Raw genomic sequence first — 124,103 nt, 5'->3', positions numbered from 1 at the left:
ATTTGGGGGAATTAGAAAAACAAAGGGGTTAAAAGAGAGAGAAATGCAAAGGGAACAGATAAGAATCCAGAAAGTGTGAGAGCATCATCTTCCAAAAACGTCCAAGCACCCCTTTCTTTGGCCCGTCAGGAAATCCACAGCCTCTTTCCCAGCCCCAGGAGGCACATCCCTGGCTAGATCCTGGAACCTGCGATCCACAGAAGTGCTGTCAGTGCTTGATATGTCCTAGACATGTGGCTAGCATGTAGGTAGCAGGGGAGAACGGCAGTGCCCACAGGCCTCTGGGCGACGGAAGAGAGGGGCGAGGGTGGTGAACGCAGAGGGTTAAGAAACAGGCAGTTCGCACCAACACCCTCCACTCCTTTCAATTTCTTTTCCACGAATTTAAATGCATTCTGTCACAGTGAGTTATGTCACCCGGAGGAAATGCCCAACTCAGGGACGTTTTTAAAGATTATTTTTTAGATCACCTATCACTATCCATTTGAGGAACGATTGTTCAATCTGAAAAAATAAATTCAAAACTGTCCCCCTCTAAGCAAGATGGAAAAATAACTTTCCCTATTCTTTCCCCCCTTTTTTTTTCTTTTTACTTATTTTTTTTAAAAGAAGGCTTATTTCTGAAGGACAGATTTGAAAATCTGTTTTCACCTTGACATTCTCGCTAGATTTGAGCAGCTCAGCAAGCTGAAGATCATGCCTTGTCAGACGGGTAAACAAATGAATGTACAGCCAGCTGTGTGACCTCAGGCAATTCACTTAACCTCTCTGAGCCTTAATCTCCTCAATTGTTTCACTGAGGTAACAATGCTGACCATGATCATCAAATCAAATGATGTCCAGACAGTCCTTGAATGTGAGACAGATGTAAGGTGTCTGTTCCACTAAATTGTCAATTCCTAAAGGGCAGGGAGCAGGCTCTGGCCAATTCTGCCCTCCCTGTAGATCTTATATAGGGCCCAGCCCACCTCAAGTGTTTAATAAATGTTGGATGAGTAGACAGTTCAATGGGTGATGGTTTGGTGGGTGGAGGTTTGCACGTACAAAGAGATGGATGATTGAAGGAGGGGTGGATGGAAGTGATGGTATGTTGGGAAATAGCTATTCAAAAAAAGTAAGATTCCAAAAAAGCCCTTTGACAAGTTCCCCAATTTCCATAGTGTGAATATTGACACCTTGGCCACCAACATGACAACCCTGAATCCAGAGTTGGAAAGAGAGGTTCAAAACTGGCATTTACAAGTCTGTAGAAGACAGTTCTTGTACTGGAGTGGATGGATGGAAGGAAGAGAAATAAGGGAGGAAGTAATGAAGAAGGCAGGAAGGGGGACTCCGTGGTGGTACAGTTGTTACACAGCTGCCTTGCAATGCAGGGGATGTAGGTCAGGGAACAAAGATCCCACACGTTTGGGACGACTAAGCCTGAGCACCACAACTAGAGAGCCCGCGAGTCACAACAGAAGACCTCGCTACTAAGATCTGATGCAGCAAATAATATAAACAAAGACTTTTTAAAAAAGAAAGAAAGAAGGTAGGAAGGAAGGGAGAGGGAGAACCACAAATAAATATTTACCATAGAGAAGAAAATAAAAATATTCTGGTACCAGGGAACACCAGCAAGAGCAATGCCTGAGGAGCATTCCTCAGGACACTCATCTCCTGGAGCAAATTATTTCCTCTTCCAGAATGAGGGTGGGAGTGGAGTTAATGCAGTGCAAAACAATGGTCCTCAATTATTTTTAAGAATTGGAAACCTATTTCCCAGTAAAATCTTACTTGAAAAGCACAATAATAATTACAACTGATATTTATTAAGCATTTGCTATGTACTGGGTACAGTCTAAGCACATTGCATGGAGTCCTCCCAACAACCCAGGAAAACAGATAATCCGACTATCCCTCAACTACTGGAGAGGTTGAGGCACTTGCTTGAAAGGGAAAGTGAGTCACTCAGTCATGTATGACTCTTTGCGACCCCATGGACTGTAGCCCACCGGTCTCCTCTGTCCATGGGATTCTCCAGGCAAGAATACTGGAGTGGGTTGTCATTTCCTTCTCCAGGGGATCTTCCCGACCCAGAGACCCAGGTTTCCCACATTGCAGATAGACTCTTTACCGACTGAGCCACCAGGGAAATCACCAGAGAGGCACTTGCTTAAGCTCACATAGTAAATAGCAGATCCAAGATTTAGGTACAGGCGATGATGGCAGTCCTAACCATTCCGCTCGCCTGCCTTTATCTATCAAAAGGAAAAGAAGCTGAACTGCCCCCTATAGACCCTAAGGTCAGCAATTCCAGAGGCCCCACAGAGAGCCAGATTGTTGGAAAAGACGCTGGGGGAACAGGCATTGATCCTAGTTCTGCTCCTGGTTGGCTGTGTATCCTTGGAAAAACCTCTTGCCCTCTCTGAGCTTCAGTTTTCTCATTTATAAAACAAAGTGAACATTCCCTACAACTGTTATAAATTATACATTGGGAAATTCTCATGAGAAGGATCAAGAAGCATTCAAAGAAGAATAGCTCAAATAAGTCACATTACACACAGTTTATTCTACGACATCAAGACCCATATGATTTAGAATGCATCCATTTTTGAGGTTATATGACTTTTTTTTTTTTTTTTAAAGTAGCAACCGTTTGTCCAATTAAATTAAATCTTGGGACTTCCCTGGTGGCTCAAGGGATAGGAATCCACCTGCCAATGCGGGGAACACGGGTTCGATCCCTGGTCTGGGAGGGATGCCTCGGAGCAGCTAAACCCATGCGCCACAACTACTGAGGCCACACGTTGCAACTACTGAAGCCTGTGTGCCTGGAGCCTATGCTCCACGATGAGAAGTCACCCCAGTGAGAAGTCTGTGCACCATAGTGAAGGCTAGGCCCCGCTAGCCACAACCAGAGAAAGCCCACACAAAGCAACAAAGACTCAGCACAGTCAAAAATTTGAAAAATAAATTTTAAAAGTAAATTAGCTAATTAAATCTTGTAGGAATGATTTTCGAGGATACTTATTTTGAAAGTCACTTTTGTTAGTGCAGAGGAATATTTAGTTATTAGCAATATTTAGCACTGCCTTCACATACAATTTTACAAATCTGCATGAAATCCAACCCGTTTCTGGGGGTGGAAACAGCAGCAACAACAACAAAAAAAACCAAAAGGTGGTCAGCCTGCTGAGTATTACTTTCTATGGGACTCAGATCTCTTTGGGAATCTAAAGAGAAATATGAACTTTTCTCCCCAGAGACATGCAGACACTTGCCAAACTTTGGGTATAACTTTGGGACAGGAAGGGTGAGAGGGACTGCCAGTCCTAGGAGTCAGGAGAAGGCAGGATCTTAGTAGAAAAAAGAATCTCTCTGAGGTGCCAGGTTTCACGTTTCAGCATCCTCAATCAAGGCAGAAAAGGTAGCCAGAAGCCACTCAGACACCGCCTGAGATTTTAAAATGAAGAATTCTCTTGATAAATAAATCTCTTAATGAAATACAAGCAATTAAGCTAAAAGTCCTATCAAATGCAACCTGCCACTCAGCAGGCTGACACTTAATTGAATTTCTTTTTCCATCCCCTGGCTCCTTTTCCCTGATAAACAAATTCATTCACCTCGGATCAAGTTTCCCTAACCCAGAAACCAATGATAGTCAATCAACTAATTGACACAACAAAGACTTCTATTCAAAAAAAAACTTTCCCTAATTAAAGTGGGAATGAAATTTTATAATACTCTGGTGCCTGATATTAATTACTCTGTGGTTAACCCCCTCCCTCCTCCTTAGGGGCCTGGCAGTGGATTGGAGTTATGGAAGGCATCTCACACCCAGGTACAAGTCCGAGTTCCAGCTTTATCCTGAGTTCACTGTGTGATCTTGGGAGGTCACACCTCCCTCTCTGTTTCTCATCAGGCGTGGACATCAGCGGGAGAAGCTGCTTCCAGCTCTAACCATTATCTTTTATGATCCAGGGGAGAGCCCAATGGCATAGTCTTCCCTCTGTGATTGCAGGTCAGTCAGCCGCTGCCAGGAGCTCTCGCCCGGCACTGAACTGAAAATCCCGCGCGTGGTCAGCAGGCTGCCTCTGCCTCTACCTGGCAGACACAGCAGTCCCTGAATGCAAACGCGCCTCTCCCCACGCACCCATCCACACCCTCCTAGACACACTTCTTACACGCATCTGTACAGTCTCCTCTTGCAGCACCCCCCCACACACAGTCTGCATCAAGGCCAAGCATGTACATGCATTGACGTACACCCTCACTTATGCCCATGAAACACACACACACACACTTTGCAAGCAGGTAAGCACGTGCTCCCTTACAGAGTAAGTCCCCTCAATCAAGGCTGTGCACACCACTTGCTCCTCCTGAAACATACACACTGATTTAGACACACACCCCTCTAGAGAGCAGATTTGAAGCCCTGAGTGCACACCCATTCCCTTACCCCAGACTCAGAAGCTGAGTAGTACCTGGCCCCAGACTCTTCTCTAGAGTAAACTCCCTTTGGAAAGGCCGATGTGCACACACACACGTGCACTTACACACCCATAGGCTCCTCTCCTCACTGTCAGATGTGAACCTGAACAGCATATGACCCAGTTTCCCAACTGTAAGGAAGCTTGCTGGAATCTCTGAAACCTAGTGATCGACCAATGGACTTGTCCAGAGCTGTCTGGGCTCCACAGTTTCTTTCCTTCAACAAAGGGCTACTGAGTGTGCCAGGCACTGCTGGGGTGAAGAAAGTGAACAAAACAGACACAGCCCCCCAGAAGCGGCTCTGTTCCTGTGACTCCTGCCCAGACAAACCAGCTGACAGTGAGAGCCCAGTCCCTGGGCCCTGACTCTAGTTTAGAGGTGGCTTTTTCAAGACATTATAGTCAAGATGCCTTTGAGCCAGGCCTTACAGGACACAGGAGAGGGTGTATGAGGCAGAGACACAGTGTGAACAAACACATGAGTCTGAGAAGTGGAGGTACAAACAGACAGCGCCAGGCAGGGGTGTGGGCAGCCCAGCTCCATTGCTCACTGTCTTTGGGGCAGGGGCAATCACTGAACATCTCTGAGCCTCCCTTGCCTTGTGGGAAAATGGGGATGTTAGGGACTTGTCTGGTGGTCCCATGGTTCAGACTCTGAGCTTCCAGTGCAGGAGGCACAGGTTCAATCCCTGGTCAGGGAACTAAAGTTTTACACTGCAGTGTGGCATGGCCAAAAAAAAAATTTTTTTCATTAAAAAAACAAAACAAAATGGGGTTGATAGTATAGTAGCTGCCACAGAAGGACCATATGTTTGCTCAACAAATAGAGAGGAGCAGCTACTCTGTGCCAGGCAGTGTCCTGGGCTCCTGGGGCTGTTGTGAAGATGAGAGGGGGTGATGAACGCCAGCTCTTGGCACCATATTTGCTCACACTGGACACCAGCTTGGCGGGCCTGAGTGCTAGTGAGAAGATGGGACTCTGGAATGAATGGAGGTGGGGGCGTCGGTGCTCTTGGGCCAAGGGAGCAGGAGGGAGCAGATGGAAAGATGGAGGCCAGCCTGGAGGAGGAGGAGGATGAGGGACTTGGTGATGGAGCCCCCAGGCTCAGGCTGCATTCCAGGTGAGAGACATTGTCTCAGCCCTGACCGCCCTGGTCAGCCCCCCACCTGGATTCCTTCCAGGGCCAGGGCCCAGATTCCCGGACAGGTTTTCGCCAAGCCAGGCAGGGGTGGAGGTGAGGGGGCCCCCTTTCCCTCCCCCTCGGCATCTGATGCCTTCGGTTGGGCTCATCTCATCTCCCTGACTGTTTTCATGTTTTCCTCTCTCACGCTGGCTGTGTGGAGCACATCTCTCAGAAAATACTTGCTTTTGAAAGTTGTTGCCATAACAACCACTTCATTACACGCCAGGCCCAGTATCTCAGAAATGCAGAATCTTCCCTTAAAAGCGTGCGCTGCACATCAAAGGGGAATAGGAGCTCATTATTTTTACATTATTTTGCAGGCAAATAGATATTTTCCAATACACATTTCTTTTCTAAGTTGATTTTCTTGTTCAGTGGAAATGCGCATTTCTTTCTTAACACTTTCCTGCCTGCAGGGCTCGAGGCCTAGAAACGTAAGTTCCTCAAAGCAGGAGGGAGAAGACATTTCTTTTGCTGGGAGATCCATCCCCCAGCCCACGAAGGGTGGTTTGCTCTAAGTCACAATTAGACTGCACCCAGAAATTCTCGAACAGGCAGAAATTCTCAATGTAGCATACACAAGCCTTTCTCAGTCTGACTTTGTTCTAACCAAGGTTTCGTAACAAGTGAAGCTAATGACTTAAGGAGCCAAATCAAAACTAAACTAAACAAATATCTTAACTGGTTGAGGTGGAGACATGCTCCAGGATTTTGTTTTCTGAGCTAGAGGGTGCCGTCAGAATTTAATAGGCTCCTGTAAGTGAAGGCCTAGCATATATCTCTCCCTTCACTAGCACATACATGTCATGATTTTTGTCTGTCTGTTTCACTGCCTCATCACCAGAGCCTTGAAAAGTGCCTGGGCCTATAGGGGCTCAGAAAATATTTGCTGAATGGACCAACGGATGAATGTGCTGGAAACACCATGCCTTGTAACAATTCTGCAGAGAAAGGAATCATCATCCCCATGATACAGATAAAGAATCTGAGGTTTATAGTAGCTAATACAGTAATAATAATTATAATAACTGACATTTAAATTCTTTATTGAAGCATAATATGCATAGATCCCACAAGCCGTGCAGTGTGGCCAAAATAATAACAATAACATGCATAGAGAAGAATGCATCAATCTTAAGTACACAGCTCCTTGAGTTTCTATAAACTGAATACCCCGGGTAACCAGTCCCTGGGCTTCCCAGGTGGCACAGCGGTAAAGAATTATATTTATATCACCCCCTGGAAAAAAAAAAAAAAGAATCCACCTGCTGTCAATGCAGGAGATGCAAGAGACGCAGTTTTGATCCCTGGGTCAGGAAGAACCGCTAGAGTACGAAATGGCAATCCACTCCAGTATTCTTGCCTGGAAAATACCATGGACAGAGGAGCCTGGAGGGCTACAGTCCATAGAGTCATAAAGAGTCGGACACAACTAAACACACACACACACACACACATACACACAACACCCAGATCAAGAAACAAAACATTTGGAGGGAAGAAAGGGGCCGTAAGCAGGACCGGCTTTCCTGGTGGCCTTACAAGAATTCATTATGATGCCACACATTTGTTTTAGGTGGATTTCTGTATCTGTTCTAGTTTACATCAGAAGGGGCAAGGCCTGCTTAGAGTCACTAAATCCCACAACTGCCATCCTGACCTCTCACATCATAGATTAGTTTTGCCTTTTGTGTGATTTCTGTACATGGACCCACACAGTGGCTTCCCTTTCATGCATGACTTTTTCCCCTTGTCTTTTTTGTTTTTGGCCACTTGACTTGTGGATCTTAGTTCCCTGGCCAGAGACTGAACCTGGACAGTGAAAGTGCTGAGTCCTGACCACTGGGCCACCAGGAAATTCTCATATGTTCTGGGGTGTTTTTGTGTGTGTTTGCTTTGTTTTAGTTTTAGTTTTCAGCTGCTCCATACAGCATGTGGCATCTTAGTTCCCCTACCAGGGATTAAACTCGTGCCCCCTACCATGGAAGCATGGAGTCATAACCACTGGACTTCCAGGGAAGTCCTCATGATGCTTTTGAGACTTGTCCACATCGTGGCAGATAGCTGACCATCACCCACCTCTCTGCTAACAGTGGCTAACTTTTAATGAGCATTTACTATGTGCTGGGTAAGTTCATTTAATCCTCGCAACACTCTTAAGATGAAACCATTATCTTAAGTGGCTTGCCTGGAGTCCCACAAACAATAAGTAGGGAACTGAACTCAGATCTCCAAATTCCTGCTGTTTTCAGGAACCTTTTTCCTGGCTGACTCAAAGCTATCACTAGCAAGTCAATAGCTGGACCAGGCTGGGGGTAAGGGGGAGGCTTTTTACTCCAACTTGAAATCGCCCCAGCATCCTTAGGCCTCAGCCTCTTGTAACTGCTTTTATATTTTATAAAATATTTTGTATTTCTCAGCTTCCTGACCTCACTGTCAGGCTCTCAGCTGCTCCTTCCTGCTGATGTCAATGTGCCTGCCAGTCGCCAAATCAAAAGCTCTTGTTACTTCTAATCCATTATGACCAGGAAGCCAAAAATACTGGGGTTATTAGAACTGTGTGCAAAACAAGAGATAATGGCTGTGAATAAGGGCTTGCCTCACATGGGTCTACAGACAGTGAGATCTGTGATAGCTTCACTTCTGTTTGTTTCTAGGTCTACAGACATGAGGTATCTAGATAAGCCAAGGGCCTCTCCAGTACATTTTTTCTCATTTTGAATGCTTTAATTAAAAGTTTTCTGGTTGGGGTCTGAGGACTTCACTCCTGTAGTATTTCTGTAGGTCTGTGCCTGACAAGTTAGCTCAGGTCTTTGTAGTCCTGAAATCTCATCAGACAAAGCAGCCAAGAGGAACACAAATGCCTCTGCAGCTCTTGGCTCTGAGGCAGAAATGAGTGCTGAAGTGATACTGGGAGGGACTGGTTCCTGACCCCAGAGCAGAGCTGGTGTCCTGTAATCCTGAGCTTTGATGGGTCTGTTCCAGCTCCCCGCTCCTGGGCAGGCCCCTCCCACACACTCAGGTCTCAAGGTCTGCGGTGCACTTACCTGGTTCTGGACCTGCACTGCGTGCATCATAGAAGCAGGATGGTACCCACCCAGCCTCCTCCCCTGACAGCCTCCTGCTCCTGTGCTGTGAAGCCCTCTTGGACAGTCCAGGTCTGAGTAGCATGGTCCCATCCTAGCCTATCCTCCCCTCCATCAAAGCTCTCACTTATCTCAACTGGGTACTTGGCTCTTTCTCTCTGTATATACATGGGCTTCCCTGCTGGCTCAGACAGTGAAGAATCTGCCTGTAGTGTGGGAGACCCAGGTTCAATCCCTGGGTCAGGAAGATTACCCTGGAAGAAGGTATTCCAGTATTCTTGCCTGGAGAATCCCAGGGACAGAGGAGCCTGGTGGGCTACAGTGCTTGGGATTGCAAAGAGTCAGACACAGCTGAAGCAACTTAGCACGCACACACACACACACAAATATATATTTGGCCACATCAAACGGCTTGTGGGATCTTAGTTCCCTGACCAAGGAATGAAGGTGGGGCCCACGGCAGTGAAAGCACAGAGCCCTAACCACTGGACTGCCAGGGATTTTTCCCTCAACATTTTTTTAATGAAAACCTAAACCTTCTCTCCACTCACCTTACCCCTCTTGAAAGAAGCTAATTTTGCATCTATTAACCAACTCATTTCCACTTTCCTAATTTCCTATATTCACGTCTGCTCTCTGGACTCTCTTCTGAACCAGTTTTTAACACTTTATTAGTTTTTTTCAGTAATTAATGGGTTAAAAAGTCTTTTAACACTTAAAAAAAAAAAAAAGATAATCTGTCCTATGGGCTCACACCATGAACATGGCACTCACTTGTCCTGAGTTTCACACTCCCCTAAATTCAGGGCCTGACACCAGAGAGAGTGTCTCTCTTTATGGACAGGGACAGCTATTTGCTTGCGTTTTGGCACCTCTCACAGAAGCTCTGATGGCTGTGCTGTAAAAAGCCGCCCCACCCTGGGCCCGTGGCTCCCATTTGCCAACTATGTCCCCTTAATGGATGCACACGTGTCTATTGTGGGTACAAACAGAATGGTTTCCATGGAGACCTGGTCACAATGACTAATTAGACAAAAGAAGAGTGTTTTTCAAAGCCTTGAAAGACATCATGGATATAATAAACGAACATCATCTTAGTCAATTGATATATTCTTTCTCATTTCTCCCTAGAAACATCAAAAAATGGTCCCTGGTGATTCGACCTTATTATGGAGTTGGACTCGCTAGCTGCTGGGTCAGAGCCTTCTAGATTCTCAACTGCAGGATTCTGATCCTGACCTTCCAAAAGCAGCCACGGGGGCTCTTGTCCACTCCCACCATTTGCAGACTGGGCCGTCCCACCTGGCCCCACCTGCTTACTCTCATAATGGCCATTAAGGAGACCAGCGATGGTCCAGATTCGGGGGACCTCATCCTAACCATTCCAAATGACTAGCCTGACTCAGCCATCAGCTGCCCCACTGGGCTCACCGGCCACCTTCATTTGTTTCAGATATTGGGTGTATGAAAACTGATAAAAGGAAATCGCAACTAAACCTGTAGTTAGGAAGGCCTATAGATAGTGCTTTCCTACTCATTGTTGTTCAGATGCCAAGTCGTGTCCAACTCTCTGCGACCCCATGGACTGCAGCACGCCAGGCTTCCCTGTCCCTCACTATCTCTCTGAGTCTGCTCAAACTCCTGTCCATGGAGTCAGTGATGCCATCCAACCATCTCATCTTCTGTCACCCCCTTCTCCTCCTGCCCTCAATCCTTCCCAGCATCAGGGTCTTTTCCAAGGAGTCAGTTCTTCGCATCAGGTGACCAAAGTATTGGAGCTTCAGCTTTAGCATCAGTCCTTCCAGTGAATATTCAGAGTTGATTTCCTTTAGGATTGGCTGGTTTGATCTCCTTGGACCAGCTTTTTCACTCTCCTCTTTCACCATCAAGAGGCTCTTTAGTTCCAACTCAGACTCATCATCAATTACCTCAAACAGGAAGGCAACAATCACCCCCAACAGGAAGATACCTACCTTGCACTGACAGGAAGTGCCACTATTTTACTACTGCAGCAGGAGGAAGGAAGACTTCCTTCCTGCCCAGCAACAAGTCCAGCCAATAAGAGACTGTTGTCACCTAAACTTTTACTTTCCTCCAATGAGCTTAATTTTTTTCCTACTGTCCTCCAATGAACTTGAATTTTTTTCCTTGCCAATGACTTCCTTCCCTTGCCCTGCCCTCCTTGCTATAAAAGGCTTCCATGTTGTGTAACCCCTCAGTGTATCTCCTTGTTGCCAGATGAGATGCTACCTGACTCATAAATTGTTTAATAAAGCCAATTAGATCTTTGATTCACTCAGTTAAATTCTATTTTCTAATAGATGCAACGTGTAGTGTCTATACCCCCAACAAAACTGGGAGCAATGAATATTAACTATCCCAGATTGTAAAGAAAAGCTATTCTTTTCCCCAAGGGGTTGTAAACTTAGCATAATGTGCTGGCAAAAATCTCAGAAGTGAGAGACCTACCCCAGCTATTTCTTCCAAAGGCTGTATACTGATCTGCATGCGCTTTCCCACTTTTTTTTTCCTGCCCTCATCCCACCAAGTCACACTTTTTCTAAGTGTTCAGAACACAAAATACCAAGACCTGAAACTATGACTTGGCAAGAAAAACTAACCTGTCTTAGATATACTGAACACTGAGTCTCAAAGCCACTCTATATAATAGCAGAATAATAATAATAATAATAAATCTGGACAGAAATGAGAAATGCCTGGACATAAGGCAAACATACTTTAGCCAACAGCCCCAGAAAAAAATCATCTAAAGGCAAAGTATCCAGTCTAGAAGAAAATATAACCTAAAGGAAAAGAAAATTTTACCAAAATGCTGCTATAAAACTGCATAATAAGAATACAAATATTTTAAAAGCATAAACTCTCAATAACAAATATAATGAAAGAAATGACAGAGACATCAAAATTTTGAAGAGTTAAAAAGTGAATGGATAAGTAGTAATTGACCCAGAAAAAGAGAAAATTGAGATTTGTGTGTGTGTGTGCCTGCAGGGTGGAGAACCTGCAAACAGTAAACTGATAGAAGCCACAGAACTCTGCATTGACCAGAGTACAGTGAGGCCGGGGTGTAGGAGACACTGAAACAGAAGTGGCAAAAAGGCTATATGATGAGCATTTAGAGCTCCAGACCTGCTTTCCTGACCCTGCAAATCCAGGTGATGGTGTCTCCCACCAAGCAGCAGAAGAAAGTGGGACGTTTTCTCCCTGGAAGGGTTGAAGTCAGAGGCTGACGTATGAACATCAGTCACAGCTAACTAGTTGGTCTGGCATGCTGTAATGAAAACACTAGAATTTAGTACAAGACTGTACACTAAACAGGGGAAGATGGAAGTCCTATCCTTGCTTGGCCCCCAGAACACTGGCAGACAGCCTGCTGCCCTGAGGTGGGAGAGCAAAGGCCTCCTCTCAGAGAAAACAAGCCCAAGAGAAAATACTTAGAGATACTGACATTTAGTCCTCCCTAGGGCACATCTTAATTCCATCTCTTTACCCCAACGTGAAGCACCCAGTCAACAAGCACCACCCCAATCCCAAACTCACTCAGAGACTCCAATAAGCCTTTTAGTGCCTCCTCTTAAATTCAAGCAGATAGCCAGGGATCACCAGATAGTTGGAGGAAAACTTGAAAATTGAAAGATAAAGAACAAAGTAAATAGAACATAGCTTCCAAAAGCCAAACAACTGAAGAAGGATGAGAAAAGGGAAAGTAAAATTACAAGGGTAACTCAATAGTAAATTAAAAAAAAACAAGAAGAGCAATGTAAGATGTTATTTAGAAATATGGAAGTAAGACTAGGAAGAAATAGCTTAGACTTGAAGGAGGTTGGCAAGAATGAAGAAAAGTAGGAGAGAGTTGATTTTCCTTATGAAACTGAGAAAACAATTTGACTTTTCAAACTATGTGCATTTACACTTTTTTTTTAAAAGGAAACTAAGTGTTTGGTTTTTTTTTTTTCTAGAAAAATAAACTTCCAAGTCATTAAATCTTCAAGCATTCAGGCAGAAAAAGCAAATCATCTACAAATGAGAAAGGGCCTCAGGCTGGACTGTGACTTCCACTCAGCAACAATCAAAGCCAGAAGATTTAGGAAAATGGTGTTTCAGTTTAAAATACATGTGAGCCAAGGTCTTTCTGTCCTGTATAGATGTTGTTCAAGTACAAAGACAACGGGCATCAGCTAACTAAGAGTCTACTTTACTTATGACTTTCTCTTGGAAAAACTACTTAATAATAAAATCTAGCAAGGAAGAGATAAATAAAAAAACAAAACTCAGAGAGAAAAGGACTAAGCATGAGAAATGGGTCTATCCAAAATTAGAGTTTACACTAATTGTCATTTCATTTAAATATCAATGTTCTAAAATGTATCAATGTAAAAATATCATATATTAACATGCACATATGGAATCTAGAAAAATGGTACAGATGAACCTATTTCCAGTGCAAGGATAGAGGTGCAGGCATATAGAACGGATATGTGGACACAAAAGGGGAAAGGGAGGGTGGGACCAATTGGGAGATTGAGACTGACCTATAGACACTATGATGTGTAAAACAGACGGCTAGTGGGAACCTGAGGTATAGCACAGGGAGCTCAACTTGGGCTCTGAGATGACCTAGAGGGGTGGGATATGGGGGACGGAGATGAAAGAAGGAGGGGATATAGGTATACATATGGTTGATTCACTGCATTGTACAGAACAGACCAACACAACATTGTAAAGCAATTAAATTCCAGTAATAATCATGAAGATGAGGAGTGAAGTAGGAAAGAAATGGAAGAAGGCCAGTGTAATGTCCTATAGAATAGGACATTCCATTCTACCTAACATGCAAATATGTCATTTAAAAACACTCAGATCTCAAGGATGAGATGACTGGATGACATCACTGACTCAATGGACGTGAACTGGAGCAAACTCCGAGAGAGAGTACAGAACAGAGGAGCCTGGTGTGCTGCAGTCCATGGGGTGGTGAAGAGTCAGACATGACTTACCAACTGACCACATACACAAACATCAATATAATGGACTCGGCGATAAAAAAGAGTGAACTAAAATGCATGACCCCATTAATCTCAAACACAATATGCTAAGTGAAAAAAGTCAAACTGAAAAGCGTGTTCTGTATATGTTACATGGTTCTCTGGAAAAGGCAAAACAACAGGCACAGAAAAGAGATCAGTGGATGCCAAGGTCCATGTGTGGAAGAAGGGGTTGACTGAAGAAAGGGGTGCAGAAAATGTGCAGGGAAGCTGATGAAACCATTCCACATCTTGATTGATTATGGTGTGACTACACAACTATGCGTTTGTTAAAACTCATAGAACTGACTCTACACTGCTCTGTGGAAAAATGCATTAGGACAGGAATGCAGACAGTAGTCACAGACTTTTCACAAAATATGCCATGTCTTTTGATCTAATAGGCAATTTTATGTTGCTTTCTCAAAAATTCCACTGTTGAATTAATTTAACTAAATATTTTATCTGGGAGTACCGCTGTTAATTGTGCTTATGATAAAACACATAGATTTTGGGAATTCCCTGGAAGGCCACTGGTTAGGACTTGGCACTGTCTCTGCTGGAGCCCTGGGTTTGATCCCTAGCCCAGGGTACCTAGGTCCGACCAGCCAGCCACAAGGCTTGGCCAAAACAAACAAACAAAACCCCAAAAAACAACAACAACAAAAAAAAACACACAGATTTTTAAAAAAGATGACTCCAACCACAATGCTTTCCCTAATCTCTTGTTGAACCTGGAAGCATATTTTAGGAAACAATTTCTTTGGTAATGACTGACGAAATATCTGTTTGAGGTTCAGAAATTCCTTTGGTTTCATTGATTTCCTTTTCTTCTATCACAGTCAAGTAAAGTTACACTGAATGACTTACTTTCAAAAGTATCCCATTTCACAAAAATATTGCTACTTACCTCTCCACCTAGAAACTCCATATAGAAACATAGTTTGATGGTTTGAGGGGGCTGGAGGCAGTCTTTTTTATTTATTGTACCCATCTGTATTTTTGCAATTTAACACCTATGCACTATTTTTATGAAAGCAATGAGTCCTTCCCTGGCCCTACCCTAACTAGAGTCTCAGGTCCACACCCTCACTTCCATGGCATGCATGTCACTCTCCTTATTCCACAGGTGTTGCCACGCCTCTTCCACCCCCTTCCTGGACCATACATCCTTGAGAACCAAGAGTTCTATCTTGCTCATTCCTCTATCCCATGGAGGGCCATGGTTCGCACAAGCCCTCAATACATGCAGCTGGAATACAGCAGATCACATATTAAGAGGCCAAGGGCAAAATCCTCCATGAGCTTAAAAGGTAAAAAAAGCATCTCAGAATTTTCAATCCTGACCACTGTCTACTTTTCTACAATGTAAGAGAGAAATCAAGGGAGAAGGAGAACATGGCTAAAAGCTTAGTCCATTAGAACACTGGGAGACCAAACATAGCCATCTTACTACCTAACAGCTAGTGACGTGTCTCTCTGCTCCCAGTGAGAGATTTTGATGGAAGTCTGGTGGTTGGGAGTCTAGAATCAAGAGTAAACAAAGAGAGCTTTAGAATGTGATGGAGTCACAGAAGCCTGGAAGACACCAAGGTTGAGCAGAGATTGAATAGAGAAACCCAACAGACTCTTTAGCATTTATGAAGTCACTGTGAATTATTTGTAAGCCATCTTCAAACATGTCAACATGAGATTACCTGTTATTTCATTGAGGAATGAACTCAAATTACGTGCATGGCAGAGCTGGGTGTAGGAGGTATTTAAAGAGTCCCTTGGCGAGTGGGTGAGCCAAGTCCACCACAAGTGCATTTCAACAGGGTTTGTTGCTCCCTCCTGCTCCTTTTGTGTCCCCCAATTACTCCCAAGAAGTAATGGAACTTTGCTTCTTTGAGAAATGCTTCCAAAATAAATCCAACTGCTTATGTTGGTAATAGAAGTGAAGAGGAAGAAAAAGGGAAGGCATCCAAGAAAGTGATGATGTAGAGTTATATATACTGAAAAGGAATATCAAATTATAGCGTAGCTCAAATCGACCATATGAATGACTTCAATGTAGTACATTCAATATGGAAAACAGAAAATGTGACTCATGAACTTCAGAAAGTGCTTCCTTCACAGACAAAAATGCTCATCAAATGGGAACTCAGTTTGTTTGTTTGATCCTTCATTTAATTCAACCAGTTTTACTGATGTCCGGCTACGCAAGCACTGGTCTTGGCCTTGCGGATGTAAGAGTGAGCAGAGCAAAGTCCCTGCTCTCAGGAAGCTTGTTGTCTAGTTGAAGAAGACAATACAGGAACACATCCTACGTCAGGTGGAGACAGACCATGAAGAAAAAGTAAGCAGGCAGAGAGATAGAGTGCAGGAGCTGGTATTTTAGGTAGAGTGGCCAAGACAGCCTCTGAGAAGGTGTCAGCTGAGCAGTAATCTGGACGAGGAGAGGGAGGGAGCCACATGGATACCTGGGAGAATGTGCTCGGGCATTTCAGGCGAGAGAACAGCAAGTGTAAAGTCCCTGAGGTGGGAAGACCCTTGGAAGAAGAACGCAGAGGCCAGAGCGGCTGGAACAAGGTGAGCAAAGGGAGGAACAGCAGGAGACGAGCTCAGAGAGGGAGCAGGGAACGATCTGAGGCCACCAGGCGACCGCAGGGACCTCGGCTCTGACTCTGAGTGGAAGGGAAACCGCTCGAGGGCGGTGAGCAGAGACGGGTGTGATTTGACTCCAGCTTCTAACAGGATCCTTCAGCTGCTGTGCAGAGAATAACCTGCAGGGAAAGAAGGTCGGGATAGGGGGCTGGGGGAGTGGGGGGAGAGGGAGACCAGTGAGGAGACTCCTGCAATAACCAAAGGTGGTAATGTGGAAATGGTCAGACATGGTCAGATTTGGGAAACAGTATAAAAAACCATATTCAGATGCTGGGGATGGGAGGGGGGTCACCTTCATCCCTAGATGGTGTCAGGTGTCTACTTGGAGTAAGAAACTTTTACTTGTGTGGAGCCTTTTACATTGATTTAAAATATTACTTTAGGGACTTCCCCGGTTGTGGGAAAGTCCAGTGGTTAAGACTTTGCCTTCCAGTGTAGGGGGTGCAGTTTCAGTTCCTGCTCAGGGAGCTAAGATTCCCACATGCCTAATGGCCAAAAAACCAAAACAGAAGCAATATTGCAACAAATTCAATAAAGACTTTTAAAACGGTCCATATCAAGAAAACTCTTTAAAAATTACTTTAAATTATGCATTATATTCTTAAATATATTGCTGATAATGAATAGTGGCTTGCATTCAGTTTTAGCACCATTCCCGTCTTGAAAAGAATGACAAGCTTAGGGTCTATAGGATGACTGATTCTTGGGCAATCCCATTGTAGGGTGGTGAGGTTCAGGTCCAGACAGAACCAATTAGTTGCTTGGTATCAGATACCCACATGGTAGTGAGTACATTCAGGAAGTACCCAGGAAGACACATCTGACTTGGTCTGGCTTAGCCATGAGGCCAAGGTTTAAGGCAAAAATTGTGTGTTTTTAATACCACCATTGGAAGATTTTTAGACAACCAACCCAGTGAACTAAACATGGCTTCAGGTCTATTCAGTGATGCTCTAGCACCAATGAGTTTGACCACAGCAAGGGGCTAATGGACAGTCTCATGCAGCCACGTGGGCAATGAAACCTCTCTGCCTTCATGTCCCAGGCTGGGAAGTGGAGGATGGGTGTGGAAACCACCAAGCCTCCTGCTCACAGACAAGGTCTCCTCCACTGTTTTGCTAAGAAGCCTTTCAACCTGGATATCTGTTCATGGCTTTGTTGTTGTAAGGATTAAATGAGATGGTAGAGTCAGTTTCCAAAATCAGGAAGGGTTTGGAATCAAATTGACTTGAGGAACAAGCCACCTCTGCCCTGTATTCACTGGGGGGGGTTTGGGAAAATAGCTTAGCCCCTCTGAGCCTCAGAGTTAGGAATAAAGGTACCTTTCATGTGAAAAGCCAAGTGAAAAGGATAATAGACCAGGTATGTCCTTGTTAACAATCATATCATCGTTAACAATGATCTAATATCATAACAGGTATGTCCAAGTGTCCAGCAGTGCACTGGGCTCTTAGAAAGCCCTCAGCCATGTTCAACCCTGATACTGGCTTCATGAATATTCCACTGCAAGTCCCAGAGTTGGGAAGTGAGTTTTGAAGGGGTTCAAGGGCCTTGAGGGGCCCTTTGGATCTGGGAATATTTGGACCCCAGTGGACTTGCGCATCTCAGAAAGACTGGACCACACTGGGCTCATGCAGCTGGTCTGGCCCTCCTTTTCCCAGATGGAGAATTCAGGTCCAAAGGAAAGAGAGGGTAACAGCCAGAAAAAGGAACAAACGTGAACCAGCTGAACCGAGGTGGATGAACCTAGAGCCTCTTACACAGAGTGAAGCAAGTCAGAAAGGGAAGAACAAGTATCAAATATCAATGCATATATGGAATCTGGAAAGATGGTACTGATGAACCTGTTTGCAGGGAAGGAGTGGAGATGCAGATGTAGAGAATGGACTGCGGACACAGCGGGTGAAGGAGAGGGTGGGATGAACTGAGTAAATAGCAATGACGTAGTATGTGTAAAACAGCTAGCAAGTGGGGAGTTGCCGTCTAACACCGGGAGCTCAGCTGGGTGCACTGTGACGACCTGGAGGGGTGAGACGGGGCTGAAACAGGGAGGGAGGTTCAAAAGCAAGGGGACACATGTATACTTATGTCTGATTCGAGTTGTGTGGCAGAAACCAACACGACATTGTAAAACAATGATCTTCCAATTAAAAACTAAATTAAAAAAAGAAAAGAGAGCGTTAGCCAAGGCCACATGGTCACTAAGGGTCAAAGCCATGGCTGGGACTGGGGGTCTGGTGCTCCCTCCCTAACTCAATGCCACTCCCACATTCACAGCCTTTGCAGCCGGGCCAAGGTTCGCCCAGGTGCTGCCGCGACCTACCCCGAGATGCTCGCTGGAGCTGATGCAAACATTTTGTTCTGTGTCACGCCTGTGGTGACAGCTGAGTGAAACTGAATGTTCACAGTCATTCTGCTCAGAAACCTCGCACGCGTTCCATGTAATCGGAGTTTCAGAATGAGTCAGGTTTCCAAACTCTCCTCTCTCCTTCCAATCGCATGTCTGTATATGGTAACCTTCAGAAAACGAATCTAATAATTAGTCATCTTGGCCTAGTTCAAGACAACAGCCTGTTCCCCAATTTCACTTTGTTTTCAGCAAGAGAGTGATGCTAACAGTAATTTTCACCATGGTGAAAACACGCTTCTCAGCTGGGCCCTGCCGTGGACCGTCAACCGAGACACCTCCGGTGCCCACACCTGCCCGGGCTTTCCCACAGCTCAGTCTTTAACTCGGCTGTGCCCTCTAGGTGCCCTCCCCTCACGCTCTTCCACATCTATGACACCAGCTGTGTACTAAACAAGATGTTTTGGACTCATTATTACACTTAATCATCTTTGCAAGACAAACCTTGCATGTGTATATGGGTGCTCAGTCGCTTTAGTCGTGTCCGACTCTGTGAGACCCTACAGCCGGCCAGCCTCCTCCGTCCACGGGATTCTTCAGGCAAGAATACTGGCGTGGGTTGCCATTTCCTCCTCCGGGGGCTCTTCCTGACTCAGGGATCGAAGCCACATCCTTTATGTCTACCTGCACTGGCAGGCGGGTTCTTTACCGCTAGCACCACCTGGGAACCCAAGACAAGCCTTACTGCCTCACTTTAGAGCCTAAATGTCCCTATCTACTGTCCAGCCTCTCTCCTCCTTTCTCCCTGCTACCTCCTTGCAGTTCTTCAAAAGCAGTGAATCCTTCTCACCCCAGGGCCTTTGCACACACAGGGCCCTTCACCTGAAACACTCTTCCTCCTGACTCTCTGCCTAGGTGACTCCTACTCACCCTTCAGGTCTCAATTCAAGCCTAATGTCCTAAAGGAAGAGCTCCTCCTACCCTCCCACATGGTCCCATAGTTCTTTACTGTAATCACACCTGCCTTCCTCTCCTTTCAAAGCAGCTATTTACAACTTGTAATTTCATGTTTGTGGGATTATTTGCTATTATCTGCCCCTCCCACAAAAGCATGAACTGCAGGAAGGTGGAGGCCATCATTCTGTCTCCATGCCTAAAAAGGACTCTTGAGAGTTTAGGTACTACATTGGACGGATGATGGATAAATGGACAGATGGTTGGATGATGGATGAATACAAAATACTAAAAAACAAAACAAAAATTTCCATCCATCGGGATAAGAAACGGGGCCAAAATGCAAGCCCAAAGCCTCCAACTTGTCAAACTTGCTCTGCCCCTCATGGTAATCGTCCACTCCCACCAGCGCAGCAGACGTACGTGTACACACACACACACACACACACACACACCCCTCCCCATCCCATCTCCCACATGTCTGGACCTCCAGAGGTATGGATTCAATGGATCCAGAAGGGCCCCCAAATCTACATTGTTAACGTGCACCCAGGTAATTTTGAAAGGCGTGTGTCCCAGACCTCCGTTTCAGGGTCTTTAGACTCGGTGAATCCCAAGGAGGGGTGGGGATGGGGTGAGCCGCCCAGCCCTCCACCCTTTCAGCTGCCCAGGGGCGAAGCTGCGAGGGCAGCAGAAACTGGGGCCGTGCTGCCCTCTGGTGGTCACGGTGGCGCTGCAGCTGCCGGGCGTCCAGGAGGACCGTGGTCCGCAGCGAGGGTGCCCCTTCCTTCCATCCCTGACTCTACAGTGACTACGATGAGTCAACAGTGACTCTCCAGGACTTCTCTCCCTTTGTAAGTGGAACACAGTGTTTCCCCAACTTTGGTTTTCCCATTTCATATGACACCTGAACTATTATTTTCTTTCCTCTAAATATTTGTATATAAAATGACTCATTTTAAAAGAGAAATTGGAATCCCTACTGTAGAAGGGAGAAAAAAAATTCATTTACCATAAATAGGAGGAGGGGGAAACATGGAGTGGGGAAAAAAGAAAACAAGGATTCCCAAGGCTTTTTAAAATAAAGATTATCATTCTACAAACAAATATAAACAATGACTTGACCAAGTGGTGAAACTATAAAGAACAGCACAGAAATTATTATGCTAAAGGTCAGGATATGGGTCATCTCTGGGTGAAGGAAGGAGGCTGTAATTGGGAAAGGATGGAGGGGGTCCCAGGAAGCAGTTACAATCATATTAGCCTGAACCTATGAGCTGTATGTATTTTTTTCCTGTATTTTTATCCCATATTAAAAATTGATGAAAATTGAAAAAAAGCAGTGAAACACAAGTAATTTACAAATGCACACCTGAAGATAAGGGGGATGACAGTGAGCAGTAGTGGGTGCAGGGGGTCTACCTGGCTCTAGAATCCTCTGAAGAGGCCCTAGCCTCCTAATAAAACAGCTGGGTGGGGCCAGAAGCCCCACCTGGATAAATGCCTCAGAAACAGGCTGACCAACAAAGGGGTCTCCCAGTCTCTCCACACCACCCCAAATCCCTTCCTGCCCCCCCCCACCCTCCTAGCAGGCAGATAGGGCTGTGATTAAAGCTCAAAGCTTGGAGTAGGTCTGGGGTCCAGGACTGCTGTTTGAGGGTCTTGGAGCCTGTGTGCTGAAAACAACGTGAACCACTTTTGGGGGACAGTCAGCACCCCAATCACCAGGCCAGTTGCTCTGCTTCAGTTATGGACAACCAGCGACGTACTCGAGTCATTTACTGCCATAGTCCATCCTGATTGGTTGGGTCCTGTGCCATGCCAGTTGTCAAATATGTTTATGGGGCCTTCCCTGGTGGTCCAGTGGTTGAGAATCCAGCTTGCAATGCAGGGGACACGAGTTCAGTCCGTGGTCCAGGAATATCTCCCACGCCGTGGGGCAACTAAGCCCGTGCTCCACAACTGCTGAAGCCCAAGCGCCCTGAGCCCAGGCACCCTCCGCAACTAGAGAAGGCCTGTGCATAACAACTAAGACTCCATGCAGCCAAAAATAAATATTTCTTTAAATATGTTTATGATCAGCCCTGCTGATGTTCATTAAAGCGTGTATGTAACTATTAAGGGAAACAATAGCCACGGAAACACCATCACACATCACTCACATACCTCCGATCGGGCCTGTACCAAGTTTCGGGGCACATGAGGCTTTACCCGGCCCCTCCCAGAGCGACTCTAAGGATGCAAACGTCAGAGCCAGGCAATTCCCAGCACGGAGCCCAAGCCAGAGGAACGCGGGAGCTGGGATGACCCTGTATGGTTGAGCAAGTTGAGGCCCAGAGGGTGAAAGGAACTCCCCGGGGGGACTCATGAGTGCTCTGCTGTTTGCTTGTTTCATCTCTAATCCTCACAACACCCCTGCCCAGGAGCAGCTGGGGAAACCGAGGCCACCCCAGGACCACCATCCTTCTCCTCCACTGGATTTTTGTGTTTGGTTTTTTTCTGTTTTCCTCTTCCTCACCTTCAAGGACACCAGCTGCTCACTCACTGAGTGCCCGCCCCTCCTTGTCCCGCCTTATTAAGCCCACTCTCATTTTTATTGAATGTGTGTATTCAAGCATACAGAGGAAATCTAAAAGAATAGACACCAACATGTTATTGATATTTTCTTCTTTCTACATTTTTGCATTTTCTGATTCCTTTTTATAATAAGGCTTGGAAATGAGAAAATTCAGTTGTGTATTAAGGAAATAACCGCAGAGCAGTTTGGGACAATGAGCTCCAATAGGAGGATGAGGTCCCCGGGAGAGTCCTCCGCCCTTCAGCTGCTAAGTGATCTTGGGCAAGTCCTTCCCCTGCCTGGGCCTCAGTCTCCCCACCCAGTCAATCCGAAGGGTGTGCTAGCTCTTCTTCAACCCCCACTCCATCCCACCCATCTTCCCACCCTGCTCTGTGCCCAAAAACCTGGCCCCTGTGGACTGTGCCACCCTGACACCCTTGCTGGCTGGCCTCCAGGTCCCAGAGCTGGGAGCAGCCAGAAATGGCAGTATTTCTTCCCTGCTGTCTCCCTTCTTTGGGTCTCCCTTCCGGCAGTAGCTCAGCCCCTACATGACCACAGCTCCTGCTGAGTGGCCCCTACTTTCTGCCTCCAGTCCTCAGTGGAACCCCCTGCCCTTGCCCCCTCCCCCAGTCTTCTCACTGTTGCTCTTCCCTGGGAGCCTGTGAAAGTGAAAACGAAGTTGCTTCAGTTGGGTCTGATGCTGTGACCCCATGGGCTGTAGCCTGCCAGGCTCCTCCATCCATGGGATTTTCCAAGCAAGAGTACTGGAGTGGGTTGCCATTTCCTTCTCCAAAGGGACCCTGACGCCCAGGTATTTGGGTCCCTTTACTCCACCCACTCTCCACTATTACTCCCCTCATTAAATCCACCTGAATTGAATTCTGTTTCTTGCTGGAAGCTCAAGTAACACAGGCGTTGGTCAGTCTATGTAGTAAGTATAAATTCCCCTGACCACACATTCCTCAGGGATTAAAAACCTATTAATACTCCCCATCTCTACCCTCAGACTGAGCTTTGCATGTTTCACTAACCCAGGTAGGTGGCGTATGGACGTGCCTGGATTCAGCCGCCTCCAAGGGCAGAACGCTAACCCGTCCATGGGCGGGTCTGCCGCGCTCGCCCCATAAAAGCAAATCCAACATTAAAAAAAAAAAACACTATTAATTTCCCTATTGCCTCCTATTTAAATTCATTCTAGCTTGTAAGCTCCAGTTTCCCCTGAAGGTGGGGAAACAACGTGACAAACATCAAGTAGAACAGCCACTTCACTCAACTTTTCTTTCAGTAAATGCCACGTGTCTTCAGGTTTCACACACGTGCACATACGCCACCCAGAGGCAAGCCAAGCTGGGGTGGGAGGGAGTTACCCACCGCACCAGCATCTGGGAGGGTCGTCCGGCCGCGAGCCGCCCTCAGCCCTCGATTCCGGCTGCAGAAACCACAGTTCGGCCGTGGCTCCCGATAATTCCTGGGACCCTGTAACCCACGGGGCTTCCCTGGTGGCTCACTGGTAGAGAATCTACCTGCAAAGCAGGAGACCCCGGTTCGATCCCTGGGTTGGGAAGACCCCCTGGAGGAGGGCATAGCAACCCACTCCAGTCTCTTGCCTTGAGAAATCCACGGAAAGAGGAGCCTGGAGGGCTACAGTCCATGGGGTCGCACAGAGTCTGACGCAACTGAAGCGACGAAGCAGCGGTAAGCTGTAGCCCACTCGGACAGGGTCCGTCCACTGTCAGCCACATGCACACCCTCTCTGGGGGCTGGGGGACTCCCTCCTGCTCCTCTCCGCTGTGCTGGGGTTGCTGGTCTCACTGACGTTGTCTGTCCTCAGGCCATTCCATTTCTACACTTCCCTTGGCCACTAGGCTCCACTAGCCAGGCGCCATATTGGGCTTCTCTGTGAGGCCTTTTCTGGGATTCCTACAACCTTGACTAAGGTTGCTCTCACCTTGGAGGATGGGATGCCCGGACACTTTCTCGGGGAACCTGGTAGTTCTAAACCCTGACCCAGCCTCCCCATCCGGCTCTTCCACGTTCATGAATTCAACTCATCTCCTCTAGAGCTGGGAAATATTCTTCATCGCCACCCATGCTTCCCCACCCTGTGGTTTATGGTGTGAATGGTAGTGCTATGGGGTCCCTTTGGCCTTGTGTGCGATATGCCAAGCCAAGCTTCCAGAACAACAAAAGAACAAAAACAAGCAAACAGGAACATTTCTGTCTCTCCTGCTTCTGGCTCTTGTAATCAAAAGCCTTAGCTTTCAAGAGCACTCTGGAACTCAAAACACTAACATTTGACTCTCAGTCCCTCAGGTTTCTCAGGCAGCCTCCCTCCCCTGGGGTCTCAGCCACAAGATCCACTGTTAGTACTAGCGGTGACCTTCAGTGTCACTGGTAGCCTTGACCAGCTCCACTTACTCATTCAGTTAACAAATATTTCTTGGGTACCACTAGGCACTAGGTGCTCTGCCGGGCACTGGGGATACAGTAGGGAACTGATACAGACTGATCCGTGCCTCTGGGGGCTTAGAGCCTCCTGGGGGCTCATAAGAAGAGCGGCTCATAAGAGCTCATCAGAAGAGGGACAGTAACGAATCGTAAAGTGACACCGTCGTAAAGTGCTGTGAAGGAAAGGCGCTGGGACTACGAGGGTAAAGAACAGAGGAATTTAACCTCGCAGGGAGTTCAGGGGAGGCTGAGTTCTGAAGGGCTAGTAGGAGCGTAATCACACACAAAGAGAAAAATCAGATGTTCAAAGCAGGAGATGCCAAGGGCCCGTGGTGGCAGAGAGCAGAGCCCATGCCAGGCTGAGAGGAGAAGAGAAGCAGAAACATGCTCCAGGCCCTGCCGGGTGTGGAGGGTCTCATGGGCACCTTAGGAATCCTGACTGTATCAGGATTCTTTTTATTATTATTATTATTAAAGTACAGTTGATCTGCAATATTTTATTTGTTTCAAGTGTGTAATATGGCTAGGCAAAATTTTTATAGACTATAGTCCATTTAAAGTTAGTATAAACTATTGGTTGTATTCCTTGTGCTGTTCAAGATGTCCTTGCAGATTATTTACTTTATACATAGCAGCTTAATCCTCCACCCCGCTCTTGCCCCTCCCCAATATCTTAATAGCAGTGGGAAGCAGAAAGGGGGCAGTGTATCTGGATTTCTGGATGTTCCCTCTGGGTCTGGTCCAGAGAGAGGCCAGAGAGAAAGTGGGGAGGCCAGTTAGGAGACCTTAGACAAGACCAGAGACAGTCGTCCCTAGAATTAGAGCACTGGAGATGGGGTGAGGCAAACTGGAGAGATTCAAAAGTTGCCCCGAAGTTAAGAGTGGCAGGAGATGGTGGTAGATTCGACACTGGGGCGGAAGTGAGGGAAAGGAAGGATCAGAGCCTCTGTTCTGCTGAGTGGATGGAAGTGGACAGGCGGCGGCATGGTCAGTTGAGACAGAAACTTCCGCCTGGTAGGGCGGAAGGTTGTTTTCAGACAGTTTGGGCAGGCTAGGTGTGAGGTCCCATGAGATGTCCAAGGGGAGGCATCAGTTGGCAAAGTGGCTTCGTGGGTTTGCACTCAGCGGTGGTTTGGATCTTGAGCTGCTTATGGTGAGTTGTCTACAATACAGACAGGAAGAGGGAAAAGAGAAAACAGCCCAGAGGACTCTTGAGTTCAGTGGCCTGGTGGCAGAGAGTAAGACTGAAGAATCCAGGGCTTCCCTGGTGGTGCAGTGGATAGGAATCCACCAACCAATGCAGGGGACACAGGTTCGAGCCCTGGTCTGGGAAGATCCCACATGCCTTGGCGCAACTCAGCCCATGCACCCCAAGTACTGCACTTGTACCCTAGCACCCATGCTCTGCAACATGAGAAGCCACAACAGTGAGAAGTGCACACACCACAACGAAGAGTAGCCCCTGCTCTCCACAACTAGAGAAAGCCTGTGTGCAGCAACAAGGCCTCAGTGCAAGCAAAAACATCTAAGTGATTAAAAAAAAAAAAAAGATTGAAGAATCCAAACAGCAAATTCAAGGGTAGGGTAAAAACACTACAAAGAAAACAGAAACTAACAACTACAATGCAAATATGACTTTAAATATTGCTATATTTATAACATACTATAAATATGCTGACTATAAATATTGAGGCATGCGACTTATTCCCAATTATCAGAAATAAGTATTAAAGCTGATAAGCATTAAATACTTATCAGAAATAACTATTAAAGCTGAAGATATACAATATGTTAAAATAATTTATTTTGAATAACCATGATCATAATCATCTGCCTGTAAAAATCCCAAATTATTTCCCCAAAAAGTATGATACATGAGAGGAAGAAAAAGCATATGATGGGAAATCTAGATTTTTGTATTTAAAATAATGTCTTGTATTATAAAAATAAGAGGTATGACTTCTAAACCACCAAAGAAAACTAACTAGAGAAAACATGGCTCATTAGAAACAAAATGACAGAACTAAGCCAAACAAAATAGGTGAGACGATAAATGTGCACAGGTTATATTCATCAGAGACTTAAACTGAATCCCAAATCCAAATCCAAATTATTAGACTTCAAAGTAAGATTTTCCTGATGTTTGATGGTGGTTTGCTGGAGCACCCAGGAGTACCAATTCTTGTTCTGCCAACCAGCCCTCCTCATGCAGTTTCCAAGGGGCAGATTCTCCAAAAAAAAAAAAAGAAAATACAAACCAAAAGTTTCCACACTATTATGATTAGGCCTGAACCAGAACAGGGACAAGGTCACCAGCTCACGGGTTGCCAGATAGAGCAAGTAAAAATGCAGGTTGCCCCTTTACATTTGAATTTCAGATAAACACCAAAGAATTTTTTGTTTCTTAACTTTTTAATAAAAATATTTACTTAGTTTTGGAGAAATATGTCATGCAATAAATGATCAAAAAAATAAAAAAATAAACCTCCCCAAATTGACATGTATATGATAGATCATCTCTAGGCACAACAGCATTTATTAATGAATATAAAAAAATCAATTTTATTATTTTTATCTGCTCTTGCATCAGCTTTAACTACTAGTTTTTGGAAGCTTGAGTGTCTAAGCTTCCAAAATTCCACAGTTATCTCAGCCCCTGTAGTGTGACTGAGGCTAACATCCCATTCCCATCATGGAGAAATAAATTTCTGTCCTTGGGGATTCTGAGCTAGACCTCTAAGAACTTAAAAAAAAAAAAAAAAAAAAGATCCTCTCACCAGGATCCTTGTAACTTGGGGAAAATGCAGCCACCGTGCATTGAAACATGATCCAATTTGGACACATAAGTATATATTTTCAGCATAAGTATGTCCCATGCAATATTTGGGACATGAAGTGAAAGTGTTAGTCATTCAGTCATGTCCAACCCTTCATGACCCCATGGATTGTAGCCTGCCAGGCTTCTCTGTCTGTGGAATTCTCCAGCCAAGAATACTGGAGTGTATTGCCATTTCCTTCTCTGGGGGATCTTCCCGACCCAGGGATCGAACCCAAGTCTCCTGTATTACAGGCAGATTCTTTACTGTCTGAGCTACCAGGGGAGCCCAACTTGAGCTTAAAAAGTATCATTGTTTAACTGAAATTCAAGTTTAACTGGGTGTTCTGTATTTTACATGGCAACCCAGCACACCAGAGAAGGTGTATTAGAAAATGAGAGCCAGGGACTTCCCTGGGGATTCAGTGGTTAAGAATCCACACTTCCATTGCAGGGGGCACAGGTTCCATCCCTGGTCAGGGGACTAAGACCCTGCATGCCTCCCAACAAGGCCAAAAAATAAATTCAGTTCAGTTCAGTTCAGTCACTCAGTCGTGTCCGACTCTTTGCGACCCCATGAATCGCAGCACGCCAGGCCTCCCTGTCCATCACAAACTCCCAGAGTTTACTCAGACTCATCCAAAAATAAATTAAAAAGAAAATGAGGTCCAGGGAAGAGGGAGTTGGCGCTCACCCAGCCACGTGAGGCAGCACGTGGAAGAGTAGGTGACCTTCCCACTAGTAGAAGTGGACTCACCAATCTGCAGTCTGGCCAATGAAGTTGGCATTTCCTTCTGAAAAGAAGTCAGAGAGGGCCTTGGGCAGCAGCAACTTTTCCTCCCTGTCCTCAAATCAATGCAGTTTATGAAAAGTCCACATCCACGAAATGCCACCTAAAGGTTGAAAGTGAAGAGACTTCCAGATGACTGACGGTGGTATTCAGATGCTCACTGAAGTGATCAAAGAGAAAACCCAGGAAAAATCTGTATGAGCACGTAAACCAGGACGGAACCCAAACCACCACTCACAATCTTGCGGTGAAATATAATACGGGAGGGAAGGACTGACAGTTGGTGAGCTGGGTGGTGCTCACAAGAGCTGAAATTTGGGAGCTGGTTATTAAACCATTGGTAGCTTGAAACTGGCCTTAGCAGCAGTGTTTACACCATGGAAATTGGCAGCTGCTACAAATCAGAAAAAAAAACAAAACTGAGTTTGGTGTTTAAACATTTAGCCTACCAGCTTACCAAGTAAGAAATAAGTCACCAAATAAGAAGAAATAAACTCCTGTGTAAGAAGTGGCCGGTGCCTCACGTATATCCATGAGACTTTTCAGTGTTTTGGCCGGCTTCCACCTCCAGTCTCTGCATTTACAGAGGGGAGTGGGGGAGCTGGGTGTCTCTTGCTCCCAGAATTGACCACACTTGGCAGATCGGAAGTGTCAAAGAACTTACATTCCCTCAACAAATGAGACTTTTGGAAGTTGGTATACACAGGTTCCAGCCCCCTTACCCCTTGGCTGGGGTAATTCTGAGTTCTGTGTTTTATACCTTTTCCCATAGTTTCCCCAAAGGCCTTCAGAGGGAGGGAGATGCCTTGATTACCCATACTGTTACTGAATGCAAGTCCATGTGCCTGCCACACAGTGAGGCCAAGCAACAAACCAAAACCTCAGAGTTTGGAGCACAAAAAGGTGTACTGCTTCTGAGTAGCAGAACCAGGCAAGGAGATTAGGGTGGCTCGAGCCTTAAAAACCCCAAATCCCTGAAAACTTTCAGTAAAGCCCTTTTATAGGAAAGGTGATGGAGGGGTGTGGTAGGTTGTTGCAAACTTCTTGGTGTCAGATTCTTTGTTCCTGGAGGTCAGATCAGGATGTTCCTGGAAACCTCCACCAAACGTTATTCTCTGATCTGACAAGAAAGGGCAGGGCCCCAAAGATCAACTCTCATCCTTCAAGGTCCAGGCCTGGGCTAAAAAGATGGGGTTCCTGCGAGGGTCAATTATCCTGCCCGGGAGGCTTCGTCCAGCATCCTGTCTGCATCCTCCCGTCAGTGCTCAGACATTAAGAGAGGTGACCCATCTCAGCTGGCGGCGCCCTTAGGATCCGGTTCTCCAGACCCCACCCAGCCGTCATCACCAACGAAGCCAGACGCCCAGCACCCCACCTGCCCTCGCGCTTGCCATTTAACCTGGAAGGAATCATTTGTACCGGACCCAGAGAAATACATGTAGCAGATACCAAGCAGGTTCATTCCCCACTCAGCTCATCACAATTGTCCTCCTTTGAGAACAGCCCCGACCACAGAGGTGGACGTTAGGTAATGCTGTGCAGTGTCCTTGCAACTTAACCATGACCTCTGGCCACCTCCTAGGATAGGTGACTGATCTATGCTGGGCCAAGTTTGGAAACTTGACTGAAGAGACAAGCTGGTTGAAGCTGGTACCTTAATGGCAGTGTCCATATACTCCAACCCATGAGGCCTCTATGGACCGTGACCCACGGATACAGCCACCGCCATGAGGTCACAGAGGTGGGGATGTAGGAGGGGTTCCCTCCTGCTTCAGGGCCCAGGGGCCTGGCTGGTGGGCAGCCGTGGTGAGGCGAGGATGCAGGAGATCTGGGGGACACAGCCCTCAGCGTGGCCCTGAGCCCCCAGCTCACCTGCTGCCCTGAGGTTGAAGGACCTGGAGGGACCTGGGAGAAGGCGCCGATCCATCCCTCACACACTCTGCCTCGAGGACCCCTGCGAGCTGACCATTGGCAGAGTGGGACCTCGAAACTTGCACTCAGGGTCTGACACTAAAGGTCTCGCCATAACTCTCACTCGCAAACAGGCGCGCTGATGAGCATGTGCTAACGATCTCACGCTAACAGCTGTGCGCCTGCCCCAACCCTATTACAATACTTGTTAAAGTATTTGTAAATCTCCAGTCATTTCCATAAATGTTTTTCTAAATATGATTTTTCCTTGGTTTCTTTTTGTTATGGAAAAATATGCTCAACGGAAGTTTTTTTAACAGTATAGGGAATATACTGCTGCCGTTTTTGTCTCCTTCTTTTATATATATATTAATTTACTTGTTTGGCTGCACTGGGTCTTAGCTGTGGCACGCAGGACCTTCAATATTTCCTTGCAGCATGCAGGATCTGTAGTCGTGGCTTGGAGGATCTGGGCTTCCCAGGTGGCGTGAGTGGTAAAGAACCTGCCTGCCAATGCAGGAGACATAAGAGAGGAGGGTTCAATCCCTGGGTGAGGAAGATCCCCTGGAGGAAGGGCATGGCAACCCACTCCAATATTCTTTCCTGGAGAATCCCACAGACAAAAGAGACTGGTGGGCTACAGTCCATGGGGTTGCAAAGAGTTGGACACGACTGAAGCAACTTAGAACACATGGGGGATCTAGTTCCCTGAGTGGGGATCAAACCCCTGCATTAGGCCCCCTGCATTAGGAGTGCAGAGTCTTAACCACTGGACTGCCAAGAAGTTCCCGTCTCATTCTGTTTTACTATCTGTATGTGAGCATACATATAAAGGTGTCTGACTTCCCCAACCTTACCTGCACTTCACTTGAATCCTTGTTTCAGGCTATGCTTCTGGGAGAAGCCAGATAAAGACAGAGTCACATCCCTGGGAGGCAACCATAAAACTGGGGAGCTCCAAGCAGCAGGGAGCAGAGAAGCAAATCCACAGGGCCATCGACGTGACCCGTGGGGAGCGTCGGGAGGTCTGGCTCCTAGCACCTCGGGCCCCAGCCCCATGTCACACCCTGCCACTGATGTTGGAATGAGGTCTAAGTTGTTCCTGTGTCCGGGTGTGGGAAGGGGGTCTGGCTGACTTCAGGCTGCTTGAGCAAACAGAGACCTCCTTAGGCAGAGAGCTTGGAGGTCTAGGCTCCAGAAATATGAGAAAATGAACTTGGGTTTTTTCAGCCACCCAGTTTGTGGTATGTTATTATGGCAGCCTGAGTTGACATGCATTCTCCACTGAACGTTCCAAATGAACTAGTATGCCATGTGTATTTAGTATTCTCTTCTGATGTGAGAGCTCTTCTCTGCATTTTTGGCTAACTTTCCTTTAACTTGCTTTTTTCCCTTCTTCCTGTCTTTCCTCCCTTTCTTTCTTTCTTTCTTTCCTTCCTTCTTCTCTCTCTCTCCTTTCTTTCTTAATTTCCTCCCTCCCTCTCCGCCTTCTTTCTTTCTTTCTTTCTTTTTCTTTCTCTTTTCATGTCCTCTCTCTCATCTGCTTCCTACCCCCTCCCTTTAGGGAATTCTTATAAGTCTAGGTGTCTTATAGCAGTTTGCAAGTAGCTGAGTCTTAGGTTTACCAGTTTTACCAATTTTATGTTTCCTGTCTCATTAATTTTTACCCTAACTTTTAATTCTCTCCCTAGGTTTATCTTGTGGCATATTTTCTAGCTTCTTGAGTTGGACGCTTCATTAACTTTCAGTCTTCCCCATTTAATCACACAAACATTTGAGCCATGGGAGTCTTTTGTTACATTTTATGAGTTTTGCTATGTGGCGTTCCAATTGTTGTGTTCTGAATGGCCTATAATTGCAGTTTTGTTCCATTCTTTATTCAGGAATCAATTTCCAAGTGGTTTAATTTTTTTCTGTTTATCCCTTTGTTTTTAACTTCTGTTTTGTGGTCAGATAATGCGGCCAGAAAAGGGCAGCTTGTCAGCACCTCAGAGGTTGTCTCTGTGGCCTCGAATGGCATGTTTCTTTCAGTTCCTCACAGATGCTTGAATGAAATGTCTTTTCCGTTCGTATTAATTTATGACACAGAGCTTGTTTCTTCCAAGCTGACTTTCCTTGAAGCACGGATCCTATGAGTAGCTTTGGGATTCCGGTGCCCCCAGCGCAGACCCAGGAAGCCCGCAGTCAGAGTCACTGTGGACCTTATTGCTCCCAACTCCTCACACTGCCTCGAGCAGCTAGTTTTCCACGGAACATATTTCAGGAAATTCCATGTTAATGTTTTCTCTTATTTCTTGAGGGTCAACTATGTATGAAGCGTCCTGGCACAGGCATACTTCATTGTTATGGCACTTTGCTTTATTGTGTTGTTTGGTTTGGTTTTTGGCTGCGATGGGTCTCCCGGGTGTGCCAGGGCTTTCTCTAGTTACAGCGTGCGGACTTCTCATTGTGGTGGCTTCTCTGTTGCAGGCTCAGAAGTCGTGGCACACGGCCTTAGTTGCCCCAAGGCATGTGGGATCTTCCTAGACAGGATCAAACTCGTGTGCCCTAGGTTGGCAGGCTTAACCACTGGGATTCCTAACCACTGGACCACCAGGGAAGCCCTTATTGTGTTTTTCATCAACTGAAAGCTTGTGGCAATCCTGCATCAAGCAAGTCTATTGGAGTCATTTTTCCAACAGCATTTGCTCACTTCATGTCCCTACGTCACATTTTGGCAATTCTTGCAGTATTTTGAATTTTTAAGATATTATTAAATGTCCTTTGGTGATCTGTGTAATCAGTGATCTTTGATGTTACTGTTGTAAAGAGATTACAGTTTGCTGAAGGCTGAGATAATGGTTAGAAATGTTTTAGCCATAAAGTAATTTTCAAGTGTGTAGACTGTTGCTTTAGACATAATTGTGTGACTATTGCACATTTAGTACACTACTGTCTGTATGTGTACTCAGTCGTGTCCAACTCTTTGCAACCCCATGGACTGTATGAAGCCCACCAGGCTCCTCTTCTGTCCTTGGAATTCTCCAGGCAAGAATACTGGAGCGGGTTGCCATTTCCTTCTCCAGGGGATCTTCCCGACCCAGGGATCAAACCCATGTCTCCTTGTCTCCTGCATTGCCACTGAATTCCTAAGAATGGACAGAGAGGGAAAAGAGTAATTAAAAAAAAGAGAGAGAGAGAATGGACAGAGGAGCCTGGTAGGCTACAGTGCATAGGGTTGCAAAGAGTCAGACACGACTGAGTGAGTGAGCAGGATAAAGCTAACTAGGGAATGTTTGGGCGGGGCAGCTCACAGGGAGCTCCCTGCCACTACGAGATCATCCTTCAGGGATGCCTGGGAGGGGATGTTGGCCCTGAGAGAGAAGCTGACCTGAAGTCTCTCCCAGGCTGAAGGATTTGGATTCATGGTGACTCTGATCCTCCATCCCACCTCATGATGATGATTGCTGACTTGGCTGCCCAGGACACATAGTTTTCCTTTTTCAGGAAAGAGTTTCTGCACATTCTGTGACCCCTTCTCCACGCCTGCATCTCCAGCTGTCAGCAGCATCTCTCAAGATGATCAGAGTGGGGAGGGAGGGAGCAGAAGGCAGATCTGACCTTGCTTTCATTATTGGTCTCTGACATGTACAGGCCTGAGAAGTGCAGCCCAGACAGGTGTATCTGCATCCTTCTCTCCCATCTGGTTGCTATGGTGAGTGACCTGTCGGATCCCAGAGATGAAGTAGATGCTGGGAGAAGGCTGAAAGCTGGAGGACCATTCAAGAGGTCCATTAGAAGCATTAATGAGCTTAGTCTTCCCTCTCTCCATAATGGACTAAACATTAGCCCGCCCCACTAATGCGTTCTTGGCCACAAAGAAACCTACAACAGCTAATGCCCTGTTCCCTATTATGTGAATTTCAGTGACAGGAGAAATGCTTTCATTATCAATTTCATTCACAGACTTATAGATGCTTAAATCACTCAAGTCTCCGCTACCTCTGGTTTGGGCATGAAAGGGGCTATGGGAATGGGAACAACAACAACAAAAAAAACATTGTCAGCATCATCAGTACACACCATGCTGGGCTCTGGGGACACATCAGAGTATGTGCTGAGCCATCTGTTAACTCCCCGTGGGCCCTTCAACACTGGGTTTCAGGCTTAGAGAAAACGGACTCTCTGTTGCATATGGTATGGAAGTTACAGTTTTCCAAGGACCCTTTCTCAGCAAAATATACCAGGAGCTGTCCTTGTGTAGAGGATGGTCCAGTGGGTGGCGGGGGTACCGTGAGCATAACTCTGCAAGCCTCTCATAGGGGATAGCTTAGCTGGAGGCGCTAGAATTCCCACCCATGCAGAGTAAGGTCCTGCGTGGAACCTGGGAAGGTCCCAGTGGGCCCTGACTGAGCATCTTCTCCCAGTCTGGGGAGTTTTCTCCCTTGGGGAGGAGGCAGCATACTCTGCATGTGTAGAGAAAAGGGGGAAAAATTACTGGTGACAAAAAAGACAGAATGGGGACATTGTCAGGACTCTTGTCAAAGTTTCTATTCTCCCCCTTCTATGCATGTGACAAGCCTGGACTTCCTTGATCCCTGTAGTTAGGTTTGAACATGAAACTCACGTTAGACATGAAATGTCAGTAGAATGAAAATGTTGTCATTTCAGTGGAAGTAAAAGCATAAAGTAGAAGAGATATTTGAAGAGACAATGACTGAGCATTTTCCAAACTGAATGAAAGACACTAACCCAGAAGTGCAGCCAATAAACATAAGGAGAGACTGAGTATAACAAAATCCACAGGTCGACAACCTAGTGAAATTGTAGGAAAATCAAAGATAAAAGTTCTTTGAAACAGACCTATGAAAAGACACAGATGGGCTTCAAAACAAGTGAGGTAACTGAGATTCTGAATTCTCAAACACAGAAGTTAGAAGAAATTGGGCTCTGATTCAATATGAAGAAAGAAAATAGCATGACTACTGTCAACAAAAACACCTTCCAAGGATGAGGGTGAGAGCTTCCATGATAGCTCAGTGGTCAAGAATCTGCCTGCCAATGCAGGAGACACAGGCTCAATCCCTGGTCCGGGAAGATCCCACTTGCTGGGGAGCAACTAAGCCCATGCACCACAGCTACTGGGCCTGTGCTCCGGAGCCCGGGAACTGCAACTGCTGAAGCCTGAGCACCCTAGAGCCTGTGCACCCCAACAAGAGAAGCCACTGCAGAGAGATGCCCACGTGTTGCAACTAGAGAGCAGTCCCGGCTCTCGGCAGCTAGAGAAAAGCCCGTGCAGCAATGAAGACCCAGTGGAGTCAAAATAAATAAATAAAATTTAAAAATAAATAAAAAAGAATGAGGGTGAAATAAAGACGGTTTCAGACAAATGAAATCAGAAGTATGTGTCAAAAGGAAATTCTAAAAATTGAAAACTTTCAGCAGAAACAAAGTGATCCCACATAGTGAGTTGAAGTGCAAAAGGAGAGAGAAATAAATGTGAACATAAGTGTAATTGAACTTTGATAATAGCAATGCTGTCTTGCAAAGCTTTTTTTAAAATTAGGCTTAAAATACAAGGAACAGGGACTTCTCTGGTGGTTCAGAGGTTAAAGACTCTGTGCTTCCACTGCAGGGGGCACAGGTTTGGTCCCTGGTCAGGGAAGGAAGATTCCGCATGCCATGTGGTATGGCTAAAAAAAAAAAAAATACAGGGAATAATAACATAATAAATCATGAGGAAAGTAAATGAAGAAAAAGCTCTGTATTATCCAGAAAGAAGCTAATACTTATTAACTTTAAGCCTTGATAAATTATCTTTGTTTTCACTTGTAGAGTAACCACGAAATGATTAGTTCTACAGTGTATAACTTACAAACTAGTGAAAGAAATGGAGCTTTTAAAAGTCTATTTAAAGGAAGATAGAAGAAAATGAACCAAGCACAAAAGAAGATCGTAGATTTAAACCCAAATGTATCACAAATGATATTAAACATGTAGGTTTAAAGATAGGTAAATGATCAATTAGGTGTTTGGGATTAGCAGATACAAACTATTATATGTAAAATAGATAAACAACAAGGTTCTGCTTTACAGCACAGGAAACTATATTCATCACTTTGTAATAAACCATAATGGAAAAGAATTTGAAAAAGAATATATGTGTGTGTATAGCTGAATCACTTGGCTGTATGCCAGAAACTAACATAGACTTCAACTGGAACAAAAAAACAAAATAGAAAGACAGCTAAATGATGACATGTCACCAATAGTTGTAAATGGCAGCTTTCCCCAAGCCCACCTCATGCCTTGAAATTTGTAAAGGACAACAAGAATTCGGCTGGTGACTCACAATGCCCATTGTGACTGTCCATGACTGCCCGGCAGCAGCACGTAAGTGAGAGTTAAAGGCAGAGGCCGGCTGGCACGTTTGTTCTTCAGCTCCGAGGGGCCACTGCGGTTTGGGCTCTGGCCTCTGCTTTGAGTGGTCCTTCCGTCACACATGCCACTTGATGACCGCCTATTGTCTGTGCAGCGGCTCCTCTCAGCCCCTTGTCCCTCATCCGACCCACCGCTCGTGGTCCCGAGAATAGGCAGCCCGAGTTGTTCAGACCTGCGGCTCCAGAGTTCCAAGGGGCAGCGCTGGCACGGAGGACCGCTCCATCCTTCTTACCAAAGGGCTTTCCCAAGAAGGGCATTTCATCGTGACTCCAGGCAGTGGGCGACCCTATTTCAAGAACTAGTTCCCATGGAGCCAGAAGTCTTAGAAATTTGCCCTTACAACCCTCACCACCGAATCCCACTCAGCAGATTTCAGTACCACCTGGCATCATGCCGGAGAAAGAACCCCAAGAAAGCCAAAAAGATGGCCAGCTGCAAATACAACGCCTGCCACGTGGTCCCCATCAAGAAGCTGGAGGAGCACGAGGCTGCCTGTGTCAACAGAAGCACAGTGGAGGAAGAGGACAGCCTGAGTCCCCTGAAGGTCAACCTTCCAAATGCAGGGCACAAGTGCAACGGAAACGCCTCTCCGGTGTCCCCCCGTCTCCCCAGCCCCGACGTCTGGAATGTTGATAGCACAAATTGCCACCCCATGTTTGTCCTTAAGTCTTTCATTCCCCAGAAGCTTGTTTGCGAAAGCGACACCAGACAGTCAGAGACAGACAACTACACCCCATTCCTGACCTCCCCCCAAGAAGATCATTAGACCGGGAGAGTGAACCGCCAGCAGCAGAAAGAAGATACAAGCCTATTAAATGCATGATGAGAGATGCAATTCACCAGAATAAAAGGCATACAATGCAAACTACACTGGGGTGCCTTTTTTTTTTTTAACCTACCTAACAGATTCATTTTATTTGTTTTTGGCTGCGCGGGTTTTCCTTGTTGCACACGGGCTTTTTCCAGTTGCGGCGAGCTGGGGCTGCTTTTCATTGCTGTGCTCAGCCTTCTCATTGCAGTGGCTTTTCTTGTTGTGGAGCATAGGCTCTAGGCACAGGGGCTTCAGCGGTTGTGGTGCACAGGCTTATTTGCTCTGCGGCATGTGGGATCTTCTGGGACCAGGGATCCAAGCTGCATCGCCTGCACTGGCAGGTGGATTCTTAACCACTGGACCACCAGGGACGTACAAGACTTTATATGTGCATAGAAACCATGCAATATTAAAATGGCTTTAAAATATACTATTTAATGGTATCCCCACAAGAATTCAATGAGGTAGATTAAGTATCCACACTTTGTAAATTAGGAGATTTGGGTTTAAACAAAAGAAATGGCATGGCCAGGGGAACATAACCTAAAGCAAAGGACAGAGGTGAGTCAGTCCCCAGGCCACGTGTCCTAACCTTTGGTGCTAAATTGTTTTTGTTTTTTTTTAAGTACTTGTAACTTTGTCACCCCTAGCCTCTTCAACTGTTTCTACAAAGTGGTATGCAAAGACTTCTTGGGGAAAAAAAAGAGAAGTTCCCAGTGTTGGCCCTAGAAACTCTATGGTTAATAAAATACTTGGACTAGAGAATTGCCACATAGGAAGTAGGTAAAATAGGAAAGTGGTATGTAAGGTATATATATCTATGAAATTCAGGTCAACAAGACAAGGAAAAAAAATGGTTTGGAGTATGAAACAAATTGGTCATGAGTTAGTTATTCTTGAAGCTGAGTAAAGAATAAATTTTAATATTACTTTTATTTAAATGTTTATTTTACTATTTTATTATTCTCTGCTGCTGCTGCTAAGTCACGTCAGTCATGTCCGACTCTGCGCGACCCCATAGACAGCAGCCCACCAGGCTCCCCCGTCCCTGGGATTCTCCAGGCAAGAACACTGAAGTGGGTTGCCATTTCCTTCTCCAATGTGTGAAAGTGAAAAGTGAAAGTGACGTCACTCAGTTGACTCTTTGCAACCCCATGGACTGTAACCCATCAGGCTCCTCCGTCCATGGGACTCTCCAGGCAAGAGTACTGGAGTGGGGTGCCATTGCCTTCTCTACTTTTGGATAAATTTGAAATCTTACATAATAAAAAGTTTAAATGTATTTTAATATATTTATAATATATTTTAATATAAATACATTATACAATCTTATATATTTTATATAAATTAGGTGTTATATGTTTTAATAAAAATAGTTTTAAAAATATGTATTATATATAAACTTGAAGTCTTCCATAATAAAAATAGCTTTAAATATATTTTATGATATACTTAATATATTATAAATATATATATATATTAGTGGGTGAAGTGAAGGTCGCTCAGTCATGTCTGACTCTTTGTGACCCCATGGACTATACAGTCCATGGAATTCTCCAGGCCAGAATACTGGACTGGGTAGCCTTTCCCTTCTCCAGGGGAATCTTTCCAACTCAGGGATTGAACCCAGGTCTCCTGCATTGCAGGCAGATTCTTTACCAGCTGAGCCACAAAGGAAGCCCAAAGGCAACTGCCCCCTCTGAGGTAGCAGGGATAGAAACTTGGAATTAGCAGATACAAACCACTATATATAAAATAGATAAACAACAAGGTCCTACTGAATAGCGCATATCTTGTAATAATATATATATAAATATATTAGTGATATTCAATATCTTGTAATAATGTATATAATATATACAATAATATAAATATATAATAACATAAGTAATATAACTATATATTATATATATATAATAATCAATTTGCTGTTACAACAGAAACTAATACAATATTGTAAGTTAACTATACTTCAATTTTTTAATTTAAAAACCATATATTATATATTACATATAAATGTGTATTATATATTACATTTTTAATTAAAAAGTTTAAATATATAAATATATTTATATGCACTATTTTAAGTATTATATTATGAATATTTCAAGTTTGTATAAAAATAGTAAGATAAAGAGATGTATATACACACACATTAAATGCAATATAGTATTTTGGGTTGGCTTCTGGAACAGAAAAAGATATTAGTGGAAACGTGGTAAAATACAATTAAAGTCTGTAGTTTAGTTAACAGCATTCTGCTGGCGTGAATTTTCATTTTATTGGGTGCACCATGGTCTTTCAAGATGTTAACATTAGGGAAAGCTGATTGGAGGGTATAGGGGAACTCTTTGTACCACCCATGCAAATGTTCTGTAAATCTAAAATGGTTTTAAAATAATAAAATTTAAACACAGAGCAAAGAGCAACACAGTGAGCACAGTTCTGGACTCTCCACAACCCCGTTGACCTTGGGCAGCTGCCTCATGGTTCATTGCTCAGTCATGTCCAACTGTTGCCTACCTCTGTGATTGTTTGCTCATCCGCAGAGCAGAGATGATGCACTCACAGGATGTTGTGGAGCACTATCGGACTTAACACATGCAGGATTACTAGGACAGTGTCTACCACAAAGGAAGCCCTGGATTAATGTTAACTGCTAGTGCTGGTAATGGTGGAGGTATTCAGCAAAAAGAAAATGTCATATGGTAAGGGAAAAAATGATGAGCAAGTCAATTTATAAAATATATAAACAAATTTAATCAACTCAGAAAAACCATCAATGTTGCATTTAACATGATAAAAATAAGCTAGGAAGGGGCATTGTTCAGAGGGAAAGAAACACTGAATAGCAAATGTGTATATTAAAAATGTTTATGTAGCCCCCAAAATAATTTTTTCTATGTTGCAAACCAGCCAAGAGGAGAAAAGAGACCAGGATATTACAGAAACTTCACAAATTCAATGAAGAAAAGGAAAAAAAGTATAGATAGTAAAGAGAAAACACAAATTTGAATGGTAGAAATCAACCCAAATATATCAATATTCATAAAGATGTAAAAGGATTTAGCTTACCTATTTAAAAATCCTATTTATAGTTCTAAATCAAATATATGTCCATTTTTTATCAATACTAACTAACAGAGATTTTAAGAAATACATGCCGCCACCAGCTCCCATCCCCTGGAGAAGGAAATTGCAACCCACTCCAGTATTCTTGCCAGAAGCCCATGGACAGAGGAGCCTGGCGGGCTACAGTCCACGGGCTGGCAAAGAGTCGGACACGCCTTAGTGACTCAGCCACCACCACCTCCACCACGACCTCCCAGACACCTAACAGACATAACCAATCGATCATGGCATTCTTTCCTGAGCCTGGACAATACCTTCGGAATGCTTCTCAACACAAGGCTCCAGGCTGCTATTACACAGACGTCAGCTCTGTCTTCACAGCATCCACCCCTACGCAGGTTCCCCACTTGATGCTCTCTGACGTTCCAACTCGTGTTCCAGAAAGAATAAAGAAATTCAGGGGCCTAAGAAAACATCCTACCTGGAAATCTAGAGGAAAGACCAGGCAAGAGAGGAATATCTGTTCTAAACTCCCGAGTTACATCTCAGCCAGCTCTTCGGTCTCCTCATCCCTTACCTCTGCTGGGCCTATCTCCAGGGGAGACATCCAGGCAAGCCAGCCTCTAGCAGGGACCATCATTAAAACACATGTTAGCAGTGACAGTGACCGCAGCAAGCCAGTGCTGGGCTGGGTGCCAGCAACTGGATCACAGAGGAGAATGGGCTGGGTGTAAAGGCAGCCCCAGGAGCCCTGGGCAGCAGGTGAACTTTCGAAGTTCCGGGTGAGGATTCCTGGCAAAGGCAGAGCCTAGCATGAAAAGCCATGTGCTCAGGCAGAGGGGGCTCTGGCACAGCAGAGGAAGGAAAAAAGAAAGGGGGGCTAGAGATTTCTCTGGTGGTCCAGTGGTTAAGAATCCACCTTGCACTGTAGGGAATGTGGGTTTGATCCCTGGTCAGGGAACTAAGATCTCACATGCAGTGAGGCAGCCAAGTTCACACACCACAGTTAGAGGAGCCTCTGTGAGGCAACAAGGACCCAGCAGGGTTGGGGGAAAAAAGTTGGGGGGAGCTACCCTGGGGCCAGTTGCCTTGCCGATATTAAGCCCCAGCCACAATCCTGAGGGGAAAGTATTTTTGTTTCCAATATACAGATATGAAAAGTGAGTCTAAGAGAAGCTAAATAATTTGCCTTGGTTCATAAAGTTAGTAAGTGATGAGTAGCCTAATGAACCCATCCCCAGCAATTCCACTCCTAAATTTGTAGAAACCAGAAATGTGTACATGAGTTTGCCAAAAGATGAGGACAGCTATTCTCAACAGCACTATTTGTAATGTTGTTCAGTCACTAAGTTGTGTCTGACTCTTTGTGATCCCACGGTCTACAGCACGCCAGGCTTCCCTGTCTCCCGGAGTTTGCTCAAGTTCATGTCCATTGAATCAGTGACGCTATCCAACCATCTCATCCTCTGCTTCCCTCTTCTGCTTTTGCCTTCAATCTTTCCCAGCATCAGGATCTTTTCAAGTGAGTCAGCTCTTCTCATCAGGTGGCCAAAGTATTGGAGCTTCAGCTTCAGCATCAGTCCTGCCAACGAATATTCAATGAATGTTACTATTAATAAACCTTATTAATTACTATTAATATTCAATGAATATTAATTTTTGTAATGCCAGTCTCCAAATACTCCACCTGTCCTTCAGGAGAAACGGGTATAGTATGGAAAAGATCCATGACGGACCATGCTACGGTCCTGAGAATGAACTGACTGTAACTACCTGGTCAACAAGGGTAAATCCTACGTAAAGTGAAATTCACTTTACATAAACTTTTTTTAAAAAAAGCAAGATAAATCGATGGTGTGGGAATTCAGGATGGTAGTTACCTTTGGTGAGGTGAAGGAGGGGTTTCCGGGGTGCTGGTCATGGTCTATTTCTTAACTTGGGTTACCCTAGTGTGTCTGATTTGTGAAAATTCATCCAGCTATTCACTTGGGATCTGTGTATTGTCCTGTAGTTTGAACTTCCATGAAAAGTCCTGAAAAACTGGACTTATACCTAAAGCAGATACTTTCTCTACTGTTTCTCTCTGATTCCCTGGCTACAAAACGGACGGGTTATATGGGGCAGGGCACTGAAGTGCTGGCCTTGACTGGGCTCAAGTCCTGACTTGACCACTTTCTAGTAACTTCCACTCAGAACAGTCAACTGAAACTTGGACATGAACTTCTCATTTGCAGGGTTCTTGTGCACAAGAAAGAAATGAACAAGCATGTTGTAATAACATCACAAGAGCCTCTGTCTTCTGAGCCCCCAAGGGTGTGCCAGTGTTCTACTCAACTTCTTCAACAACTCTGGAAGGTTAAGGCTTCTCCCATTTTATAGCCAAGGACTTCAAGGCTCAGAGACAAGCTGAGATTCACATCTGGGTCTGTCTGATGCAAAGTCAGAGCTTTATCCATGGCTGCCTGGAGAGCCCTGGAAGGTTTTCCAGATGTCCTGGGTCACAATCAAGACTCAAGCAGCCTCACGGTAGCTCTGGATTCCAGAATCCTTCCTCCCACTCATTTCCACAAAGTTCCGAGTCTTCTAAGTTCCTCTTCCACCTTGTTGAGCCCACCATGAATTTTTCATTTTCCTCAAGGTTCTTCAGCAGACCTTCCTATGAGCTAGTTATTGCCTCATTAATGCTGTTTAACAAAACATCCCAATGTTCAGTGGCTTCAAACAACATTCTTTTTCTAAAAAAGAATTGTTTATTTATTTGGCCGCAGTGGGTTTTAGTTGCGGTACTTGGAATGTATAATTGTGGCATTCAGGCTCTTATTTGCACATGTGGGATCCAGTTCCCTGACCAGGGATTGAACCTGGGCCCCCTGTATTCGGAGCATGGAGTCTTAGCCACTGGACCACCAGGCAAGTCCCAACAACATTCTTATCATGTGTCATTCAGGGGTTGGCTAATCTAGCCCACAAAAAAAAAGAGCAGACAAAAAAAAAAAAAAAAAAAAAAAAGGAACACTGCTGCCCATGCTAGCAGACCTCACATTTTTTTCCCAACGCATAAGAAATACTGACAGAATCCATCCTATGCTTGACCAAAAAAGTAAATATCAACAAACTTCAAAGATTTAAAGTCACACGGACCATGCTCCCTGACAACAGGAGGATTAAGCTAAGAATTAACACTAAAAACGGTGAAGCCTTCCCTACCCTTCTAGTTCTAGCTGCCCTAGGCTTCTCTCTCTGCCACGTCACATCATGGCAGGATGAGATATTAGTTAGCAACTACTGGGTACCAAGCCTGCTACTCTCAGAAGGACATCCCCCAACCATGCCTTTCTGCAGGGCATTTGAGACTCAGGGTCTGCACCTGTCCTTGTCAGACTGTCCCGTTCATCATGGACTATAACCTAAATACCTATAGGTCAGCCCTAGTTAATAAACACGTAAAACACCCTCATCCTACGCAGCTGAGACCATGGTCTGTATCAGTGAAAAGTTCGATTTTCAGCTCATATTTAAATTCAACTTAATTGCTTTCGAGCATATCCAGCCAAGAGTGGAAACATAAAATCCATCTTACAGGGAGTTAAATCACTGCCATCACCGTTCATCAGAGCTTTGGTGATCTCTGGAAATAGATGGAATATAGAAATGATTCACACTGGGGCCTGCTGAGAAAGTGGCTCATTTAGACAATCTTAGTCCCAAGCTAATATGGACTATCAATTACCTGTTCTGAGAGCCTGATTTCCCCACCAATCACTTTTCTTTCTTTAAAAAAAAAAAAAAAATTATTTGGCTGCATGTGGGATATTTAGTTATGGCATGCAAGCTCTTAGTTGTGGCCTATGGGATTGTTCTTGACCAAGGATGGAGCCCTGGGCCCCCTGTATTGGGAGCATGGAGTCTTAGCCACTGGACCACCAGGGAAGTTCCCCAATCAGCTTTCCTATTGCTTTGGTATTACAAGGGAGAAATTTTTTTCTCTGGGTAAAGAATCATTTTCTTCACAACTGCTGTCCACCATGGAACTGGCTGTTGAGTAATAGAGTCACCTCTCCTCATCAGTGGAAGTGTTCAAGCAAAGGCCAGACAACTGCTTGATGCAGATATTCAAGAAGGGGTCTGAAAAATCAGAAAAACGCTTCAAAGGATCTACCTAGAAACTCCTATGGGCGCACTTTGCCTGCTGCCGCAAACACATCAATGGCCACCAGGTGGCGATAGATAGAGTTGCATCATCGTTGCAAAAGTGCTCCTAATCCAGAAGTGTTTTTCAAAGTACCAGAAACCTAATTGGAGCAAAACATAATTCAACATAGGAAAAAATAGGAATACCATTCTTCCATTATTCCTGCTTCTGGGTATATAGATTAGCAGCTCGGCCTCTGCGGGCTTGTTCCTTCCTGGCTTGTTACTCTGGCCTGGAAAACACCAGGCTCTTGGAGCAGCCGGAATAGTCAAGATCCCCAAAGCCGCAGGCCCCCCTGGAGCTCTGCGGCCCAAATCTCATGGTCAAACTTCAAGCAGGGCCCTCAGCCTCCTTTCAGTGGCACCCAATACCCCCATTCCTGAGTGGGCTCTTTCCTCCCTGTCCACACGGTGGACAAACGTCTCAATCCTCCCCCTACCTCACAGCAGACAGCCCAGCCCCCATGCTATCACTCCCCTGCTATTTTTCTTCTAAGCCCCTATTGCCCCCAGCATGTTATGTATGGATTTGTCTGCCCCTGGTAAGATCTAAGACCCAGGAGAGTGAGGTTGTTTGAGGGTAGCGTGGTAGGGGGAGGGGGTACTTTCTTTTTTTGCTCAGCAGCAGAACCATGCCTCACCAGAGGGTGGTAGGAAGAGTTGAAAAAACCCTGGATGTGTATTTCAAGCAGAGCGAACAGTTCCTGGGCAAGCTAACAGGTCTGCAGTTACTGTGGCCACCTCCTTCAGGGGACAGGGAAGAACCTCAGGATAAGCCAGAGTGGGTGAGTAGGATTGCGGGGAGTGGGTGCTGGGCAGAAGCCCCTGACAGGTTGCAGGCCAGGTCACTATGAACCGCCCCCCGGGAGCTTATGATGAACCTGTGTGTGCGTGTTGTCGCTTCGGTTGTGTTCCGACTCTGCGACCCAATGGACTGTAGCCTGCCAACCTCTTCTGTCCATAGATTCTCCAGGAAAGAATACTAGCGTGGGTTGCCATGCCCTCCTCCAGGGAATCTTCCTGACCCGGGGATTGAACCTGCGTCTCTTACATCCCCTGCACGGGCAGGCGGGTTCTTTACCACTGGCGCCACCTCCATTCCCCCCGTGATGCACCTGGAGTGGGGGAAATGGTGTGCAAATTGTCCCAAGGCACACAGGGTCTGCTATGGGTGTTCCAGTCACAGTAAAGACACCCCTACCCCCACCTCACTGCAGGGCAGGTTGCCCATCAAAGCCAGCAGCCCTGCTTGGGGCAGTCAGGGACAGCGCTTGGGTCCCGCAGGTCACCAGGGAAAGAATTTGGTAGTGGGCAGAGGGGTGATCCAAGCCCAGAAATCAGCAAAGTCACAGACGGCGTGGAAAGCAGGCATGGCCCAGCCTGGCTGGTCCAGCTGGGCCACGTGAGACTGTGGGAGGCAGGTGGGAAGAGTGAAGGCCGGTCCCAGATCTCAAACAGGTATCAGGTGCAGCAGGTCAGGGTTCAAGCCAGGCTTGACTGTGTGAGCACATGGGGGCCACCTGGGGAAGACTGCCAATACTGGGTGACAGAGCAGCCTCGACCGAGATGGTGTGTCAGACAGACTTGAACCCCGCTAACTCGTCCTCTTTAGAGGATGGGGACCCCAGGCAAGACGCCCTGCCCCCAAGTCTCCCTGCGGAACCAGAGGCGCTGAAGCAGGTCGTGGATACCAGGCTGTCCTGTGGTGAACTGAGATCGCAGCCCCCGGGGATGGCCATAAGGCCCCATCCGAGGGATCCTGCTTATATAAACATCGCTCCTCAATATAGACCTTCTGGGACCTGGGACCTGCCCCTCGTCTACCCACCCATGGACTCTTCTCAGCTTACAAGCCAAGGGCCCCAGTCTTTGTGCACTGGGCCATGACGAGGGAGGGCCAGCGTCCAGGCTGGAACTGCTGCCACAGCCTTGGGAAGTTAGGACCACTGGCCAGGCTCCACCCAGCTGATGGTTACTCCTGCTTTACCAGCCTGATCTGGGTGTGGGGCTGATCACAGGCCAGTCCAGCCACCTACGGCAAAGGCCCACCACTGTCCCACCTTCCCCCAACCCCACCCAACAGCCAAGAGACCTCGGAACCCTGAGACACTTGGGTGCAGAGAAAACTGCCTCCCAGCACCTTGGGTTCCCAGGGGCAATACGGCCCAGAGCCCCAGGCCTGGGCTGTGCAGACAAGGTGGCACTGTGAGGATGACAGTCAGGTCCCCCCATCCCTCAGGGCCCTAAGGACAGTCACCAGGGAACTGCAAGCAGGATCCAGGAGGAAGGTGGAGTCCAGAGCACAGGAAAAAGACAACTTTTATTCTTTGAAGAAAATGCACCAACAAGTTGCAAGAAGGAGCACGCTGGCTAGGTAGGTCCCCTGTACTAAGCAGGAGTCTGAGATGAGGCCAGGCCTGACCAGGGCTTGGGAGAAGCTGAGGGGCTCCCTATGGCACTCGGGGAGGGCCAGGCCAGCTCAGAGGTGGGACTTTGTTCTGTTAGCACCAGGAACTGCCCGCAGCTGCAGCCGGGCTCGGAGACAGGTCAGTAGGTGGGCCTGCCTGTCCCCACCTGAGCAGTCTGGGAGGGGCTGGTGGCAGAAGGCTCCCTGCAGGCGATCGTCTGAGTGTGATTCTCAAATTCACAGCCCAGAATCGGTCCCCCAGCCCCCTGTAAACATGAGAATGGGCTCGTGACTGCCAAGCCCCTAAGACAAGATGAGGGTCCGAGACGTGTGGCTGGGCTTCAGGCGACCCAGGAGCTGCCGGGCTTTCTCCTGCATGAAGAGCTGGTCCCTGGTGCCCCCGCAGGCCACCGTCTTCCAGGCGCTGGTCATCTGGGAGGAGGAAAGGGGGTTACCACCCAGGCAGTGGCCGGGGCTCCTAAGGAAGCCTGGAGACCCTGGTTGGGGTGGGGTGGGGACATTTCTATCACGCTCCCTCCCTCTAGAAGCCACAATCTGTGCTCACTGCACCTTCCTGGTGGACCTGGGGAGTTAGTGCCATCTCTGGGCGTCCTCAGGGATAGAGCAAGGAGGCTGGACCAGGACACAAGCCCCCACCCTCCCCAGTGCCCATCATGTGGCAACAGCCCCCAGGGAAGGGAAAAAAGCTACAGCTCTGCAGGCTGGAGAGCAGCAGAGAGGCTGCAGATGGCTGGGAAAACAGGCAGGGGATCCCTGTCTTCAAGGACAAAGTCACAGAGACATGTCTTAATTACGAGTGAGACCACATCGTGAAGGAGTGGCTTTGTGGAGGGAGATCTCTGGTACCCAGGTCCCCCGAGGGAGTGGCATCGGGACAGAGATGTGAAGCCCACATTCATCAGTCAGCAGAGCCACAGAAGAGCATCATGCAGAGGCAAAGCCGGTGCAAAGGCCCTGTGGTGTGGAGGTCACAGAGTGAGGCCCCGAGGGGCAGCACTCACAGGGGCAGGGGTGGGAAAGTGGCCCCGGGGCCTCGGGGCCGCTGGCTTCTCAGACTTGGCCTGCAGGAAGCCCTCGTTGAGCAGGCTGCTGTCCTCTCTGCTGCCCGATGGGGTGAGGCCTGAGGAGCCTGCTGCGAGGATGCTGGTCGGCTGAAAGCAAAACCAAGTCAGAGGCTCAGCGTTTTGCCACAGGCTTTCCGTGGGAGGGAGAACATAAAAGAGCAAGCACATCCCAGTGCCACCACCTCCGGGAGGTCTGGGCAGAAGATATGGGCAGGAGATGATACTTCTCTGAGCCTCAGCTTCCGCTTCATTTAAAGATGAAGGAGGAAAACAGCTACAAGTGCCTGTTTCAGGGCCTGGCACCTGATGAACACCTAGGAACGCAGGCTCCTTTTACATGAACTGGTTCCTCCCCGTCTCAGGTGGAGACAAGGGTGTTCCTGCTTCTCCGGGGACCAGAAGCACCCATGGGGGTGCTGGTCAAGGCAGCCCCAGGCCTGGGCCGCCTCCCGGACAGGCCTTTACCCTGCAGGCAAGAACCTGAGGCACAGGCAGCTGAGATCCAGAGACCAGGCCCTCTGCTCCACCTCCTCTGCATTTAACCACTTCACCTGACTTTTTTTCTTTCCACTAGTTATTTCACTCACTCAAGGGTCTGGCTGGAGAGCACCAAGTTCCTGGCCTGCCGTGGATGCCTCATTAGACGGAGCTTTCTCTGCCAGGACTGTGAGTGGCAGGCGGACCTATAGGAGCTGCCAAGCAATGATCTGTCTCGTGGGCCTTTCCACAGCCTTCACTGTCTGCTACCGGCCACCAGCAAAAAACAAGCTCACCCCACTGCCTGCTGCAAGGGATCAATTGCCCGGCATGGTTTCTGGGGCCCAGGCTCTGTGGAAGCAGTGGCCCCTCCAGAGGTTGGCCTGGGAACAGGGCCGCACCCATGCCAGGGCAGAGGTGCCCCGATCACCTGGCGGGGCCCCGAGGCACCTCACTGACCAGGGTCTTCCCTAGCAGTGTAATACAAGGGAAGGTGCAGGGGACTCAGAAAACACACGTGCCCAACAAGTTCTAGCAGCCAGCACTTGCCAACCGAACCTTCTGTGAAGGACAAGAGCAGGGCGGCCTGGATCGACACCAGTGTGGGAATGATGCCCAGTGCCACCTGCCCCCTTCCTCCCCACTGAGCCCGGCACACGAAAGCCCCGCTGACTCCACCTCCAGGGCTCTCCAGGCTAAAGGGCCCCAGAGGCGCAGGGCGACTCCATACTCTCAGCCTCTTGCAGCTGGGTGGGGAGTAGGGGGTGGCCTCACAGGACAGCTTCTCTCCCAGACCCCTTACCAACCTTGGGCAGCGTGGACATCATCAGCTTCACGTCCTCGTCCACAATGTCGAGAGCCAGGGACTTGCGGACTTTCTTGATGGGGCTTCGCCGCATCTGGGGGGAGGTGGTGGTTAGGTCACACGCCTGGATTCCCATCACCCCCAGCACCTGATGACACTGGCCCTGTCGCAGACTCTGTCCATAGAGCAGGCTGTCCTGCCAGTTGCTCACTGGTGAGCAACTCCACCTCCAAGCCACCTCCACCCAACCTCATCCCCAAAGGGACCAAGTGCAGCCCAAGTCTCTACCACACTGAACACTCCCCCACACAGGCAAGTTACAACTAGAACACCCACCTGCTGGGGAGCTACAGACACACAAGACCGCGTGGAACACAGGATGTTATGGGAATGCCCACCCCCCAAGCCCTGCGCCTCCCTATAAGCAGATCAGGGGGTGGCTCTGACCCCAGGGAGGGCCTCTGAGACTGACACCTGTCCCCGAACTCAGTCCTGTGCCCAAAATAGCTGCTACCCTGGCTCGGAACTACCTTCAGACACAGAGAGGCCAGGGAGGGCCCCAGTCATGCTCTGCCCACACACCCGGGGGCCCAGCTGGAGGGTCCCCTCCCAGCCTGGCCACCCACCTTCCCCACCCAGTACCACCCTGGCCCACTCCTGTCTTCCCTTCTCCTTAGAGAGTGCCTGGGAAGAAAGGGGCTTCAAAACAGGGGACACAGAGCCACCTGCGGTCAGGAAACCACGTGGGCTGGGGGCGGGACAGGCCTGTCCAGCGCGGCCCGGCCCTCCGCACCCAGGCGTCCGGAGCAGTGTCCCCACCCGCTCCCGACCTCACCTGAACCGGCTGGCCCCACCTCCTCACGCTGCCCCGACAGCTGGCCGGCGGCTCCGTCTGAAGGATGCCCCTTGAAATCCTCTTTGGGCCTTTTCTGTCCCCGAATGCTGCGTGTACTGAGTCACTGAGGGTGTTTGCCATTTCCGCCCACTCAACTCCAGGAGCGACCCCCTCTGGATCTTAATCATTGCTCTACCCACCCCGCCCGGCCCAGAGCCCACTTCAGGAGGGTCCAAACAACGCGGAATAAGCGAGGAACCAGTTCAAGGGGAGAGGGAAGGGTGGCAGGCAGCTGCACCGGCCGATGTCGTGGACCCCCAGGCTGCAGGAGCGGATGGCCGGGCCCCCTCCCCACCGCCCTACCAGCCGCTCACCCCGGCCTTCCTCTTCTGCTTCTCGGGCCTCACTTCGTCCTCGATGATGAGCTCGATGCCGGCCTCGGAGCGCAGCACCTCTTTCAAGTCCTCCTCCAGGTGGGGGGTCTGGGGCTGCGGGTGGGGATGGCCAGGGTGAGGCTCCGCGCCCAGGCCAGAGGACACCGGCTGAGCCTGCTCATGGGGGCGGCAGGACAGACAGGCCGCACCTCTGCTGCCCTGGGTGATGCCGGAGGCAGCCTGGAGCTGGGATGCTGGCCTCACACACGGCGTCCATGGCCGTTAACTGTCCTCAGCTCCCTGAGGGGTGGGAGCACTCCACTTCATCACAGCCACCCTCACCCAGCCCAAGGAATCAGCTGGCAACCTCCGCTGGGTACAGAGGCTCAGAGAGCGCGAGAGCTGGCCCAGGGCCACATGGCTGTGAGCTTAGAACCTGGACACGCTCAGAGCCCAGCTCCTCCACGCCTCCGCCCCACGCTAACAGAGGTCTCAGTTCCACGTCCGTTTCCTGGGCCTGGGCGCTCAGGTGGCAGAGGCCAGGGGGTGTAGGGCACTGTGAAACCGGGGAAGTCGCTCTAAAAGCCCCCGTGTACTTGAACTACCCTGCAAGGTCACTCGCCCTCTTGGATGTGTCCCGAGAGCACAGACACCTCAGCATCTGGGAGCTGAGTCCGGGCTGGGAAACGGCCGGGCTGACTGCGCCTGGCCCGGGGCTGTGCAACTCCGCCAGCTCCACGCCAGGACGGGGAGACCACGGCCCCCGACCTGGGCCCCCAATGGTGAGCCGGGAGGGGAGATCGCTGCAGGGATTCTTCTCCCACCTGCAGCTGGGTTCTCAGAAACAGCTTGCTTCAGAAAATCCCAGGGTGCCAGCCCTGTTTTGCCCTGGGGGAAAGCAGGACCATCTGATGAACTGGGAGGAGTCGGGGGAGAAGGGCCATCCTCATACTGTGGGGAAAGCAACCCAGGAGACGTCTGCACTGGCCAGCTGTCTCTAGCCAGTCAACAGGCTTAGGCTTGAAGAGCAATTCGCCACTTTCCCCAACAAGCTCGCAGCACCCAAGCAAGTCCTTCTCCATCCCAACGCCTGCCCGCTTTCTGCCTGGCACGGCCATGAGCTGAGTTATTTGGTCACTTGGATGTCGGCCTCCACCACCTCCAGCTCCACCAGGATGCCGCTGTGGTGCCAGCACCAGCCAGCACCGCCTGCGTGGTGGTTGCTCCAGAGACGTCTGGCGAGCTGGTAACTCATTGTAACAGGGGGCCCTGTTTATCAAACTAGGGAATCGTGAATTCTCAGGGCAGTCAGGAGACGCTAATGGGATCTCAGGACAGGACAAGTGACCATGAACGGCTGGAGGCCTGGCCCGGCCACACCACCTACCAGGGGCTTTAGTGGTCCGTACTTCTCGAGGGCGTTCTTGAACGGGGTCGGTGTGTGGGGAGTGTTGTCCATGGAGTACTTCTGATCTGGGGTTACAAACCTGCCGGGCACGGAGAAGGAGGCTGGGCGACGGCGCTGGAGGGCTCTGCCGTGGGCTGCCCCTGACTCCCACACCCCCAACTGACCTTTGGTCTCAGTGGCAGAAAGGCAGCCCCCAGAGGTGGTCTGTTCCCATCCCATCTGCCCACCCACACACCTCCCGATCTGCAAGGGGGGCTTCCTGGGGCAGAGAGGAAGGGCCCTCCTCAGAAACAGCAAAGAACAGGAAGAGCCTGCGGGAGGCCGGGAGACCCGAATGGGTGGAAGAATGGCTGACGGTGTTGCCGTCACTAGGATTTTCCATAAAACAAGGCGGCCTGTGGCCAGACTGCAGCACCAGCGGGAGAAGGCGCAGGCAAGGAGGGCGAGGGGCCAGGAAGACCACACCCCTCCCCCACATCTCTCCGGAGAAGCAGCAACTCCTTTTGTGGTGCCAGACGTCTAAGAGTTAAGATTTGAAGACCAAGGTTTCAACCTGACAGGAGAATCATTTCTCATGAAACCTATCTAAGTTGAATTTTAGATCTGTCGTTGAAAGACTGATTTCTGACCGAAAGGATTCATACATCTTATCTGAAATTACCTATCATTACGAGAACCAAAATTCCTGAACAGATCCCTGCATTACAGCTTGACTCCTGAAACATAAATAGCAATGCTTCTCCCCCACCCAGCAAATGTACCAAGGCCAAGACCAGTTAAGCAACTCTACCTGGAATTCAAGGGTCATGATGATACAAGGAAGAAAACATTGTGAAAGCACCTCCACAGAAGCAGGCAAGCAACCTGTAGAGGCCTGAAGGCAAAACACAGCCGTCCCTCCTGAGCACCAGAAAGACGGGGGGAATTGGGGGGCCTTGGGTCCTTCCCGCAGAGCTGTGCAAGCACAGTGGATCTGCACTCGAAACTTACAAAAGTGACGCAAACATTACATTTTTCGTGGCAAGGCAGACTCTCCACATGTCTAATCTCTGAATTTAGAAAACCATCCAATTAAAAAAATAAAAAAGAGGAATTCCCTGGTGGTCCAATGGTTAGGACTCGGCACTTTGCGGAGGGCACAGGTTCAATCCCTGGTTGGGGACTATGTTCCCGCAAGCCATGTGGCCAAAAGAACAAAACAAGAAAAAAAAACAAACAAACAGAATTAGAACAAAGGTGAAGCAACAGACTACACTGATGAAGCAGGTGTGATGACCAGGAGGAGGCTGCCTTCATGAAACGAGAGTCCCAGGTGTTTTCCCAAGGTGTCCCTCGCCCCGAGAGCCGGTCCCTGCCGGGGCGGAGGGGCAGGCCCGGCACTCACGCAGCGTGTTTCTGGTGCAGCGGCGTCTTGTCCCGGTGCAGCGGCGTGGTGACCACCACCTTCTGGCTGCACACGGGCGTGGACGTCAACGAGGGGCTCTCCAGCTCCAGTGTGTCCTGCTTATTCCAGAAGTTCAAAAACTGCCAGGAAGACAAGGAAACCAGGCGAGGCGATGAGCTCAGGGCCGGGGAGCAAAGGCCAGGACAGGCAGGCAGGTCCGTGTGGACCCTTGGCTTGGCATCGCCCAATCCTCCCTTTGCCAGCCTGACGGGAGGTCCACCTCCCACCCCTCTGTGCTGCTGGCCGTGAACTTAAGGCAAAGCAAGCTGCTGTCTGAGAGCAGCTTCTTTTCAGAAGGAAAAAACAAAAGTAGCTCTGAAATGGTCTTCCTAAGCTTCACGAGGGCAGGGCCAGACCTGGTCCAGGGTCCCACGTCCCCAGCACTAGGCACAGGGCCTGCAGACACCCAGTGAATGGCCTGTCCTGGGCAACGGGGGGCCGTCACCCGCTCCCAGTGAGCAGTCAGAGCGGGGTGCACGCACCTGGGAGGGCGAGAAGGGCAGGGTCTTGACGGGCGTGCTCTTCGGGGTGAGGCTGTTGCAGGAGTCCAGGAAGGACAGGCTGGCGCTGTTCTCCGTGACGGGGGACAGGGCGACACGCCTCTTCTTCTGCCGCTTGAGCACAGAGGGTGGCGTGCCCACGCCCGAGCCCCCCACGTCAGTGCTGGGGGAGATGGGGATTAGCTCGCCCCGGCTGCCACGGCTCAGGTCGGAGATGGTGTGGCCGTCTAGGCGGTACTCAGTCACGCTGGGCGCCGCGGCGGCGGCTGGCCGGGGTGGCGCAGGCTGCTGCTGCTGCCAGGCTTGGGGCTGCCCTGGGCTGCCCACGAGACTGCCCTCGGCCGATGGCTCCTCAGGGAGGTCAAACTTACTCAGGTCACACCACGCGTCGGGATCCTGCCCAGAGACGGGAGGCAGGGTTAGGAGTAACTGGCTTTCCCAGTGGCTAATAAACCACAGGGCTCATGTGCTATTGGAAAATAACAGAGCGTCAAGGATGATCCCACGGGGACCTCCCTGGCGGCCCCGTGGTTAAAACTTCACGCTTCCACTGCAGGGGGCATGGGTTCAATTCCTGGTCAGGGAACCAAGATCCCGCATGCCATGTGGCACAACCAACAACAACAAAAAAACCCTGATTCCATAGCCCAGGAACAATCACTCTTAACTTTTCTTTGCCTTTGCTCAAAGATTCTTTGATGTCTGTACATCTGTATTTATAAACGTTACTGAAATCCTATCATGCACATGGCTGCTCGCTGTTATTAAAAAAAAAAAAATGTGCTATGTGTTTTTAAGATATACAAAAAACACCGAGAAAAAAAACAAAGAAAACTCATATGTCCATCAAGAAGCCTAAGAAATAAAACCTTATCACTAAAGCTCCAGGTCTACCTGGCAAACCTCTGCCTGCATGCAGGAAACCAGTGCTGAAATTAAGTATTGACCATCTTTTTGCATTTCTTTATCAATTAACACTTACATGTGTCCCTAAATATTTAGTATTTTCAATGTTCCTAACTTTAGTACAAATCATTTCTATTTCACTTCTTTTTCCACTTAAAATTTCAGTAGAGCTGGAATAATGCAGGCACCTCATTCTATTACCGAAGTTTAATGTTTACCATCAGTAGACTTTAGTTGTTATAATAAAAACATTAACTTTTATAATAATTCTTACAGCTGAAAAATGTTCTATCGTTATAGAACGTTAGATAACGATAGAGCGTTATAGAGCGCTCGGCGCTCTATATGTTACTCAATCCCCTTCTGTTGGACATTTGGGTTCTTCCTCCTAACTCTTAAAGATTAAATACAGATGTTCTTTATGAACATCTTGGACATAAATCCGTTTCTTGATAGACACCTGGAAGTGAAGACCTGGGCCCAAGGCCATGAGCAGGATGAAGGGTCTTCATTTGCCAGTCATGTTCCCAGGCAGGAGGCGGCCCTGGGCTCCATTAGCCTGTCCATCATGGCACCTCACTGGGTGCTTCAGCTAAACTGTATCCACCCGCTAGCCACCCTGAGGGAGTATTACTCTCTCCCTTTCAAGCCGAGGCAGCCAAGTCAGAGAGGGTGTGATCCTGCCAAGGTGACCAAGTTTCTAAGAGTAATTCTGAGAGGAACACTTGGGTCCTTTCTGCCTTTGTCTAGTTAATTACAACCTAGCCCTAGGGCTTCTGGAGACACAAGTTTCCACTTCGGTCCCTGGAGCTCGCAGGAGCCTGGCAAGTCCATTCCCGAAGGTGGAGGGCGGCTCAGAGCAGTGCTGACTCCAGGGCCACCTCCCAGCACGAACGCCAACCTTGCGGGGGCCCCGGAATTCACAGCATCTAACAGACCTGAGCACATGTGCCAAGGACTGGCCCGTGGGACGGACAGCAGTGTTTCTGCAGCTACTGTGACCCCCCATCAGTCACTGAAGGTCATCATGGAGACAGCCCGGCTCAGCACTCACCAGCTATGTGATGCTGGATGAGCCTCCTAAGCTCTCTGAGCTTGAGCTGAGTCCACCACCCAACCCCCTTCCACAGGCTGTTTAAGGACGGAGAGCATACAGAGGCAGCAAGCAGTGCGCCTGGCACGTGGCAGGCACTCGGGTTAGAAACTATCATCACAGAAGGAGCACCAGGACGGGGTCATGACAGGTGCCCGAGAGAAGTCAGGATGGACCGAGGCAGCACCAGCAGGGCGGGACAGCGCTCATCTCAGCCTGCCCTCGGTGGCCCCGGGGCAGTTCGCTCAACAGACTGACACACCCAGCTAACTCTGAAGTCCCTTCTGGTGGAGGAGACACCAGAGTTCCTGCCACCGTGGCAAGCGGGGAAACCCAGAGCCAGAGGGTCTGAGCAGGCAGCCCCTTGAGACCGACTTCACAGTCTAACCCCTCACTGGGCAGGACCCTGGGCACGATGGTTAAGACCTTACTCACTGTGTGAACTTGGGTACACTATCTGATCTCTGAGCCTCACCCTCATCTACAAAAACACAGACAGGACACCCCTCCCAAGATACCACGTGGACTACTTGTTAGGCCCACAGCCTGACACTCAGCAGATGTTCAATCAATAGCATCATTATGCTCAGCTAATAAGAGGAAGCATAAGTGGGAAGGCTTGTGTGGGCGCTGCCCACTGAACCCCTCTGCCTGCCTAGTCACCAGCCTCTTGCCCACCACCTCCTGAAACCCACTCCACGCCTCAGGCCTGGCGGACGGAGCGGTGAAGTCACACCGGGAAGTGCAGCCCCCGCCGGAGCCCCTCCCCAAGGGGCACAGCCCACAGCCAGTGTGGCTCAGGGGCGGCTCTCCCTGAGTAACCAGGACGCACTCACCGCCGCAGCCCCAAGCCCCTGCCCTTCCCGGGGTCCTCTCCAGGAAACCCGACCGTCGGCCCTACCACGAATGCCAGTGCTCTGCGGTGCTGCTGTGGACTCCACCCCCTCCCCATCCCCCGAGGGCTCTGTCGCCCCACTTCCGCTGGGGAGCCTCCCCCACCACCCCGGGCTTCACGGGTGAGTCAGGAGCTCCCTGAAGACAGGGACGGCACCGCCAATCTCTTGGGGCTGCCAGGCCCTGGCTGGGCGCTCGGCATCGGCTCAACCACGTCAGCGAGACGATGAGCAGACGGAAAGACATCTGTCTAGGGGCACAAGTGCTCCCTGCCAGAGGTGCTCAGGGCCCACCAGGAAGTCCCGCAACCAACATTACCGACTCGATCAAGTCCAGGGCTTCCGAGAGGCCGGACTCCACAGCCGGGATGAGGAGGTTGGCAGCCTCCACCACCCACTTGTAGGGCAGGCTGGTCTCTGGCGAGGAGCCTTCCTGGTCTTCATGCTTGGGGAAGTCCTCCAGGGGCTCCGGGGTCTGCACTCTGTCCAGCTCCGTGGGGACGGGCTCCTGCTCCTGGGCGGGGGCGGCCGCGGCGACCTCCTCCTCGCTGCTCTCTTCTTCCTTCAGGGCAGGGAATGCCGGGGGCCAGCTGGTCACGACACTTCCCTGGGGACACAGGGCATGCAGTTTGGGTTTCTCATTATGAGATACAAACTGTGCCGTGTTTCAGCAAAAATGCACCATCTGAACCTTATCAGAAACCTATCAACCTTATCACTTGATAAGGAAACTCAAGTGAACCGCAATTTAAAGACGGTCTATAACATAACTAAGTAGAGACATCACTTTTCCGACAAAGGTCCATCTAGTCACAAACTATAGTTTTTCCAGTAGTCAGGTATGGATGTGAGAGTTGTACCTTAAAGAAGGCTGAGTGCTGAAGAATTGATACTTTTGAATTGTGGAGTTAAGAGAAGACTCTTGGGAGTCCTCTGGACAGCAAGACCAAACTAGTCAATCCTAAAGCAAAGCAACCCTGAATTGTCACTGGAAGGACTGACTGATAAAGAAGCCGAAGCTCCAATACTTTAGCCACCTGATGCGAAGAGATAATTCACTGATGCTGGGGAAGACTGAGGGCAAGAAGAGAAGGGGGCAGCAGAGGATGAGATGGTTGGATGGCATCACCAACTCAACAGACATGAACTTGAGCAAATTCTGGGACAGCGAAGGGCAGGGAAGCCTGGTGTGCTACCATCCATGGGGTCGTAGATTCAGACACAACTTAGCAGCTCAACAACAACAAAGCCTAACCTTACGCTTCAAAGGTATCAGTACCACGAAAGGCTAAAGCGGATCAAAGAGACAGGACAACAGAACAGAGTCTAATCCTGGACTGGATCCTAGGCAGGAAAAAAATGCAATCTGTATGGAAGATTAGTTAAAATTCCTAAAGTAGTTAAATTCCAAGTGTGTACTGAAGGTACACTGGGGAATGTCCTCATTCTTAGGAAATATAACTCAAGTATTAAGGGATGAAAGGCACAATGTATGCAACCAACTCTCACATAGCTCAGGTTAGAAAATATATATATGCCTACAAAGAAAGAAAAAGCAAATCTGACCAATGTTAAAAATGAATGAACCCAGTAAAGGGTATAGGAGAGCACTCTTGCTACTTCTTTGTATGTTTAGTATTATTTCAAAACGAAGGTTTGTAAAAGGAGTGAATACTAACTTTGTGACAGGAAAAGAAAAAAGAAATAGACGAAGATTGTTTGTGGCAAGTTCTCCTGCAGAATCTGGAAACAAGCTTTGACAGGTTAAACTGACAGCCGGAGGAGCCGTGAACACAGCACGTGTGAGACTCCCAGTGGCTAAGACTGCACTCCCAATGCAGGGGCAAAAGTTCAATCCCTGGTTGGGGAACTAAGATCTTGCAGGCTGCACACTGTGGCTAACATAGAATAAATAAAATATTAATTAAAAAAAGAGAAAACGGCCAACCTCACCAGTAAAAGAAATGTAGGTGAAGCAGTGATACTGCACAGCTGCTCATAAAACTGGCAGAGACGTTCTGTAAAATCTGAGCCAGCTGTGACCACAGTGTGGGAAAACAGGCAGCTCCACTTACTGCTTCAGCAGAACGACATTGCCCTTTGAGTGGGAATTTGGCAATGCCTTATGAAAATTTGCTTCCCTTGATGCTCAGCTGGTAGAGAATCTGCTTGTAATGCAGGAGACTTGAGTTCAATCCCTGGGTTGGGAAGATCCCCTGGAGAAGAGAAAGGCTACCCACTCCAATATTCTGGCCTGGAGAATTCCACAGACTGTATAGTCCATGGGGTTGCAAAGAGTCAGACACGACTGAGTGACTTTCACTTTTCACGTTAAGAAAATTTCAAATGTCTACACAGTTCGTCTAAGCATTCCACACACATATAAAAGGCACATGTACAAGGAATGTGAACAATGACGTTCACTGCAGCATACATGGTGACAAGATGTTCATCAATACAAGATATGACAGATGGCACGACAGATTCAAGAACGACGTAAAGGTCTGTATACACACAATGACAGGGGAAGAAATAAGGAGAGAAAGATGTTTGTAAAACTGGTGGTTTAGTCACCAAGTTATGTCCGACTCTTGTGACCCCATGGACTGGAGTCCACCAGGCTCCTCTGTTCATGGGATTTCCCAGGCAAGAATACTGGAGTGGGTTGCCATTTCCTCCTCCAGGGGTACTTCCTGACCCAGGGATCAAACCCACATTTCCTATGTCTCCAATACAGGAGATTCCTACGTTTCCAATACAGGTAGATTCTTTATCTACTGAGCCATCAGGGAAGCCCATTTGTAAGACTGACTCAATGGACATGAGTTTGAATAAGCTCTGGGAGCTGGTGATAGACAGGGAAGCCTGGTGTGCTGCAGTCCATGGGGTTGCAAAGAGTCGCTGAGCGACTGAACTGAAACTGAAGGTCTAATTTTACACAAAACACCCCCTGATGTTTTGTGTCTGGGGAGCTGGCCCAAGGGGGTGCCTAGACCAGGATCTGGACCTCACAGGTCCAGCCTCACCCATTCCTCTCCACTGTTATTTTAATGATTCTATTGTGCTGGTAATTTATTTAACTAAGGTTAACATCCGACTTTTTGTTGTTAGAAACAGAACTTTAACGACTGTCCTGGTAGCTAAATCACTGCTCATTTGCTCACTTCTTTCTTAAGTTCCTTGAGGTAGGCAGACACATGCTTTAAAAACTTGAATGCATTTTGCTAGACTGCCTGCCAGAAAATGCTCGCCTTTTCTGTGTGTATGGGATTACCTCACTGGTCAATGTTTGCAATTACAAATTTTTTCCGTGCTTCAAAAATAACACAATGGTCATTGTAGGGTCAGAAACAAGTCTGTAAGGCTCAAGACTGAGCCTGTAAATCCCAACTTCCAGAGAGAACAGATATACTGTTTAATGCATATGCCAACATTTACTACCAAGGCAGGAGAAGGGGGCAACAGAGGATGAGATGGTTGGATGGTATCACTGATTCAATGGATATGAGCTTGAGTAAACTCTGGGAGTTGGTGATGGACAGGGAGGCCTGGTGTGCTGTCGTCCATGGGGTCGCAAAGAGTTGGACATGACTTAGCGACTGAACTGAACTAAAATTCAGTTTTTTAAAAAAGTGTGCCCTAGGGTGTAGGATGTGAAAGTCAAAGTCGCTCAGTCGTGTCCAACTCTTTGCAACACCACGGATTATACAGTCCATGGAATTCTCCACGCCAGAATACTGGAGTGGGTAGCCTTTCTCCAGGGGATCTTCCCAACCCAGGGATCCAACCCAGGTCTCCCCCATTGCAGGCGGATTCTTTACCAGCTGAGCCACAAGGGATGTGAGATGTTAACAATGATAAATGTGACACCATATGATTTCATTTATATGACTTTTTAGAAAATTACAGAGATTAAAAAAATTGTTGAAGGGTCCCAGGGACTAAGGATGGGAGATTCTGGGCTGAAAGGGGCACAAGAGCCTGGGGGGCGATGGGAACATTCTGCATCTTGACTGCGGTGGTGGTGACATGACTGTTTCGGTCCTGACCTCCACAGCAAACGATGAATTTTACTGTGATTGCACCTTGACACATCTGATTTTAAAGTACACACATGCTTTTACTATGAAAAAGCTGGAGAGAGCAACAGGTGGGAAGGAAGCCGTTGATGACGCTGAAGACCTCCCCGCCTGACCCTCCCTGACGCTGGCTTCTGCATCCTGCATCTCTGGGCAGGTGAGTGCCAAGCGTGGACACAGGTTTCACAGGGAAAGGCCCTCGTGAGACATGTGGCCACACAGACCTTCCTGCAGGATTAAAGAACAGCTGTGGGAACGGGTGAAAAGGGAGAAGCAGGTGTTGATGGGATGGCATCGGCTACACGTGAAAACAAGCCAACCCATCCAAGCACCCCAAGCGCTGTGGCCAAGTCCTCCCGAACTCCGCTCCCCGCTGCTCACCTGGCCTTCCGAGGAGGGGGCACTCTGGCGGCCGTCCTTGTCCTCCAGCTCCAGCAGCAAGTACATGGGGGGCTTGCTGTCTCTGGACTCACTCAGGAAGCCTCCTGTGTCCACCTTCCTCTTGATAGTAGAGTTCCAGTGATTCTTCACAGCATTGTCTGTCCTGCAGGGGCCAACCAGGACCTTTGACCCCAGCCCTGTGGCCCGCGCCCCACCGGGTACACCATTAGCCTCCCTGAACTGAGCTCTGGCTTCTGTCAAGGAGGGGTCAACCTGAGGACCTCTAAGGGCTCTCCGCTCTAAGATGAAGTCTGACAGGCCCGCAGCCTGGCATGATTTACGGAGTATTCCCACACACCTCTGCGAAGTAAGCAAACATCTTATTCAGTTGACAGGGTAAGAATCCTAACATTGAAGTGTTCTGGCAACTCTCAGTCCCTTCCCGGCTCACTGGGCATCTGTAGAAACTGGAAGCAAGCTGCTGGCTGCCGGCCCTGTCCAGAGGTTCAGGGACCTCAAACATGAGCCCTGATCACCTCCCATAGATAGAAAATGGCCAGAGAGGGCAGAGCAAGAGGACAAAGGGTCCCCTTCTGACTACTCTGAGCTGTGGCTTTTTAATCTGGAGAATCAGATCACTTCCTCCTCCATCACTTGTTACAGATTAGAGGAAACACGTATAGTCGTATAAATCAGAGTAGTGACCCGTAGAAGCAGAGAGCAGCATGGTGGCACAGGAGAGCAGGGAAGTGCGGATGGAGATAGGCCGATGGGTGCGCAGGAGAACAGGACAGGGCAGCAGAGAAGCAGGCGTGGTGGGCAGGATAAGGCATGGAGACGCACGGAACCGTGGAAGCACACGTCGGCACCGGCGCAAGCATCCTCAAAGCACACGGGTCACAGCAGTGCAGAAGCGCGGACACACAGACAGTGCCTTCTTTGGGGCCCTGAGCTGAGTGCTTTTCCACCAGAATAACAGCTCGACTGAACCACCAGTCTCAGAGGAGGGTCTGGGAACTACGGGGGGGTGGCCAGGGACTGACCACGGTCGGGAAGGACAGACAAACCTTCCCCACCAACAACCAAAGATGAGCGTGAGCCGGCTACACAGTGGGCGTCCAGGCTCCGTGTCTGTGGGGGCGAGGGGAGCAGAGTAGCGCGAAGGCTGACGGGTGAGCGAGGGTGACTGCGGATCAAGGTGAGGCTCATGGCGTCAGGTCAGGCTGGCCACACGGGGAAGAGTCTCCATTCCAAGGGTTAGAGGAAGCACCAAAAGGATTAACACACTTGGGTCAGAGTTTGGAAACAGATGCTTTCAGACTCCAGGGAAAACAGGCCATCTGGTACCTCCTTTCCCTCCATGCCATCTACCATGGCACCACAATGCCATGGTAAAGAAAGATTAAAAATAAAGCGAAGTAAAAATCCACATGGACAGGGCTAGTGATTAGGATGCAGCACTCCTAAGGCAGGGGGCATGGGTTTAATCCCTGGTCAGGGAACTACGATGATCTTGCATGCTATAGAACGTGGTCAACACACACAGAAAAAAATGTATACAGACAAGGAGAGCAGGGTAGAAGGCAGTGGGCCGTAGGAGATTTTTATAGGTTTCCAGAAGATGGAAAGCAATTATGGGAAGCAACTCAGGAGACTGGAGTTGACCCTAGACGAAGATCTGGCAAGATTGTAGCCCAAGTCTCAAGTTGTTCCAGTTCTCCCTACAGAACCCCAAGAGGCCCAGTGCTTGGAGAGGCCAGGCCCAGTGAGGACTAGAGTGAAAACAGACAGTGGTTTGGATATCCAGATCCTGGCCCTGATCTCACAGGCAGGGGGAAAGAGACTTATTCTCTTTAAAAAAAAAAAGAAAAAGACCAGGCAACCCAGGCCACGTGGCTTCTCAGGTATCACTAGTGGTAAAGAACTTGCCTGCCAATGCAGGAAATCCAAGAGACATGGGTTTGATCCCTGGGTTGGGAAGATCCCCTGGAGGAGGGCATGGCAACCCACTCCAGTATTCTTGCCTGGAGAATCCCATGGACAGAGAAACCTGGCGGGCTACAGTCCATGGGGTCGCAAAAGAGTCAGGACACGACTTACGCGACCAAGCACGCACGCAACCATGGCCAGGGCACGAAGCCGAAAGCACGACCAGATGAGAACCTGCACAGTAAACAGGAGCCCCCCAGGCCGCCCTGCCCCACCGTCTCCCAGCAGCCAGGTCCCTGCACCGCCCAAGGCAGGAATCTGAAGGACTCCTCTTCTGGGGAAAGTGAACGACCCCAGAGAAATCGGACTGGGCCTCCCCACAAAGGCCAGGGGATGCCCTGACTGGCCCTGGCCCCGGCAGGCGGCTCACCTCCCCGGCAGCATCTTGGCGATCTCGGCCCAGCGGTTGCCCAGCACCTTGTGGGCCTCACAGATGATGCGGTCCTCCTCCTCCGTCCAGCAGGACTTCTTCACCTCGGGGTTGAGGTGGTTGTGCCAGCGCTCGCGGCACTGCTTGCCCAGGCGGCCTTTCAGGTGCTTGGCGATCAGCGTCCACTGCTTCGTGCCGTACTTCTTGACCAGCTCGATGACCTTAGGGGAAAGTTGCCGTGAGGCCAGCGGGACCCCCACCCCCCAGCACCCACCACGGGGATGTCATCCTCAGTCCCCTGACCCCCTCCCCGGGGCGGGTGAAGGCCACGGTGTGGCAGGCCCAGGCGTCACCTTCTGGTCCTCCTCTTTGGTCCATGGCCCTTTGACGAGGTCTGGATTCAAGACCCTCAGCCACCGGTACTGGCACTGCTGGTCCGTGCGGTTCTGGGAAGAGGACAGGCATCCCTGAGAACTCCTGGCCTGTGGCCCCGCCTCGTTCCCAGAACCACCACACGCTACACACCCACAGACTAGGACACCACGCTTCCCTTTGCTACAAGCGGGCCTGGATGGAAGCAGACAAACTCAGAACCCTGTGTGGGACCACTGCCCATGACCGCCCTGTGCCAGCCTGCGGGATACATTAGGGATTCTCGCTTGCTTCCAAGAGGGGCCATTTCCCTGAAGGTTTCAGAACCCGTAGAGGACAGGGCGTGAGGCCAAAGGGTCTGGTGACCTGGTCCCCGAGCTGCCCATGAGCCAGGAAAGAGAACAGCAGCTCCTGCCACATCCCCTCCCTGTCGGCCGCCTGCAGAACTGGGGGTGGGGGACCCTAGGGGGACCCACATCACCAGGAGGCTCTAGATGCTGGACATGGTGGCTCCAGTCAGCTCTGCGGGGGCCTCACCATGAAGCCTGCTCAAGCATCGTTTCCTCTCACGTTCAGTTTCATGGTTCAGAGACCGAGCAGCAACTCGTCAGTGACTTGCAGGAAGAAATGCAAATATGCCACTGATATGACGCATGAGCATGGAGCCTAAGGCCCCCAGGCACCCAGAGGCTGCCACGTGAGGATGCTTAAGTCAGGGCACCCCTGATTCCAGTTTGGGTAGAAATGGCCTCAGGAGGCTGGAAGGTTGTTTTGTTGGGAGAGCTGTGGGGGTGGGGGTGGGGGGCTTGGTAAGGAACTCCCCTTTCTTCTCCCTGACACCAAGTCTCTCCCAGGCCCCCTATCTGGGGGAGCGGGCAGCAGAGGGGCTGCACTCACAGGAAAGTGGCTGGCCAGGAACTTCCAGTCTTGCTGTCCAAACTGCTTCACCAGGGCCCTCAGCTGCTCATCCTGCCAAAGTCAGGAAGACAGAGGGCTCAGCTCACACATGGGCAGAAAGTGGCTGCTCTGGACCGAGACCCATGCTCCCCCCAATAAAGGTAACAGCCTCATTCATCCATTCACGTCATGAAGCGATCGTCTAACTTCGCACCAGGCACGCCAGCATCAGAGCTGCTCAACTTTTGGGACTTAAAGTCTAGAGAGAAGCAGATGCTAATCAAAGGCTCCTGCAAACAAAAGGAGGGCCACCCTGTGCTGTGGGGATGGAGAGCTGGATGGTGAGACCTATGGGGGAACCAAGGGACAGGCTCCAAGGAACTCTAGTGAGGCTAGGCTGCAGGAAGCAGGCAAGAGGGAGGCAAGAGGATTTGGGGGGGTGGGGAGGGGGGCAGCTGGGACCAGACCACACACAGGGTTGATTCAGGCCTCTGCGTTATGCAAAGCCACTGATGCACTGAAGCATCACCACTGACAGGTGGTCACAGTCCAACGTGCTTGTTGTGACCTTCATGTTGGCAACTGCAGGAGAAAGGGCTGCAGGAGGTCAGAATGGAGGAGAGGAGGCCATTACAGTCATCCAGGCCAGAGGCGAGTGACCCAGCCCTGGAGATGCGGGAACGTGGGCACTTGGAAGGGAAAACAGTACCTGTTAGAACGTTCTCCTGAACATAAACTATTGATTCACGCAACAACATTAAAATCACAGTATCATTAGGATGACAGAAAGAAGTCAGACATAACAAGAGTACACATTGCTTAATTCTGTGCAGAGGAACTTCTAGAAAAGGTAAACTAAGCTATAGGGACAAAAAGATAGTGGTGTCTGTGATCAGGGTTGGTTGGTGGGAGGGAGAAATGAACAACAGGGAGCAAGAGATGCCTGGGGTGATGGAAACACCCTACAAGACGGTGTTGCTCCATGTTTCACGGCAGCACATCCACCGAAACTCATTGGATTGTACTTCAACAATTGTAGCTGATTGTGTGTAAAATATTCCTCCAGCAAACTGACCATTTTTACCCCTGCAACTTATAGGTTCTCAGCTCCCTGATCAGGGATTGACCCGAGGCCCTCACAGTGAAAGCTTGGAGTCCTAACCGCTGGACGGCCAGGGAATCCCCTGAACTGTTTTTTTTTAATCTTTATATATATAAAGAAAATGTAGTATTATCCACACAGTGGAATATTATTCAGCCTCAAAACAAGGAAATTCTGTTACAAGCTACAACATGGATGAACCTTGAGGACATTATGCTAAGCAAAATAAGCCAGACACAAAGGACACAGACAGTCCAAGCCCACTCCTATGAAGAATCTCAAGTAGTCAAAAATAAAAACCAAGGACTTCTCTGGTGGTCCAGTGGCTAAGACTTTGTGCTCCCGATGCACGGGGTCCAGGTTCAATCCCTGATCAGGAAACTAGATTCCAAATGCTGCAACTAATGATCCTGCATGTGGCACCTAAAAAATGACCCGATGTGCTACAACGAAGACCAGTGCAGCCAAATAAAAAAAGAAATAAAAAACAGAAAGTAAAACAAGGTGGTTGCCAAGGGCTAGGGGAAGGGGATGGGGAAAATTAGTGTTTAATGATTCAGCTTTTTTTTGCAAGATGACAGTTCCAAAGATCTGCTGCACAGTGAGAATATACTTCATGTACTGAACATACACTTAAAAACAGTTACAATGGTTTAACATTAGGTGTTTTTTCACTCTCTCTCTCCTGGGCAGGGGGAGAAAAGGCCACCACAGACATCCAGACCCTCAGCTGCAGCTTGGCCACAGCCCAGCACCAGCTGGATAAAGTCCCCATAAATCCTGTTGCAGGGCCAGCCCACATCCACATAGTCGGCTCCGGACACCATGCTGCCCATCCCACCTGGTCAGGCTAACCCCTGCCTTCTGCCCATGTCCCCTGTGTCCATCTCCAGCACCACCATCTTCCCTGACAACTGGGGTGGACAACTTCCCCCCTCTCCAATTCCTCCCAGACCCCATGGGCCCCTCCACCTGTCAACTCCTACCTGCACTGCCCTGGCCCCTCCACAGCCATCCTCTGTCTGAACAACGCAGCGCCCTTCCCTGCTCATTCAGCCTCAGGCCGCCCCCAGATCTCTTATCCACTCCACATCCAGTAGACCCGCTCCCTGAAGCCAGGCTACGGTTTTATCATTCATCTGCTTTAAAAATCGTCACTGGCTCCTCCCTGCCAGCTGAGCAAGCCTCAGTCTCTGAGCCCAACCTTCAAGGCCTTCCTGTTTGGACCCTGTTCCATCTTTCCATCTAAATCAACCTTTTCAAAAACTCTTCAAGGACTCTTCCTTCCAGCCACACCAGGGCCCCTCTACTTGCCTTTTCCCACCTACAACCCCTTTCCTGTTCTGACTTATCCACCATTTTGCATACCTCCCTGATGGCTGAATTTCCAAATCCTCACCCATGAAGCGTTCCTTAACCTCTCAGACAACAGTAAACTCAACTTCTAAAGACATTTAAGACAATGATAGGCACCTCTTATGTCTAGGAGGCTTAGTGTAAGACAGGAGACACCACGGTGGGCAGAAAGGACGTCGGTCCTGCCAGCACTGTGATGGCCACAGCATGTCCACGGGCCTTGAATGCAGTCTTATTTCTCCATCCCAGGCAGAGAGAGATGCTCTGGGGTAAGGACCCCATCTTGTCTGGTCTCCTAAGACCACAAGAGTGGAATACAGTCCCTGGTCTACAGTGGGATGAACAGAAAAGGCTGGCCTAGCACTCCTGTCAAGAAACATCTTTTATGATTTAAGAGTGTTTCACAACTCAAACAGTAAGTTAAGAAGGGGTGGGGGGGGGAGAGACTCACAACTAAACACATCCAGGAAAACAGACGTAGAATAAAAAGATAAGGCCAATAGGAGTTTAACATGGTACAATCAAGTTACAAAAAGACTCGACAGTCTATAAAACTAAACATATACCTACCCCATGAGCATCCCAAAGTATCCCGCCTAGAGAAATGAAAACAATCCTCAAAAATACTTAGGCAAGAATTTTCATAGTAGCTCTAGCCACTATAGGCAAATTCTGTAAACAGCCAAACTGCCCATCAACAAGTGAAACATACCATGGTCTAACCATACAATGGAATACTATTCAGCAAGAAAAAATGAACAAAGTACTGAATCATGCAACATTACGCTGAACAAAAGAAGCCAGAAAGATGGTACTTATGTAAGTAATACACACTTATTAAAAGCGATGGAACTGTCCACTTTAAAAAGGTGCATTTGACTATATATAGTCATATAGTGTGTGTATATATATATATAGTCATATAGTATATATATATATATATAGTCATATAGTGTGTATATATATATATAGTCATATAGTGTGTATATATATATATAGTCATATAGTGTGTGTGTATATATATATATATAGTCATATAGTGTGTGTGTATATATATATAGTCATATAGTGTGTGTGTATATATATATATATAGTCATATAGTGTGTGTGTATATATATGTATATATACACACACACTCCATAAACATGATTAAAGAATAAAAAGAAAATCAATTCAGAGCTCGGTATTACAGACTCAATACAATTATTATTTTTCTAAATGATAATAAAGTAGGGGCTGGCAGATTTGACTCAACCTCCCAGCAGTTACAGGACAGGCAGCACGATTAAAGTTCAGGATACAGAACACGCCAGCTTCCCAGAGAGCGCAATTGCTGGTCCTCAGAGACACATCCCTCTCAGAGTCCTCAATACTGACAGGGTCCAAGAATGCTCTGAGAAGCATCAGAGAGAAACAGAGGGCCCACTGGCTTCCTTCCACAGCGCCCCCCCCCGCTTCATCATACTGGTCGGGGCATCAGGCAGACACACCTCAGGTTCGGTTCTCAGTCTGCCCTCCCCTCCTCCACTGTCCCTCAGTGTCACTCACCTCCTCCTGGGTCCATTTGACCTTGCACTTGCTGTCTCTCTGCTCTGGCACATCTGAATCTGTGTCCTGGTAGTGCAGCTCATCCAGCTCCTCACTGCAGGGGAAAAATGTCAAAGGTCAAGGATATGCGTCTCCAAGGTCTGCCACCTGATGGATGGACACTGTGGACAGAGGCCAGTGACCTCAAGGGAAAGGTTTCAGGGAGGCGGGCTTCTACTGTAGGTACAAATGTAGGTACTTCCACCCTCCCCCTTTCTAAAAGGTTTTTGATGAAATGGGGTTATGTGGATTTCCCTGGTGATCCAGTGGCTAAGATTCTGAGCTCCTAATGCAGGGGGCCCAGGTTCGATCCCTTGTCAGGGAACTAAAATCCCACATGTGGCAACTAAGACCAACCACAGCCAAAGAAATAAATACAAATAAATATTAAAAGAAGAAATAGAATTATGGTCTATTTTTTTATTCTTGTCTTTTCACCAACACCCTTATGACTTCAAAAGCTACAAGAAAAAAGATTTCACCAAGAATATTAGGATATGCAACACCAGACACCCATTTCATATTTCCTTTTCAGTAACTAAACTTTAACTTGCATGGATATTTTAAGGATTAAAGCCAAAGATGTATGTAATCATTATACACCAGGATTTTAAGAAATATTGGTTATCTGAGAAAACCATTTAAAATACATTATCTCAGGGACTTCCCTGGTCGTCCAGTGGCTAAGGCTCAATGTTCCCAATGAAGCGAGTCTAGTTTGAACCCTGGTCAGGGAACTAGATCTCACATACTGCAAGTCAGAGTTCCTAGAGATTCCGCGTGCCACAACTAAGACCCAGCACAGCCAAAGAAATATATATTAAAAAATAAAATATATTACCTCAGTAACTATGTCCATTTTTGCATACCCCTTCTCAATCCCTGCCTACACACAGGTCTAATTTATGGAGCAAAAAATCAGAATACAAGCAACTTTGAATTCTGGATGCTTTTATTTTCTTAACAAGTAATTTTCCAAGTCACTCCAAAATCTTCCTATTTACGTGGTTAGAAAAACGAAGATCACGCTATCCACCCCCAGGGATGTCTGGGACTCACTGGAGCACCCTTCCAACTCAAGTGGATCTCTGTCAGGGACATTCTTCAGTCATGAATTTTCAAGTAGGAAAAGTCTATGAGTCTCCAAGCAGAGGTCAGGTGTCGAAAGAAGAGGACTTCCTTCTGCAGCCACGCTCCTTTCCCCTTCTCAGCATCTCCCCAGTCACTCCCACACTCCCCACAGCACCTCAGAAATCCTGTCATATAACATAGGCTCTTAGGTTGCAGCTGCCTATCTCCTTGACAACCAGGACAGAGGTCACCTCCACCTCCCTATCTGCCTTCGGAGGATGGCACCAAAATGCCTAAGAAATGTTTGCTCTGGAAATGGCCAGATATAAGAATGAATGACTAAACATGCAAAGCTGCCGCCTCTTAGTCGATCAGAGATGCTAACATAAGTCAACTTTTAGAATTAGGTAAGGAAGGGACAGACGCCATCGAAACCCAGCAACACAAGTCATGGGAGCTGGAATTCAACCTTGTCTCGTCATTCCCAACCCAATTCATGGAGTCCTCCACCATCACAAAATAGGAGGAAAAAATTCTACAAGATACTAATAACAGAAGGAAGCTGGCTTTAACATCAACTGCCCCCGGCCTCTGTTTTAACAGAAACTATCTTTGGTTCTCTGACACCCAGCTTCTAACAGACGCTCAGCAAATGTTCCTTCAAGGACAAAGTAATTTCTGTGTGAACTCTCTGGAGCTCCAATACTCTATTTAATGGGGACAGCAGTTCAGATGGTTGGGAGGATTCTGTGAGGTTTAATATATTTATATTACCATCACAGTAATGACTGTCTACTTCACGTGCATCCTCACTATTCCCATTTAATAGATGTGAAAACTGAGCTCCCAGGTGGCACTAGAGGTAAAGAACCCGCCTGTCAATGCAGGAGACATACAAGACACAAGTTCAATCCCTGGGTCAGGCAGATCCCCTGGAGGAGGGCGTGGCAACCCATTCCAGTATTCTCGCCTGGAAAATCTCATGGACAGAGGAGTCTGACAGGCTACAGCCCATAAGGTTGCAAAGAGTCAGACATGACTGAAGCGACTTAGCACGCACACACGAAGCTCGCAGGGGTTAACCTGCACCTGCAGGTCCTCTTCTCATAATCCCAGCGGGAAAAGCAGAGGCTAAGTCAGTAGTGGCAACCACGTGGAGGTCCCACACACCCTTTCTATGCCCTTCCATGTGCTGGGCTCTGCTCCAGCTGGGGTGAGTCAGAAGCTGAGCAGGAAGTAGGGCATTGGTGCAGAAGAGAGTTACAGCAAGGGACCAAGAATCAAACTTAATGCTGTGGGGTTCCAGAGTGCAGAACCTATCCCTCACCTGGGAGCTGGGATTCCTCCACTGAGCCCCAGGGCATAGATGGTAGAGGACCTGGGGGTTGTCAGGGGCCTTGGGTTTGTTGCCTGGAGTGAACACTTCCTGAACCAGAAATTCAGGGCCTGACAAGTGCCTGCCCAGAAAATAACTCCTGGGAATTGGAGCTGCCCTGAGAAACCATGGCCTGAGGAAGACACACCCTGTGCCTGATTTGCCCAGGGATCAGATGTTTCCTTGCCGAGAAGAATTCTAGGGAAAGCGGCAACCATCGCCGCTCAGATCTATCTGCTGAGCCTGTGAAGGCAGACACCACCTGAAGCGGATTTCAGGCTATCTGGGATGCATGAATCCTGGCAGGGAACAGGTCAGAACCCCTTGTGACTCTGTACTGTGACTCCCAGACGGGTTGAAAAGCCTAGAACTCAGACACTGAAGGAACAGGTGTAAGACAGGGACGTGGAGCCCATAGACCTGATTCCTGGCTTGTCTCTGCCACTCAAACTCTGGGTGGGATAAGTAAAATGGAGACTGCAGTTCTCGCCTCCGCCCCAGGGGTTGCTGGCACAGATCAGTCTCTCTTCCCCTCGCTTTCAACCCCAGCTGCCCCAACCCCCGCATGTCGAACAGGAAGAAGGTCTCCGGAGCGAGACCGACCTAAGGCCCCGAGGCCAGGTGGTGGGGGACCAAAAAGTCCCTCCCGGCCCCAGCAACCCTCCTAGGTCAGGGGAGAGAGCCGGGAGTGTTCCGTGCTTCCCCGAATGCTAAGAAATGCCCACCGGCAAAACCAGACCCCCCCCCAAAGGCTCGAAAGACAAGCGTCCTCCAGGCTTTGGCCTCCCACCCGCCGCGACTTCGAAAATCATTTTTCTTCTCCAGGGGTCGCCTCCCTCCCCGGTAAAGGCCCTTCCAGCTGACACCACCGTCCCACCCCCACCCCGCAATTAGGCGGGAGACAAAATGACATCATATAGGCTTGGCCCGGGTCCCAGGAGACCCGCCCGCCCCAGCTCCGAGGCCCAGCAGGCCCGGGGGTGCCGAGTGAGGGGCCCCCGGGAGCCTCCCGGCTTCGCGCGCACCCCCGGCGTCTCCCTGCGTCGGGCGACGCAGGACACCTGAGTTTTCTGCCGACCCCAACCGCGCCCGGCCCGGCCCGGCTCGGAAGGGCCCCGGCGAGGGTGGCGGTGGGGGTAGGGGTCAGGGCTGAGGAGGATGGCGCCTGGGGAGGGGGGAAGGGCCCTCCGCCGCCTGGCTCCGCTCACCCGCGCGTCCGCCGCGACATCCCCCCGGCCCGGGCCGCGCCGCGCTCGCCCGCCCGCCGGCCGAGCCCGGAGCGGGAGCCGGGCCGGGGTCAGGGTGCGAGCTGCTCCGGCCGCTCCGGGCCCCGGGGCCGTGTGGCGAGGCGTCAGCGTGACCGCAGGTCCGGCCGCTGCTCACAGGGACTGCGGCCGCCGCCGGCGCTCGCAGAAACACTTTTCTATCTCCCGCCAAGCGCGTCGGCGCCGCCCGGGCCAGCGCGCGGGCGGGCTGGTGCGCGGGGGCGGGGCCAGCGAGCGACGCGGGGCGGGGCCAGCGGGAGGGCCGTGCCCGGGGCGGGGCCTGAGGGCACCGCACTGAAGCTCCTAGGGCTAAGAGCTCATAGGCGCGGCTTTGACCCCGCAACCCGGTGACTGAGGCGTGGCCCGGCCAAGAGCCGTAGGGCAGGCCTGGAGGAAGGAAGACTGATAAAAGGGACTGAGCCGCAAGGATGGGAGAGTCAGGCCGGGGGAAACCACCAGTGCAAAGAGCCCAGCGCTAGTCCAAGCAGCTCCTATGTCCCTACCCCCACCCCCCACCCCCCACCCCCAAGAGGCCTCCTCACCTAGACCTAGACCAGGGCTGAGACTTGGAACCCACTAACTTCTTCCTTTCCAGCCTCGAACTCAAGTGGCTCCAGCTCCTCTCCTGCTCTGGCAGCCCAAAGCAAGCCTCCTAAAAAGCAAACCTGATGTTGCCTCTCCAGAACTTAAAATCTCTGTCCTCTCCCTCGGGGTAAAATATTCTGCAATCAGGTTTATAGGACTCTGCCAGATCACCACCCTGCCCCTCGCGAGAGGAAACTCTTCAGCCTCCTGGTCTTTGCTGGGGCGGATACACTTCCCACCTCTCCCACCGAAACTAGTTCCTGTTGATCCTTAAGAGCCCACAGCCCACAATCTACTTGCTGACTTATGGACGTCCTCATCTGAACTATGGGCTTGCTGAAGTCCAAGGGGCTCCTCAATTCACAGCAGTATCCCCAAGGCCCAGAATTCAGCGGCTGCATGAAATTCAGTTTACCACAATGCTTAAACTCCAAGAGTCTTAGGAATGATTTTCCATTTTAAATTGCCATTTTACCATGAGTTTCATGCCATGTCCTGGAAGGAGTGCTGAGAGAAAAGTAAATGAATGGAGCCTGGGGACACAGGGCTGAACCTCAGCCTCTTAGCCCCTGCTTATGCCTCAGATCACTCTCCAGAAACTTCTGGCCACCTGGGGACAGTCCAGCCAGCTGCTGCAAACTTTACTTACCACAACAGAGAAAACACTGACATGTTCCATGCTGGAAGCTTCCTCAGCAATTATCTCAGGGCTTCCCCCACCTACTTCCCTTATAAAGTAATTCATAAGGACACCCCCTCTTCATTGCTAGAGCATAGTATTTAGTAAGAGCATAGTATTTAGTAAGAGTCCAGGCTCTGAAGCCAGACTGCCCAGGATTTGATTCCCAACTCCATGTTTACTAGTTGTGGGATCACAGGCAAGTAGCTTCTCTGTGCCTCTGTTTTCTCATCTATAAAAGTGATATTTACCAAGACCTTAGATAGCTTTTTACTATGTGCTAGCCACTGCTTTGGGCTTCCCTCATAGCTCAGTTGGTAAAGAATCCACCTGCAGTGCAGGAGACCTGGGTTCGATCCCTGGGTTGGGAAGATCCCCTGGAGAAGGGAAAGGCTACCTACTCCAGTATTCTGGCCTGAAGAATTCCATGGACTGTATAGTCCATGGGGTCCCAAAGAGTTGGGCATGACTAAATGACTTTCACTTTCACCTTCAGCCACTGGTTTATTGCTTTATAAGACTCTTTGGACAGCAAGGAGATCAAACCAGTCAATCCTAAAGGAAAGCAACTCTGAATATTCAATTGGAAGGATTGAAGCTGAAGCTGAAGCTCCGATACTTTTGGCCCACTCACTGGAAAAGACCCTGATGCTGGGAAAGATTGAGGGCAGGAGGAGAAGGGGGTGACAGAGAATGAGATGGTTGAATGGCATCACCAAATCAATGGACATGAGTTTGAGTAAACTCTGGGAGATGGTGAAGGACAGGGAAGCCTGGTGTGCTGCAGTCCATGGGGTCACGGAAGAGTCAGATGTGACTTAGCGACTGAACAACAAATTTTAACTCATCTATTCCTATGAGCTAACAATAGTAGTCTCTTCTTTCGGCAGATGGGGACACTGAGACACAGGCCTCCACCAGGTCACATTGCTAATAAATGGCAAAGCAGGGAGTCAAACCTGGACTGTCTAGTTCTAGAGTCTATGCTCTTGATCACTACACTGGTTATCTACTTTATGAGGTGGTTGTAGGATTAAATAATTTTATATATGTAAACCCCTGAGAACAATCCCTGGCATGTGATAAGCTCTACATTACTTGTTTTTATTGTATTATTATTATTATTATTATTATTACTCTTCAGCTGCTCTCATGCTTGTCCTTTCAGGTCTAGGAAGCTGCACTGCACACAGCACATACTCTCACACGGCTAATTAGTCTCATTTTAGGAAAAAGAACCTAGTGTTCTCGGTCAAAGTTCTTTCTTTGTCTCAAAAGAATTTAGAAATGAAGCAAGGAGATTCGGAAAGTAAAGTGAGAATTTATTTAAGCAAGAATACGCCCTCAGAAGGAGAGCAGGCAGACAGGTGAGGGATACAAATGAAAGGGTGGAATATTCTCTGGGGAAGGAGGAGTAAGGGGGTCATATTCCCTGATTTTCATCCCAGCTCCATTTTCCAAAGGGGAAGAGGGATTTTTGTCCTTATTTAGCTTAGATCCGAAGAGTCATGGCGTTGGTGCGTGATGGGAACATTATCTAACTCAATAAGGCTAATTTTATTGTAATGAGAGCTTAATGAGCAACAGGTTACATTCTGACCTGCCTTTAGGCACCTTTCTTTGTCTGCTTCCAGGACACACATCACTTAAAATGTGTGGTTTCCTGTCAGTCTGGAGGTTCCTGCTTTTCTTTGTCTGTCCATGGACCCCCGCTGTTTACAAGATGCGCGCGATTTCCTGCCACTTGGCCCCTGCCCCTGTTTCTCTGCACTTACCTAGCTACCTACCTGCTGTAACACTGGCAAGGACAGAGATAGGAAGCAGCTGTCTCCAGTTGCCAGGTGACCAATACATTTACTGAATGAAGAAAACATGTACAACCTAAAAGTTGAGAATCACATTTTATTCAGCAGGCTTACTAAGGACTTAAGACTGGCATACAGCCTCTCAGATAGCTCCGAGGGAACTGTTCTGCAGAAGTAAGGGAGGAGCCAAGAAATTGTTCATTTTTTGTTTTTGGCCACTCTTCGCGGCTGGTGGAATCTTATTTCCCCACGGAGGATTGAACCAGGATCATGGCAGTGAAAGTGCCAAGTTCTAACCACTGGTCTGTCAGGGAATTTCCTATTACAGGAGTTTTATAAAACAAAAAATACAAACAAGGGGTCAGAACATCAAGTGATTATTGTTAATTAAAGAAAAGACATCTCAAGTTAATGAATTTAGCACTTTTCTATGTAGAGGAAGATCCAAAAGTCTAGGTGTACTGAAATTATTCATCTGAATTGCACCTTAACTATCTAGGGCTAGTATCCTATTTTTCTCCATCCTGAATCTTCTCAGGGTACACTGTCAGGGCTGGCTGCAGTGGCTGATGGCCACAACATCCTTTGTTTACTGAAGTGACTCAGGTGACGTTCTTTGTCTACACCAGAACCTAAGAAGCCTGGAGTCAGTGAGCAGGGAGGTCACTCTGGTACCAGATGGAATCTGGTTATCTGCACAAGTGTGTCTTTTCCAGTTATCATCATGCCAACAGACACCCCTGGAGAGAGGATTCCGAGTGTCCTGGCTGCAGCCACAGCTGGGAGTGGTCCCTAGGCCCAGGACTGATAACATACAGATTACACTCTACCGGGAAGCTTTTTCTGCACATGCCTCTTTGGACAGGGCGGCTTCAGTCATTTGGTCATTTCACAATCTGCCCCACCTCAGTCAGGCTCCAGACCCAGAGCTTGCCCCTGCTTGGGAAGACAGCATCAAATCTACTTATTAAATGCTCCGGGTACAGCATCAGGCTGGACACAAATCAAACACTGACTGATAACATGTCAATAAGTGGGCTTCCCTGGTGGCTTAGATGGTAAAGAATCTGCCTGCAGTGCAGGAGACCTGGGTTCGATCTCTGAGTCAGAAAGATCCTCTGAAAACTCACTCCAGTATTCTTGCCTGGAGAATTCCATGGTCAGAGGAACCCAGTGGGCTACAGTCCACGGGGTCACAAATGATAAGTAGGATCACAGTCCCTATGCCAGGCGTCTCCCCTCCATCTACTATGTGTGTGCTAAATTGCCTCAGTCGTGTCCTACTCCTTGCGATCCTAGGGACTATCCACTGAGCACCTCCTTATCATCCTTGTCCTCCCACCCATACTTCCTCTGCCCATGATTTTATTGCTCTTTCAAGATGAGGGACAACCCCATATTCACATTCTTTTTGGCTGCACAGCATGCCTGTGCAATCTTAGTTCCTGGACCAGGGATCAAATGTGCACCCTCTGCAGTGGAAGCTTAGTCTTAACCACTGACCGCGGGGAAAGTCCCCACATTCACTTTTTTAGCTTCGGAGGTTGACCATAATGTTTGGCTCTTGGCAGGTACTCACAGAAGGGATTTTACACGTTTTTAATTGAATGAATGAATGAAATATTAAAGCTAACATTTGGGCTGGAGAATTGTTAGGAAGGCACAGAACAGAATTAGGGGAACTTGGAATGTTAGCGTTTGAATTGTATCTTATAAGGACCATCAAAAGAGATTTTGAAACAAAGTATGTTTTTCAGATACTTCTGCTCATGGAATTCTGACTGTGTCCAGTGGTTAGGACTCTGTGCTCTCAAGGCCAAGGATCAACATTCAATCCCTGGTCAGGAAAGTAAGATCCTGAAAGCCTTGAGGCGTGGCTTAAAAAGAAAAAAATACTTCTGCCTCACGCCTAAGGGTATCACTGTAGATCAGGGTAACAGGTGGTCAGAGGCATGAGAGGTCCAGGACCAGCACTGGAAATGGGAAACTTTCCCATTTCAATGCAGGGAAGCAATTCAATTATCTGATTCAAGAAATCAAATGTCAACAGCGAAATTTCCCCATCCACTTTTCAATTGATTGAGATTTTATAGATAACTATTTGCAAACCATCTATATTTAAGTTCTAGAAAAGGACTGGCAAAATATTCAGGTCAGAAAAGAAAAGCTAGATTTTACTGGGGAGGGCCAGGCAACATAGTAAAGGTTTTGCATTCATTTTGCATTTAATACTCATCACTATAATAGCGGGTATCAATCAACATTTAAAGATGAGGAAACTGAGGCACACAGCTGTTAAGATGCTGTGATCACGCAGCTAGTGGACACGTAGCTTGAAGCAAAGCACCCATACTTTGACATGCAAGTTTGAAGAGTACAGTTTGTGAAAACATGCCAAAATGATTGGGCGAGGCTGCACCAGGGGCTAGTCATCTGGAGACAATCCAACCATCCATCTTCTCCAGAAGCTCACCAGTTGACAGGGGAGACAATAAGTAAACAGAAAATTAGATCTCTAAGGGTGAAAATAAAGGCAAGGGCTGTGGGTACTAAACAAACATATCACTGAAGGCTCTTCAAAGCTGAGTGATTTAGGAATTTGCAAGGTGGTCTGTAGGAACAGCCAGTGCATGTTAGGGACAGAACTATTAGGAAGGACTCAGGGGCTGACCAGAGTTGAAGATATTTTTGACTCTTCTCTCACATCACTTATCTGATCTACCTGCAAATCCTATTGGCTCTCCCCTCCAACTTCACCTTCAAAATATATGAAGTGGCAAAGCACGTGAAAAGATGCTCAATACTATTTCATTAGGGAAATGCAAATTAAAACTACAATGAGATTTACACACCTAGTAGAATCGCTGACTAAAAAGACTAATCACGCCAAATGTTGGTGAAGATGGGGAGTCATCAGATATCTCAAATACTGTTGGTGGAATATGAAATTGTACAATCACTTTAGAAACAGCTCAGCAGCTTCTTAAAAACATACACACCTGTTAATGCCATATGGAGCCAAGAAAAGTTAATGCACATGTCCACACACAGCCTTTGACATAGTTTTATTTGTAACAGCCCCAAACTAGAAATCACCTCAGTGCCCACCAACTGGTAACTGGATAAACAAATTACAGACACAAAACAAATATATCCACTCTGACCATAAAAGGGGGTTACTTACACAATATGCAACTCAAAATAATTATGCTGAAAGAAGAGTACACACTGTCTGATTCCATTTAGGCACAACTCTAGAAACTGCTAACCAATCAGTGACAGAACCAATCTAAGGTGACAACAGCTGTAGAGAAGGGATAACAAAAGGACACGAAGAAGTTTTGGGGGAGTGATGGATATGTTCCATCGGGGTGACTCTAGGGGTCCCTCTTCAATCACTGGGGAAAATGTGGGGTCACTACCACAGAACAGAGCAATTAATCCTGCCTGGGTTTGTCCAGATTCATGCCAGGTCTAGATGTGTCCTCACATATGCTATTGCAAAGGGTGAGAATTTGTTACTTAAAAAAAAAAAACTTTTTGTACTGGGGTATAGCTGATCAACAAACGACGTTGTGGCAGTTTCAGCCGTACATATACATGCATCCATTCTCCCCCAAACTCCCCTCCCACCCAAGCTGCCACATAACACTGAGCAGAGTTTCATGTGCTATATAGCAGGTCCCAACGGTGAGAATTTGGTCTCTTAGAAACCATCTACTGCAAATCTCTTGCATGCCTGACGAGAAGGATGAGACTCTGAGACGAGTGCTAGGACCTGGGCTGCTTTTATATACACACCAAGTCCAGCCCACATCTCTGATCTCTTACCCTGCGCCTTCTGGGGCATCAGCTTTCGCAAACACTTAGTTCTTCCTTTTGTAACGCGGCCACTTGCAGTTCAGCAATCAAGCAGGAAGAAGTCACGGACTACGGAGCTAGGGCACACAGTCAGGGAGGGAGCAGACGACGAACACCAAGGCCTAGTCCAGAGGCGGGTGGAAACCACCCGCACCGCCTAGCTCTGCCAGGATCCGGGGCCGCACTTGGAGGCAACATCGCTCTTCTCTGTTAAGACAGGGAAAATCAGGCCTTGGAGTCCACCTGGCGGTCCCTGGTCTCCCAGAGTGACGGGGAACTAGAAACGTAACCTGCTTTGAAGCGCTCCACCTAGTAAACAAAGGCGGAAGGTGCCAGGCAGCGTAAACCTCACAAGCGGCGCCTGAGTCTAAGCCCGCCCACTTTCAGGCACGCGCCACGGATCCGGCGCCGCGCGAGGCATGGCGGGAGTCGCGCCGCCTGACGTCACTAAAGGGCGCGGGCGCTCGGGGTCGGTGTGGATTCGTGCTGCTGGGTTGTGGGTCTCCGGCATCTTTTCCCCGCTTCCGTGGTCGCCCGCTGATCCCTCCGGTCCTGCCCTTCCAGAGCCGTGCTCCCTGGGAGCCTGCCGTTTCGGATCGTGGGAGGACGATGACAGGAATGCTCAGAAGGGAGAGGGAGCAAGGCAGGTACATCGCCGGCCCCTGACGCCGTGGCGGTCACGGCCAGGAGCCCGGTTGACCCCCTTCTGTGGCTCAGCAGCCCCGGACGAGCCCCTAACGCTGCAGGTTTCCTTCGTGCTGTTTGTCATCGTTTGCCACGTAAGAGATTAGTTTCTTTTACCGTTTACATTGTGAGCTACAGGAGCACAGCCCTAGGATGAAACGTTAGTAGGCTTCATGTTAAAATTTGGTACGAGCAAGATTTATTGTTCTTTTAAAAGTGTATATATTTCTTCCTGTCTCTTGAAGGCAGCGGAAGAAATTAATAGCATTGGTTGTAGAAAGGTGAGCTGAATGGCTAAAGAATGTTGAAATTCTCTCCAACATCCTTCAGTTTCATTGAGACATAAAGAGTCTTCTAGGACTTTTTACGGAAGAGTCTGAAAACCTCTCTTACTTGATTTTATAAGTAAACAGTAACTTAGCAAAAGCCGCATAGTAGATCTATGATCTATCATAAGATAGCACAAATTTTCTTCCTTGCTCTTTGGGAAGGAGAGACCTTTTGTCCCCCATAGGTATCTTTCTCACTATATTAACTCCTTTTTGTTTTGACACAAGCGTTTCTCTTGTCAGAGATGTATTTGAGTTATTAAATAAAATCTCCAACCATTTTTTGTTGTTATTACCTACTAGGCCAAGTTCTGTCACTTTTTTGTGGTTGCTTTGTTTTTTTTAAGTGTGAAACAACACTTACTCAAGTTAACTTTTTCATCTCAAATGCCTTATGTGCCAGAAAAAGTGTGTACGCAGGTGAACAGCAACCGGGATAAAGGGCTCATGTTTGCTGGGTCATATGGTAGTTTCATTCCTGTTTTTTAAATGTTATCTTCATACTGTTCTCCACAGTGGCTGTAACAATTTGCATTCCCATCAACTGTGTAAGAGGGTTCCCTTTTCTCCACATCCTCTCCAGTGTTTGTAGATTTTTTGATGACGGCCATTATAACTGCTATGAGATGATACCTCATTGTAGCTTTGATTTGCATTTTCTCTAATGATGAGCATGTTGAGCCCCTTTGCATGTGTTTAAGGGCTCATGTTTGAATTTAAAAACACCACTACTCACTCTCTTAACCAGTTGATTAAATTTAATTTCACCAATAGTGGGCCTATCTGACATTATACATAGCATCACCTGTGAAGTATTCTCACCAAAAATGTTTTGTTCAAAGTTAGCCTCTATGCCTGATTTCCAGCTTGCAGGAAATAAAGGAGATGAAGGGACCATAGACACCATGATGAAGCCATCAGATTTCTAGAATGTGTGACACCTAGTTTAATCTCTTCAAAAATTCAATGTTGGGGCAACCCTGATCGTCCAGTGCTTAAGACTGCACTTCCACTGGTTGGGGCAGTTCTGTATGCTGTGAGGCATGACCCCCCCCAAAAAAAATGTCACTTTAAAAAAATAAAAAAAACTAAAGAAAAAGGAACACAAGGTTGGGAGAGATTTCATGAGACTAGAGACAATGAAATCCAATATGTGACTGGATCCTAGCTTGAAAAGAATACAAAACACATTTTGGGGACAAATGGGGAACATCTGAATAAGTATTAAATACTAGATATGATAATGGTATACTGTAGTTACACAGTGATGTATTTTAAGGGGTCAAGTGTTATAAAAGACTGAAACTTAATTTCAAATGTTCAGCAAGAAAAATTATACACACATACATTTAGTATATATGGCAGTATGTTAACTTTTGAAAAGTAGGTTTATTGTACTTCTCTTTCCACTTTTCTGTATTTCAAATTTTTCATAAGAAGTTGGGGGAAAGCATACCTCATTGCCACAAGTCATCCATAGATGAAGGGGAAAAGCAAGTTCATGGCAAGACAGGCCTTGCCCCTTCCAAGGAAACAAGAATTCCTGAGTTAGGAGTGTGATGGGAGAAGCTCCAGGTTAGCAAGTAGGCAGGTAGTCACTGCTCCTCTGCCCCTGTCTACAAGGCCCCTGTGTCTCCACTGGAAAGTTAATTTGGATTAGATCTAAAAAGTTCCTTCTAAAACTGTAGATATGAGCACATAGGTACAAAGAATGGAGTCGGGGTTACCAGAGAGGAAGGGACTGGGGGCAGGGGGGAAACACTAGGAAATACAGAAGTAGGAGTGTACACATGAAACTTGCAAACCAAGGTTACCTCAAAAAATAGTAAAATTGTATTTATCTATTGCTGCTTAACAAATCACTCCAAATCAGTGGCTTCAACTGCTATTTTATTACATTTATAGATTGTGTGGGTCAGGAATTCAAAAAGGTCAGAGCAGGGACAGTTTGCTCCATAGCATCTGGGACCTCAGCTAGGACAATTGGTGACTCTTCACTCACGAGTTTAGCAGGCAATGCTTGTATAGGTTGGCTGTTGGCCAGAACATAACATCTATTCATGGCCTATCCACCTAGCCATCCAGGTAACCTCAGACTTCTTGCATGGAGGCTTGTGACTGTAACGATGAGTATCCCAAGAGAACCAGGCAGAAGCTGTATAGCCTTTTATGACCTAGCCTCGGAAGTCAGTGTCAGTTCCATGGTGCCACAATCAGAGGCACGGATCACGGACCTCACCTCTCAATGGCAGGAGCACCAGGCCCAGAGTGTATGAGAAGAGCACATGGGTTGGGAGGTAATTTTTGAGCACGTTTTTGGAGTGTATTCCAAATATATTTCCACAACACTATGCTATTCCATAGCTGCTTGTCCCCAGTAGGCCCTTGGATTCTGCCCTTTCATCAGAGTGGTCTCCCCCGTCCCCAGCATTCAATGAAGAAACCCTGCACTCAGGCTTGAGTGTGTGAGAAAATGGAAGCCTACAAACACAGCTTTAACATGAATAAATAAGTCTTGGAATTCAGGATGTGACTTGAGTCTTTCTTCCCAAGGTTTTAAATTAAAAAAAAAAAAAAATTCATTCCTTGACAGTGTATTCTGGCTTCAGTGATCAACTCCATGTGAAAAACTAAGGTATTAAGACTGGACATCTTTTCTAAGCCTCATTTAGGGACTTCTAGCTATTGACTGGTTATTACCACTTCCATGAATTGACATTGTCTCAGTTGGTTCTTATGCTCCAAACAAGTTCACCCTTTAGAATCCCTGTCTTCCATTAGCTTCACCACTGTTCCAGGCAATCAGCCTCAAGATGTTGCCAACCTGACCTTCAACACCCAGACCAAATCTATTTCAGAATGCCAGGTTTCTTACAATAGCATCTTAGGAACCTTTTTTTTTTCCCTTCAAATATTTTGGCTGTACAACCACAGCATGTGGGATCTTAGCTTACTGACCAGGGATCAAACCTGTGCCCCCTGCATTGGAAGTGGAGTCTTAATCACTGGACCGCCAGGAAAGTCCCTACAACAGCATCTTAAATCCCTGCCCTTGTTATTTCCTCTTGGGGTTACATGACGCCCCCAAGGGCCTTCCTTCCACGCTTCCTACCTTTACAGAACCCACCAGTTAAGCTACTCCCATTGAACCACATCCCTTACATACATGGTGGTGGATCTGCAATCTTTGTCTTTCAGGCTTTCCCTAAAGCTGGTTCCTAGAGTATCCAGTACATTGTGCACTTCCATACTGACTGTCACACTCAAGCAAGTACAATCTCTCCCATTGTCCTTGGGACAGATGATCACCTTTTGTCCTATATTCTAACCTAAAATGATAAAACTGAGTGGTTCAGGAGCTCAAAGGAGGGGGACAAACTGTGGGCTAAGACAACAGCCTCCAAATGGTTGAGCCTGTGGGCAGCTGGGAGGTGAAGGAGTGAGTGATCTATGTGAGGAAGATACCTACCAACTATTTTACCTTCCACCAGTGCCACCTGGGAGGCCTATTCATAGGCATAGTGGGGCAAACAGACTGTGGGTTAAGTTTGTTTTTTATGCTTTTGATAAAAGAGAATCACATCTAAAACTGGAAAGGAAAGATTTCAATGAAAGACTGATGCATCAATTGTCAAAATACAGATTCAAACATTTAAAAAACAGAACATATCTTACATAAGAAATGTTGTCCCTCTCTGGGCACTACAGAAGATGCACAGACCTTCCCACAGGTCAGAGAGGAAAAACTGTACAGACAGTTTTCATAAAAAACAGAGATAATTCAAAAAGTTTACAAAGAATCAGGAGGCAGAAGATGCTTCAAGAGGCCTGGTCCTCAGAAGTTGTTCTGGAATGCCGTGTGTCAATGTCATGTTCCTGGAGGAGGGAATAAGACAGAATGTTAGTATTCCAGTTCAAAACCTAAAATGTGAGCTCTGTTGTTTTGGACTTTGATGAGCGATTCTAATTGGGACACATAGGTAATCTCTGGCTTTAAGGCTACATCCAGCCCAAGGATCAAGTTTTCATGACCAGAATAGGGCTCTCACCACAACCCACCACCCACCATGACGAGTGGGGAGCAAACACAGTTGAAGGTACTGATGCAAACACCACAGCAGACTTCTTACCTTGGCCCTGGGGGCCTGACCCTGCCTCGTCAGCAGTGTAAGTACTGCTGGGCATTTACTTGGCCCCCTCTCCCCCATGTCAGTGCTGAGCAGGTTATCAACACCTTGCCTCGGAGGTGCCTTCCTGGCACTTATCTGAAGAGTACTGTAAATGCCCATATATTCCTGCCTTGCCCACTGCATGGAGCTCAGACAGCAAGGACTGCGTTCACTGCCGTAACCCTGACATCGAGCACCATGCTAGCACACGAGGCCTACAGTATAAATACCCAGCAGTGCCAGCGCCCATCAGCGGTGGCTCAGACCCTAGTCTTTCTCTTCAGCATCTAGAATGTGTGTGTGTGTGTGTGAAAAATGGATTCTCTTCATACTGTTTTATAGCCCTTTCCCCCCATCCCACTGCTGTATCATGAATGTCTTCCCAAGTGCTTGAACATCCTTCTAAACGTTCTTAATCTTATGTATGCACCCTAGGTACTTAACTAGTTCCCTACTGATGGTTTTCTTCTATGAAAACAATACTTTGCTGAGTATTCTGACTGGTAAATCGACATGTATTCAGGATTATATTATTTCTTTATTTTTATTTTTTGGCTGTGTGGTGTGGTACTTGGGATATTAGTTCCCTGACCAGGGATTGAACCTGTGCCCCCTGCAGTGGAAGTGTGGAGTCTTAACCACTGAACTGCCAGGGAAGTCCCAGGATTGTATTATTAAGACAAATTCTGAAGATTAAAATTGCTGGGTCAGAGGTATCCATGTATTTCAGGGCTTCTGAATATCCTAAAAACTATCTCCATAAAAATGGAACCAGCTTATTCTCCAATCAGTAGTATATAAATGAATATCCATTTACCAGCAGTGGTTGGGCATTTAATTTTAGAAATCCTGTCCCAAGGACAGACAAGATGAAGGACTGGCATAATAAATTTTAAGTCCTCAGTCCAGGGCAAGATGATTTCTGTCCTCATATCCTGCTGCTCTGTCCTTGGCTAAGTTCTCTTCTGCCACATGGGCATCACTGCTGTTCCTCAAACGAGCCGAGCAGAGTCCAGGCTTCGGGACTCTGCACAGGTCTTCTCTCTGCCCAGGACACTCATCTCCCAGCTATCTCCGTGGCCAGCCCCTGAACACCTGCCAGTCCTGGCTCCCATGCCAGCTCTGGAGTGTGTGTGGCCCACCCTGACCACCCCTGAATCTTGCCACATTCAGGACACTAATCCCTCTGACCCTGCTCTGTTTTTATACCACGTTTCATCTCCTGGCATCCTGTGTGATTTAATACTTAAGATACTATGTTGATTGTTTACTGTCTGTCTCCTCCAGCTAGAATACACATTCCATAAGCGCAGAAATCATCACCTGTTTTGTCCACCTAGTAGACAGTGAAATACCGACAGAATGAATGAGTGGCATATAACATGAGAAGTCCAGTATATGGATGATATCCCCACTTGACCACTTGAGTGGGCCTTCTGGGCTCTGTACCTGGTTCAACTTCTTGAACTCCACCACTTGGAAGAAGATGTGCTCAAGGATATGTTTGGCATCTTGCCGGTCCTTTGGGAGCTTATTGGTGACTCCGAGGATGTCGCCACACTTCCTGACATAGAATTCCAGGTCTTCTTCAGTACCTGAGCACAGTTGGGGTGGTTAGATTCATCCTTGATTCTGCCCTGCCCCAAGTACAGACTTACTGTGGTCTGGATATCCCGGTAGGGTTCCTACATCTCTCAAGGTCACACCTCTCCCTTGGGTAATGTGACCAAAGGACTCAAACAGTGATAGACTGTAGAGATCTCTAATGTGCTGTTTTTGTAAATTAGTAGGCCAGAAGTGTGACACTCCTAGATAGAATAAAGCTGCACTGGTTCTGGCTCACTATGCCCAGATCCAGCATTCCTACATTACAAAGAGGAGGAGCACCCAGCAGGAAATGAAATTACCATTCTCTGAATGCCACAGGGACCATTATGAGAAGGACATATGGATATTTTAAAGAGCATTTATTATAGCAATGTTATAGAAAAGGAATGAAAGAAAAAATCACCCATAGTTCTCTGAAACAATTTCCGGCTCTATATCAAGAATGGATAGTCATTACTGCCCTTCTTACACTAGACTGTAACTTCTTTCTTTTTACCCTCTGACTTGCATTTTTAAAGTTATGGTAGAAATGATATCTCATTCTAATCCCCACCAATACTGTCTAGGATAAATACTGCTATGTATGCCTGCATATCTACATGTGTAAAAAAAAATCCCTACATGTGTAGGGATCAGACTACAATGGTTCTGTAGGTTGTCTTTATCATTTAATGGTGTAACATGGACATTCCATGTCAAAGCCTATGCTCATCTTTCAACAGTTTGTTTCATATATTTTTTTTTTAAACCAGTCTTCCTACTGATAGGCTGTTAGACTGTTGTCAATTTTTTGAATGATACAATTAATAGCTCTATAGGTGTACCTTTTTGTTTTGCATTTCTACAAGAAATTCTGGAAGATAAGACTGCTAGAATCAGAAATGCTGGGGCAAAGCATCTAATCCTTCACAGGTCTATTATTCCTACAGGGTAATTACTGGGTCTTACTAATATCTGATTGCGCAGCACCTACCACAATATCTGGAACGGAACAGAAATGCAGTGTCTGACACTGAACTGTGTTCACTTTTGCATACTCCTCTCTCGTCTCTGAGCATATACAGATGTTTGCATAGTTGAGATCCAACCACAGGTACAATTTTCTATTTTGCTTTCTTCATTTAGGAATCTCCAGTTCACTCAGTGTCCCCACCCCGGGCTTTGTAAAGCTCTTTTATAACGACTACGTTTTATCCCACTGACTGAATACGACACAGTTTACTGCCATTCCCCTGTGACTGAACACTAAGGCTATTCCCAACTGTATTTTATTTTTTAAATAAATAAAGTAGTCGTCTCATCCGTATACCTTCACTTGTCTCCCTGGGGTAGATTCCCAGGAGTGGGGTCACTGCCTCAGAATGGACGGTCACTTTTATGTCTCTGAGCACACGTGTGCAGGCCCACGTGATGTGCTGGGGGCAGAGCGCGTTAGGAGTAGCCCTGGGCTGAGAGTCGGAGCGCCACTCACGGAGCAGCTGTGAAGCCCGGGACCTTTGCTCACCCGTGGGTCAGGGTGGGCACACTGGACTCTCTAGGGTCCCTTCCAGTCTGAAGTCTCTGTAATTCTTTTGGACCTAACTGAATCTTCTTATTCAAGTGCTCCTATGACCTCTGGCCTAGATTTGCTATGTGGCAGCCAAGGTCAGGATTCATCCTGGGGTCACTCAACAGGTCAGAGATAAAGACTCACAGGAATTAAAGCTGAGATTCTGGCCTCCGCTTGGCACTGCCCTCTAACTCACTGAGCTAACTGGCTCTTACAGTCAACATCATTTACATGAAATAAGAAAAACTGTCATTTTATATACTCCCATTCCTATTTTCTTCTCCGTAAACAAACTAAACTTTCTCCCATGGCAAATCTCAGAAATTCACAATTTACTAAAGCTCACAAAAGAAAACAAAAATTTGACCAAACTCACACTTATTGGTAATCTGAGCAAGCCGGGCCTTCTCAGAGGAGAACGTCTCATCTAAGTCAAATAGCTCCAGCGGAGGAGGTGGTAATTCCCTGAAAGTAGGAGGGAAAACCTAAAAGGCAATGAGGTCTTTTATGAAAGAGCATATCCAGAGCCGTAACTGACAGGAATGAGACAGAAGGAAAACAAGAGGATGGAACGCCCAGCGCCCGTCACCCCTCCGCCCTAACCCATGAGGCCACAGCAAGCAAGATGGCGGCACACTGGAGGCAACCCAGCAGAACCAGCTCCAACCATACCACCGAGCCGACCAAACGGGCGTCCCAGCGCCCAGTAACTTGTTCAAGGACACAAAGCTTGGGGCTTCTCAGGCTTTTATTTGTGTTGAGTTTTTGATTGTTTCTCATCTAATCATGACAGAAATTAGGGCAACGGATGTAGATTAATATAGAAAGTGCTGAACTTAAGAGCCAGAGTTCACAGGCATGAACCAGCAGTGTGCTGCTAAATGCTGAGCTATCACTTAAAACAGGCCTGATCTGTAGCATTTGTCATTTTCTGTTCTATAAACACCTCCACCATGGCCAATTTTCAAGCTACCAAGCTGTAGCCAGTTAACTGCCTTGTAACATTCCAGAATATAGGAGGATAAAACAAATTTTTTAAATACTCATTTATTTATTTAGCTGCACTGGGTGTTAGTTGTTGGATCTTTATTTGCAGCATGTGGGATCTAGTTCCCTGACCAGGGATCAAACCTGGGCCCCCTGCATTGGGAGCATGGAGTCTTAACCACTAGACCACCAGGAAAAAGTTCAGCATAAGACAGTTCCAAAGGCAAGTGGAGCTTATGTTGAACTGGAATGTTGAAAAATAACCTGTAGACACATGGTTGGCCCCTGGGCTATGAGAACTGTGCTATGAATCTCAGTGCCTGCTGCCTGGAAAGCTCAAAGCTTTCTAGCACAAAGCTCTTCCTCCTTTTCACCCAGGAATTCTCATATATGCCCTCAACCCAACAGGATGGGAAATGTTTAGCAGCCAAAGAGGTCCACGCCCTTGATTCCTCAGTTGAGAACCACATCAAATGGAAGTACCTGTAGAATACTAACAGGCTTGGTCTCTGCATATTTAGAGCCAGACACACGTGACCCCACGAGGAGGCCTGTTCCACGTGAGGCCAGCTGGCAAGGGAAGGGCAGACCGAGGTTCTGCAGCCAGATGCTCCACGCACACCTACTCACTGCTGGCTGAAGGGCTGGCAGCGGCGTCTCAAACTGAGGCTGGATGAGCTGGAGAGGTTCGTGTTTCACGTTGAGCTGTTCATAAGCCCTGTGTAGAGAAGATAAAAATGTGGGAATCAAGATGAGACACCAAGGCAAAGCACATCTAATTGATCACATCGTGCTCTTCTCCACTGAATCAGGCAGTGTAGCATCTTGGCAAAAAAAATTAAAATCACACAAAATGCGCTGTTACATGCAATGGAATGAGCCTTTCAGACATCTCTATTGTAGTAGACAGTGTGACTTTATCAAGAATTGAAAGGGAAAGTTCTGTCAAGTTTCCTATCAGGCTTCTGAATAGGCTTCTAATTTTTACCCACCGGACACTGAATTCTGCAACTCATTGTGTTTCCTTATTTGTTTTCACCATTAAGAGACAGGAGTCAAACCTGAAGTCTGAATAGAGCCGCAGGATATGCACTTCTGTGTGTCCATTCACTCCATAAACATTTACTGAACACCTACTGTGTGCCAGTCAGTTTTATCCACCAGGAGTCCAGCAGCAGGGGACAAAAAAAAAGAGACCAAGGCAGGCCCTCAGGGGACTGACATTCTAGCGGAAGAGAGACACCCAATAAACAAAAGCTATAATGCCAGGGATTAATAAGCATTAGGAAGAAAAGCAGATCAGGAGAGAGGGACAGAGAGAGGGGAGGGGTGGGAGTGCAGCTGGTCCGAGCTGCCCGTAGTGAAGGCAGGGCCGGGGCGTGCAGCCACCCTCAGAGGTGTCCTGGGCAGAGGTCAGTAAGGAGAAGGGGGAAAGGGGGCGAGACATTTTCAGAGAACAGCAGGGCAGCCAGTGAGGCTGCAGTGCAAGGAGAGCAGGAGGAAGGGGTTTATGGAGTCACGTGCTGACCTTCCTCCAAGATCATTTTTTTTTTACTGCACTTCCCCTTTCCCTCCCTTCTCTCGAACATTCAGTTGACGACCTTTTGCATCGTGTACAGGCTGCCAACTGGCTGACCTCCTCTGGAAATGAGGCAAATTAAAATATACTCACCCAACTGAAACTGTATGCTCATGTGTAGCCTTTCAAAATTCATCTAAATAAGCAAACGCCAACAAGTGTGGACAAAGTTCATGCCTGTTTCTCTGCACGGGTGCTTGCAGAAAGGACACCGATCTGTGACTGCAGAAAGGAGCTTAGCTGAGCTTACTGCTGTCACCTCCTCTACTAGTCCCGGGTGTTCGGGGAGCCTCTTTCCTAGCAGTGAGCAGAAGAGCCCCATGGAGAGAAGAGAAATAAGGATTCTCGAGCATCTACTGCATACCATGCACTGTGCCTGACCCTGGGTGAGGCACTGATTTCATTGAATCCTCAAAAACAATTCTGGGCAGTGGGTGTAATCTCTTACAGGAAGAGGAAACAGGTACAGAGAATAAGTAGCTTCCCAAGGTCACAAGATTAAGAAGCCTCGGAGGCAAGATTAGAACTCAGATCTGGCCAATCCCTGCTAATCAGAAGCCCCATGACTCCGTCTACCCAGAAGGCAAAATGAAAGGCAGTTCTAAGATAAAAGTCCTACTATCCACACAAAGAACCCTGCTGCTACCAGTCCTCGCCTTGGTCATCCTAGCCATGACATTCTGTTTTCCGTCCCGAGACAGAGCTGACTACTAAAGCCCTGTATCACTAATAAAACAAGTTCTACTAAGTCTTCCCTTTCTCCACTAAGCTCACCACCTGCCCAAATCTTCCTCCTACAAGGAGCCAACATGTACCGGATGGGGGTGTGTGGTTGGTGGAGAAGCTCATCTTAAAACCAAGCAAAACCTAATTCAGGAAGATGATCAGGGACTGCCCTGGTGGTCCAGTGTCTGAGACTTCAAACTCCCAATGCAGGGGGCCCAGGTTCCATCCTGGTGACTGAACTAGATCCCACAGGCTGCAACTAAAGATCTTGTGTGCCACAACTAAGACTTGGTACCACCAAATACATTTTTAAAAAAAGAAAGATGATCAATATGGGAAAAGGGAAAGAATAAATGCCATCACTACTCACAAATCTGTGAAATGGGGCTGCTCCATATTCTAGAATACTCTGGCCTGACCTTTGGCATTGCATTTTCACCGCCCTCGTCTCACTCCCCACTCCACCATGAACAGTGAGGGCAGGCAGGCCACACCGTCTCTCATCTCACACCCCACAGGCATCAGTAAAGACCAGAAGGACATCAACAGATGAATGGATAAAGAAGCTGTGGTACATATATACAATGGAATATAACTCAGCCACAAAAAGGAACATATTTGAATCCGTTCTAATGAGGTGGACGAAACTAGAGCCTATTATACAGAGTGAAGTAAGTCAGAAACAGAAGTATCGTATACTGTCGCATATATACGGAATCTAAAAGGATGGCACTGATGAATTTATTTTCAGGGCAGCAATGGAGAAACAGACAGAGTACAGACCTATGGACATGGTGGGAGGAGAGGAGGGAGAAGGGGAGATGTAAGAGTAACATAGATATTTACATGACCATATGTAAAACAGATAGCCAATGGGAGTTTGCTCTATGACTCAGGGAACTCAAAAGGGGCTCTGTGACAGTCTAAGCGTAGGAGGGGGAGGGAGATGGGAGGGAGAGGACGTGGTGTACCCATGTCTGATTCTTACTGATGTATGACAGAAAACCACAAAATTCTGTAAAGCAATCATCCTTCAATTAAAAAAAAAAAAGGGATAATCTAAAAAAACAAGACCAGAAGGACAAATGAAGTCACCTCAGAGTAATACTTACAGTTGACATAAATATTTAACAACTAATGGAACTGTTACTCAAAAAGAGAAGCTGCATTCAAAAGTTGTTACGTGTGAATGAAAATACCTACGAACTCCACAGAGAAACCAGAAACCAGGAATGCCTGCCCTCTGCTGCGGTGTGAAAGATAAACACGATGAAAAGAGCTGTCCAGGCCTCGGAAACACCCACCCCCCGACCCTGCAGACACTAAAACTGCAGACAGTTCCAGTGAACCCCTCATCCAACGCTGAGGAGTGGCTGTGATGGCCCAGCCCTCCCCGCATCAGGACAAAAGCAGCTCAAAATGGCAGAAGCCGGATGGACTGGAAGCAGCCACTGAAGCAGGGTGACGAACTTTTCTTCTAAGAGAAGCCCTGACTGAGAAGGCAAACACTGGGGCACAAAACCAAGCAAGCAGAGAGCCAGATGTGCAGCCAGAATTTATGACCTGGCTGTCAGCTGCAGGCGGCGAGGGGTGCAGAGATGCCCGGGCAGCTCTGGGAACGTTGGTGCGGGGTTCTGTTGTTGCTGTTTTGGTTTTGGTTTTGGTCACACCGCATGGCCTGTGAGATTTTAGTTCCCTGACCAGGGACTGAACCTGTGCCCTCTGCAGTGGAAGTGCAGTCTTAACCACTGGATGACTGTTTTGCTTTTTGAGAAACAATCTAGTCTCCTGACAAATCCCCAGATAATTTCTTCCCAGGTTCAGCATTAAGATTGGCTGGATTCAAATTCAGGCCCCACTGAAAACTAGCCTCTTAGCTTCCCTGTGCCTCAGTGTCTCACACGTACAACAAGGAGAATGAACCACATTCTGATGTTACATGATAAAGCAACGTACATAGCAAACTTAACATGGTACTTGTTAAAAGTCAAGGCTAAATGCAGTTCAAACAGCAACTAGGGATAACCTTCCTTGCCTGGACACACCCTGCCTTTGCTCCTAGTGACCTTCCTGCAGAAGGCTCTCTTCCAGCACCCCCAGCCCTCTCCTGAAATCCTCTCACCCCGTAAAGTGCAGCATCCAGTAGAGGGCCAGGCAGACCCAGGTCACCAAGAAGTGTTTTTGGAAGTCATCAATGGCTGGCTCAAAGGGCCCCTCTTCTTAAAGCCTTCCTGGCAACCCCAGTCAGAATGGACTTCTCTTGCCTCATTATGCCACGGCCTCTAGTTTTACATTTCATACTTTGCCTTAGATTGATAACCTTTCATCACAGCTTCTGTCCGTCCCCTCCATAAAACCCTACACTTTAGGTACAATGCTCAGCACAGTCGGTGCTCTAGGAGTACTTGGTGACCTTGCGCATAAATACAGGGGACAGGACATTAAACAGTCATCTGTAGCTGTGCGTTCAGCCTTTGGTTTATTATTAGAGATGTGTTAATAGATCCTGTGCCCAGCCCAAGATGCTCAAAAATGTTAGTCCCTGCCTCTGTCCTTAGGGATGCAACAGAGCAGGCAAAAAACCACAACAGAGCAGGCAATGACACTGAAGGTCACTTGGGCCTGGCTTGAAATTCCTGCTCCCAACATGGAAAGAATCCTTCCCCAAGAAACCTCAGACTCCTTGACCAAAAATAAGGCAGGTAACTCAGAGGACCACTGAAAGCATTAAATGAAGGCACAACACGGCGTGCTTACAGGGTGACTAACCATCTTGATTTACTGAGTGGGTCCCTGGGGCGTGGGGCTCTCTGTGCTAAGACCAGGAAAGTCTCGGGCAAACCAGGCCAAGCTGGTTCCTCTAAATGTCTGATACAAAGCCTGGAACACAGCAGAGGCTGATAACTGCGGGCAGTTTCCTCTGCATCAAGTCCCGCCCCAATCCCCCGGCTGTCCTGGTCAACCTCATCACAGATCTGAGAACAGGTTTTGTCCATCACACTTATTGTGACCCTATCTCCTGTCCCCAGGCCCATGTCTACAGACTGAACACTCAGATTGGAGTGCAGAGCAGTGGAGAGCCGCGGTACTGACTTGATGACCTTCGGGAGGGAGGTGGTATCCAGCTGGTAAAGGGACAGGTCGAAGAGGCTGGTGAAGTCCCGCGGGTTCTCATCGCCCTCCTGGAGACACACTCGCAGCCGCTCGGACAGGGCAGCTGTGTCGGGCAGCATCATGTAGTCGGAAATCTGAAAGTGACAAGACGGTTCCTTTCAGCAGAGCAGGGGCTAGGATTTACTGTCTGGTCTCCAATGCCTCAGGTCTGAATCTGCAATATTTCTCTTCTCTTGCTAAGACATCTCACTGATTATGCTCACTGACAACCAAACCTTAAATATGCCAATTTCTGTGGAAAGAAGGACCAAGGTCACCTGAGTAAACCCCAGCGCTGGCGAAATCCATGATGCAGGCTGGTGTGCACACAGCTGGAGAAATGCATAACCCCTGCTGATGGCCCTCCTTCTCCTTTTTGTGATCTTGAAGGCTCAGCCATCAACTCAATTCTCAAGTTCATTCCCTATTCCCATTCTCCTAGGCAGTTCTGTCTGCCACTTCAACCAACTAAAATGATTTTCCCTTTCTTAATTTTAGTTGGTGACCTTATTTTCTAGTTCAGTGAGAAAACAGAAGCAACCATAAAAGAAAATCCACAAGCTCCCATTTCAAAGTCTATCCTCTCTCCAGCCACCAGCATCCAGGCTGTATACTCTGCTTTCTCTCCTGTCCTATATATGAACCACGTGTGACCCCGGCACAGACAACCCCTTCCTGGACACTAGACCCTAATTCTTCTTGCCTAGCCGAGGACATGCCTGCAGCCCTGCTGAGAACCTTGAATGATGACACCTTGGTTACAGTAAAAGACTAGGAAATCCTATGTCCATCAATAGGTATACCACAGTCAGTACACCGCAGTACAAACAATGGACAATACAGCTTCCAAAAAACAATCAAAAGAAAGCTTTTTATGAACAATATGGAAAAATCTCCCAGACATAATATTTAAAAAGTGAGGTGCTAGGCAGTATATATACATACCATACATATAGCACCATCTGGGTAAAACAAGGGGGAAGGAGAGTATACACACACACACACACACACACACACACACACGTTTGCTTATCTCTGTATAAACTATCTCTGGAATAACATATGAGAAACTGCTAAGATTGGTGTCACTGGGGAGAAGAACCAGGTGGCTGGGCAAAGGCAGAAGGGAGAGCCTTCAGTGTGCCTGCTCTTGAATTCCAAACGATGGGAAGACATTACCTAGCCAGGCAATAAATTTAAGTTTAAATGAATGCATGCTGGCAGTCCAAAGTCTGCGTGTTCCTAATTTCCCTTTGAACTGCGTTTATCCTGGACTTCTAATAAGGCTAACTTGCTAACAGTTTTAAAAACTGATCTCTAAACTCACTCACAACAAATGGCTACACATTCTCCACCACCAGTGCTTGGGGAGATGCGGCTGAGCTTGATGACAGTGAGACCCTGGGTCAAACCGGCGCACTTTTTTCTACACCCCACGCATCATAAACTTCCCCAATCCTTAAACTTTTTAGACCAGAAACAAAGGGGAAGCATCAGTAACGCCCTTCCTAGCATGACCTGCTGATGCAGAGGCTTCAACCCCCTAACAGGGAAGAGATGACGGTGAGAGCACACGGCCCAGGGATGGGTGCAGGCCGAGACACCCCAAAGGTCGCTTCAGTCGTGTCCGACTCTGCAACCCCATGGACTGTAGCCCGCCAGGCTCCTCTGTCCATGGAATTCTCCAGGCAAGAACACTGGATTGGATTGCCATTCCCTTCTGCACGATATCTTCCTGACCCAGGAACAATGGCTCAGCCAGGGATTAATCTAAGTGGGAACCGTGAAGAATTTACTTCCGTTTCCTCAGTTAGAAAACAGGAATGACAGAAACTGAGCAAGAGCAAGGTGGCCACACGGAGCCGGAGCAGACGCAGCACCTCTTAGCATTACTTCCCCTGACACACAACACTCCAACTAGGGTGGTGGCTGCCCAACACGCCACCCACTCAGAGCTGGGTCCTCTGAAACCTCAAAAGCCAATTCCTGGTTGTACCCCAATTCTTTGCTTTTGGGGCTTACATTACTTTTCAGGAGGAGTTGAAGCACAACAGCCCCACACTTCATGTTTCCATGTGACGGAATGTTTTAGACACGAGGCTCTCATGTTTCCGAACCTGAGTCAGCCCGAGGTTTCCCAGCCAAGTCAGTCCTCAGCCGAGGGCACAGGCCGTCTGTGGGCAGCCATTTCTGATGGTCTCTGGCCGCCTTGTGCTACCCATAGCCAAAAAATAATTTTCCTGACATGTCAGCAGTTAAGAAACACAGAGGTAAATGAAGAAGGAGTAGACTTTTGAGTCAGGAGTCCTGGGTTTAGTTCCCAGCTCTGTAACTGTTGGTACTTTGGGCATATTGTAGTCTTGCAGAATTTCAGTTTCATTGATAAAAAGAGAATAAAACCATCTACTTCTCAGAGCTGTAGTGAGGTTTAAATAGAATGATTTATGTGGAAGTATGTGATATACAGGGCCTGGTATTAATATATAACAAATACAACAGGTTTTTTAAAAAAGTCTTGATAGATGTGTAGCCCTTTTATACACTTTAGTTTAACAAGTAAATTTATGTTGATACACTTAAGCCTCATAATTACCCTATGAGACAGGTACTAGTAGCCCCAAAACTAATGAGAAAATGAATATGAAAAAAGGTCAGAAATAACCTGCTTAAGGTTTCAAGGCTCATGGTGGAGCGAGACCAAGAATGTAGTTACTGGTTCCCAGTCCAGTGCTGGTCTTTTATTTTTTTTAAAAAATATTTATTTACTTGGCTCTACTGGGTCTTAGTTGCTGCATGAGGAAACTTCAATTGTGCCAAGTGGGCTCTAGTTCCCTGACCATGGACTGAACCCAGGTCCCCTGCAATGGGAGCACAGTCTTCACCACCAGACCACCAGGGAAGTCCCTCCAGTGCTGGTCTTACCACTCTCCCATGTCTGATGAAGTATTATCACAATGCCTTTAGGATTGTTCTTCCTACAGGCAACCAAATTGGAGTTCAAAACTTAAATTCTGATGGTCTTTCTTTATGAAAAAGTACTTTTATATACTTCATAGTTTTGAAGATGTATTTCTCTACAGATACTGATTCTGAATATTTCAGCCAGAGAGCACACATTAAGTTCCAGTTATAACATATACAGAGAGAGGCTCCCACCCTGCTGAATTCTATGACTAACAATATAATTTACTGATTTTTTTTTTACAGCATAGGCTTCATCTTGCCAAAAAGCATCATTGCTTGGTATCTTACAGATAAGGTAAGAGACAGCTACGTTTTTGGAACTGTTAGAAGTGGTGCTGAGAAGCTGGACCCATTTTTTATTTCAAAGTTTTTAACTAATTCACAACCTCCTACCTACCTCTGGGTCCTCAGCATCAATCTGGTTTAGGCGGATGTCTTCTGTCGTGAGCCACCGGAAAACAACATCCTAAATTAAAAAAAAAAAAACACAGAATTACACACTGGGTATTTGAGAAAGCTGTAGGCAGGACTAGATAATTTAATCAAGAAAAATGATGACAGGAAAGAGACTATACAGCAGTGATTTGAAAAAGGGCAGTCACCCCTGTCTTGGTGAAATCATATAAAAAAAGTCTTCTCTAGTGCCATTCTTATTCTTAGAAATTTACCATTTATCTTAGGGGACTCAAGCCTTTAACCACAAGCCCAAGTTTATTAAAATGTGTTCACAATTCTGAAACAATCCCTGTATAATGGGCTGATGACAGTCTGGACTTAAAATGTAGAATACAGCAAGATGCCCCCAGAATGTGACTAAAGACAATGGAACTTCACGTGGATTCTATAGAAACAAGATCTTCAATCAATCTCAATACAACAACAATCCTTAAGGCTAAAGGAACATCTTTCACTAATGAGAGAGCTCAGAGGGACCTTCTCCCTCTGGTGAGTGAGTCACCAGCATCACGCCAAAGTCCAGCTCCGGCCAGCACCCTGCCGTCCTTCCCAGGACATGCTCCCTCCACACCTGCCAGGCCTTTCCCTCATTCCCCGCCTCAATCAGCAGCCAGTCCCATCACAGTCTCCTCGTGCTGGCCAGTCCCTCCCCCACTCGCCCCGTCCCTGCCTTCATTCAGGTCCTGTCCCTCCTTGCAGGGCTGAGCCAGCCAGCCTAACTGGCTATGTGTTTCCCTCTCTGTTCCCCCTTCCACACCCAAAGATCTGACTAAGCCCAAGGCTGCCAGACACTCTACAAGGGCTCGCCGTGGCTTTTCAAAGAGAGTTTGAGTTCCAAGGCTCTACACACGAGGCCCTGGCTGAGCTTGCTCCCCCCTGCTTCCCCAGGGAGGCTTCCAGCCGGGTGGCATGCTTAGACACTCACCACGTCCCTCTGCACTGACCGTTCGTCTCTCACTCTCTCTCAATGTCCTATATCCTTCCTCAGAGCAGAGACTATGCCTGACTCACCTTTGAGTCCTCAGTGCCTGGAATAGAATGGGCTCTGAAGAGCTCGTTTTAAATGAATAGATGAACTCAGCAGTACGTTTCTTAAATGACATGAAAATCATATACAATATTCATTAGTATGACAAAAGAAAAGAGCTTACCATGATTTTGCTGTTTTCTTCTTTATCCAAATATTGGTCACTGAACATGTGACATGAGCCAAGCACTGCCAGTTTCCCACCTTGGTTCTGTTGATGACAAAGCAGGGTCAGCGATTCAGATCCCCAGATGGACCACGTGCATCCTAGTCACCAAACAATCATGTGAGCAAATGTCCTCTACATGCTAACATGGGTCTGTTCACATGGGCATTTTAATGGTCTAGAAATGTCAATTATGACAACTATATTCCAACCTGCCTCTCAATTTAGACACTTCTATACCCTTCTATTCAACTTTAACAGAAAGTAATGTAAAGTAAATTGGTTTGACAGTATTTTCCCATTGTTAGTGAAATTATAAATGAAAATCATAATCTTAAGGGGAAAAAAAAAGACAAATTCAAAAACAATCTGTAAAGATTTAGACATTTTGAGTACCAAAAAAAGTGTTTAGGAGACAGAAAACTAAGCCACAAGCATGAAAAATTCACAAATGACTAGCTAATAATAAAAAACTTTAAGATTAGTAATTAAAAAATAAAGTATTTTTCCCTGTCAGATTAATAAGCAAGAAAAAGTGACTATAAACTTGATCAGCCTTCAGTGACAGTCTCTGACACGGTGCTGAAACTGCCAACAACAGCAACAAAGCAGTATGAAATACACCAAACACTCTGCACACCTTTACAGTAATAATCACAAAAGATTAGAAATAAATCCAAACATTCACCCAAAATACGGTTAAGAACAATGGAACTTCCCCCAGCTGTTAAATTGTATATTAGAAAGGGTTTTCAGTAACTTGGGAAAATGCTTCTGCCATAACATTAGGTTAAAAAAAAAGTATACCATCAGTTGTAGAGAGTTTAAAGCCTGTGAGACAAATAAACAAAAATGCAGCACAAGCAGAAGTAGGAGAAAATGACCACAGTGTCCGCCTGGCCGGCCTCAGAACAGTGCAGGAGGCCACATGCTTTCCCTCCATCTCTGTATTTTGTGGCTGCGCTGGGTCTTCCATGCGGCGCATGAGCTCTAGATTGGGCGGGCTTCATTGCCCCATAGCATGTCGGATCTTAGTTCCCTCACCAGGGATCAAACCCACATCCCCTGCACTGGAAGGCAGATTCTTAACCACTGAACCACGAGGGAAATCCTTCCATAGCTGTATTTTAAAATACCGAGTATATATTATTTTGTCATAAGAAAAAAAGAGTACAGAATTAAAAATACAAAATGAAATCAGATTTTCTAGCAATGTCACATACAGGGAAGACACAGTTGTAATGGTACTGAAAAAGAATGACACCTAAGCCACAGACGTTGGCTTATACAAATACACAAATTCTGTAAATCAAACAAAATTTGCAAAACAAACTCTAAAAGGTCCCACATGAAAAGCAAATGCTTCATAGGAAAAATAAATTATTTCTACACCATAACCACTGCAAACAGATCAGTTACTGAGAATAGGAAATTAATTGGGTGGAATTCTACGGAAAGAATGGGGAAATGACAGGATGAACTGGGTTGTGATTTGAATCCCCATAGGCTAAGTAAATACATAAAACTCTATTTACAGATTTATCTTTTCCTTAATAGACAGGTGACCTTTGAATGAACATGGGTTTCAACTGCATGGTTTCACTTACAAGTGAACTTTTTCAACAGTAAATACTACTGTACAACATAGTCCATGGTCGACTGAGTTCACAGAAGCAGACTGCACAGATGGAGGCCTGGCTCTATCACACGTGATTTTCCACCATGCAGATGGTCGGCACCTCTAACCCCTACACTGTTCAAGGATCGACTGTATTTTCTTTTTCCTACTTCATTTATTTCAAATAGACTGTAGACTGTCCTTTAATCCTTTTATTCTATCCTGACAGGTTATACCATTGTGTTCAGTGGCCTTTTCCAGCACCTGTCTATAACTTGTTCCAATTAAATAGGCATATGTTTAACTCAAGGACCATTTGCTCCTTCAGTGTTAATGAGTCTGTACCAGTAAACTGAAGACCTAGAAAGGCTCGTGATGAGCCCAGTGAAGGCAATGGCCCTGGGCAAGGAGGCAGAACCCTCCAGTACTGGCCTGACCCTGCTCATAGGACCAGGTGGAACTCCTCCCGGGGATCACTGCCTCATCTCACCAACAAGAGTGACAGGCAGCAACCTCTCTGAAAGACTGTGTTTACAAGGCAGGACTGAAAGCCTATTAGCAGGAGAAAATGGGCTTTAAATAGCTAGGCAATGAACAGATGATAATCTCATGAGTTCCAAAGGAAATGCCACACTTAGCACAGAATGGAATACCCACCAGATACTCCATAAAGTCCACTGATTAAGCCAGGTAACATCTCTATGCCTGGTTAAAAAAAAATCAAAGCTCTGGTATTACACACAATACCAGAGGCTCCTTAAGATGGTGTCTCATGACTTTTGTGCCTCTGAACAGACATTTCATGTAACCTGGTCATTTTCACATCTTGAATCATTTAATAACACTTTAATTCTAAAACAGTATTTCTTTCTGATTAGACGAGACTAACTGCCATAATAGCTTTACCAATTTTGTCTAAAATCATCTTTCAAGCACAGCATAGACATTTACTTACTTCCTAATAAAATGATGTCAGAAATTTTAAGTACAAGAAGGAAAAGTAATACCTAGGTCCCATAAAGAAAAATAGGATCCTGCTGAACTAGAGACATGTGGGTCTCTGGAAAAACTGGGAGGTCACTGGTGAATTCCACATCTTGGTAGACAGATGAAGGTGGGTTCAACAGACATGAATTAAAAGGCAGTGGATGCACGGGGTGAGGAGGACGGTGATGCCCTCTCGAGCCACCTGAACCGGTACCTTGCAGGTACTCCAGGATGAGAACTGAACAACCAGTCTCCTGGAATGTTCTCCTGGCAGCACAATTCTGTGGTATAGTTTGCTGAATCAACCTTCCTCTAAATGGATCCTCTTACACTGAGCGTGAGAGCTGGCGGTCAGAGGCAGCTTACTACAGGCAGTCTCATGCTGCACTGGACAAGCTTGGGATTTATGGTAAGAGCAGGTTTAGGTCTTGACTCCATCAGTGACCACTGTTTCCCCATAAGTAAAATGTAACTCATTGAAATTCTACTTCACAGGACTATTGTGAAAACCAATGAAAAAATACAGGCATTTCCTGGTGGACCAGTGGTTAGAACTCCACACTTCTACTGCAGGGGACGCGGGTTCAATCCCTGGTTGGGGAACTCGGATCCCGCATAGTGGTGCAGCCCTCCCCCCCTAAAAAAGAAAGAGACAATATATGAAACCCCTACAGAAACAGTAAAGTAGTTCTCACAATTTCAGTAATAAAAATTACATATCCACCCGTATCTAAGAAAGGCTGTACCTTCGAGTGATAGAAAGCCAGGATGGGTCTGTTAAGCGGGAAACAGACAGAGCCTGTGGACAGCACAGCCACTGCAGGTTTCGTGACACTCAGCGTGGCACCAAAAGGATAGACAAAGGTGAGAGCCCTGAAAGAAAGAAAAGAAACGTTCAAGGTTTTTAACGAATAAAAAAGTTTTTGAAGATAATCTTAGTGTTTCTTGAGCAAGTTACGATCAAACAGAAAATCTATAAGCTTTGGTTTGTTAACTCAAAATCAGTATAACTCTAGCTCTAAGTTTAATGAAGCATTTTAAGAAATGTGAATATAAATGAAAAATGTACAATCGTATGTGTAAATGATTGTAACAGAAAGAAATAAAGTAGTCCCTATGGGAGAAGTAAAAGAGGCGGCGGCTTCATCTAAGAACTGAACCAGAACCACACATGAGCCTGCTCTGGGGAACCATGTCTTGGACAGTTTTCTCCCCCTCATAAACCTGACTGGTGTTATTGCTAAGTACGAAGTCTGCTATTGGAAGGGTGTGGAGCAGCTGAGGGCTTATACGAATACAGGTGTATATTTATCCCACACTGGAGACTTCTACACAGACCAATCTTGGAGTACCCCCTCTACTCCACACTGTTCTGGCAAAGACTATGAGTACCCAGAGTGAATCACTAGTTGGGCAATGTACTCCTGGAAAAGGTGTGGAACTGAGCGGCTAAGGGTGGGGTGCACACCTGGGTGAGGCCAGGCCCTGCAGGAGGAGCTAGGGTTTCAGTGAAAGAAAAATGGAGGGATTTCCCTGGTGGTCCAGTGGTTAAGATTCTGCACTTCTAATTCAGAGGGTGCGGGTTCCATCCCTGGTTGGGGAACTAGGATCTTGCTTTCGATGTGACCAAAAAAACAAAAGGAGCTTCGCAGCCACAAAAAAAAAAAAGGAAAAAGGAGTTCTCCAAAGTATTTGTTTGAAAGAACTGTTCTCAGAATGGAGAGAAACAGGAGTCTTAAAAGCAAAGCATAAAATTAGAAACTGGGGCAGGAGGTGGGAGGAACGGGCAGAGGGAATACCCAGGAAGAGTTCCCTATGAAGATTTTAATTTTTCTTTCTCTTAGACCATTCTTTTTAGCTTCAGACTCATTTTTTTAGCTTAAGTTTTCCATTATTTCCTTCCTGTGTCAGTTTTCCCTGTCCCTTCAGTAAAGTCTCATCTACAGCTATGACTTCTAAGTCTCATCATGGTTGAAAAGAGGTACCTGACCCACCTTGCCCATTCTCTTCCTTCTACCCCTACCCTAACAGTATCCCAGTAAGGGGGCTGCAGCCCAGGATTTACAGAGCAGGAGCAGAAGGGAGTGAGCAGTTGCCAAGGAGGAAGAAAAGGGAGAAACAGTTATGTGGACGTCAGAGCCCATCCCTTCCCACAGTTTCCCAAGTGCACTCAAGGGAGATAATTCTTAAGAAAGCAGAGAATGGTCGGTTATAAGATGAAAACTGTCAAGCTATTTATACTCCATTTCTTTTATTATTACTAAGAAATCAATCAGACTGACATTTTCATGGGACTTTAAGTGTTAAAGCTAAACACCCACCCCCAAAACAGGACTTCTAACACATGTGCATGAGTAAGATTAGCTGGGAAAGTATTCCTGGAAGAGGAAGCAGGTATGTAAAGGTCCGAAGGTGAGAGAGAGCTTAGCACACGTAAGGAATTCAAACAAAGTCAGTGTGGCTACAGCAGAGTAAGAGAAGGAAAAAAGACATGATAAAAAACACGGGGCTAAATGAGAGCCTGAGACTCCAACAGCTAAGAGATTTCAAAGCACGAAGCAGGGCTGCTTATCCAAACCTCAGAGCCTCTCAATCACAGTCCTGCTTCTGAGATAACCCAGGAAACAAACCACCTGCCATCTGCCCTTCAGTACAGTGACTGAGTAAGTGAGAATGTGACGGCAGGGAAGGTACAATGCCTCAGACCTTACAAGCGCTCCCACAAGGACTGCCTCACTGGAGTTTCCCAACAACTCTCTAAGATTCTTATCATCCCCATTACACAGATACAGCAACTAAAGCTAAGAGTTACTTTGCCCTGGGCCACCCTGCAAGTAAGGCGTGAAATCGGGAACTTCTAAATCCTTCTATATCCAAGTCCGCAGTTCTTTCACTTCTTCACCAAGAATCAGATTGTGATTCTTGAATGTCCAAAAACGTTAACTTATATGTTGCTACATATTTTTACTCTTTATGACTACTGTGGTTTCATACTAAGAAAGTTTTTTTACTTTAAGATTATAAAACATTCACTTAAGAGTTTCTTTCAGTACTGTTGTGGTCTGATTTTTAATATTTAAAAATTTAACCTATTTGAAATACATTTTGAGATGTGGCATGAAAATAGAAATGTTTTTCCAAGTGAAAAACATTTTAGCCAAAATTATACCATTCATTCCCCAATAATCTGATATGTCACTTTTACTATAAAATAACTCTTATCTTCCATATATTTTGGGTCTAATTTTTTATTTTTCAGTAGTTTGGAATTAGTATCAGAGTATTTTAACTACTAGAGGTTTGTAATATGCATTAATAATATAAAGACATTCAACTTTTATGGGGCAAAATATCCCAAAGTAAAATGATAAACTGGGAAAAATACTTGCAACACATGGAGGTCTTGTAAATGAATAAGATATACCATCAACAGAAAAACAGACCAAAAGCAGTGAATAGGAAATTCACAGGATAAACACAATCAGTCAATAAACTTTAAAAGCCATCCCAATCATAATAATCAAAGAACTACAACTGAAAATAAAGTGGTATCATTTTTCAATAGAATATTCTGTGCTGGCAAGAGAGGAAAGGGGCATGTTCGTAGGAACTGTAAACATTACACATGCCTGGAGGGTGACTTTAATGTATCACACTTGGCAATGCATCAAATGGAAGATCTGTGACCCTGAAATTTAAAAACCAAGAATCTGGCCTACTAAGATACTAGCATAAGTGCTCAAAAACTGTACCTACAAAGATGTTCACTTTGTGCTTTGTTATTTATGACAATTAATATAAAACGGTGGAAGACAGGGAGGCATGCTGCAATCCATGGGGTCGCAAAGAGTCGGACACGACTTGGTGGCTGAACAACATCATCAAACTGTGTATAATAAAAATAAGGAAAGGAAGTTAAGAGTACAGGCCTTGGAGCAGACTGCCTAGCACCGGAACTCAGTTCTGACACTAGTCAAGTGAGCCTGGGCAAATACACCCTCTGTTAATTCGTCAATAACCTTAGAGGCTGCTGTGCAGATTAACTGAAGTAATAATACATGCCATGCCTACAACATAGTAAGTGCTCATTAAATGTTAGGTGGTATTATTAATGCAAAATATTATAAAATTACCTAAATGTTCAGTAAGAGGAGACTGGTTAGGTTAGCATACATCCAACTTAATCCAGTCATTATTAAAAGGATAAAGTGAAGTGAAGTGAAGTGGCTCAGTCCTGTCAGTCTCTTTGTGACCCTGTGGATGGTAGCCTACCAGGCTCCTCCCTCCATGGGATTCTCCAGGCAAGAACACTGCAGTGGGTTGCCATTTCCTTCTCCAGGGGATCTTCCTGACCCAGGGATTGAACCTGGGTCTCCCGTATTGCAGGCAGACGCCTTAACCTCTGAGCCACCAGGGAAGGATAAAGTACCTATCCCTATTCTTATATATGAAAAAAAAAAAAGATTTTTAAATCTAAATGTTTAGAAGGACTATCTTTGGGGAGAAGGGCATGGATTAAGAGTGGAGGACTTCTATTTTCTTCCTTTTGAACTGATCAAACTGGTTTTTTGATGAGAACTACTTTTGTAATCAAGAATGAAAACTTTTTCACTTTGAAAAAGAAAACTCTTCAAATGACAACTCCGCCCTCTTCAGGTGGCCTCGGGGAACACACTCACTGGGCATTATTTCCACTGCTCTCCTCATCAAGGATCCCAGGCACGGCCTTCCCTGCAGCTCGGCTAATCTCCCTTGAAGAAAAATGAATTAAAATCCAGTAAACAACGACAACAAAATTTAGGGATTTCACACTCCATTCATTAACTGTCAGATACAAGGACTGTGCAGACTTGTTCAAAATACGGTTCTTAAAAAAATTAAATAAAGGTACTCCTATACACTTCTATCTCTTCTGGGAAGTTTGCAAAAGTTAATATGAAAATGTAAGAGTTAGTTGCTCTTTCTTGAGTCCTGAGGATAGGGCTCAAATATGTGTTAGACCCACATTCTCGCCTTGTATTCTAGACTCTGGATCTTCAGACCCTACGTACCTGGCAAGCTGAAGTGTGGAATGAATCGTTCTGGATACGGGGACCAGAGGGTCCTTGATATGGCCCCTGATACACTCAGTTCCTTTCTCAAAGCTCTTATGGTTTAGGATCCAATGGATGAGAAAAAACGAGTTTCACCTTTGGTCCCAGGGGTGAATATGACCCAGGGCCTTCCATGCCCTCTGCCACAGAGACCAGTTCATGATGAGCCCGTGGTCTAGGCCAGCTCAAAGAAACCACACCTCAGGTCTACTTTTGCTGAGCAGGTTGGAACCAAGGCCTGAACTCTTGCCCTAACTCATGGAGCATGAAGATACCAATTTGGGAACTGTTACAACGATTCAGTCCACACACACAGGAGGGCAGAGCCAAGAGAACTGCAGAAAAATGAGACTGGAGCCCTGATGACATCAGGAATCTTTCTGTCAGTCCATATCCAAAGCCTGTCCAACTTCTAGGCTTTTCAATTACGTGAATCAATAAAATCTCCCTGTTGCTTAATCCCATTTGAACAGGGTTTTCTGTTACTTGAAACTGAATATATTCTGTCAAAAGGTGATGTGAAGTCAGGTTTCAAAAGATGGAAGTAATATTATTTGATGGATAAAAAGTGATATAATACAATAAACTATCATTTAATAAAATAAAACAAAAAGGCAAGAAAGGAAAAGGGCTGGAGAAAACAATGTGTGAGAAGACAGAGGGGAAGAGTCACGGAGGAAAGAGGAGAGTCATTGGCAAAGTCATTTCCACTTTTGATATGCTTACCTATTCAAGACTCCATTGGAAACTAGAGCTTCTTTAGGATGGAAATACTTATAATACACATTTCTAACCACAGCATCTTTAGGCAGAAAAGAGAAGAAGGTGCATCTTAGATGAGAAGTTTGATATTACAGACAGGTACAAATTTTGACCTGAAAGGAATCCTGGAACTGTATTCCAATTGCTCTCATTTCATACATGGAAGAAGCTAAGCACCAAAAAAGTGAGACTGCTGGGGAGGTCAGAATGCAGGACCAAGCACCCTCGCAGCCCAGGGCTTTCTCCATTGTACTATTAGGCCCAGAGGACTACGATATAAATAATAAATAGGAAGTTACTGCCTCTAATAAAATAATAATAATAATTACCATTATTAACCATGATTCCATATTCTTCTAGGAGAAAGTTAATGTTGGTATCAAATCTGGATTCCCCACCCTCTCCTAGCATCACAAGGATGTCTCCACCACCTTCAAGGTATTTCTTTAGGACTTCAAACTACACAAAGAAAAAGAAAAACAATCTATAAATTTATGCCAAAGACCTTTGTCAAAACTACTGTGAATAAGATCTTAACTAGCTAAAAAAGAAACACTTCCAATCTGTAAAGGCACTTAAATATAACTTTATATTAAGAAAACATAAAATTTACTCTCTACGTATCAATAGGATTTCCATATTTGTCATTAGCATAAAGCTCCAAAATACTCAAACTGAAATGATATTTTCCCAGTTGACTATCTGGACAGCAAAAGTGGAAAACTACTAGCTAAAGGAAGATCACAAGTCACTGCCATATAGATCCCATATTGTCTATCCATTCAACTGTTGGTGGACACCTGGGTTGCTTCTGCCTTTTGGCTGCTGGGAATGGTGCTCTCAGTGAACATGGGTGTACAAACACCTCTTTGAGATCCTGCTTTCAATTCTCTGCATATATCCCAGAAGTGGGATTGCTGAATCACAGAATTGTTTGTCATTTTTGTAGGAACCACCATCCTGTTTTCCATAGTGGCTGCACCACTTCACCTCTCCACCAATGGTACATAAGGGGTCTGATGTCTTCACATCTTCACTTGTCATTTATGTCTGGGTTTCACATTTCTCATTCTTTGTCTAGCCATGAAACAGAGTTTAAAAATAGCTTAATTTTAAATGGAATTTCCTATTTTTAAAGCAAAAATATGGCAAAGAGGTATGGCTGATACTGAACTCGCCTGCACTATGTGTCTGGCACTTTCATGCAATAACTCAGCCACACCACAGCCATGCCATACCAGAGCTGTTGTGCTGCAGGAATCATCACAACAACTCCATGATGAAGACAGAGATGAAGTGACCACCTTGAGGCCTCACAGGTAAGTGGTGAAGAGGAATTTACGTTCAAGATTTCAGAGCCCATTTTCCTAGCTATCTCACTACATGTCTTTATGAATATTTCTTACCTCAGCTGCGGTAAATTTTTCCCTCGGCCCAGCTGTAATCCACAGTTTCACCCCAATGAGCTTCTCAGGTGTGATTTCATCTTTTAAGCTAGAAATATGATTTTAAAAGCAAGCGTTAGGTCCATGATTTAAACCAATTTATGAGCTATTTTAGCGTCTAGACTGTATGGAATCAGAGGCTACAGAGGCCCAGAGATGAAGGATTTAGAGGTACCTAGTCTAGCTTCTCTATCAAAAGTGAGACTCCTCTCTAACAGGCCTGCCCCAGAGTCATCAGGCTCTGTTCAAATATACCTATAAGACAAGATGTCCCATGAGACCACACTAGAGCATAAAGAAGTCCCCCAACAACTAATTCAATCAGCTCTACCATTAGCTCACATGACTACATATCCTTATCCATTAAGAAAAACCATACATACACACTCAAGAGATATTTTCAGTTTTTCCTTTCCCTAAACTGAAGTACTGACCTGAGTTAAAATATGGAGAAAGGCTTTAACCTCTGAAAAACTCATGTATGTATAATTAGAATCATTTTTTGACTTGTAATTTGGGGGGACAACTTAATAATATGCTAATTGACAATTTTCAAACAAGATGGTTTAATAATTTACTTCTGAACAATGTTTAGTGGAACCCCTCCCACCTCAACAGCAAGCTGTTTTTACTGCTTAGAAGCGAAAACAGTATACTCAGTCACCTCTGAATTTTCCAATGACTCCGAAGTCTTTTCTGCATGGATTTATAGCCATTGCTGGTGGTAAAGACTTCCTTTTTGTATGCATTGAAAAGAATGGTGCTCCGAAGCTCTTTTTCCATGGTCACCTCCTTATGGGAAAAAGGAATCAGAAAAAGGGAAACAATAAACAATATTCCAAAAAGAAAGACCCTAAAAGGAATAAATAGTCTATTTCCTATAATTCTTTAAGAAAAGGAGCACAGCTGCAACTTACCTACAATTCCCAAAGGCTGAAAGTGAAATAAATAATCATGGCTGCAGAAACCCAAGGCAGACCCTGGGTTTCCTACCAGCTCACTCTCATGGCCCTGCTCTGCCATCACCCTGCCACATGGGAAACCATGTTTCCAACCTGATTCCTCACCCTTAACTACTCTTAAATGTGGGGTACAATTTTCTAAATTCTTTTTACACACACAGTTGAAGTTTTATTTACAAAATAGGACCATATGCACTATTCTGCAACACACTTTTTTCATCTAACCTGTATCTTTCACATCTTTCCATGTCACTATATACCACTATTTTTCTAAGTGCTGCACAATATTCCATTTTCTGGATGTACCAAAATGTATGTTATCAGTCATATACCAATGGACATCTGTGTTTTCCCCCAATTTTTTGCTAGTAAAACAGTACTACGAACATCATTGAACATGACATTCTGGCTTACTTTGCAGATCTTCAGAATAAATTCCTGTTGAATGGCTAACTAAATTATTTCTAAATTGCCCTACAAAAAACTGTACTAATTTTTACTTTCACTAACACTAATACATTTCTGTTTCTACACCACTCTTTTTAACTTTTTCATCTTGGCAAATAAGATGGGCAAAAAAAAACCTTATTGTTTTAATCTGCACTCTGAAATTATAAGAAGACCATCTTTCATTGGATATATTAGCGACTTGTATTTCTTCTGATTTTCTTGTTCACATACTCAGATCATTTTTTTATTAGGCTTAATACTTTTTAGTTGATCATGAAACAAATATTTTCAGAAGTTTGTTTTTAGACTTAAGTTACTGGTAGTTTTTTTGGTTTCGTTTGGATGAATTTTGCAGGCGATAGGGACAGTTTTACATTTAATAGAATCAAAAGTATTAACGTTTTCCTTTTTGGCTTCTGAACTGCATGGTGTATTTAGAAGAGTTTTTGCCATGCTAAGGTTATAAATATATCTCACAATGCTTTCTTCTAGTATTTTTATGATGTTATAATTTTTAAGGTTTAAACTTTAGTCCACTTGGAATTTATTTTGGTATTTAAAATTAATTTTGTTATTGTTTTAATTACTAGAAAGCTGCCTGACACTAATCTATCTTTTCAATGCTGATTTAAAATATCACCTTGCCTATATAGTAAATCCCTAAAAATTGAATTTTATTATATATTCTATATAATCTATCTGCCTGTAAGTTTCTGCTCAGTCTCACCTATTTTAATTCCTATAGGTATAATATTTGGTGTTGCTGATAAAAAGCTAGTCCCTCTATTACTCAGAATTTTTAGAATTTTCCTGGCTAGTCCCACATCTTCATTCTTCAAGCTGAACTTTAAAATGATTTTGACAGGTTAAAAAAAAAAATCCCATGATCTTTTCATGTTCTATTTATCCACGCCCATGCTTATTTTCAGAGTGTACAAACAACATTATATCCTGCCTTCTGATTACCTTAGTGGTTGCATGGGTGCCACAATAAACCCAATATTCATAAGCATCTTTTCTATTTCTGGCCTACTGCAATTTACATATTTCTGCTTCTGTCACTATTTTTGTCCTAGAACAAATTCCTAAGAGCAGGATACCTGGGAAAAGGGGATAGGACTAGGATGTTACGTTACAGTTTCATGTCAATGCTCCTTCCCATTTGATCAAAGACCTTTCAGCAGAAGGCGAGTCAGATTCGAGCCCCGTCTGAGGTCTGGGATCCGGGCCTCTATCTGCGCTCCTTGTTTACCTTAGTGGACCTCAATTTTCCCTAGGATATGCCCAGCAACCTCGAGGACACCTGGCCGAGGCCCTCGCCAACTCCCAGGCCGCCTCAGCGCCCTGGCCGGCCCACCGCAGCAGGAATCCGCCTTACCTGAGGCCCGGTGACCACCGTCTGCAACCGCCGCAGCCCAGCACCTCGCTGCCAGATAACGGCCGCTTAGCAACGGTGGTTGGGAAACTGCCCGCTGGGAAGGCGTGGACCGGGGCGTGGTCCCACCTCAGGAGCGAAGAGCAGACGACCTGGCGGAAGACGCCACTACGCCTAACTCTCTAGGAGGCGGAGTCCGGATGGGCAGGGGCGGGGCTTATGCGGGACTGTACCATTATTTTGGATAGGGGGTAAATCCAGACAGAATGTGGAATAACTTTAGGCCAAAAACAAACTCATCGGATTTTCTGCATTAATGTCTAGTTTCATTAAGGGCTAATAGAAACGACTAAGATCATGGCATCTGGTTCCATCACTTCTTGGCAAATAGATGGGCAAACAGTGGAAACAGTGACAGACCTTTTTTGGGAGGGCTCCAAAATCACTGCAGATGGTGACTGCAGCCATGAAATTAAAAGACGCTTGCTCCTTGGAAGGAAAGTTATGACCAACCTAGACAGCATATTAAAAAGCAGAGACATCACTTTGCCAACAAAGGTCCGTCTAGTCAAGGCTATGGTTTTCTCAGTAGTCATGTATGGATGTGAGAGTTGGACCATAAAGGAAGCTGAGAGCCGAAGAATTGATGCATTTGAACTGTGGTGTTGGAGAAGACTGTTGAGAGTCCCTTGGACTGCAAGGAGATCCAACCAGTGCATCCTAAAGGAAATCAGTCCTGAATGTTCATTGGAAGGACTGATGCTGAAGCTGAAACTCCAATACGTTGGCCACCAGATGCGAAGAACTGACTCATTTGAAAAGACCCTGATGCTGGGTAAGATTGAAGGTTGGGAGGACAAGGGGACGACAGAGGATGAGATGGTTGGATGGCATCACTGACTCAGTGGACACGAGTTTGAGTGAACTTCGGGAGTTGGTAATGGACAGGGAGGCCTGGCGTGCTGCAGTCCACGGGGTTGTAAAGAGTCGGACAAGACTGAGCGACTGAACTGAATTGAAAAATGAGACCAACCCCCCACCCGCCCCACCAAGAGCTGAAACTTCGCTCCACCCGGGGGGACGAGTCTAATGAAGGCTTCCGGCGGGGAGTGCGGAATGCCGAGCCCGGATCTCAGGGGCGCAGGCGCAGAGCGGCGGCCCGGCGGAGGGAGGAGGTTTGCGCCGGCGATCTTCAGTAACGGTACTGGGAACGCTGGACTGGAGGGTCGGCGCTGCGTTATGGGAGAGTTTCGGCCTCTTGGGAGACCAGAGAGGGCCTCCAGGTGCAGGGCGGGCAGGTTTAGTGGTGAGAACGGGAATACGACTTACTTCTTTCTGTTTGATAAGCCCTGCATCTATGAGCGCCACAGTGCCAGGCTCAGGATGGGGCGGTGATCCTTTAGGGACGTTGGACCTTGTCAATCCAACCAAAAAATAAAAAATATAGGACTTCTCTAGTGATCCATTGGTTAAGAATTCTCCTTGCAAGGAGGGGAGGCAGGTTTGATCCCTGGTAGGGGAGCTAAGCTCGCACATGCCGGGCAGCAACTGAGCCCGCAAGCCGCAATGAAAGATCCCCCCTGGCGGAAACGAAGACCCTCTGCAGCCAAAAAAAATTTTTAAATGAAAAATATAGACCGTTTTGAGGGAGCTGTGAGGGGCTGGAGCTGCGTAGACAGGCATCCTCGTTGGGCAGAGAAGAGAAAAAAAGAATAGATCATTAAGGCCAGGGCTGGAGAAGGGCTTTTGAGCAGAAGAAATTGCGTTTGGAAAGAGCCATGGAAAAAAATAGCGGGCAGTAACCACAAACAGGCCACGCTTCTCCCCTGGGGAGCACTTAGTGGCTGCCCTGAGGGAGCATGGATGTGTGTGCAATGCACCTGTCTCTCTGGCTCAAACTGATGAATGCAGAGACTTAAAGATTTTTGTTACCGTCTTCAGCAGGTACAGAGGTTTAGGGTCTTAAAACACACACATACACACACACTCTCTCTTGTTGCCTTTTCACAGCTATTGTCCCTGCAAAGTTAAAGAGTAGAGAAGAGGGTGTTTCTGATTTCTCTTCCTGAGGATGCTGTCTTTTGGTACAAAATTCTGTAAATCCTGTTTGCAGTCAGTGTTTGCTAGAAAACCAAAAAAGTACCTGCCCAGAGAACTGTGCCCAGTACTGGAGACTGCAGAGAGAGCAAGGGCCTGAGAATCAGCTGCTACCAAGTCCGGATTCCTGGCTGTGCCTTGTACAGCTAGGTGACCTTGGGCAAGTCGCTTACTATCTCTGAGTAAGTGTTTATCTGTAAAGTGAGATTAATAATTTCTAAATGCTGGCGTAATACATATGGTTGATAATGCATATAAAGCTCTAAATGTGCTCAATAAACAGGTGTGAACAAATCTGATATTAAACAGATATTCATTTTTAATGAATATTCATAATTTTTCATTTTTATTTTTTCTCCTGGTGAACATTTTGTGGTTTTACAGTCTTAGAACAGATAGAACCTTTGCGTGTTTCACAACTCATAGCAAGTTGTGTACTCTGACAGTACTATTTCCATTTCTGATGCTTAGTGGTCTCGCTTTTTGCTCTGGGAAGTTGGGGGAATTTTGGCCTCTCATCACGTTCCACACTTGTCTCTTAGCAGACACTATTAAGATGGAAATCAAATCAGAATGTTTCTTTCAGAATTCTCAGCACATGTCAAAGGGTAACTAGTTTTCCTTCACCCAGATTTGATCCCCAGTAGGTCATTGTGGTGTCATCGGTGTGTTTTCCATGGTCTTCCAGCTTCATCCTCCATAATTCCTGGGGCAGGGCGCTGGGCAAACAAAAATGTAAGGCAAAGAGTGGGACTGAGTTAAAAGGAAAAGCCGATAAAATCACTAGCACACATTGATGTTGAAAAGAATGAAAGTTCTCCTCTTGTCCCCAGCTAATAAGACCACCCTGAAAGTAGGTGATGAACTACAGTGAAAAGATTTCTTCACCGAAATAAGGCAGTATAAAATCCATCAGACAAGTGAGGGGTGTCCTGAACTCACGTGTGTTATATTCTCACCTTTTGTCAGGTCAGAATTGCTTTTAGAAATGGCTAATCACTAGGCCTGTACAGACCTTGCCTGGGCTCCTTATGGCCCTAGACTTGACAAGCATACAGAAGTATATGAGGTAGAGGTGTGTAAAAAGTGTTAGGTGCTCCGTCCTGCCTGACTCTTTGCAACCCTATGGATTGTACCCGCTAGGCTCCTCTGTCCATGAAATTCTCCAGGCAAGAATACTGGAGTGGGTAGCCATTCCCTTCTCCAGGGGATCTTCCCAACCCAGGGATCAAACCCAGGTCTCCTCCATTGCAGGCAGATTCTTTTCCATCCAGAAAAGGGAACAGAGAATTAACTTGGCAGCCAGGTTCAGACCGTGAGCATCCAACTGAGCCTCCTCTTGGAAGACCCCATTTCCCATTACCTGGCTTGTTCCAGACAGTTCCTGGCTTGGCTCTGCTTAGAGATTTTGACATTTACTCTGCTTGGACCTAACAGCCAGAGTGAGCAGGAGACCAGCACAGAGGTTACATGTGAGAGCCCCAGAGTCAGTTTATATGGCTCCAAGTCCCAACTCTGGCCCTTATTAGCTCTGTGACCTCTAGGAAAGGTACAGCTTCTGTGTGTTTCTTCATTGGTAAAAAGGAGATTCCTGCCTTAGGGTTGTTTGGATGAAAACTGATAACAGACATGAAAAAGTCTAGCACAGAAACTGGATCAGAGTAGGCAGGTGTTCTGAAGCTGACTTTGACCAGTTAACTCTATGCACCACAGGATTTTTGCAGAAACTGACACCTGTGGCTGGCGATTTGTTTTGTAAGTGATACTGATACATCTCCTGTTAATAACATGCAGGTGACAAAAGACACACTAACACGTCTCTGGTCAAGACGTGAAGCAGATGGGTGAAGCAAAAAAAAAGGAGTGATTAACAGAAGCTCTCAAAATCATTGGGAAAACTAGAAAGGGAGAATCCAGGATTCCGAGGCATGACACTGCAGCACAGATGTGATCTCTGGTGTTTGCCAGTAAGCACCAGGATGTGATCTCTGTCATTCTTGGCAAGTGGCTTCTACTATTAGGATTATTATATTATCCTAAGATGGTACTGGAGCTCTAGCCACTGTTTCTGGGTCCTGGGCAGGGAAAAAAGGAGGAAAGAGCAAAAGATCTGGTGCTGCCAATAAGAGCATCGTTGCCACTTGTACACCAGGAACTCAGTTTTGTGGGTTTTGTTACCACAGCAACCACATGAAAGAGAGCTCCCATTTCCTTCCTTGAGCCAAAAATCTGATAACAGGTGCATCCTGAGGCCACATGCCTGGCCCAAGCTCCAGGGGAGGCTGGGAAAGTTAGTGTTTGGCATTGTCAGCTAGAGTTAAGTGGAGGTAGTGAACTACCCTCTCATCATGGCTCATAAAATAAGAGATTCCCTGACTATAGGCTGGGGTTCAGATGCCAGGCAGACAAACCTAATAAATGTGCAATACAACTCACCCAAAGAAAGACATCATTGACATAGGAAAAAAAGTGGATGTTGGGTGATACCTTATAGGCTTGTTACACCTTGGTCATTTTACACATTGAGATCAAAATTCAAACACCAAGAGATCCTCTGGTTAAGAGGTGCTCATTGCCTACCCAGCATTTTCCCTTCTCCCTTAGTGTCAGAACCCCTGCGTTATTGTGAGGAGTCATGTGCCCAGTTAATTGGACATATATCCCATCCTCCAACGCAGGTAAGGTGGCTGGCTAGTGAGATGCAAGCAGAAGTCATTGGGTGGGGCTTCTCAGGAAACTCTGTAAAAGTGCCCGTTTGCTCTTTCCTCCTTTCTTTCCTGCCCAGGACCCAGAAACAGTGGCTAGAGCTCTCCAGTACCATCTTAGGATAATATAATAATCCTAATAGTAGAAGCCACTTGCCAAGAATGACAGAGCAGAAATACAGAAAGCCTCTGATGACCTGTGGTACCAGCCCTGGATCACCTAACACCATCCTTCTTCCATGTGCTGGGGCAGGGAGGGAATCTTATTTAAGCCATTGTTACTTTGGGCTTCTGTGACTAACAGTTGAAGGTAATTCCTTACAGATTTCAAGCTGGCTTTGGTGGTGTTACGGGAGCTTCTCTTCTAGCAATCCAAGATGGCATCATCCTCCGGCGCATAGGAGAACCCCAGGAAGGCACTCGAGGCCCCAGAGCTGCTCGCCATGGTGTCAGGAGTGCAGCCAATGGACTTTGACACAGCTTCCTGCGTGAACTCTGGGTCAAAGTGTTTCAAGTCAGCAGGTCCTGCCTGTGAATGTAAGCCAACGATGAGAAAGGAACACTGGGTCAGAGCTGCCAGAGGAGCCCAGAGCCCTGAGAGAGCTGTCAGATGTCCCCTCTGAGTGCCCCAGGGGTATCACTTTTTCATGCATTTACACTAGTCATCATATTCCACAAGGTCCATTAACCATTTACCAATTCCTCTACCCGCCTGGCCCGCTGCCTGCTCTACATCAACCCTCCATATGCTGCTGGTAGATTGTGACATGAAGAAAGTATGAATCAAGAACCTCAAAAATGTGCACAACAGATTCAGAGAACAAATGAGTGGTTACCAGAGGGGAGAGGGGCTGGAGGAAGGGCAGAACAGGTGAAGGGGATTAAGACGTACAAACCACTAGGTGTAAAGTTACAAGGATGTAATGGACAGCCCGGGGAACATACTCAATAGTTTAAAGTAACTCTGTATGGAGTATAATCTGTACAAATATCGGACTACTACGGTGTACACCTGAGACTACAATCATACTGTAAGCCAACTAACTGGGTGGTGCTGGTGGTTTCGTCGCCAAGTCGTGTCCGACTCTTGCGACCCCACGGACTGCAGCCCTCCAGGCTCCTCTGTCCATGGGATTCTCCAGACAAGAATACTGGAGTGGGTTGCCATTTCCTTCTTCAGGGGATCTTCCCAACCCAGGAATCGAACCTGGGATTCCTGCATTGCAGGCAGATTCTTTACCGACCAAGCTGTGAGGGAAGCCCCAACTAACTATACCTCAACAATAAAAAATAAAATATATTCACATTCTTTGACTTGGTAATCCCCCATCTGGAATCCATCTTGAAATAATCAGAACTCTGGACAATTTGCAGCAACATGGATGGACCTAGAGATTGTCATACTGAGTGAAGTCAGACAGAAAGACAAATATATGGTATTGCTTCTATGTGGGATCTAAAGAAATGATAGAAATGAGCTTATTTACAAAACAGAAATAGACTCACAGACATAGAAAACAAACATGGTTACCACGGGGAACAGGGGAGGGATAAATTAGGAGACTGGGATTGATATATACACACTATTATATGAAAGAGTACTAGTTAAGAACCTACTGTATAGCCCAGGGAACTTTATTCGGTGCTCTGTCATGACTCCACGGGAATGGAGTCTGGAAGAGAGTGGATCTATGTATGTGTGACTGTTTCACTTTACAGCAGAAACTAGCCTAACATTGTAAATCAACTATACTCCAATTAAAAATTTAATTAAAAAATGACAAAAACGTGAACTTAAAGACATTCATTAATCCATTATGATAAAAAATGGTACTAACCTAAAGTGCACCATTAGGAACATAGTGGAATAAATTATGTTACCAACATAGGGTTGAAATATTATACAGCCACTTAAAGTCATAGTCTTATGTGACTTAGGAAAATGACGACACAGTTTTAGCAAAAAGAGGGAGGAGATGAGATCTATCTATATACATGAATTATGATCTATGTTGGGGGAGATGATATGTGTGTCTATGTATGAACTATGACCTACATAAAAAACAGAAAAAAAAGATCTGAAAGAAACATGCCAACGGTGCATGCTTTCTCTTGGGTGGTGAGATAATACGCTTTTTCTCCTTGATGCTTTAAATTAATTTTATTTCTTGGTCATGCTGTGTAGGACTCAGGATCTTAAGTTCCCAAACCAGGGATTAGACCTGTGTCTGCTGCAGCGGAAGCTCAAAGTCTTAACCAGTAGACTGCCAAGGAAGTCCCTCTCCGTGATGATTTCAATGTCTCTGTTTTACACACTTCCTACTATAAATACATGTCATTTTTATTACCAGGAAGAAAGCTAAACCTAGAAAAAAAAATCGTTACAGGACTCGGCTCTGTCTGGGTGTGCTCCATGACGCAGAACACTTTAAAGGCTGTAAAGTGCTTTGCGATGAGGGTTATTGGTATTGAAAGTAAAGGGGAGGCAACCTGGCTCCTCATACAGAGCTGAACTGGCAGTCAGGACTTCCGGGTTCCAGACCTAATTCTTCCTCTAGCTTACAGGGTAGCTTTGGACAAATCACTGAGCTTCTTGGACCCTCGGTTCTCCCATCTCTAGGAAGAGGCCAGGCCAGGATACCCTCCCCAGGTACCCTCCAAGCTTCCACCAGTCCTGGGAACCCAGAAGCTAGAACGTGATGGCCTCTTACCACATTTGGGTTGAAGGGTGGAGTCAGCCTCTTGTGGTACAAGTCATCCCAGTTTATGGGGCTGAAGAATACGTGGCTCTTTATCTCAAGCTGTGGGAAGAAGGTGATCAGTAGCAGTCCTCTCCATTGGCGCTCCCATCCCACCCCACATGCCTCAGAGCTCCAACTCTTTCGGCAACCGGTTGTCTAGCCCTAAAATCTTTACTAGGAAGGTAACTTGCCATTATAGCTGGTTTCCTGGAACAAAGGCGTGTCTTCCATAAGACCTCTCCCCTTAGCCGTTATCTCAAACCCAGATCTTTTCCCTGTAACATCTGTTTATGCCACAGCTATTTATTGAGCACCTACCCTGTACTATACTAGGCTGTAGAGGTATGTCAGTGAAGAAGACAGCAGAACCTGCTCTTGGAGGGTCCTGGGGAATCTTACTCCACTCTTGCAGTGCATCCTGACTCTTCCAGAATTCTTTTTAAAAAAAAAAAAGTCTTCATTGAATTTGTTACAATATTATTTCTGCTTTATGTTTTGGTTTTTTGGCTGCAAGGCATGTGGGATTTCAGCTTCCCAACCAGAGACTGAACCCACATTCCCTGCATTGGAAGAGGAAGTCCCAACCACTGGGCCACCAGGGAGATCCCTCTTCCAGAATTCTCGACAGACCAAATCAACTCACTGAGGAAGATTTGAGAAATAAAGCCCCAAGAAAAGCTGCAGTTTCGCAAAGATCCAGAATTAAGGATTCAGCCTTGGGCATGATTCATCGCTTCTTTCCTAATCCAAACTAATGTTGACAAAAACTTCCGCCTTTTCCAGCAGAGCCCTCCCTCTCTCTATGTCTCTCAAAGAATGATTCTTAACTCTGTGTATCTGAACCCCCTAGGGAATTGTTAACAAGCCAGATTCAAACTATTTCCAGGAGAATACCCACAAAACTGGTAACACTTGTTGCCTCCAAATTTAAAAAACTAGGTAGCTGAAGGGACTTTTCTGAATATCCTTTGAATCTTGATCTATGGGAAAGTATACCTTATTTTAAAAAATCACATTTTTTTTTTTACAATGCAAATTTCCTCTGGGAAGGAGGGACCTGTCTTCATGAAAGCCTTTTCTTTAAACTGTCCAGGGATGGGTAGGCAAAAGCCTTAAATGTTGTTAAACTTCACAGTATCTGGAATATAGGGTAGTGTGTACACTCAAAAAGCACTTACTACGTGGCAGGCACTAGCCTAAGTGTTTGCTTATATTATTTGACCTTCATAAGAGCTATGAACTGGGTGCTGTTATTACAGATGGGAAGAAACGTTAAAGCAGGGGCTTCCCAGGGGCCTCAAACCGTAAAGAATCTGCCTGCCAAGAAGGAGACGTGGGAGATCCCCTGGAGAAGGGAATGGCAACCCACTCCAGTATTCTTGCTTGGGAAATTCCAGACAGAGGAGCCTGGCAGGCTACATTCTCTGGGGTCGCAAAAGACTTGAACGTGGCTTACCAACTAAACAACAACAAAGAGAGGTTAAGCCATTTACCCTGCACCTAGTCATTGGTGGAGAAAGGATCTGAATCCAGGCAGTCTGTCTCACAGTTCACGCAATCTCAGCTTCTACGCTAGAAGAACAAACTTCTATGGAGAAAAGTACTGTGGTCTTCTTATAAATCCAAATGATCTTTTGTTGAGTAGAGAATGTATGATTATTTGTAAAATTTTGCTTTAATTTTTTTTTTTTAAAGCCATGAGCTTGTTTGGAGAACAGACTGTGAATTCTTCATCTCTCTATTCAGATGTCCAGCCTAGGTCCTGGCAAGAGGGAAGTGCTCAGATATTTGTGAAAAGCAATTTAGTTTGCTCTCTGTACAGAAGCCAGAGGAATTTGTCAAAACTTAACCTGGGGCCTCCACTCTCCTGCTCAGCATATACTAATTAATCAGTCATCTAGTTATCTCTCTCTGCCTTGCTCCTACTGTAGGACTTTTGCGCACGCTGTGTCCAGTGTCTGGGATGCCTCCTCCCAGTTCTTTCCCATCCTTCAAATCTCTGCTCAATTGTCACCTCCTCACAGAGGCCCACCCTGACCACGCCAGTGTGAATTTCCCCCATTATTGTCTATCTCTGCTCATTGTTCATGTCTTTCTGAAACAGGCTGGAACCTGGGACCCTTTACCAGAGTGTTTGCACTTGCACTTAGACAAACACCCAGAGAAATCTCTCATCCAGCAACAGAATACAAAGAAACTATAAGGGACGAAAAAGAACTGCACCCATGCGCAGTTGGGACAAATTATGAGCCATAAGATACAAAAAGACCAAAACCCAACTGCCCCTTCTGGGATGCTGGAAGAAAAAAGCAGGGTACTGTGCGTGAACCCTGCACACAACACCGCCAAGGGGGTGGGCAGACCACCTAAGCCACCTCTCCTGCCTGACCCACAGATCTGCCCTTACCCTCACCCCATATAATGAATCAGTCTGCCCTCCTCAGAGAGCCAACAGGGCACCTATGACTTATTTCTGCTCCCTCATCCTACCTCACAAGTCCCAATAAAGCCTTGCCTGAATTCCCGTCTGGCCGCAGCATAGTCACACTCTGTAATAATTTATGTTTGTTTGTCTGCCTTTCCCTCATAAACTTAAGGGCAGAGACCCAATCTAACAAGTCCCTAGCATTTAACTCAAAGCCCAGCACATAGTAGGTGCTCCATAAATATTGGTTGACTAGAAGCGTTAGATTGAAAGAAATCAACAGCAGCAGCTGTGAATCTCTGAACGGGTGAATTAGCAGTGCCTGGCTTTAGGGAACAGCTGGAAGTGTGACACGGCTTCTAGGTGGCCTCTGCAGGAGGCTGAGAGCCCAGCGCCCCGCTGGCAGGGCACCTACAAAGTCTGTTTTGGAGCCCAGCCGCTGCCTCTGGTCTTTGTGGAGCAGGGCTTGCAGGAGGTCACAGGCGGCCACCGTCCGGCCCCCGGGAATCCGTAGCGGCTGGTGCAGAATGTTCTCGTACATCTGTGACACGTCTTGGCTATAGAAGGGCGGCTGGTGAGAGACAGGCAGAGAGATGGGCGGATCATCCATGCTAAAGTGGGCACAGTTCTCAGAGACACTTGGAGCAAAGAGGGGGAGCAGCTGGGAGGATTCAGCCAGACCTGGGTCTTGTGCGATGGCTCACGCGGCAGACTGGAGACAGACAGAGACCTCTGGGCCTCCAGCACAGTGGAGAGGCTGCTAGGAAGGCCGAGAAGTCTCTCTGCTCCAGCATGAGGCTTGTGGACCTCTCCAAGTGCCCCCTCTATCCCACGTCTCTTAATAAAGCTTGTGCACCAACTTAGCACTTTGCAAAGTTAACAGTTTCCCATCATCATTTTATTCCAGCCTCATATGATGGTTATGAGACATGTTGTCATTTTTCAGACGAGAAGCACAGGCAGTCTAAGATTGGATCCAGGAGCTAGTTCTGCCACCTCCCAGGAGTGTGACCTTTTTGAGTCTCAGTTTCCCTCTTAGTAAAATAAGAACAACCCCATTTCCTGCAGTGCCTGCATCCAAAGGCTGTTTTGAGGCACCACAGGAGTAACACATGAGATAATATATTATAAAGTGTGGAACTGACTTTATTGAAAAATATATACTTTATCCTTGTATCCATGTTTGCATCACCCTTTTTGAGCCTGTAGAGATGAGGTGGCTCATTCAATTCCTTGAGGAGCCTGAGGAGGCCACACAAGGAAAAGATCCACTGCCCATCTCTTCCAGAATCAGCTCTACCCCACTCACCAGGCCGTGTAGCATCTCGTAGAGCACCGCTCCCAAGCACCACCAATCCACTGCCCGATCGTAAGGCTCCTTACGGAGCACTTCCGGAGCCAAGTACTGTTGAGAGAAAACACACTTATTTGAAAGACACTCAGCTTCCATCTCCCCATTTGTAAACAAGGTACTTGGAGGAAAAGATCAGCAGAAGCTGATTCTGCTGTGATATTTACTTAGTTGTGCGTGTGTTCATTCAGCATCAGTTCATCAAAGACCTGCTTTGTGCAGGACCCTTTGCCAGTGTGCTGAGGACGTAGAGGAAATCTGGCTGGACTGCCCTGTACGGCTGTATATGTTGTGCACCACACAAAAGCACCAGCCAAAGGGGTAAAGGGGGCTGCAAGCCTGGCTGTGATCAACTCACCAAACCATAACCCTAGTACAAGACTGTCTCTGGCAACTTGTGTGCAGGTGTGCTAAGTTGCTTCAGTCATGTCTGACTCTTTGCGATGGACTGTAGCCCGCCAGGCTCCTCTGTCCATGGGATTCTCCAGGCAAGAATACTGGAGTGGGTTACCATGCCCTCCTCCAGGAGATCTTCCTGACCAAGGGATCAAACCACATCTCTTATGTCTCCTGCATTGGCAGGCAGGTTCTTTACCACTAGCTGCACTTAGGAATCCCCATCCAGCAACTCACATATGTTTAAAGGGAAAACTTGGGACTTCCCTGGTGGTCCAGTGGTTAAGAATTCACCTGCCAGTGCAGAGGACACAGGTTCAATCCCTGGTCCAGGAACTAAGATCCTACATGCCACAGGACAACTAAGACTATATGCCACAACTACTGAGCCCATGTGCCCTAGGGCCAGGGCTCTGCAACAAGAGAAATCACCCCAATGAGAAGCCCAAACACCACAACGAAGAGTAGCCCCTGCTTGCTGCAACTAGAGAAAGCCCATGCCCAGTAATGAGCAGCAGCCAGAAATAAAATAAAATACAAAATAAATA

At 46.8% G+C, this 124,103-nt stretch overlaps 4 protein-coding genes across 9 annotated transcripts in view; 1 reads left to right on the top strand and 3 right to left on the bottom strand.

The window, feature by feature from the left end:
- The first annotated feature begins 36,982 nt into the window (after nt 1-36,982).
- On the top strand, nt 36,983-37,441 carry GTSF1L (gametocyte specific factor 1 like). The gene is made up of 3 exons (XM_043480324.1): nt 36,983-37,245; nt 37,288-37,303; nt 37,343-37,441. Exons 1-3 carry the CDS (start codon nt 36,983-36,985, stop codon nt 37,439-37,441), a joined length of 378 nt encoding a protein of 125 aa, XP_043336259.1.
- A 9,609-nt stretch (nt 37,442-47,050) lies between these two features.
- On the bottom strand, nt 47,051-73,026 carry MYBL2 (MYB proto-oncogene like 2). 2 transcript variants are annotated; one of them, XM_043479537.1, is made up of 14 exons: nt 72,765-73,026; nt 69,072-69,165; nt 65,065-65,136; nt 64,149-64,241; nt 63,796-64,016; nt 61,437-61,599; nt 57,296-57,583; nt 54,067-54,480; nt 53,525-53,664; nt 52,120-52,219; nt 50,733-50,846; nt 49,525-49,617; nt 48,179-48,328; nt 47,051-47,588 (listed from the first exon to the last, which is right to left on the bottom strand). In XM_043479537.1, exons 1-14 carry the CDS (start codon nt 72,782-72,784, stop codon nt 47,460-47,462), a joined length of 2,091 nt encoding a protein of 696 aa, XP_043335472.1. In that variant the 5' UTR covers nt 72,785-73,026; the 3' UTR covers nt 47,051-47,459. The 2 variants fall into 2 exon arrangements, with proteins under 2 accessions (XP_043335472.1, XP_043335473.1); XM_043479538.1 differs by having other exon boundaries at nt 57,296-57,538; nt 72,765-73,015.
- A 9,611-nt stretch (nt 73,027-82,637) lies between these two features.
- IFT52 (intraflagellar transport 52) lies at nt 82,638-112,038 on the bottom strand. The gene is given in 15 exon segments (XM_043479582.1): nt 82,638-84,625; nt 84,628-84,640; nt 86,383-86,528; nt 88,467-88,575; nt 89,708-89,795; nt 94,476-94,630; nt 97,897-97,965; nt 99,107-99,193; nt 102,500-102,626; nt 106,433-106,504; nt 107,573-107,648; nt 107,938-108,067; nt 109,015-109,102; nt 109,718-109,845; nt 111,844-112,038. Coding segments are annotated over 14 exon segments (1,305 nt in total). The 5' UTR covers nt 109,837-109,845; nt 111,844-112,038; the 3' UTR covers nt 82,638-84,599.
- A 2,222-nt stretch (nt 112,039-114,260) lies between these two features.
- The window catches only part of SGK2 (serum/glucocorticoid regulated kinase 2), a 28,105-nt gene continuing 18,262 nt past the window's right edge, over nt 114,261-124,103 (bottom strand). For 4 of the 5 annotated variants that reach the window (XM_043479948.1, XM_043479950.1, XM_043479949.1 and 1 more), the window contains 5 exons: nt 123,118-123,213; nt 122,224-122,379; nt 119,354-119,443; nt 116,965-117,171; nt 114,261-114,656 (listed from right to left, as the gene is read on the bottom strand). In XM_043479948.1, the coding sequence (XP_043335883.1) occupies nt 117,007-117,171; nt 119,354-119,443; nt 122,224-122,379; nt 123,118-123,213 (507 nt within the window). In that variant the 3' untranslated portion in view covers nt 114,261-114,656; nt 116,965-117,006. The remainder of the gene's footprint in view (nt 114,657-116,964; nt 117,172-119,353; nt 119,444-122,223; nt 122,380-123,117; nt 123,214-124,103) is intronic. The other variant, XM_043479951.1, reaches the window with a different exon arrangement.

The sequence above is a fragment of the Cervus canadensis genome, chromosome 10 (assembly GCF_019320065.1).
Source record: "Cervus canadensis isolate Bull #8, Minnesota chromosome 10, ASM1932006v1, whole genome shotgun sequence".
NCBI lineage: Eukaryota > Metazoa > Chordata > Mammalia > Artiodactyla > Cervidae > Cervus > Cervus canadensis.
Note: the sequence above shows the minus strand (reverse complement) of the source record. Positions and strands in the feature narration are given on the sequence as shown.

Coding starts and splice junctions, on each gene's coding strand:
- MYBL2 (XM_043479537.1), bottom strand. CDS start 72,784: ATGTCGCGGCGGACGCGCGG. Junction 54,481..57,295: donor CCCTGGACTTGATCGAGTCG/GTAATGTTGGTT, acceptor GTCTCTGGGCAG/GATCCCGACGCGTGGTGTGA. Junction 50,847..52,119: donor ACGGACCACTAAAGCCCCTG/GTAGGTGGTGTG, acceptor CCCCACCCGCAG/CCCCAGACCCCCCACCTGGA.
- GTSF1L (XM_043480324.1), top strand. CDS start 36,983: ATGGAGCCAGAAGTCTTAGAAATTTGCCCTTACAACCCTCACCACCGA.